Genomic DNA, 144179 nt, shown 5'->3' on the forward strand with positions numbered 1-144179 from the left:
CGCCAAGCCTGGCACACAAGGCCATTTTGCTTGGCATGCCATGGCCAGCCCCTGCTCTGGGTAGCTGCTGCCAGCAACGGAGCCTGGGCTGCTCCCAGCAGGGCTTGCAGTGTCCCAGCTGCCTGCTGGGAGCAGCCCGGGCTCCTGGCTGGCAGCAGCTCCCCAGAGCTGGGGCCAACTGCAGTCAAGAGGCTCCAAACAGCTGTGCCAGGCTCTGGCATCAGCTCTGCACCGGCGTGTGCAGGCGCACCTTGGAGCGGGAGGTGGGGGCAGGGCCCGAGGCAGTGCAGCCCCAGTCTCTCCCCAGCTCCAGGCACAGAGGTGATGAGCCCGGCACAGCTGTCTGGAGCCTCCCGGCTGCAGCCAGTCCCAGCTCTGGGGAGCTGCTGCCAGCCAGGTGCCCAGGCTACTCCCAGCAGGCACCTGGGATGCTGCAAGCCCTGCTGGGAGCAGCCTGAGCTCCAGCAGCTACCCAGAGTTGGGGTAGCTGCTGGCAGCCACAGAGCCTGGGCTGGGGGACAGGGGCTTTGGGTGGGGGCAAGGGGCAGCAGGGCTGGGGGGCAGAGGCAAGAGGCACAAGCAGGGCATCCTGCCATGTACCCCTTGCTCTCATTTTGTTTTTCTGCCATGCCGGCACTCTGGCACGTTCTGAGGTAGGCATTATGGTGTTTTTCAGCGCTCCAGTCAAAAAATGTTGCCTACCTCTGGTGTAAAGCATTCCTCCATGGCCGCCATCCAGCTGTTAGGCCCCAGCTCAAGTCTGGGTTCGTGCCCGGTATGCAAAGGCCAGTAAAGATACCAGGGGTGAAAGTATAAAAAAGATTTATTGCTAGCAATAAAAGGTGCAAGCGGAATAATTTCACTAAACAAGCACAGCAGATATGCAATACTGAGCCCCTTATATACAAGAGCTGAATCTTCATAAGCATCCTTGTTTGCTAATTGGTTATAAAGGAGTGACACAAGGAGTTCTTTACTGAGCATGTCTCTATACCTGTGTTTTAGCTATGTAGCTCATTAACATACATATATGTTTCATTAGCATATATCTTCCCCGCCTAGGGGTGTGATTTTTAGTATTTTAATGAGCTCTTTGTTCCAGTAACTCTGATTCTGTTTTTGTTTTCAAGCTTCCTCTATCTAAGACTGTCTGCTCCTTATCATTGCAGATGGGCATTCGTCATATAACATTCACTTTTGCTTAGGCTTTGCATAGTAGTTTCTAGGTCGAACCTTACATTTCCCTCTTCTGGAGCATTCATAATTATTATTAATTATGATTGCTCCATTCAATTTGACTTAACACAAATCTAGTATTCTCAGCTTTCTTTGTTTGCAAAATCATTTGATTTACCTTAGGCCTGAAGATAGATGCGATACAAACCGGTATACATTGGATACAGAAACAAACCATAATCCCTATTAAACAAAACAGAACGACCATACAAAATAACTGTTTCAACCATCCAAAATTGGGAAGCCAGGAAGTTAACCAGGAAAAGTCTAAGCCAGATGATTCTTTCAACGTCTGTGTCAATCGTTGTAAGGCACCAATTTTGTCTTCCATTAGCACAGAATTATCAGTGAGGTTGAAGAAGCATGTTCCTTTTAAGGTTTCACACCCCAGATTGTGTCACAACAAGAGATAATCAATAGCGGCTCTATTCTCTAAGACAGCGTCCCTTAGTTGTTTTTGTTCAGCATTCAAGGCTGAGAGCGCTCGAGATGTAGCATTTAGTCCTTTTGCTAAAACACAGGCCACTGCATTAAGATTTCTGCTATTACTTACAGCAAGACCCGGAACCCCCACCATAGATGCAGCTAATGCTATGTATTCTGCCTTAGATAATAGTCCAGGGGAATCATTCTCATCACAATCAGCAGTGAGAGTAGTGTATGCTCGTTTAAACCTCCCACCAAGAGGGGTTTGTTCAGTGTGCATTAGGTCAGACTTCCTTGGAAGAGCTGCAGTTACCCGGGCAATGGTGCATGGTCCCCCAGTAGCATTCGCTGGAAGGTATGAATATATCATTCTCCCGCAGGCCAGAAACCATCCTCGAGGAAGGATGGTATGTGTGTATACATAGGATATTTGACTGGTCTTATTACAGAAGATTTTTCTACCTTGGTTCAATTCAAAGCAATTATTGGCACAATTCACTATTAAGAAACATTCAGAAGCATTAGCTGTTGCCTGAACCCGTACAGAAAACATGTCTCTGCTTTTCTCTTTTACAATAGTCCCCCACTTATATATATCCTGATATGTATTTTCCTTCTCTACATCTTTCAGCATAGTATAATTCTGTAAAATTTTCAAAGGGGTAGGTACTGCAATTAAGCATGAGGTAAAAACCAGATGAGCATTGATCCCTCCTGCCAAGCAGAAGTCTGTTCTATTTAATATTTCCCGGGCCAGATAAATCCAGACATTTTCCTGAGGGTCAAATTCTTGTGGTAAAAGATTTTCCCCTCCTATAAGTAGGAGTGGACAGATCAGGGTGCCCCACACTAAAACCTTGAACAATTTCATAATAAGGCTTGTAAAACTTGATCAAAGATTGACATATTATTCAAAGTTCCTTTCTCTTGAATAGGAATTTTAAGTCCCTTATTGGCTCCACCTTCCACTGTTCTCTGCCTCCGGTCCCGGAGTTTGCAGGAGTTTCTTCTTGTTCTGGTTCAGCCACCGGCTTTAGGCAACTGGAATGTATCCAAGTCTTGATTTCTTCGAGCTTTGCTGCCGTCGGGGTTGTTAAAAGTACTCTATATGGGCCCTTCCATCTGGCTCGAAGTAGTTCCTCGTTCCAAACTTTCACAAGAGCGTAACTTCCAGGTAATAATCGATTTTCCGGGGCAGGAGACTGGTTCTGTCTGCAGCACATCCCGTACCTGCTGATGGATGGAAGACAAAACAGAAACCAAAGACCATACTTATTCTCTAATCATTCCCTCTCCTAAAACATGTAACTGTTGTTCAGTACCCATGGGCAGACTCAGAGGGTAAGGCTTACCATACATTATCTCAAAGGGGCTTAATCCCAATTTAGAATGTGGTGCGACCCTTACTCGCAACAGGGCCAAGGGTAGGGCCTCTGGCCATTTGAGTCGAGCTTCTTGGCAAATCTTTGCAAGGTGTCTTTTTAAGGTCTGATTCATACGTTCCACCTTTCCACTGGACTGGGGTCTCCAAGGGGTGTGTAAATGCCAGCTGATTCCCAGGAACTCAGAAACCTTCTGAGTAATTTGTGCAATGAGACGTGGGCCATTGTCTGACCCTATTCCTTTTGGAAGTCCGAAGCGAGGTATGATTTCTCGTAGGAGTGCCTTGACCACCTCTCGGGCTTGGGCAGTCCGACATGGGAAGCACTCAACCCAATTAGAGAAAGTGTCCACAAAGACAAGGAGATATCTCATCCCCTGTTGCCGGGGTAACTTAGTAAAATCCACCTGCCATTTTTCTCCTGGCCCATTGCCTATTCTCTGATGTCCTGAAGTTTCTTTTCTCCCTCCTTTTGGGTTATTTCTCTGGCAGACCTCACATGTCTCTGATACCTTCTTGGCAGCCTCTCTTAATCCCACTCCAGTTACATAGTGACTGATCCACCTTATCAGGGCCCTGGGTCCATAGTGGGTGCCATGATGAGCTCTCTTCACTACCATATGAACCCAGGCAGCTGGGATGATAATGCGGCCATCCTTTGCTACTAGCCACCCGTGCTCCCCCTTCTTTGCTTGAAACTCTCTTATCAATTGTTTGTCTCTTTCCCCGTACTGTGGTGTCACAGGCTGGTATAAGTCTGGGAGGAGAAGTAACAGATTACTTACTTCGGGCAGCAAGTCTGTCTGAGGTTTTTTAGCTGCTTTCTTTGCTGTAGCGTCAGCAAATCGATTACCTTTTGTGGAGGAATCATCATTTTTTTTTTGATGTGCTTTGCAATGCATTACCGCTACCTCTTTTGGTTCCCAGACTGCCTTGAGGAGGGCTTTTATCTGCTTGCTATGCTTAATGCCTGTTCCTTTTGAATCAAGTAGACCTCGCTCTCTCCATAGCGCTCCGTGAGCATGTAAAACAAGGAAAACATATTTAGAGTCAGTATAAATATTGACAGTTTTGTTGGCCTCCAATTGCAAAGCCCGAGTCATAGCAATGAGTTCAGCCTTTTGAGCTGAAACAGATGGGTTTAAAGGTCCTGCTTCTATCACATTCTGTGTAGTCACGATAGCGTATCCGGATTTTCGAATTCCATTCTCTATACTCGAGCTGCCATCAGTGTAGAACTCCAGGTCAGCTTTTTCAAGAGATCTGTCTCTCAAATTTTGGTCTTGAAGAATTAACAGTTTCCAATGTTTGCAAACAATCATGCACAAGATCTGGTGTGTCACCCATAGATGGCAACAGTGTTGCTGGATTTACATTGCGAGAAATGGCCAATTTTATTTCAGGCTTATCTAGGAGGATGGCCTGATATCGAGCCATTCGTCCCGGAGTTAACCAGTTCCCTCCTTTCTGTTCCAAGACTGTAAGTACTGCGTGAGGAACATATACAATCATTTCATGGCCTAGGGTTAATTTTTCAGCTTCTTGTATTAGCAGACAGGTAGCAGCAACAGCCTGGCGACAAGCAGGCCATCCACATGACACAACGTCTAATTTTTTTGAAAAATATGCCACTGGTCGTTGCCAGCTACCCAATTTCTGTGTTAAGACTCCCACGGCTACCCCACCTCAGTCATGCACAAAAAGGGAAAAAGGCTTACTCATGTCCGGTAGTCCTAAGGCGGGTGCTTCAATGAAAGCCTGCTTTAACTGGCAGAATGCTTGCTCACACTCTTCAGTCCATTCGAGTACCTTTTCATCTCCGTGTGTTGCCTCATATAGAGGTTTTGCAATAACCCCAAAATTTGGAATCCAAATCCTGCAAAAACCTACTGTACCTAAAAATCCTCGTAGTTGTTTCTTTGTTATTGGGGGTGCCAGCCAGCATATAGCTTCTTTTCTTTCAGGCAACAGGGCTCTCTGACCAGGCTGTAATTCAAATCCTAAGTATGTTACTTTCTGGGATATGGGCTGCATTTTATTTCTGGAAACCCAATATCCTTGTTGACCCAGAAAATTAAGGAGGCTTATTGTTCCTTCCAGGCAGCTTGCTTCAGTGGTGGCTGTTAAAAGCAGGTCATTCACATATTGCAAAAGAGCACAGGACAGTGGCAATTTTAGCCTGCGTAAATCCTTGCTTAATGCATTGCCGAATAGGGTTGGGCTGTTTTTAAATCCTTGGGGTAAAACAGTCCAGCACAACTGAGTCTTAATGCTAGTATCTGGGTCTTCCCATTCAAATGCAAATATTTCCTGAGATCCCCTCTCTACCGGTATACAGAAGAAAGCATCTTTTAAATCAATAACCGTAAACCAGTTATGATCTGTGTTCAAAGCAGATAGCAAGGTGTACGGATTAGGCACGGCCGGGTATATACTCACAACCACTTTATTCATTACTCTTAGGCTTCTTCACAGGCAAGATGGGTGTGTTAAAAGCTGATGTACATTCACGGAGAAGACCATACTCCAGGAACCGTTCAACTAACGGCTTCAGTCCTTTCCTGGCTTCCATCCGCATTGGATATTGTTTCACACATGGAGGCTGGGCCCCTGGCAAAAGTTGAATCTTCACAGGGTCAGCATTTTTAGCCTTCCCGAGTCGGTGACCTGCCCATACCCATGGAACAACAGCATCGAGCAGGGGTTGAGGAATATCCGGTGTACTCTCCTCTTGGAGAAGGCCGAGAAGGCAAGCCTGTAAATGCCACCCCTTTTCAGGAGGCACTGTTAAAAACATTTGCCCATCCTGGAACGACAACGTAGCTTGCAGTTTATAAAGGAGGTCTCTCCCTAAAAGGGGAACGGGGCAGTTTGGCATGTACAAGAATTGATGGGTAACTTCGGCCTGCCCAAGATTACAGGTCATTGGCTGTAAGAAGGGTCGTGTTACTGCCTTCCCTGTAACCCCTACCACCGGCACAGTCTTTTTACTTAAAGGTTTCAGTTTTTGAGTTAAGACAGAATGGGCAGCACCTGTATCGACGAGAAAATCTACCAATTCATCTCTGTCCCCTAGTTGCATTTTAACCAGAGGCTCGTCAAGGGACACTGGGATCTGGGTTATCTTTCCCTCCTGGGCCTCTGGTCCCCTTCAATCTGAATCCCTTCCAAAAGGGAACAATCCACTGCTCTCCTCTTTTTTCTTTTCACCTTCCCCAACTTTTCGATAAGGGCATTCCCGCTTCCAATGTCCTTTTTGTTTGCAAAAGGCACACTGATCTTTCTCTAATGGACCCCGTCTCTGTGGCTGTCTCCAGGATCCCTCATCTCTAGGTTTTCTCGTGATTGCAGCTGCCACTAGGGCTGCTTGCATTTTCATCTTTCTCTCCTCTTTCTTGTCCTGTTTCTTTTCCTGAACACTTTCTCAGTTAGTAAATACTTGGTAAGCAATGTCTACTAGTTGGGAAATAGGCATACCTGTTGCTCCGTCTGCCTTCTGCAATTTCTTTCTAATGTCTGGTGCACTCTGACCCATAAAGATCATATTTACCATGCAAGCGTTCGATGCATCCTCCGGATCCTCATGAGTGTATTGTCTGAAAGTATTATAAATTCTTTCCAAAAAAGCACTCGGGGTTTCATTAGTCTCCTGTCGAATCTCATACACCTTACTGAGATTTTGAGGTTTTTTCACAGCATCTCTCAATCCTCGGAGGATATATTCTCGATAGGCATGGATGGAGGTCATATCTTGTTCTGGTTTCCAATCTGGCTCCTGGATGGGGACATGATCATCTCTATTTCCTTGCAGGTTCCCTGCAGTAATTTCCTTTTCCACGTACTCACGAGCTTTGTTCACAACCATTCTCCTTTCCTCTGGTGTCAACAGGATATCTAAAAGAGACTGAACATCTGCCCAAGTTGGGTTATGGGTTTTGAAAATCGTTTTAAACTGGTTTTGTACCTTTTCAGGATTCTCTCTCAAGCTAGGGTTATTGTTCTTCCAATTATACAAATCTGAGGTATTGAAAGGAACGTGCACAAAGGTTCGACGGTAGGTTGGCTCACCGTCATCTTCGAGAGGCCCGGGTACCACTTGTTCTCTTAGGGGAAATACCCCATTTCCCTTCCCACGGCCAGGATCAGATTCCCTGTGATGTTTTCCCTTAACCCCGGAGTCTGCTTCTAACTGTACTCTCCACCTTCCTCCCGGGCTTATATCAGGAGAAGTCGGGGAGTCTGGAGTCCCATCTGGGTCGCCAAAAACTGTTAGGCCCCAGCTCAAGTCTGGGTTCGTGCCCGGTATGCAAAGGCCAATAAAGATACCAGGGGTGAAAGTATAAAAAAGATTTATTGCTAGCAATAAAAGGTGCAAGCGGAATAATTTCACTAAACAAGCACAGCAGCTATGCAATACTGAGCCCCTTATATACAAGAGTTGAATCTTCATAAGCATCCTTGTTTGCTAATTGGTTATAAAGGAGTGACGCAAGGAGTTCTTTACTGAGCATGTCTCTATACCTGTGTTTTAGCTATGTAGCTCATTAACATACATATATGTTTCATTAGCATATATCTTCCCCGCCTAGGGGTGTGATTTTTAGTATTTTAATGAGCTCTTTGTCCCAGTACTCTGATTCTGTTTTTGTTTTCAAGCTTCCTCTATCTAAGACTGTCTGTTCCTTATCATTGCAGATGGGCATTCGTCACATAACATTCACTTTTGCTTAGGCTTTGCATAGTAGTTTCTAGGTCGAACCTTACACAGCCACTGCCCCGCCCCCTGGGACTCTCAGGCATGTCGCCTAAGGGAGAAATCCATGGAACAGGGCTTTCCATGGTGGTGGGGGGGAGGGGGGAGCAGCGTGCCTTACCACCCCAACCCAGGATAGCACCAGTATCCCTGCAGGAAGCGGCACTGATGCCACTCAGAGGTGTCCTAGCTGGTGATGACTGAAAGCTTGACTGGACCTACACATGAAATTTAAATGACCAAATTAAAATAATGGTGCACCTTGCAGAAGAATGCAAGATCATGACTGGGACCATGCAAAATAGAGCAATCCCAACTGAGTTCATCTCCTGTGCTAGGTGTGAGGTTTTACAAATTTCTCCCTAGACCATTACTGGTGCAGACTATTAAAACAATTACCTAAAACTGTCCTGTAATCGATGCAGACTATTGTAAATTCTGCCCCTTTGTTAAAATAACTACCCAAAGACAGCATCCTGCAATTGATGCCCCAAAGTATTCTGTTCAGTCAATCAAGACGCATCCCATTAGATTGAAGTACAACCTCTGGAGTAATCAAAAGGTTGCAAAAACAAGTTTTACCCCTAAACACTCCAAAACAGGATCCTAGCAATTAACAATTGTAATGTGATGGTCCCTGCATACCTGCTTTGTTCGGACTTTAATCAAACTATCAAGAAGGAATGCTTTGAAGCTATACGGTTAAACTGTATAAAAATGAAACAGAGTTGCCAGCAAGGTATGCAACCTAGGAAGGACAGAGAAATCATTCTGCACCCAACCATACGCCTGCCAAGTGATGGATCCATGCTCAGTGAAAGCTGACAAGACTGAAAACAACTTCCTGCTTGCATCTGTGAGAAACACTCTTTCAGCTAATACATACCAGGACTCTTTGCCCACATTCAGTAAATGAGCTCTCTTTCTCCCATTTAATTGTAACAATGCTGACATGCTAAGGCCAGGGGATGCACCATATTTTGGGTCTGTGGGGTACCAGTAGCCCTGGGAGCCCCTCAAGCAGACTACTGACTGAGGTGTCCTGTAGAGAAGTGTGCGCCTAACCCTCACTGCCCAGGAATTCACTCTGAACCCAATGAACACATTATTCTTTATTATATACAACCAGTTTATATAAAAAATAAACAAACAAACAAGAAAACATTATAGCAATCATTAATAATAAAACTAACGATTTAGAAAAAAATTACAACTACAGCATTAAGTGGATAATTCCAGCACACTAAGTTAAACAACCTAAATAACTAAATTCACCTTGTTATCTTAGAGCGGGATCCACCACTTTTGCAGCGCTCTTTGTGCCCTGACTGTCTGTTCAGTTACAGTTGTAAAGCGCTTTCTGCATGCCTACCACCCAATAAGTGTAACTTCTGTACCTGGCCCAAGTGCTAAATCTGACTGTGCTCTCTTAGAGAGGTCCAGAAGAGCTTACCCACTACCCAACTGCCAAAAGGGAAATTTAACACTAACACTTGTGCCTCATGACTCTATATCCTGTTTCCTCTGTACCTGTTGGTCCTCAGAAACAATGAGTCAAATTCACCTGTGCTGTACTTCCATCTTTATTCAAGTTACATCACTTGCTTATAACTATTCCATGGATACCTGTACTTATCTGGCACCTGCAACACAGTGATACAATGGTGCAGAAAAAGCATTATGATCGGACTACTTGAATCAAGGTGGATGCATGGAAAGTATGTATGTGTCTGCACATGGGGTTACAATCCATGCTTAGCCCCAGTAGTATGGGAAACATTCCGCATGTATGACTGAGTAAATTCAACTTCAACTTCAACCCAGTGTTCATGGATGTACAGCAGTAATGAGGGGAGAACACAACCAGTGATTTTAGATGCTGTCATCCAAGAAAAAAAAAAAAAAGAGAGAGAGAAACCCTGGTATTTGCATTCCATATGGAAGATTAGGCAAGTCTGTATTTGCATTCAAAAAATAACAGAGGGGAGAGAAACCCTTCAAGGCCCAGCACAAGTCTGCCCCTGCCTACACCGCTACTCTCATTTCCTCCTACTCTTTTTCTCACTTGGTTCACTGTGCCAGTGCCTCAGGCACCACTGCTCCCTTTCTATTTCCCTCACTATATCAATGTCCATGCCATCCCGCAGACCCAAAACTCCTTCCAGCCCAAGGAAAGGCAACCACCCTCTTTTCATTATAATCCCTCCTTCGAACATACTGCCTCTCACCATGCCTGCCAGTGCAGTCAGATGTGCTGTTACACAGCCAATAAAAGAGTAATTACAATTCTTTGATGATCTTCCAAGGCAGTTTTTTGTCTGTGGTTTTTTCTCTCCATTTACAATGTAATCCTTATAGGGCATGGGTCATGTTTTTCCCTATGTATGATCAGCATTTAACATCAATCTTAACAGAAATACCCAGATTCTGGACTCAGGCCTGGTCCCATCGTTAAATCCCATCTCACCTATGTCACTCTTTCTATATTATCTACACCTACTATATACAAACACCAATTTCCACAGTCCCCTTCATTCCTAAAGTACGGGGACAACATGCCTAAAGACAATATGCTTTACGAGTTTGAAGAATGTACAGACAAGCTACATTTTCTGAGTGGGGGAAGTCATTTTTATCACCTGTGAAACCCAGTCACAGCAATACTGTTTAGGGCTCCATCGATTAAAATGTCTATATTATCACTGTTTGGCTGTACTTTCCAAGCAGCAGCCAAACAAAGTCTCAGAAGGGATTTAGCAGAACAGACTCACATCAGCATAGCAACACACAGGTATGTTCTACTGCCATCTAGCCACCTCCAAAGGAATTTACAACTAAGCCATTTACCTCTTATAGTGTGTGTTACTTTTCTCTTAAATTAAAAGCTCTTTTTATAACAAACCTTCAACATTTTATTTGAGTCAGAGTAATTCTCCCAAAGTCATGGAATACCAACAGAATAGCTTTGCTGCTGCTTCAAGGCTGTATCTGTGAATCCTCTGGGTTGGAGTTCTGGACAATGGACAAACAGAAAATAATTCTAAGGAGCACTCCCCTATCGAGCCTCATCATTTCCTTGTATCACTGTATCACTCCAAAAGGAGCAGCCGTAGAGCAAAGAACAGCAGCATGGAGTGCATGCAGAATTTTTCCTACATGCCTCTCTACAGCCATTTAGTAGATGGAAAACAAGACTTTTCAAACTGAAAAATCTCAGTTCATTTCCCACATAGATGGCCCAAATTCTATCTTCTTTTCTCCACTAACATCAGTGGCATTGCCTGAGTAAAAAAACAAAATTTGCACGTACATATGGTGTATAAATGCTCAAATTACACATAGGGTGCATCTACATGTTGCCGTACAGCAATGTTGCTACAGCACCAGGCTTTAGTACTTTCTTTTAGAAGCACTAAAGCATGTCACAGTAACCTGTCCTGTGCCATGCACATGGTGCACAGTTAAATTTTGCTGTTACATTTGCTGTTACAGCGCGGGGGAGCGCACTGCTACAGTGACGTAGCTGCTGATCACGTGTAGACCCATGTGATCACTATGGTGCCATAGTGCACGGTATAGTGACATAGCATGCTACGTCACCATAGGGCGACATGTAGACATGCCCATAAACTCAAAGTTGAAGGAAGTGAAAGATTCTTCAGGTTTTCCTTTAGCGTACAATATCATGTGCCATTTTCAATTAGTAAATAAACCTTCTCTTTGACAGTATATAACTTGGTAAATGTCAGATTTAATATTATATTAAACCTGTTCAATTCAGGGATTATTTGCAACTTTATTTATAAGGAAAATGGTCACTTTTCTTTTTTCCTTAAGACTAAATAGTTGTTTGCTTTTCAATGTATAAAACATTGTTGTTTCAAGATTATATGAATCCAGCCCTTTGCACAAAGCCTTCTGCCTTTTGTCATCCAGTTATTTTTGATCTTTTATAAGACAGGGGGTTGATTTTGAATCTTGCATTCACTGACTAACAGAATCTAATTAAACCTATTAAACTGACACAGTGTATTTTTCAATAGGATGAATTAACACTTCTGGGTATCTTTTCTTTCATTATGTTCTTCATTTTAAAAATTACTCTGTTAAATAAATGTATGTGTATTATGTCCATTATTCCCTATTACAAGATTCTGAAGCTAAATCAAGATGATTTGCACCATCTACTGGTGAAACAGCTTACTACAATGTTAAAGCAACATTCGATTTTGAATTAAATTAAATCTAGTTTTTATAGAACCAGAGTTTAATATATTTAGGGTCACTTAAAATTATTATTCACTGTACATGTGTTTAGTAGTCTATTGCAAGTAGTCCACTTAGTAACCCTGCCTGAGAAAAAAGAATGTTGACATTAAGATTAATATCAGCATACAGAACAAATTTACCCATTGGCAACTCCAGTGAAGTGGTCGATTTTAATATGATTCTATTATGGGTCTGTCTTGGATCAATTTGTTCAAATCATAGAGTCACAGGGTTGGAGGTTACCTCAAAGGTCATACAATCCAAGACCCTGCACAGATGCAGAATTTGCTGTTCCTAAACCAAAGCTCTCATTAAGAAAGAACTGAATCTTGCATATTGAATCACGTCTGAAGATTTTCCTTGCTCTATCTTCTGTTTATCAAGATGTATCAGAGTTCTTTGCTAGCTTCCTTTTCAAAAACTCCAAGTTGCAAATTTAAATATAAAATAGTAACTCTGGACCAAGTTCATTGTGAAAAAGTGAAATGATGCATCAGGAGAGGTATTTCTAGCGGAAATAGAGGAATACTGATATCATTGTGTGAGGCAAGTGATGAGACCTCATCTGGAACACAGGACAGAAGTCTGGTAACCCAAGTTCAAAAAAGCTGAAATTCCAACTAAAATAGGTCCAGAGAAGGGCCATGAGGATGGTCAGAGGATTGCAGAGCCTACCATCCGAGAGGAAGATAAAAGAGCCAGGCTAAAGCTGAGTGGAGGTAGTATGCTTAATGAAAATGCACCATGGGGATAAACACTAGTGAAGGAGAAAAGCTTATTATGCTAAAGGACACTGTTGGCATAAGAACAAACAGCGGTCCACTGACCATGAATTAATTTAAGATGGAAATTAGAAAATGTCTAACCTTCTGAAACAACTTTCCAATGAGAACAGTGTAGCAAACAAGCTTACCAGTTTTAAGATAGAGCTTGATAGGTGTATGAGAGTGATTAAATTACATGGTTACCTGAAGTAACAAGGAATCAGACCCAGGAAGTCTCTTCCAGTTCTACGTTCTATATTTCTCAAGCAGATGCACCTTCTTCGCTTCAGTGTAGTTGTGCCCATTTTTGAGAACAGGGAACTTAGCTGTTCCCTATAGATTCTGAATTAGGCAATAAGATTTTTGATTTCCCAACCCACTTGAAATATGCTGAGAAATTACAAATCTAACTAAAATCTACATTCAGCGTCTCTGAAAGTCAGGTTTCACATAGGTCAGATTGAACACCCAAAACCTAAGGTACTCAGAATTTTGAATCCCTTTTGAAAATTCATGTAGCTGTCATGTAAATAATGCTATCAATTTGTGCTGTTTAGAACATATGCCAGGGAATGGGCTCCCACATATCTTTCATTGTCATTTCATACTCTTCAGGTGTTGCTGCGACAATTTAAGTATAATAAAGTAGCAGTGTAGTGCTTAGGAAGTAATATGAAAGTAAGCCTGTGAGTCAGTGTATAAAAGGGCAAGGAAAACATGACATGAGCGTTACTCCCTAGGCACAGCGCTGGAATTTCTGTACCTCATGCTGCCTATGATTAAGCATGTTGCAAATGGTTTTTACAAGTATCCTCTGAGAACCATTTCAGTTTGTTTTCCTGAAATGGGAAAATGTCAGCGTTCCTGAATTCATTCATTCAGGTCTCTGAGTACATTTTAATTCTGACAATGTGAAAATACAAAGGAGACAGGACCTTACATGACTTCCAGTTACATTTAGCTGCTCTTTACCTTTTCAGATGCATTTGCTTTTTAGAAACATTTTGCCTGGTTGGACTCTATTCCACAGCCAGAATCTATTTAAAGAAGTATCAATCAACATTTCAAAAAACATCCATCTGTTGCGTCTAGCTGCATTTTCTGTAAGACGTGTGCTCATCTGAGAATTAGAGAGAGACTATACATACAAATTTGTTCAAGAGGAATCCTTCTTGTACTACTGTCCATTATGTGGGTGTGCATATGCATGACCAAATCCTCTCACTACTCAGATAGGTAGTCCCATTGAGATCAATGGGAAAAAAACCTGTGGGTGGAATATGGGCTATAATTTGTTCTTTTCCTCAAGGGTTACTTCCCTTCCCCCATTTTTGAGGCATATGCAGAACAGCACATAGAAGAACCATGTTAATGCCAGCTTGCTCATAGCCTTGGGACAAGTCTTGAAAAAAATTCAGATTTTTCTCTCCTTCTCTATACAATTTTTTTTTTTAACCTGGGCTGCGTGAATTGCAGAGAGCTACAAAATATCAACATTCTTTCCTGCTGCACTCCCATTTACAGCCGTACAGACTCAACAAATGTGGTGCCTTGGGGAAATATAGCAACAACCAGGTTGTAAGAGAAGTCCCAAATGGGTTTTCAAAAGGGTTCTGTTCTCTGCTCATTTTCCCTGCGTTAATGCAGGTGTACAATAGGCCATTACAATTTAGCTTTGGATTATATGCAGCATGTTCTGAAGGAGGCTCTAAACTTTTCACATTGGTGATAGAATATTCTTTTAAAAAATAGGGCAAACTTATATAAATAGTATTGTTTCTTTAGACACATCCCTAGAAAAGCATGTTTCACTATAGAAAAACATGTTTTATTGTTATCCATCTGGATTGCCTGTTAGGTTGGTTTTTTTAGAGTATGCTTTATCCTACTGCCCCTTTATTTCAAGGAACCACACATGTGTTCCTTACATTAATTAATGGTATAAAGGAAGGATTACAACAGTGGGGAACCTGAGGCCCATAGCTGGGTGATTTGCTCAAGGTTAAATATGCATGGAAGAGAAAATGTGTGCAGGGCTGAGACCAGAAAATCTGGGAAAAGAATCTAAAGGTGACCTTAACCCCGTTGACATTAATAGTTCTGTCATTAGATAACAGTTTCACCCCAAGATCCCTCCTAATCTTGTGCTACAGCCTTTAACACACCCTTCCCCCTTCCCACAGGCTGCATGCTACACGGACCACCCTCTGGGCAGTGGGTGCCCCCGTGCTGCACCATAAAAATGCTCCCTCCAATTCTGTGTAGTGGGTATCCTCTACAGCACCCTACCCACACCTAGGTCCCCTCACAACTCCAGCTGCAGGGTCCCTAAGCCCCACAGGTTATACTACCCTACCCCCAGGGACAGGGGCAGGCAGTTGGAGGGTTAAGGGGCAGGCTGCAGTAGCACCAGGGCAATGGGGGGAGTGATATCCAAAACAGGACCCCATGTCTGCAGGTTAACCCTTCAGAGGCTACATGCAATAGCTTAATAGTGTTACTTTAGCTCTTGCTTGATTTCTCTTCCATACCTTGATTTTTGCCTGTTTTGCAGGGTTTTCTCCATCTTTGATACCAAAACAATGTCGCAAATTAATTATGCCATTTGCAAAACTGGCTCTTACAAACTGAGGTGTGCATATCTGGACTTAACATCAGAATCACAAAATCATAGAAATTTAGGGTTGGAAGGGACCTCACTTGGAAGAACTGGATGCCTTTAAGTCGGCAGGCCCAGATGAGATCCATCCGAGGGTGCTGAAGGCACTGGCCGACATCATTGCAGAGCCACCGGCGGGAATATCTGAACGCTCGTGGCACATGGGCCAGGTCCCGGAGGACTGAAAAAGGGCCAATGTGGTCCCCATTTTCAAGAAGGGGAGGAAGGAGGACCCGGGCAACTATAGGCCAGTCAGTCTCACCTCCATCCTTGGCAAAGTCTTTGAAAAAATTATCAAGGCTCACATTTGCGAGAGCCCAGCAGGACAAATTATGCTGAGGGGAAACCAGCACGGGTTCGTGGCAGGCAGATCGTGCCTGACCAATCTAGTCTCTTTTTATGACCAGGTTACGAAACGCCTGGACGCAGGAGGAGGGGTGGATGTCATATACTTAGACTTCAGGAACACCTTCGATATGGTATCACACCCCATACTGGTGAACAAGTTAAGAGGCTGTGACTTGGATGACTACACAGTCCGGTGGGTGGCGAATTGGCTGGAGGGTCGCACCCAGAGAGTCGTGGTGGATGGGTCGGCTTCGACCTGGAAGGGTGTGGGCAGTGGGGTCCCGCAGGGCTCGGTCCTTGGACCGATACTCTTTAATGTCTTCATCAGCGACTTGGACGAGGGAGTGAAATGTACTCTGTCCAAGTTTGCAGATGACACAAAGCTATGGGGAGAAGTGGACACGCCGGAGGGCAGGGAACAGCTGCAAGCAGACCTGGACAGGTTGGACAAGTGGGCAGAAAACAACAGGATGCAGTTCAACAAGGAGAAATGCAAAGTGCTGCACCTAGGGAGGAAAAATGTCCAGCACACCTACAGCCTAGGGAATGACCTGCTGGGTGGCACGGAAGTGGAAAGGGATCTTGGAGTCCTAGTGGACTTCAAGATGAACATGAGTCGGCAGTGTGACGAAGCCATCAGAAAAGCCAATGGCACTTTATTGTGCATCAGCAGATGCATGACAAATAGGTCCAAGGAGGTGATACTTCCCCTCTATCGGGCACTGGTCAGACCGCAGTTGGAGTACTGCGTGCAATTCTGGGCACTGCAATTCAAGAGGGATGCAGATAACCTGGAGAGGGTCCAGAGAAGGGCCACTCGTATGATTAAGGGCCTGCAGACTAAGCCCTACGAGGAGAGACTAGAGAAACTGGACCTTTTCAGCCTCCGCAAGAAAAGGTTGAGAGGCGACCTTGTGGCTGCCTATAAGTTCATCATGGGGGCACAGAAGGGAATTGGTGAGGTTTTATTCACCAAGGCGCCCCCGGGGGTTACAAGAAATAATGGCCACAAGCTAGCAGAGAGCAGATTTAGATTGGACATTGGGAAGAACTTCTTCACAGTTAGAGTGGCCAAGGTCTGGAACAGGCTCCCAAGGGAGGTGGTGCTCTCCCCTACCCTGGAGGTCTTCAAGAGGAGGTTAGATAAGCATCTAGCTGGGGTCATCTAGACCCAGCACTCTTTCCTGCCTATGCAGGGGGTCGGACTCGATGATCTATTGAGGTCCCTTCTGACCCTAACATCTATGAATCTATGAGATCATCTAGTCCAACCCCCTGCTCAAAGCAAAACCATCCCCATCTAAATCATCCCAGTCAAAAACTTTGTCTATCCAGGTTTTGAAAACCTCCAAGGATGGAGCTTCCACCACCTCCCTAGGTAACCTGTTCCAGTGTTTTACTACCCTCCTAATGAGAAAATTCTTCCTAATATATAACCTAAACTTCCCTTGCTGCAACTTGAGACCATTGCTCCTTGTTCTGTCATCTATCACCACTGAGAACAGTTTAATTCCATTCTCTTTCGAACCCTGCTTCAGGTTGTTGAAGGATGCTATTAAGTCCCCTCTCAGTCTCCTCTTCTCTAAACTAAATAAGTCCAGTTCCCTCAGCCTGTCCTCATAAGTCATGAGCCTCAACCCCCTTACCATTTTTTTGCCCTCCGCTGGACTCTCTCCCATTTGTCCACACCCATTCTGTAGTGGGTGCCCAAAACCAAACACAGTACCCCAGATGTAGCCTCACCAGTGCTGAATAGAGGGGAATAATCACCTACTGACAACATACCTACCAATTCAGTCCAGTATGCCCTTAGTCTTCTTGGTGACAAGGGCACGCTGCTGGCTCATATTCAGCTTATTGTCCATTGTAACCGCCAGGTCCTTTTCTGCAGAGCTTCTGCCCAGCCAGTCAGCCCCCAGCAGGTACTGCTACATGGGATTGTTACATCCTAAGTGCAGGACTTTGCATTTGTCCTTGTTGAACCTCATAAGATTCCTTTTGTCCCAATCCTCCAATTTGTCTAGGTCTCTCTGAATCCTAGCTCTACCCTCCAACATATCTACTACTCCACCCAACTTGGTGTCATCTGCAAACTTGCTGAGGGTGCACTCTATGCCATCTTCCAGGTTGTTGACAAAGACATTGAACAAAACCAGCCCCAGGACTGACCCCTGGGGCACTCCACTTGATATCAGCTGCCAACCAAACATTGAGCCATTGATTACTACTCTCTAAGCCCGATGCTTCAGCCAGTTTTCTATCCACCTTACAGTCCATTCATTCAGCCCATACTTCCTCACCATGTCTGTGAGAACGTTGTGGCAGCCCATATCAAAAGCCTTGCTAAAATCAAGGTATACCGCATCCACCAGTCTCCTTGCATCCACAGAGCCAGTCATCTCATCATAGAAGGCAATCAGGTTGGTCAGGTATGACTTGCCCCAGGTGAGTCCATTGCTGACTGTTCCTAATCACCTTCTTCTCCTTCAAGTGCTTAGGAAATGGATTCCTCAAGGATCCACTCCATGATTTTTCCAGGGACTGAGGTGAAGCTGACTGGTCTGTAGTTCCCTAGATCCTCCTTCTTCCCTTTTTTAAATATGGGCATCAAAGATGATGGCTAATGGCTCTGCAATCATATCAGCCAACTCTCTCAGCACCCTTGAGTACGTCCCATCTGGCCCCATGGACTTGTACACATCCAGATTTTCTAAGTAATCCTTAACCTGTTCTTTCACAACTCTTGGCTGCTCACCTCCTCCACAATCTGTGCTGCCTGGTGCAGTAGTCTGGGAGCTGACCTTGCTTGTGAACACTGAGGCGAAGAAGGCATTGAACACTTCAGCCTTTTCTGCATCCTTTGTCAAAGTTGCCTCCTGCATTCAGTAAAGGACTTACATTTGCCCTGATCCTCCTCTTGCTACTGACATACTTGTAGAAACCCTTCTTTTACCTTTCACATCCCTTGCTAGCTGCAACTCCAATTACACTTTGGCCTTCCTGACTTCATCCCTGCATGCCCGAGCAATGCTCTTATCTTCCCTAGTTGTTTGTCCAATTTCCACTTCTTATAAGCTTTCTTTTTGTGATTCAGTTTACTAAAGAGTTCCCTACTAAGCCAATCTGGTCTTCTGCCATACCTGCTAGTCTTCCTGTGCATCAGGATGGTTTGTTCCTGCACTCTCAGTAAGGCTTCCTTAAAGTACAGCCAGCTCTCCTGGACTCCTCTCCCCCTCAGACTGGCTTCCCAGGGGATCCTGCCCATGAGTTCCCTAAGCAAATTGAAGTCTGCTTTTCTGAAGTCCAGGGTCCTTACTCTACCATCCTTCCTTTCCCAAGGATCCTGTACTCAATCAACTCGTGGTCACTGCTGCCCGAGTTGCCATCCAGTTATTACAGTCCCCACCAAAGTGAAATCACTAAAGGTACAGCTGTGGCCTCTCTATATTTTGAAAACAGTAATTTTGGCCTTAGTCTTGGTAATTACTAGTTCATACATATTAAAAACATTAGTTTTCACTCCCACACTGTTATCACAGTAACAGAAGCATGCTTACCTTTTTAATTTCCATAGAATTGCAAAAAACTGACCAAACTGTTGCCAAAAGTTTTTTCTCCTGTTGGTTGCCAGAGTAACCAAAGAAGCTGAAACTTATGGAGCATTTTCTGATGCCTCATTTCATATCATTTTATTTCTTGATTTCAATAATTTCTATAAATTTATTGACTTTGCTTTTTAGCTTGTATTTAGATTCTGTACACTTGTTTGTCTCAGTTAATCACTGCATCAATAGTAATATTCTAAGGATGCATCCACTCTTCAAGGTGCTGGGTCCTTTAAATCAGGGTTGAGTGCTCTTTGAGCAAGGAAACTTGAAGAGTCACTTTTGCATCTAGTGGATTTCTGCACTGTTTGTCTTTGGGTCACTTTAGTATATCTACATATCAACATTTTAAAGAAAAAACTATGTTGGTGCCTCCACACACAGCGTGCTTCTTCAATAATATTTGTACCAATGCATCCTGGAACTGAATCACCTACCACATGAAGACATTGTGGTTTTCTGTACTGTAGATGGGATCCGGGGCTTCTGCGTAGTTTCCCAAGGAAGACACTGCATTGTTAGCCAGATTTAGGAGGACAAGATTTGTCGACATCTGCTCACACTGGGGAGACACAACTATGGATAACACTGGGTCCACTAGACCTGAACTAAGCATCTTCTTCCAGGTTTTCCAATGAACTGATGCAGCAAGTATTTCAAAATGTTTTTGTGGACACAAGGCATCACACGGGCATTACAAACTCAGTGCATTCAAACCAATGAAAGGCCTGTTTCTTGGCAACATTTGTTCTCCTAACTTATTCTGGGCTTGGGAGTTCTGAAATCCCATAACCTTGGATTTTCTTATACCATGGTTTGAGCAGGCAAAAGCTCAGGTAGAATGTGGACCTTTGGTGTGGTTCTTCACCCATGGAGCCGCAGAATTTTACAGAACAAAAACGATACCTGAAACCCAGACTGATTCAGGTAATCCCACCAGCTTCAGTGAGACCACTGAAGGAAGTAAAACCTTTTTAGTTCAGGCTTGAAATAATCAAAAGTTCAGTAACTTAGTTTGGCAGACATTCCTCATTTCCAGCCAGACATGGGAACAGCAGCAATTAGGTGGGGGGGAAAGTGCTGAAAGATTCTTAATTACCGAGCAAAAGTTCTATTATGCAGGGACTGAAAATTTACATAATGTTCAGTCAGCTCCAAACTGTAAGACACTTGTACTGTAGATGACTGCTGAGCTGCAGCCACCTCACCCTGTAGCTACAATATCTGCATAATGTTTGCAGTCACCAATTCAAAACAGATAAGGGCACACAGTATTCCTGTCTAGACAGGCTGAAGTAAGAAAAATTCAGAATTATAGATACAACTGGCACCTTGACAACTAGGTTCCCTTCATATTATTTTACCATTTGAGAAATCTTAACATCTTACACTACCACTGTGCCCTAAGAGATGAAGCACAGAACTTCACAAAGAGAGCGCTCATTTAATTTTAAAGACAAGGTTTGAGTGTTGTCACATTTTAACAGAGAGCAGCAAAAAATGAGATTGGGAAGATGAAGGCTGATTTTTTTTTTATATGGCACCAATATTGCTTTATTTTGGAAGTCTCTGTTACAGAAGACTATTGATAAGAGGGAAACTCACATACTGGTAGATTTATAGATGCTAGGGTTGGAAGGGACCTCAACAGATCATTGAGTCTGACCCCATGCCTAGGCAGGAAAGAGCACTGGGGTCAGATGACCCCAGCCAGATGCCTATCCAGCCTTCTCTTAAAGCCTCCAAGGTAGGGGAGAGCACCGCCTCCCTTGGAAGCCCATTCCAAATTTTGGCCACCCTTACCATGAAGAAGTTTTTCCTGGTATCTAGCCTAAATCTGCTCTATGTCAGTTTGTGACCATTGTTTCTTGTTACCCCAAGAGGTGCCCTGGTGAACAGAGCATCTCCAATCCCTTGCTGCGCCCATCTAATGAATTTGTAGGTGGCCACAAGATCACCTCTCAGCCATCTCTTGTGGAGGCTGAAGAGGTCCAGGTCCCTCAGTTTCTCCTCATAGGGCTTGTCCTGTAAGCCCTTAACCGTATGAGTGGCCCTCCTCTGGACCCTCTCAAATCTATCAACATCCTTCTTGAAGTACAGCGCCCAAAACTGGATGCAGTACACCAACTGCGGTCTGACCAATACTGCACAGAGGGGAAGTATCACCTCTTGGATCTATTTGTCATGCATCTGCTGATGCATGATAAAGTGCAGTTAGCTTTGCTGATGATTTTGTCACAATGATGACCCAACATTCATCTTGGAGTCCACTCCGAGATCCCTTTCTGCTTCTGTGCTGCTGAGAGGGTCACTTCCCAGCCAGTAGGTATGCTGGATATTTTTGCACCCTAGGTGCAGCACTCTGCACTTGTCCTTGTTGTACTGCATCCTATCATGTACTGCCCACTTTTCTAACCTGTCCAGGTCTGCCTGCAATTGTTCCCTACCCTCCGGAGTGTGCACTTCACCCCACAATTTAGTATCATCTATAAGATGATATAATAAATCTACCATTGCCAAAACTTCTGAATCTCACAAGAAGGCAGAAATATCAGTGACCTCCAGATATTTTAATTATATTAACATGAAAATGTCACTGTTGGAATCTAAGTAGCAATGATGCCTGGACAACATTCAGCACTTTCACTCAAATCTTAGCAATGCATTCATTTCAGAAATCTAGCAGCCCCTGTATAAGTGTCAATTACTAGGGCTGTAAAAGTGCCAGTTACTTAGCTGGGCTGAGTTCTCATCCCCAGGGCTACCATTGGGCAGGGGAAAGGAAGTCAGCCCAGCTGGGCTGAGTTCCAAACCCCAGCACGACCATCAGGCTGAGTTCATTTCCCCAGCCCAATGGTTGTGCTGGGGTTGGGAATTCAGCCCAGCTGGGCTGAGCTGCCTGCCCCAGCCTGATCGTAGGGCTGGGGAGGGAAACTGAGCAATTCAGCTCAGTTCCCTTCTCCAGCGTGATGGTTGTGATGGGGTGGGGAACTGAGTCAGGGCTCGGTTCCCTTCTCCTGCACTGTGACCCGCTTCCCGCGTTCCAGCCATGGTAGGCAGGGAAAGCCAGGGCTGTGTTCCCTACCTGGCTGAGTCTGGAGACTCTGGCAGCACAGCCCTGGTTCTGTTTCATTTTGTTTCAAGGCTGTTTCAAAGCCCTTTGTTTCAAGCTCAAAATAAGTCAAAACAGTGTCAAAATGAAACAGCTGGTGAAATTTTGCACAGCCCTACTGGTTACTATTGCTATTATGCCCCATTTTTTTTCTTTATTACTTGGAGAATGAGTTCAGTACTTTGGATTACATTGCAAATGCCATACTTTTCCATGACTCATCCTTTTTGCTCTTTAGCTTATAGACAAGGAGGGAAGATGGTGGACAATCCTACCCACATTTTCTGCAAGGAACGTATGAACTCTGGAAGCACGCCAAAAAAGTATGGAATCACATTCTGCTTTCAATTCCACCTAGGCAGCTTCTCCAAAAAGATTGCATGAATACAATTTGGAAAACAATATGGTCCAATATATCTATCACCATAGTTATGGGGAATCCATGAAATGATTTAAAAGCCTTTTTAGGAGACTCTGTTTCCATGGAGAAATGATTTACCTTGTATTGAATGGTGGCAGCCAAGCAGTACAGAAAATGTTCATAAGATGTTTATAAAAGGAAGTCATAATGTAGACGTGCTGAGACAGAAGGCTCATCCAGAACAGTGTGTCCGATAAAGACGATGTAAAATCTGCTGCCCAGTGTCTCGTAACTGATTCTCAAAAGGACTGTGACAATGAACTGAAAGAATAGGTCCAATACTGTGTTTATTGTACAGTGTTTATTCTGGGAGTCAGGAGGTACAAATTTAATTCCTGGCTAATATAGACTTTTTACCTTGTAGGCATCTGAGCCTCACTACATGTGCTATAGGGATAGTATGTATTTTTTAATAAGAGGCAAGTTATACTGTGCAATTCTCCTGCATTTCTAAAGTACTTGGAGAGCTTTAGAGAGAATGTACTGCTTAAGCACAAATACAGGTACTGTCTGGAGACCTGAGCTGCCAACAGGAAATACACCTTTCCCTAGATTTCAGTGGCACATTCACTGTCACAAGTAAATGTATTTGAGCAGTAATGACTGGGTATATTCTGGGCATTACCTGTGCAGGACAGAAGCAAACAGACTGTCTCCAGGAGGAAGTACTAAAATGTAGTACAGGTTTCCCTTGCCAACCATGGTTTTGCCAACCACAGTTTTGAGTATCCATGCTTCAGAGAAGGGGGGGGTACAGTTGAAAAATACCCCCCACAGCCCTCCTGGCCCTCCTCATGCCTCTCACTCCCACCCCACAGCCCTCACAGTCTTGCTGGTGCCCCTCACCCCCAAGCCCCTGCTCCCCCAGCCCTGCTGGTTTTGCCAACCTCAGGAACTTTCAAGAACCTAGCCCCCGTGGTTGGCAAGGAACACCTGTGCTCATGCACCTTTAGAAGGCTACAGTGCCATGATGTTTGCACCTCTCATTGGAATGAGAGAGAGAAAAGCCTTGTTTCTCAGCCTCTCTGGTCACACTTCCTCTGAGGTGCTAACAACTATACCAGTAACCTCAGAAAACAGTCCAACTGCCACCTCTGTGTATTCAGTGGAAAGAAAAGGAACGTCCTGAAACTCTAAACCTATGCATAAAAGCAGCCAGAACGTAGCAACACTCCTAGCCATGCACAAGAGGAGCATGTACAAATTCATGTTGGTGAGCAAAGAAACTCTATTTGCTAGTTCACAAAGAAAAGATGATGTGCGAGTGAAAAATGTAGCGGTGAGGGCAAAGAATTCTGGCCTTGGAATTCTGGCCTGTGAAATTATTCTTTCAACTATAAATGGCTCTATATGCACTCACAGACATATGTGGGATTTGGAACCAAATGGATAAATATAGAACAAATGAACATTTGCAAAATCAAAAGGTAGGTCAAAATAAATTGTTTCCAGAGAAATATGCAGATCAGAAGCCCATCAGCAGCCTACCCACATAACAGATCCAGAGGCTACTTAGCAGTTGCCAACAAAATGGTTGAGAGAGCTCTGCCAAAGACAGCCACGTGCTGCTGTTGGAAAAAGTCTTGCACAACTAAACTTGACATTCACATCTCTGAAAGCCATGCAGTAATTGAGAGAACTGACTAAATTGTACCCACTAAATTGATTGCAACTATTGAGAATACACGTTAAATAGGAAAGTTAGAAATGCAAACCACCATCAGTCCAGCAGTTCATCTGTATTTGTATGTGGGCTGTGTAAGTATTGTCTGGGTAACACCCAGATAAATGAACTGAAAGATACACAATAAGCTTAACAAGTGAAGCAAACAGATTGGACAACATGATAGTGCCAAATTCCCACTCACCTCTTCTTCAGAAATACTGTATTTGTGTATATGCTAAGAACACAACAAATAATTAAATAGCAATCCCTCAGCTCTAGGATCAGTTCACTCTCTCTTACTGTGTTTAAAGTGGGCATTAGCAGATAAATGTTTGCAGAACAAGCTTTCCAATTAGCCACACTGTGTTTATCAGAATGCACTTTCACAGACACAGACTTACACAGATGCATGGGTACGTGGTAAACATCATCCAGAGACCCAGAAATCAACCCCAGTGCTTGGTTTGCCAGAATGTAGACATCAGCACAGATTTCAGCCAGGGGCAGTGTTTTATTATACACAAATGAATGCAGAGTTAATTTGAAGCAGTTATAAATTTGTTCCTTATTCACTGATGCATGTAAAAAAGCTCTTAAACTATTTAGTGTTATCTGTTTATACTGTTCATATTTTGAAATTCCAATGACATTTTTCATCAGAATTTAATATTTCAATATGAAAGTAAGAGGTTGGATTAAATTTGCCATATTTTTACCTCACATTTCTATATTGGCTTTCTGATAGGATCTAGAGTGAAAAACCTGGAAGTATACAGATTTACCTTGGAATTCTCCATTCCTCCCAAGATACAAATCACAAAGAAAGGAAGAAACAGAAAGGAGAATAATGAGGCACATTCATATAATAGGGAGCTTGGAAACATAGTTCTAATTCCTGGCTCTGATGCTGAATTCTCCAGGTCAGGATGCTGTATCAGCCTGTGTTTCAGTTTTCCCATCTAAACAACAAAGATGGTAAAACTTATCCCAGGGTGGGCAACATAGGGCCTGCAGACTGGATCTGGCCTGACAAGTGATTTTATTAAGCCCACAGTGAGTCATAGTTTCATAGATGTTAGGGTCGGAAGGGACCTATCAGATCATCGAGTCCAACCCCCTGCCCTGGGCAGGAATGAGTGCTGGGGTCATCCCGGCCAGGTGTCTATCCAATCTCATTTTAAAATAGCTCCAAGGAAGGGGACAGCACCACCTCCCTTGGACGTGTATTCCATATTTTGGAAACCCTCACTGTAAATAATTTTTTCCTGATGTCCAATCTGAATTTGCTCTGTTTCAGTTTGTGGCCATTATTTCTAGTTACCCTGATGGGTGCCCTGGTAAACATTGTATCCCCTATTTCTTGCTGGCTGCCCCCCCCCCCCCCCCCCCGGGGAGTTTGTAGGCAGCCACAAGATCACCTCTCAGCCTCCTCTTGTGGAGGCTGAAGAGGTTCAGGTCTCCCAATCCCAAAAACCCACATAGGGGTTTTTCTGTAGGCCTTTAACTAAATGAGTGGCCCTCCTTTGAACCCTCTCCTAGCCATCCACATCCCTCCTGAAGTCCCTCGGACCCACCCAGCCCAGCCATTGAGGGCAGCCTGGGCCGTGGCATGTACTGCTGGTCTATCACCTTTGGGTGCAGAGGTGCCACCTGGCGTGGAAAGCAGCCCACTCTATCCCTGCATGTGGCTCTTGGGCATGCCAGGAACTGAAGTCCACAGGGCCAGGTGGCACAGTGGTGGGGTGGGGGCTGCGTGGCTGTCAGACTCCACTTTCCAGCAGTCACCAAAGTGGTGGCTCCTTCAAGCTGCTGCTGCCACTGTCACCAGACCCAGTCCCACTACCCAGACACCCCAGTCTGTCTACCCTGCACCCACTGCTGGAGGTGCTGGACAGACGGGGTGAGTAGGTGGGGGGGGGTGAGGTCTCCATGGAGATTGGCCCAGGCCCCACACCCCCCCGGTACCAGACTGTGTAAACAGCTGTCATACAGGGCCATGGCTGGGCCAGCACCCCCCTTCCTAAACAGCTCACCCCCTCCCCCCAAAAGTGGCCCTCTGGCCGAAATCATTGCCCATGCCAATGTACCCAGATTACCACTTTAGTAGCTCCCTCAGTTTTGTTTCTTTGACCTTTGAAAAGACTGTCCTCAAAAATGATTATCTTGGTGCCATTCCTGCTGCTCTGACCACATTCTCTTACACAGCTGCAACCATTAGGTCACAGCACTCCTTCTAGTCCCAAAGAGTCAAGCTGAGAAATTCTAGATTCAATTTTGCATGAAACAGCAGCTGATGAGGAAGAGCGCAATATATTCTCTGTCAATAGAGTCTTAAAGAGAATTATGCTTAAATGCATTGCTTTGTGTGTCTAAAATCTGTGAGATAAGTGGATTAGATCATTTAAATATGAATGTAGGTCTTCTAGATAGCAAAAAAAACCAACCCAAAAAACAAAAAACAACAAACCAAAAGACAATTAAAAAAAACACAGAAAGGACCACCTATGATAGATTCACAATAGTTTTCCAAATGAACTTAATGGGAAAAATGTTTTGGCGATAACATTGTCACACATGCAAAGCAAATTGAAATATAATACGATATTCCATTTCTTATAGTCATCATGATCCTTTCCACAACCAAATACCAGTAATTCCTCTGCTTAGACAGAACAACTTCCACTATTACTTAGAGGAAACAATCATTTCAGATTCACATCTCAAAAACATCAATCTCAAAAGCTTTTCTACAAAACAAATTACTTATTCAAGACATTCAGTTAACAGTATCTATTTTTCTAGCAGAATGTTCCAGAAACAGCTTCCAGAACTCAGCTACCCTCTTCCTGTTGGAAAAACTTGAAGTTTTGTTTACCTTTTGGAAAGAAAGAGTTTCCAGAACCTACTAATCCATTGTGAAGCAATCTCAATAGGACTCAAAGCATTCATTACTAGCTCTTTGGATGTCAGTGATAAAGAATGCCAAGCCCTCACAAAGAAATTGCTAAAGAACAAATATTCTTTAAAAAAGGCCACAGGCAAACATTCCAGAAATTCCACAGACATTTATCCAAAGATATTATAACCTTCATTAGAGTATTTAAAAATTTCAGCTGCCTACCAGAAAGGAGCATATTGATTAAGAGCCAAGATCATTGTCCCCAGATCCATAGATGTTTAGATCAAGGTTTCTGATTTCATCTCAACTCCGTCAGTTATTTTAACTGATCATCCCATAATTAAATGAAAGCTGAATATCCAAAAGTTTAATGAAGTGCCTCTTAGTCTAAATAAGCCTTGTGATAAATTTACAGAATTGGTATGGAAACGTCACAGTAACATATGCTTTCCCTTCTTTCCAGCCCTCCTGATTCTATCCAAATAGATACAACTCAAACAGTCTCTGTTGTGATATTTGGCCACCGGCAACATTACATTTATCATGCAATTAATGTATTATCATGTGATAAATGGTAATATGCCGCATAGATTTCTAGAATCGGAAGGAACCTGGTAGCTCACCGGGTCCGCCCCCCTGCTCCAGGCAGGAAAGAGCGCTGGGGTTAGGTAACCCCAGCCAGATGCCTGTCTAATCTTCTCTTGAACACCAGCTTCCAAGAGAAGTGGTGCTGGCTCCTACCCTGGGGGTCTTTAAGAGGAGGCTAGAGGAACACCTTGCTGAGGTCGTTTGACCCCAGTACTCTTTCCTGCCATGGCAGGGGGTCGGACTTGATGATCTGCTGAGGTCCCTTCTGACCCTACAAACTATGAAACTATGAAATCTCCAGGGTAGGGGAAAGCACCACCTCCCTCAGAACATGTATGACATTTAAGATGTGTAATGCCAAACCAGTCAAAAAGATACTCTGTTAAACATGGAATATCTTTGTAGGTAATTTGTATCATGTTTAATTTTGAAAGTGTAGTATGTAAACATCCAGGGCATTTATATACGTGCTCCAGGAGTGGGGTGCAGGGGTGGGGGGCATTTTAATTAGAGTGGTTTCAAGAGCTGCTCTAATTAAAGCACCCAAAGCGTCGTGTGTATCAGCATCAAAAGGCCTTTGATCTAATATCTCATGATGTCCTAGATAGAAAAGTGGAGGATTGTGGGCTTAACTCTGAGACAGTCAGGTAGGTGAGAAACTGGCTGCAGAATGGGACCCAAAGAGTCGTAGTAAATGGATCTGTGTCATTCTGGTGAGAAGCAGGAAGCAGTGTCCCATAGGGGTCGGTGCTCGGTCCAGTACTATTCAACATCTTTATTAACAATTTGGAAGTTGGGGTGAAGAGCTCACTGACCAAGTTTGCAGACAACACTAAGTTCTGGGAAAGCATGGTCATGCTTGAAGATAGGCTACAATTACAGGCAAACCTAGAGCTAGTAAGTTGAGCGGATCGGAACCTGATGAAGTTCAATGTTGAGCAATGTAAAGTGCTCCACCTTGGGACCTGTAACCCCCAACACACCTACAGGCTTGGTGGCACCAAACTGACTAGCACCATGAATGAAAGGAACCTGAGGATAATAATAGACCACAGTATGAATATGAACAGGCAGTGTGATGTTGTAGCCAGTAGTGCAAATAATACCCTGGCGTGCATCGATCGATGCATCTCCAGCAAAGCCAAGGTGATTCTTCCACTCTATTCAGCACTGGTGAGACCGCAGCTGGAGTACTGCATCCAGTTCTGGGCTCCACACTTTAACAAGGATGTTGAGAGAGAGAGCTTGAGAGAGTCCAAAGAAGAGCCACCCGTATGATCAGAGTCTTAAAAGGCAAGCCATACGAGGAAAGGCTGAGGGATCTGGGACTCTTCAGCCAAAGGAAAAGAAGGCTGAGAGGGGGCCGGGTAGCAGCTTACCACCACAGTAGGGGAGTACATCAAGGGCTCGGTGAGCATCTGTTCACCAGGAAACCCAAGGGGAAAACTAGGAGTAATGGTCACAAACTCCTGGAAGATCAATTCAGGCTCAACATTAGGAAAAACTTCTTCACAGTCAGCATGTCCAGACGGTGGAATAAGCTCCCTCCAGAGATGGTGCAATCACCTACCCTGGAAATCTTCAAGAGGAGACTAGACAGTCATGATGCTGGGGTCACCTGATCCCCAGTTATCTTTCCTGCTCGATGCAGGGGCTGGACCTGATGATCTTTTGAAGTCCCTTCCGTCTTTGCAATCTATTAATCTATGAATCCACATGCTTCAAAATGGCAGCAGGGGTGCTTTATAGGGCTGTGCAAAGCTTCGGTCGCTGATTCAATTCAGTGGAGATTCAGTCCAATTTGGTGGCCGAATTTCCAAACCCAAATCAAAATAGGAGACCCTTTAATCTCTCTGAATCAAATCAGAACCCTCTGAATGGATTCACAGAGATTCAGCAATTTGGACATAGACACAGATTTAAATGTTTTTTCTACATACCTCAAGGAGCAGGCGGCTCATGAATGCTGCGATGCTAGGGCGCATGGAGTGTCCTACAGGAGCACAGGGAGGTCCCCCGCCCCAGCTCAGTGATTGGTGCCTCCTGGGCCTGAGGGGGCACCCAGGGTCCCCCTGCAGCCAATCACCAAGCTGGAGGGGCACTGGGGGGCCCCCCAGCACACTCCCCAGGAGACCTGGAAGTGGACCAGAAGTACTTCCGGTCCACTTATGGGTTTGTCGCTGAGCATGCAGCGGGCCCCTCCCCACAGTGCTCCTGTGGGACGCTCTATCTGCCCCAGCATCACGGCATTCACAAGCTGCCTGATACCTTGAGGTATGTAGAAAAAAACATTTAAAGCTGTGTCTATGTCTGAATCGCTGATTCTCCAAATCAGCATTGAATCTTTAGATTTGGATTTGGCCGAATTGAATCAGGGACATTGATCTGAATCAACTAATCAAATCACTGTCCCTGATTCAGGGCCCTTTCTGCACACCCCTAGTGCTTTATCTACAGCTTGAATGATAAAGTGCCCCCACTGCTATTTTCAACCACAGGGATGCTGATACATGAGATACTGGAGGCTGCTGGAGCATGTAGTCTGCTCTGATGCACTGTAATTGCAGTGCACCAGAGCAGCCTCACTGCTCCTGTATAGGCACCCTCAGGGGTGATGCATGCAGCCCAACTGCATGTACACCCTTTGAACATGCTGGTCTGCAGGGGGACCTATAATATTCAAAGGGCAGCAATACCATAGGACTTTACCAAGCCTTTTCAAAGTCTTTAAAAATGTCCCAACACACCTCAAGTCCAACACTGGAGAGAAGCTTCCCAGGTTTAGACTCGTAGCACCCTGGGTCTTTAATGAAGTGTGCATGCTAGCCAGCATGGGGGAACCAGTTCCCAGTGAATGGGGAACCCAGCATCAGGGACCATATCTCAGTGCCAGGCTCCCTGCACCAGCAGCCAAATAATTGGGGATGAGAGGAATGTTATGCCCAGTCCCAAAAATGACACATCTTGCCATGAATGTCTTGCATGGCAGGATGTACAATTTTGGGGATTGGGAATAACATTCCTCTGATCCCAATCATGCAACTATACCAACGTCTGCCAGAGGCCTTAATATAAAGAAGAAAAGTTGCATGATAATCAAGAAACAGCCTGGTTCAATTATTGTAACATTGTACAGACACAGCAGGTAAATGCTAGATCATAGAAGCATAGAAAGGGACGTCAGGAGCTCATCTAGTCCAAACACCTGCTCAAAGCAGGACCAGCCCCAACTAGATCATCCCAATCAAGTCTTTGACTACCCAGATCTTAAAATCCTCTAAGGATGTAACCTCTGGGGAGCCTGTTCAAGTGCTTTACTACCCTCCTAGTGAGAGAGGTTTTTTCCCCAATATCCAATCTAAATTTCCCTTGCTGCAATTTAAGACCATTGCTTCTTATTCTGTCTCCTGCCACCACTGAGAAATCCAGTCTAACTCCATCCTCTTTGGTACCACCCTTCAGGTAGTTGAAGGCTGCTATTAAATCCCTCCCCCCCCCCCCCCAGCCCCCAGCCAGTCTTCTCTTCTCCAGAGTAAAGAAGCCCAGTTCCCTCAGTCTCTCCTTAGAAGTCATGTGCCCCAGCCCTCTAATAATTTTCATTTTCCTCTTCTGGACTCTCTTCAATTTTTCTACATCCTTTCTGTAGTGAGGGGCCCAAAACTGGACACAGTACTCCAGCTGTGGCCTCACCAGCACAGAACAGAGGAGAATAATCACTTCCCTTGATCTACTGGCAACACTCCTACTAATACAGCCCAATATGCTGTAACCTCCTTCACAACAAGGGCACACTGTTGGCTCATATTCAGCATATAGTCCACTGTAACCCTGAGGTCCTTTTCTACAGAGATGCTGCTTAGCCTGTCAGTCCCCAGTCTGTACCAATGCATGGGATTGTTCTGTCCTTTGTGCAGGATTTTGCACTTCTCCTTATTGAGCTTCATGAGATTTCTTTTGGTTCAGTCCTCCAATTTGTTGAGGTCTCTCTGAATCCTAATCCTACCCTTCCTACTGCTCCACCCAACTTGATTCATTTGCAAACTTGCTGAGGGTACAGTGCATCCCATCCTCCAGGTTGTTGATACAAATATTAAATAAAACCTGACCCTGAGCCAACCCTGAAATGTTTCATAGTTGGTAGGGTCAGAAGGGACCTGAACAGATCATCAAGTCCGACCCCCTGCCATGGCAGGAAAGAGTACTGGGGTCAAACGACCCCAGCAAGGTGTTCGCCCAGCCTCCTTTTAAAGACCCCCAGGGTAGGAGCCAGCATCACTTCTTTTGGAAGTTGGTTCCAGATCCTAGCCACCAACAGTGAAGTAGCACCTCCTGATGTCTAGCCTGAATCTACCCTCTGCCAGCTTGTGATGGTTATTTCTAGTCACTCCTGGTAGCACTCGAGGGAACAGGGACTCCCCCAATGCCTGCTAGTCCCCCCTGACTACTTTGTAAATGGCCACCGGGTCACCCCTCAGCCTTCTCTTGTGGAGGCTGAACAGGTTCGTGTCCCTTAGCCTCTCCTCATAGGGCCTGTCCTGCTGCCCCTGATCATGCGAGTGGTCCTCCTCTGGACCCTCTCCATGTTGTCCACATCCCTCCTGAAGTGCAGCACCCAGAACTGGACACAGTACTCCAACTGCGGCCTGACCAGTGTCACATAGAGGGGAAGGATCACCTCCTTGGACCTGCATGAGATGCATCTGTGGATGCATGAAAAGGTACGGTTGGCCTTCCTGACCATGTCCCCACACTGTCGGCCCACGTCCATTTTGGCATCAATAATGACTCCAAGATCCTTTTCTGCCTCTGCACTGATAAGAAGGGAGTTCCCCAGCCTGTAGGTCTGCTGCTGGTTCCTCGTCCCCAGGTGCAGCACCTTGCATTTGTCAGTGTTGAAACCCATCCTGTTCTCATCCACCCACCCCTGTAACCTGCTTAGGTCTGATTGCAGCCTATTCCTCCCTTCAAGCCTGCCCACTTCCCCCCCACAATTTAGTGTTGTCTGCAAATTTGAACAGGGTGCTTTTCATCCTCTCGTCCAAGTCGCCGATGAAGATGTTGAACAGTGTGGGTCCGAGGACCAAGCCCTGAGGAACCCCACTGCCCACATCCCTCCAGGTCGAATAAGACCCGTCCACCACCACTCTCTGGGTGCGGCCCTCCAGCCAGTTAGTGACCCATTTGACAGCGTAGGTGTCAACGCCACAGTCCCCTAGTTTTTTAATGAGAATGGGGTGAGAGACAGTGTCGAAGGCCTTCCTAAAGTCCAGAAAGACTATGTCCATTGCTACCCCTACATCTAAGGATGTTGTGACCTGGTCATAGAAGGCCACCAGGTTGGTCTGAGAGGACCTGCCTCTAATGAACCCATGTTGGTTGCCCCTAAGCATAACCTCCCCTGCTGGCCCCTCGCGGACATGCACCAGGATAATTCTCTCCAAAAGCTTACCCAGGATCGAAGTAAGATTAACTGGCCTATAGTTTCCTGGGTCCTCCTTCCTCCCTTTTTTGAAAATGGGAACCACATTGGCCCTTTTCCAGTCCTCTGGCACCATGCCAGAGCACCACGAGTGAACTCTAAATATATGTTTCATGAATTCATGAATACATGTTTTGCTGCACTCCAACAGGGGGTTCAAACCCCACACAAGGGGTACAGCACCTTACGGGGTCCAAATGGCCCCCACAGGGGCTACCACCCCCCTTGCAAGGCCCATATGCCCCACCCCAGCCCCCCAATTGCTGCCCCACCTGGCCCCATCCCCCACCAGTTGCTGCAGCCCCCCCCAGTGGCTGCCCCACCCAGCTTCACCCCCCCAACTTGCAGCCCCAGGCACTATCATTTAAAGAGAAATAAAAAAAACAGAAAAAAAATGGAAAAGAAAAGCCTCTACTTGAAGGGGGGGGAGGGGCTCCAGGGCCTCCTGGCAGAACTCCCCCAGGCAGCACGGGACAGCAGAGGGGCAGGAGGGCTCAGGCTGGAGCTGCCAGCATGCCCAGCACTGTGCGGGTGGGGCCCCAGTCAGCCAGTTGGCAGCTGAACTGCTGGTAAGTGCCAGGGGGGGTTGTTCGTTTTTTGTTTTTTTTTAAGTATGGGGTAGGGGGGCAGGGATCGTGGGGGGGGGCTTCGGGGGATGGGGCTGGCTAGGGCAGGGGGAGGGGCTGGTCATGGCAGGGGTCCCCCCTATGGTCCCCTCCCCCCTCCTCCAGCCCTCCTCCCCGACCCCTTACTCATGGCACCAGACCCCTGGTGTGTGGCAGACCCTGGTGTGTGGCGGCCTGGCCCACCACATGTTTCAGCACCAGGGTGAGGGCCAACCATAGACACGCTCTGGCAGCCAGAGCATCTCCATGGAGGACCCAGCCTCTGGTTGCCTCAGTGCACACTCCCTGACCATGCCCTGCTCCGCTTTTTTAAACATCTATTTTTTTAGACCCCTGGATATCCAGGGGTCTAATTTTCTCCCTGCACTGCAAACTTGCAGCACGGAGAACATTTTTTTGTTCCTGCACATGCCTGTTGCCCCACGTCAAAGGGGTTTGAGGCAGGACAAGAGGCACATGTGTGCTCTTGTGGACGCGCCCCATGAGGGCATGCACTAGCATGGTACAGCAGGCATAATCATAGAACCAAAGAGAGGTAGGGCTGGATGTGGCCCATATGCATTTTGATCTAGGGTAGGTGTAGCCACTCAGAAGTTGGACAGCCCTCCTGTCATCTATAGTCAGGCCCTCAGATACCCCACATCTGCTCTAAGGAGAATATTCCTGACAATCCAACTCACCAACCTGAAAACTTCCTTTACCCAGGAAGAACACTCCAGCAGAGAAATAAATTATATCTCTAACTAAACCACCCATATATCCTACAGTAATCTTTACAATACAAAAAGAAACCCTCCTGGCTGTCACTTACCCTCCAACACTGGAACCTGTAGGAATGATCATCAACCAATTGTAGCCTCTACTCAAAGAGGATCTGACCTTGAGAGAAATATTCCCAAGCCCCCCACTCTTGGCATTCAAGCACTCTTTCGATCATCAGAAGCAAATTCCCCACTAATCAACAGACACCAAGTGGGTCACAACATTGCCTCAACAATTGGTGAAAAACCTATCAACACACCGGTACTACAAACACAATCAACACCTCCAACAACAAAACCATCAGAATCCACAGATCCTACACATGTCTACCCCAGCTATTGTACACTACATGATAAAACCATTGTCTGAGTGTCTTATTACCTTACAAATCTGTACCAATGTAGTTACCATGTGCAGTGTCACCTTGCAACTTTCATTTAACCTCCTTTACCCCAGGCTAACATAGGCTATATGACTAATTGCATGTTTTAGACTGTACCAACATAGATCAACTATATACCCATGTAGTGACCATACATGGAGTCCTACAGTCTCGCCCCAGAATGCTATACTTTATAGCATTCACTAATAAAGTTCTCTCTCTCATATGCCTTCATGGAAACTATGTGGGTGAAACAAGACAAAAAACACACTCAGGCAGGAATAAACATCAGAAAAAGATAAAGGCAGGAGACATACAATCACCAGCAGGAGACCAGTTTTCACATACTACTAAAATCCTTGTGATCAAGGAGGAAAATCTATGAAATACCATCAAAATATTGGCCTGGAAACAAAAATTCACAATCATTTTTGTGAATTAATTCAACCACACACTAAAAGCCATGGACTAAACCTAGACAATGACTTTATGACTCATACAATCTACCCATCTCTACTAACATCTCTGTGTTCCACAGATAATAATGACACTTTACCTTTTTGAATGGTCTAATTCATCTACATACTTAGATTATCCATTCAACTATATTTTCCTTGTTTTGAACTACTTTTGATTACCTCTCTTTGCTCTTCCTTCACAGCTATCCTTCATTCCTTAAGTGACTACAGGGAGTTAAACACAAACCACTAACATACGTAGTCATTATAACATCACAGCAAAGTAGGCATATAAATATTAATAACCCCATTATTAACTGCATTTAACAGAGGAGGAAGATGACAGAAAACTGAAGCTAGCTAGGCATTAAGCCATTTGGGTAGAGCAAGATCAAAACACTCTTGACTCCAAAAAACTTCACTTATTACTTTGAATCACTGTTTGTTCATAGTACTACAGAGTAAGCTCCAGATCTTGCAAATAGTGAGAAAGTATGCAAGACTAAAAGTTGTAAATAGTTTCCTTGTGGATCAAGCAACAAATTCTACCTAATAAAACGGCAAGGGGAAGAAATTTACATACTCAGTTGTGCTTCAAATTGAACAATACAATATAGAGCTTGGGCCAAAATTTTGCAAGTATCACATTACTGCCTCAGAGAAGGTGGAGTACATGTTCACCTGGGCAACAAACTTCAATAAATAAAAATGCAAGAGAAATGAGATTCGAGAAAATGATATGTTGAAATGATGCAAGAGAGTAGAATGAATAAGGTAAGGAAATATTTTAGGTGATCAAATGAATAGGATAATTTAAATGTTGAATGATAAAAGTTGTTGAATTTTTTAATTTGGGGAGGGAGGAATTAATCTAAAGAACCTGTATAAAAACAAAATTCAAGTAGGATTTTTTTTCACTCAACAAGTCTATTATGTAAATTACTAAAGCAGACCATATAACTATGAATTTGCCCAAGAGATATTAGTGTTAGAACAAGGGAAGATAGACTGATAAGAAAACAGAAGGATGGGTCCAAAAATCAATCAAAACCATACTAGCCCTGATCTTATTATATTTTATGCAAATAAATTTGCTGATATTCCAGTGGCATAAATAAAGCAAGTAGACGCCTTCAGCAAAATGTATGGGTGCTGTATTACAGTGTTTTTGGAACCAAGTCAAGGTACTTAAAACATGCCTGTTTTAAGCATAAATTATTTTATTGAAGCCAAAGAGACCATTCATGTACTTCAAATTAGACAACTCCCAAATTTATCCCATATCTCATTTCTTTACAAGATTTCGCACTATCTTTAATAGTGTATTAGTTGTGAAAGAAAAGCTAGAATTAATTTCTAGTGAAATTTTCATAACAAGAACCAAATTCCTTCAAGTGAGAAAAGTGCTTCTAGTCCAGTAGTACTCGACTTTCCAGCCCCTCAGTCCAGATGAGTGGAGTGGAGCCAGTCCGTGGGCCAGATCCTGTGGGTGTAGTTGATCCATGGGCCAGATCCAGCATGGGATTGGCACACAGAGACTGTCTGCAGGTCAGATCAAGCTTGAAGTCTGTGCATAGGGTCAGTCTGGAGTAAAATATGGTGCACCGGCATGACCCACCCCCCGTGCCAAATCTGGACACAGCATAACCCTGCACGTTGGCCCAGCTCCATGCACTAGATCCAGCCATAGAACAGCCCTGCAAGCCAGGGCAATCTGGAGCACAGGGCCACGTCATCCAGGCTGCAGGGCTCCCCACAGGTTGTATGATATAGCCCCAAGGGCCACAGACCAGAGGTTAAGCACCACTTTCCTAGACAGATGAAGTGACTATCTCAGAACAGCTAATTCCAAGAAGACTGGCTATTTTAAACTTTTAAGGTAACGGATGGGCTAATTTATGTGGTTGACAGTAGCTAAACCACTAAGTGATCACACTAAGATTCAATAAAATAAGGTTTGTCTAAAGGTCAGAGATAAAAGCTAAGAAAACAAAAGTCTTAGAAGTGGCTTGGCTACTACTTTAAAAAAAATAATAAAATCTTGAAAGGTATATAAACCATTGAACAAAAGGGGTACCAGGAAAGCAAGAACTATACAAAACATTAAATACAACAGATGTTGATCATTTCAAAACCTGCCCCAACACCCAATATATGACCTCGTTAGAAACAAAGAACTAATATAGCCTGCACCACTGAAACCTGGCTAGATGATACAGCACACTTCTGTACTAGTCAACTCATGCCCTCCTCCCCCTCTCCCTCTACAAGCACTTCACAAAGATCATTGACTCAAATAGGACAAGAAGGCATACACACTGTATTCATGTTGTCTGTAAACATTAAATCCAAAAGAGATGCCTCCAGGTAAGACAAATATGATTGAATTCACTTACCTGACAACTGAAATCAAAGCCAAAGCTAACATAAGTATGTTATGTTTGTTTATAGACCATAACAGAATAAAAGGATTCATAAAGAAGTTCAGTGATACCTCAGTGGTAGTAGTGATGAAATACTCCAGATTTGTCATCTTGGGTGGTTTTAACATGCATATCAGCAAGATCACAGCTACAAAAGTAGCAAAACTTGCTTGTCTCCCCTGGACTTTTACAGATCAGCTTCAGTCTGATCCATGCAGCTGACACCCAAACTGATCTTTGGCCTATAAATCAATATTAAAGAACCCAACTACTCGTGTTAGATCATTCTTTCTTTAATGTAGTGGTCAAAGATCAGAGAAATGGAAATGTCATCTGGAAGGGAACTAAAGAGATGCCCTAGTTCATCCCCCCATTCTGAGGAAAGATCAAGTATACCTGAAAATTTAGCTGCTTATTTCTTATCATTCCCTTGGGCTAGGGACAGACATTCAAAAAGCCTGAGCCTTAATTGAGTCAATCTTTGCAGGTTATTCTAACCTGGCTAGACTGAACCGGTTTGTACCCAGACAGAAATCCCCTCTGGACTGAATAAATGTATGCACATGCCTACAGTGGCTCAGGCTAGAAGCTGGAGGGGGAGGGGCACTAGAGCAGCCCTCCCTTCCCTTTCACAAGGTTGAGCTGAGTAAGGGGTATGGCCAGGCCCAGGCAGGACCTCTGATTAGGGAGGTCTGCCCGCACCATCCCAGGCTTTTCCCCACTGGCTGTCCAAGGGGTGGAAGTGTTGCCAGACCCCAGGCCCCTGCTAGTACTCTGAGGCAAAGGGGGGGGCGGGGTGCAGCACATGCTTCTGTTGATGATATGGAGCTTTTCAATCTCCCTTCCTGCTTCTTTATACTGCCTGCAGGAAACTGAAGAGCAAGCCAGCAGGGGGCTGATACCAGTGTTTATCACCTCATCAGCAAAACAATAGGCTCTCTCCATTAGTTCAAACTCTTAAACAGCTTATCAACTGACCTGTTGATTAGCTCAGAAAAGCCCTAAGCAATCACTGTTCTGTCTGCCTATCCCAGGGAAACTGGAGACACTCACACACAAAAACACTTCTCAGTATTAGCTAGCATATCACACGCCTAGGGTCTGTGGGGCTGGGGTTTGTGCTGTGGGAGATAAGAGGGAGGGATCAGGGTTGATCCCTGCTTGTCCAGCAAGCAGCAAAGAGGGAGTAGGGCAGGGGGAAGCCAGCAGACCCTTCTGTACCTGCAGTCTCTGCCAGAGCTCCAGGTAAGAAGCAGAGGGGAGGGGCCAGCCCTGCTGTGAATCAGAGAGCCCTGCCTAGCCCAGAGAGCATGTTGGGATGCTGGAGGACTCTGATTTAACTTAAACCATCAAGGGGTCCGGGACAGATATTGCATAAACCAGTGTGACCCAAATCAGTTAAGTCTGATACTACATTCAACCAGCTTTATCTCAAACTGGTTTCAGCCATTTTCAAACTGGTTTATATGCACTGAACGTCTGCTCTGTTACGGGTTTAAACCAGTTTCTGATCACTTAAACCAGTTTATGTGTAGTGTCTGTCCCTAGCCTTGGTGTTCATAGAAAACTATTTATCACTGTCCTCATAATAAATGTTAACAGATATGAAAACTGTTATTCTATCTTCTCTTCTTTGGACTAGACAAATCAAAGGTCTTTCAACTTTTCCTCACAGATTTTATTTTCTAGCCCTTTTACTATTTCTGTTCTCCTGTAAACTACTGATAATTTGTCTACATCTTTCTTAAAGTGTGGTGCCCAAAATGAACCAACATTCCAACTCCAGTCTCATTAATGCCAAATAGTGAGTAATAATTACTTTCCATGTCTAACTACGAAACATCTGTTAATGTATATTTTCCTTTTTTATAACAGGAATGACATTTTCCCTTCTATAAAAAAAAAAAGTATCAAATTCAAATGCAGTTCATATGCAGTTTGTGATTCACTATAATGTATGGATCTTTTCAGCAGTACTAATACTTAGCCAGTTTGAACGCCTAATGGGATGCACTCAATAACCATGTACAGACGAGCAGGGGCATGTGATTTGTGGTGCCACAAACCACACGCAGTGAATGTTAAAGCATGTCCCACACTGCAAATTTGCAGCGCTGGGTCAAAATTTCCTACCAGGAAATCCTGGCAGCACAAAAAGCACAGGGGAAAAAAAAGTAGCATGGTGCACATGACAGGAGTGTGCACCCAAAGACATGGAGGCTTAGTTCTCCAGGGAGATGCTGTGGCTGCTGCCCAGAGCATCTCCACTCCTTCTGTTGTGCCCCAGCTCCTACATCATGCAGGGAGTTGGAAGAAGCAGGGTATGGGCAGTTTGCCTGAAGTGGAACAATTTGTCCCTCCACAAAGTACACATACAAGCAGCCTTCCCCATACCACAGATCCAGAGAGCATGTGCCGTCCCCCCCGCCATGCCTACCCAGGGTGCACACAGCGGTGGGAGATGAGCCCCCCACCCCTCTGGATGAGCCGCAGCTCTACCCCATGCCCACCCCACCCCAGCTGGGCAGTGACTGTGCATAACTGAAACCATGCAAAAAATACCATGTACATCGAAGTCCGACTATACTGCACATTAGGGCAGCCTAATGTGCATTTATTTTGTGCCTGACATTGGAGGTACTAAATTTAATTTGTACTAGGAAAAGTGCATTAATGCATGTGTTGATGTGCCCTCAGAAGGGTATTACAAAGAGGATGGAGATGGGCTTTTGTATGTGGCTGTAGGAGACAGGACTAGGAGCAACAGCGTTAGGATGCAGCAAAGAAAATTTAGATTGGAGACTATGAGGGTGGTCAAGCACTGGAATCTCCATCACTGGAAGTTTTCAACAGCAGGTTGGAAAGCCACTTGGCTGAGGTGATTTAGTCAGGGATGATCCTTCCCTGAGCTAGAGGCTGAATTGGACCACTTCATTAGGTCCCTTCCAGCACTACTTCCCTATGATCCTAAAGTCAGTAAGCAGGAATTTCTGTTCTTTCTCCTACCACAATAATAGGGCAATATCAAAAGGTAGAAATTAAAAATGAAAAAAATATTTTTTCATACAATGTAATTATATAGTGAAGCTCATTGTCACAGGAAGTTATTGATCTTAAGTAGTAAGCAGAATTCACAAAAATAATTGGACATTTATATGAATTAAAAGATTATAAAGTTATAATTCATCCTGATAATGTGTAGTAGGGATTGTTAAATTTTATGCTTCAGGGCTTAAACCAATCTTTAATTATTATAAGTCTGGAGAAGGCACAGTGATGAGGGAAGTTTAAACCATACCTGCCTACATTGGGATTTCTACAACTTCCTCAGAAACATCTCCTGCCAACCATTGTCAGAGATCACACAGTAGACTACAGGGGCCTGATCCACTATAACAGTCCCCGTGTTCCCACATAGATCAAAGACTTAGCTTTCAGTTAAAAAAGGTGTTTGGCATAGAATTGCAGAAAGGAAATTTAATCTGTTAAGAAAAATAGTGGCTATTGGGCTTTCTTGTCTTTTGCTCAGCACCACTGTTTCAGGCACTGCTTTCTATGTCTACCTAGTCTGAGAAAAAGAAAATAAAGAAAGCTAAAGAGAGATTCTCACATGCCAATAGCTTTCTCCCATATATTTCCCTTAAACACTTCACCATTTTAAAGGCAGTTTTTCTGCTCCCTTAAAGTTCTAGCTCTTCAATAATCCAAATGTCATTTCTATTGTGGTAGTAGAGAAAGGTCGTGATCAGCAGCATACTGTATTGAGTAGATACTGTGTTAAGCAGTATACACGCAAAAAATGAAAAAATAGTCCCTGCCCCAAAGAAGCATTATCTTCTCAGTTTAGCTCTTGCTTAATTTTGAAGGTGATATCTGTGCATGAGAAGTTATTGGGGGGAAGGAAGTGAACTACCTATTAATAAAACTGAGTAGCTTAATAAAAACTCTAAAGTTTATTAAAACATAATTATAGTATTTATTTTAAAAGGGGCATGATATTCAATAGAGCACATATATTTTATATTTCATTCTCATCCATATGAACTTCATTTCTAAATTCACTTTCTAACTATTTTTGAATGAGAGAGAGCAGAGGTTAACTAGGAATGAAACAGGAAATGGAACAACAAATAAAAACCATGAAACAAAACCCTGTGTTTTCTGTAATTTGGCCACTAATGGCTTTATCCAGCAGGAGCATTACACATGGGGGAGGCTGTGTAAGGCAACAGATGGTTGCATAACCTACCCCTGTGCCCTACCAACCTACTCAGCAGAAAGCTGGCCTGGATCCAGGTCTAACTGGGGAATGCAAAAGGGGCGGTGATTCTAATCAAAACATCTCTTTCAAGCCCCCTGCACATTGCTAAGTCCTTCTCTCAGACGCAAAAATTTTCCTCAAACAGCTGCAGAAACATTTTTTTTTAATGTTTTGGAAATTAACCCAAAAGCTGGATTAGAAATGACATATCTGCTTAATCTTGAATCAGAAGGCTCAGGGCAAATTCCATTTAGATGTTTCTGGCTAGGACTTGTGCCCCCAAACACATGATTCTTATACATGGTCTCTTGGCTGCCTTTATACACAGTCATCTGTTAGGCAGAATCACCCATTCACAAATAGTTCCAGACTGTTTCATGATATCTTAGGTCCTAAACAAACACTGGTTTAAGCCGATCTGTCACCACTTGCGGAAGGATCTTCTTGACTGTAATGCCTACAACATTAATACCTCACATCTCTGTAAATTTGATCACACCTCCTGAAACTGTGTCCAAAAAGCAAATAATGAATTACAAGAAGACTGCTTTGTGAGCACTTGTGGCCATGACGCTAGGACTATAGTACAGTAGGTGCTCAGAAAGTCATGAAAACCATAAGGTGTCAAAATGTAGACAGTGTGACCATACAGGATGGAGGCACTATTAATACAGGCCTCCTGAATAAAATCAAACATGAAGGAATCAAGATTGCTGTATCCCAGATCTATATTTTCAAATCTCAGGAGGAATCTTTGTAAATAATAGTGCTGTCATTTCTCTGAAGGCCAGCTGGAAGATTTGATAGTGATGCTCAAAGATTTCTCAGAGTTAAATGCAAGTCCTTACATGAAATCTTTCCTGTCAGTGGTAAAAGAGGACAAATGTTTGACAAGAAGACACAAATGTGCATTTTTATGGGCTATTAGCTAGAAGATTTGAGTAATTTACCTTGGAAAGATCAGCCCTGTATAATTGTTGTGCCTCATCTCCAATGCACATCAGCATCCATATTGGGTGGACCCTAGTCTATTTCCACATAACATATGGAAGCTGTTTTATAGAAAGACTATACTTTTGGAGAATCATACCTAAAGGTGTTGGCCATTATCTAGAAAAGCACTTAAGCATGTGCTTAAAATGATCATCTCATCGCATTATCTGTCTCTTTGAAATCAATGAAACTACTCATACGCCTGAAGTTGGGCAGGTATTTAAGTGTTCTACTGGACTGAAGCCAAAGTGCTCAGTGTCTTTCAGGAGTACTGAACAAACCTTGGGGGAAGATTTCGGTCTTGGACAACAGGCTACCAGCATGTCTTGAGAACTTGAGCTATTTTACAGGACATTTGCCAATACAAAAATGAATAAATTGATGAGAAGTCAATACTGTCATATCTGATGTAAGAATCAAATACTCTGTCATGCCTGTGAAACTATACAGGCCTATAAAGTTCTGACTGCCAAAATTCTGAATTTTTGTTTAACAGGTCTCTACATTTTACTTGAACATACCAGTGGCATCGATTCCAGTTCATTAAAAAAGTTTGGTATTCTAATTGCATACATCAATCTGACATTATTTTTTATTGGAGTTTCCCTCATTTACAATATAGTCAGTCTTTTCATCTAAACATCTGAAAGAACAGTACATTTTTAGGTTTGTCATCTGATTTTTTATAAACTTCTCATTTGGCATTAAATGCGATGACCATGTTGATTAGAGCAACAATATGACATGGGGATGGAAATGCTGTCAACTCATTACCAAAATATATAAAGCCTCACTTTTAATTAGTCACTTAGTAACAGATTAGTTCTTATTGCCTGCCAACAGCATGACCTCTTTCTCTCTCAAGGTCAACATAAATCAAAAGAAATCAGATGAGCTTGAACTTGTCGTTTATTCACTTCTAACCCTTTCATAAGAAAATCTGTTTAACAAAAAAAGCAGGTCTCTGTTCAATAAAGAGACCATTATTAGGGCTAAAGAGCCAAATTTCCTGTTTTTTTTCCTGAATAGCCTCAAGTAATATTCCAGGAAAAAAGACCTTGATACTGTTTTCTTTGTGAAATAAAAAGAAAATCAGCATTAGAAACATGAGATTGCTTACAGGTTTCAAATACCAGTATGAATAAGGGTTTCCTGGTTCCATGCTTTAAGGATTAACAGTATTAAGTACTACAAAATGACATTTGTCATGTTTACTTTAGCTGTCTTGATCTGACAATATTCTGCAAAATTTATAAATACAGGTTGATTGCAGCTGCTTTCTGAGATTTTGGGTTAATAATCACAGGGAATGCACAGACTGTACCATTTTATTTCAAAAAAAGAAAACTTCATAAGACCAATAAAGTCATGTTCTTTTAAAGTTTTCCTGTTTCTATCAAATAAAACTCAGTAGTGTGGGGCTACTGCAATGATAATTGTCAATTTTTTGTTCTGTGAAACAAATGTTCCAACACCTAGGCACTCCTTTAGACAAAGAACTACATTTCTAGCCCTCCTGGGCATGAAAAAAGTGTTTTGATTAGTTAGCTAGCAGGGGTTTATTTGACAAAAATCAGTGTCTTTCTGCAAGTACTCAGCCAATTTCATATGAAAAGCACTTTCACAAATGTCTGACCTACACAGGATTTTATATCATTACTAGCGAATTGCCCATCAAGAATGAGGCGGGGAGGGGGCGGCCGGGGATGGAGCACCACCGCCCACCACCCCACACCACCACTGCCTCCCAGGAGCAGCGGGGTGAAGGAAAATTGCACATGGTGGCAGCTACCCCCACCAGCTACCTCACGCTGTCGCCACTCTGCATCCAGCCACATGCCACCCCTCCCCCCCCGCTCCACGTCTGGCCCCACAGCAACCTCCCCACTCCACATCTGACCATGCACTCCCCACCCCGCACGGCTCCATGTCCAGCTGTACACCCCACCCCACCCCCGCCCATGTCTGGCTCTGCACCATCCTCCCCACCCCGCCTCATGTCCACCTGGCCCACTTTGCCTGGCTCGCTCCACTGGAGCCCCACCCCATCTGTCATTCTCCGGGCATTTTTGATGCAGCACTGGTTGGAGCCATGCCCCGCTGGGAGCCATGGCCCCCAGGAGTGTTACAAACCACCAGACAGACACACAGACAGATGGACTAAGTCCTTTATATATAGATAGATTAAATAGCTTGGTTAAGGATGTAGTTGGGTTTTTTTTTTAACATAAATCATTATAGCAGCATAGCCCTCAGTATGGACACTTCTATATTGCTAAAAATGTAGAGCTTATTTCCAGTTCCACATGGAAAAAGACTATACCAATATAACCAGATTCATACCAATACATTTTATTCCTTGCACATGGAGAGAAAGAAGGACATGTGCCTAAATTAAGCACAATTTCATCCTTCATGCTGAGGTATGACTTTAGACTATAGGGCCAATGGACAAATTCTGCAAAGAAGCCTCAACAAAGTAAATGGAGTTCCACAAACATAATAGTAAGAGAGGTCTCTCTCTCTCTCATATATGGCCTTTTCTGTTCTGGATCTGAAAGTGCTTTACAATCATTAGCCTCATTTTATAGCTGGAAAAGCTGAAGCACGCAGAGGTGAAGAGGTCATCCCACAGGCCAGAGGCAGATCTAAAAGCAGAATCCAGGTCTCCCAAATCTCAAAACAGTACTCCATCCATTGAGCCATACTGGGAACAAAAGCTCTCCCCTATATAATGAAAACATTCTTTTCAGACACATAATAGTAATAATAAGATAGATGTAATGTTAAAGAAGAGGTAACAGTTATAAAATTCTATTAAAAAAAAAAAAAAGTATATGCAAAAAAACTTCAGGATACATACATTCCTATTTATCTTCCCTGATACACATCTAGTTACTTAGGTATTAAAGTTTTCCAAATGCAAGACATCTTCAGTTCTGGTATTCAAATGTCAGCTTATTAGTAGGGCACCCTGACTAATTCAGTCATCCATATATTTCTCGAGTATGATTTGTGGCTTAATTAAAGCAGGAAAATTATAATGACAAATATATAGACAAAGCTATATACATTATTCATATCGGCAATAAAAACATCATATGTATTGTCATGACTTATTGCAGCGCGATACATATGGGCTATTTGGCCAGATGATACACCAGATGTTTCCTTTCCTTTAGATTTGAAAAGTTCACATGAAGCAGAAGTCAAGGCCTGGGGCTAGAGGCAGGGTTTAACCATTTAAAGTTAAACCTGCAAATGATGGCATTTAAATAAGCTGTTAAAGTCATATAACTCATTTTCTGTTTGATTTTTTTTCCCTGCCCATCCTCTCAGATGAATGCCTCAGCTGATATGAAGCAGAGGAAAGGGGCTTGTCTATTGTGTTTCCCTGGGTGCATTTACACATGTGCTTTACTGCGGAGCTGACTAAATAGCTCTGCAGTAAAGCACCACTGTCTACGTGTGCACCCATATTAGGGCACAGTAAATTCATTAACTCCACTGTAGGACACTACTGTCTGGGACAAGTACTACAGTGGAGTAGTTATGTGTGCCGAAATGCACATATAGATGGTGACTGGGGCATGAGAGTGCTACAGTGCAGGGTCTGCCTGTTAACTAGTCCCACACTGTAGCACCTCATGCCCCAGCCAGCCCCTCCACAGCATGTTCAGCTGGGGTGGAGCAGCCCCAGACTGGCAGGTTGACTCTCCCCCCCACAATCCCCTGCCAGCTGTGGCTGCTTCACCCTGGCTCAACGTGCTGTGGTCCTGGGTGCACATGTAAATGCTGCATCCAGAAGCAATAAACTCCAGTATAAACTGTACCCGAGTTTATTGCTACATGCTAATCACATATGTAGACGCACCCACTGTCTTGTTCCCCCTACCACTCCCCTCCTCTGCTTTAAAGATGTTCTAATATATTTGTTAGGGCCTACCAGCATGAATTTATCTCTAGAGTAACTACTGAATAGATTTATAGCAAGGAACTGGAAAATAAGATTTAACATTTTTAATAATATCATAGTCACTTTTTTCTTTCAACACAAATTATTATAGCATGAACCTGTCCCACAATCATTCTATGCCTGTATCCCCGGCTGAAATGTCCAACTGAGTTTTCCATGTGGAAGGAATGCAGAGCTAAGTATAATGTATACCCAAGTACTTACACAGGTATGATAAATATATAAAGTAATAAGTAGAGAGCAAAGAAGTATGTAACCAATACCATAAGTAATGCACTTGGCTCAGCTTGTGTGTCATTACTGTACCTGAATGAGGCAAAAGCATGATTAAAGCATTAATTTGAAATATAATGCTTTCCCCTTCACCACCACCATGAGTAAGAAGGCTATAAAGTGGCCAGACAATTTGCTCCCCCTTAAGGGAAGGAAGCATATTGATGATCCATTCCTTACCCGTACAAAGCAGGTAGATGCCCACAGGAGCCAGCACTCTTGGTCCCAGTGAACTTTGAAAATGTAGCGATACTCAGTAGTATCTCCCAAAACTGCACCAATCCCATGGAGCACTGTGGGATTGTAAAACCTTGCAACATATGAGAAACCTGCCTTGGATTCTTGCAAAAGTGGCCGACCTCTCGGGAAGAAAGCAGGAGAAATCTTGCACGCTCCACAATTTACAGTTCTAAAGGGGACTGGGGGTGTAAATTGCAGCTGAACCCCTGGGTACTGTTAAATTTAAAGAGTCACTTCCATGGGGTTTGCCAGGTCCCATGTGCACCTACATGCAACATTTATAGGCATCCTAAAAGGTCTGCTTCAGGTCTTAAATCAAGGCATGGGAATAGATCTGGCTGATTTTTACTTTCTCTGAACCTATTCACCCATTCTTAACCCTACCAAATATTAATTCTTGGAAATAAAACAGAACAGATCATAATGGAAACTGTTTTAACACTGCACTCTGCTGTATGTTATAGGCTACATGCCACTGCTACTATTCCATTTTTATTACTGTGTATTGTTAACCTCGTAAAGCCATTTGAAATCTGGTTTGTACAAAGTTCCAATGCAAAAATAAAACTTTCAAGTTTGATCCTTTTGGGTGTCTAGATTTTTTCTTCATCCACTGAGAGGGTGAATTGAAGATGAATGAACTTGATGGCTTATGTAAAATAAAGTAGAGAGTTACTGGGCATGTCTACATGTTCATTAATGTACCTTTGCTACTATGCATTTGTTACCTCTAATATGAGGTACTAGATAAAGGTACAGTAGCCGCACTAATGCGCAGTAGCAAAGGTGAATGTTTTGCTGTGAAATGCATAGTAGACTAATTCTACTGCGCATTAACACAGTTTTTGCCATGATGCGGTAATGCTCAGTAGAACAGTCCACTGTGCATTAAGGCATCTTGTGTAGACACGCCCACTGATATGTAAGAATATTCTCCCTTGAAAAAAACAAGGGATGGGCACTGGGATGCAGAACTGCTGCAAGGTATTCATGTTGCCGCAGCCATAAAGGAGTAGAACGTGAGCTCCTCTCTGCATCAAGACTCTCTCTACTGGATGCTTCCCAGCCTAAAAAAAAAGATCTAGAGGTTGCAGAAGGCTCTTTGTCCCCTCTTTCCTCTGACCTGTTCATACTGAGCCAAGCCAATCCTAGACTTGTATAATAATGGTCAGGCAGATTTTTCTTTAACAACCTTCTCAAAGATGAAGATTTTTGATGCATAGAAAAGGCAAAGCTACTAACCAAATTATGAGGGCAGTTAAACTCGTATCAGACACACACTACAATATAAAACAATTTTTACACTGGCACATATGCAGACTGGGAATAAGACATGGATGCAGTGAGTATGTGCAAACTGAAGGATTCTGTAGCTGCTCACTGAGAAAAACAGCAAGAAACATTACTAAAACTAGGAACTCATTCATTAAAATGTGCACAACGTCCAAGTAAAAGAGCTCTCTGCATGGCTAAATGCTGAGCTGCAACAGAGCAGGGATACTAGAAAGAAATTCTCATGTACCAGAATGCATCATAGGGCTAAACAAACTGTTCTTACATTCAAAGACTGCCAAACAACAGAAAGAGAGATTATGGCAGTTGCATTTTGCCCATTCCAAACAGGGCATTAGCCTAAGAAAAAAGATTTAGAAGACTGGATCAGATTCTGGGTCCTTCTAACTTAATATCCTGTCTCCCATAACAATCACAACTAGACACTCAAAGAAAGATGCAAGAAACCCAGTAGTGAGAAGATACAAACTAACCTACTCTGGGGAAGGTTCTTCCTGTTTCCCATCTGTTAAGACACAAGTTGTCTTGTGCTTTGAAACATGGCTTGCAACTTTTCCAATTCATTTGATCCTATATAAAGTAACTGTGGCAACTGGGATTCAAGTACCACAAACATCCTCTGGCCCCACCTTCTGTTATATGATTTTCTTTCTTCCTCGCCCCTCCACCCATAATGTTCTACTGAAAAAAATTGATTATTTGTTTCCTTTGCCAATGTGCTTAGGTGGCAGTGAGGATAAATGAGTTTCTTACTGTACAGCAAAACGCATGCCCTCTTTGCTGCACTATGCCCCTGTGTAACCACATGAACCCAGTTTAAGGTTTCACACAATGAAGAACTTATAATAAAAGGACAGTGAGGGAAAGACTGAAAATAGATGTATGCACTACAGACAGTTTTGCAGAAAGATCCTTGATTTTATTAGGTTTGAACTGTGAATCACATTAAAAGACCTCTTCAAGAAGATATTCTAAAAGGAAAGGGAGGAATCAGAGCTGCATAAGTACCCTTACACACTAGGTGGCACCAAAGCAAATATTATTTTCTCACTGCACAAGTACAAGTGGTTAAAAACTGCATATAGATTTTTTTTTTTTTTAAGACAGACTAATATTCTTAAACAGCATTAGGATAGTTGGGACACAAACTGATGTAACAGTTGAAAGAACATAAAAAACATTAGTCAAACAGGTTTTCCACTACTCCGTACAATATTTCAATGTCCTATCACTCTATGATGCATCTACACTTTGTTCTAATAGAAAATACTGAAGTCCAGGGTTCTGAACCACACACATCTCTCTTTTCCATAAAGCATATACATTTTCCAGGCAGCTTGTTAGCTGATTTTAGCAACATGGATGTCTAGAGTTTATCAGTGAAAGGAAATTGTTCAATACACAGGATAACAACATTGGGTTTGGGAGGAAGCTAGTGAGTATTAACAAGCTTGGACCCAAAGAAAAAGGTTCCACAAATGCTGCCTTGCCTTAGACCACAAGAGCTAAGTACCGACGGTCAAAAAGCCTGAGGCTGAATCAATTCAATCTTCACAGGTTCATCTAAACTGCACAGATTGAACTGACAAGCAAATGAATAGACATTCACTTTTGATTCCAGAAATGTAGCCACATGCCTGCAGAGGCCCAGGCCAGAAGCCGGAGGGTGCTAGAGCGTATCTTCCTATTCGGCAGGAGCAGACAGCTCACACCAAGGCTAACCCACCCAGCCTGCAAAGAGGCAGTTGCAGGGGAGGTGAAAAGCATCCTAGGATGCTAGGAGGACTGTGAGTTGACTTGAATCTGGAAGGATACCATATCCATCCAAGTTTATCTTGGACCAGTTTTGGCCATTTTGAAAGCAGTTTGGCTAAGTACAGATAATCAAAAAGCCCAAGGCTGAATTGATTCAATCTTTGCAGGTTAATCTAAGCTGCATAGACTGAACCGACAAGCAAGTAAACAGAAATTCACCTTTGATTCTAGAAATGCAGCCATATGCCTGCAGTGGCCTAGGCCAGAAGCCAAGGAGTGCTAAAGCACACATCCCTGTTGGGCTGGAGCAGACAGCTTGGGTCAAGGCTAGTCTGCCCACCCTGTAAGTGGAGAAGGATTTGCAGGAGAGATGTAAAGGATGCTGGGGGACTGTGGGTTAACTTGAATCTGGAGGGGATCTGAGACAAAAGTTCAATAAACCAATTTAATCTAAATCAGTTAAGTCTGATACTACATCCATCCAGGTTTATCTTAAACAGCCATTTTGAAAGTGGTTTATGTGCACTGAACTTCTGTTGTGTTACAGATTTGAACCAGTTTCCAATCCCTTATACTGGTTTATGTATAGTTTGTGTCCCTAGCCAAGGAGCTGCTTTTTACTTTTTCTATGTTGCATTTCATGAATTTCAAGCCTTGCCATAATTGCGCTGTCTCTCCTCTTGATTATTCTGTCATGATTATTCTGTAACGCTGCTCAATGCACCCCAGAAAAAACACCTGTGTTTGGCAGGAACACTTGGGATGCATGTCCCTGTGGGCAAGTCATCAATTGCAGGTCTGCACCTTGAGCTGACTCTTAGGAGCATGGCCAAGAGAACAATCACAGTCTCAGGCCAGAAGGAAACTATGTAACATTTTTCAGCAAACTTCACATGCAGAGGCAGAAGGAATGGCAAGGTTCATCTTTCAGCAGCAGTAATGGGATTGCGTATGATCATACTCAGACACACCCAAAGAGTAGAAGAACAGTTTCATGAAAATCCATGGCAATTTTGCATAGTTTAAGATGTCTTGAGTTGAAAATAACAGCAGAGCCTTTTCGGTCTAAACACCCATATTTGCAATGTTCAGCCCATCCAGTCATCAACAGAAAAGCATTTTTGTTTGCTTTGCTCTGCTGCCATTTTACAACTTTTCAAATTTGGAGTCCAAATAGGAAGGAAAATTATTCCATAGCATTCCACATTGTTTGAAAGTGGAAGCATCCCAAGGAAATACAGTAAGATTCTTGGCTGAAATATTGAAGTATCAGATGTTAGACTGGTTCTTCGGTAGCATGCCTTTCTTTAATCACTGAAAATTGTGAAATGTGGGCTAGCTCCTCCCTTCAGGTTTCCTGCCATGCTAGTCACCATACCTAGTGGCAGTAGTAAAAACTGCTTTCATTTATGTATAAATACACATACATATACACACACATACACACCCTAACTTAAGGTACCTCCTCTTCCTTTCAAAAATTCCCATGTAGGGTATACAATGCAATAACAGTAATTTTATTTATTTGAGACAGGGTTTTTTTTGTGATATGTGCTTGTTGGACTAACTGTATAGCTGGGAAAGAAGTTTGACAAGATTTTAAGTATGCACTGCTCCTCCTTAGTAAGTCCAATAAAAAATACTAAAAAAAAAGCCCTGGCCTCTCATATTTCCTGAACCATCATGGCTACAACAACACTTCAACCCTACTGAATTAATTCCTGCTTCATGTCTGATAGCTGTGAATGAACTAGAGCACATATTTTAGAAAAATATCCAAACTGGATTTAAAAAGTAATAGGCCATTTACCACTACCCTTGTCAGATTGTGCCAATAATTAGTTACCCTCATATAGTTAAATATTTGCATCCCATTTTCACCCATTAGATTTTATTATACCCTGGTCTGGTAAATTGAATAGCCTTCCATTATATTTTTGTTCCATGGGTAGGTATGCTTGTAGACAGAGATCAAATCTAATATTACTGACTTACCTTTCTCTTTGATAAACTAAATAGAGCTCATTCTTTCACTTACAAAGCATACACTGGAGTCCTTTAATCACTCTTGTGGTTGTTTTCTGAACCTTCTACAACTTTTCAATAATTTCTTTAAATTGTGGACACAAACGAAGGACATAGTATTCCATAAGGGTTTGTGTTAGTGCCAGATGAAGAGGTAATACAATTTCTATATTTGTATTTGTTTTATTTCCTTGCTTATACAGCCAAGCTTCATACTAGTCTTTCTGGCCAGAGCATCTCACTGGCTACTCAGGTTCATCCTCCATACACTCCTCAGCTGACTATCCTCCATATCCCCCATATCTTTCCCAGGATACAGCCACTTTCATCTAAGTTAAGCATACATTCCTGGTCCCTAGATGTATGATCTTGTATACAATGAAACCTGTATCGCTTGCTTGCACTTAGCTTACCAAGCGATCCCAATCTGTGTCCTTTCCTTTACTACATCCGCAATCTTCATGTCATTTGCAAATGTTATACTTTATTTCATACTTATGTCCAGGTCATGAATTTACATGTTGAACAGTGTCTTTAATAAATTAATGCAGTACAGTTCCATGAAAGCCACCGTATGGTGTACAATTATGTTTAAGAAAGTTCAAGTGACCAACTCTAACCAGAGTTAATGCAAAGGCAAAATCAGCAGGCTTCATAATGCAGTATCCCTGCCCCATTTCTATCTTGGAAAAAGGAAGTGTAGGAAAATTGACTGATATTTTGAAAACGAGAACTCTAAGGCACACAACTATTGACAGAAACGTTTAGAAGACACTATCATAATTTGCCCCCCAAATGTGCACATACCAAGGAATCGTGGTGTCTTCTACAGAAAAGATATACCTCCCCTAAGGAGCGACAATAGCAATGCAATGAATCCTACTCAGAACCAAAGCAACAGAGGCATGTTCTCATCTGAAGATTTGAATCCAATGCCACACTGCCTGTAAGAGTCAAAAGAGTTTATATTAAAACTTTAAATGCAGACAACCTAATTCATCTCATGTGATTCCAAACATTCAGGTTCCTCCCAGTTTTGACCCAGTTGTATTTGGAGAACTAGCTTTTCAAGCTGTAAAATCCACTTTATAGTTAGGCCTTAAAACCTTGGCAGTGTCTTTGAATGACAAATGCAGGCCTCTTCTGCAATACATTTTAGTTCTGTGATCTTCATTTAAGTTAAAATTCATAGACTGTTAATTAGCATGTGAAACAGGAAGCTTCTAAATAGCTCACCAGGTATGTTTTTTGGCAGGCTGTACACCAACACTTGAAGTGTGGTTTAAAAAAAAAGGGCTTTTTACATCACTGAAACTTTAATAAATATTTATTTCTCTGGGGACCTCCTAAATTAATTAAACCTGTCTGTTCTTTTTTGAATATTTGAAACTTGCACATTAAATAGTAATGCTGAGATAGTATCTCTGAAAACTGCAGCATTAAAACAATGCAACAAATAGAGAGTGCATGCATTTTCTCTTTCTCTTTAACATTTTTGTGTGTCCATTTAAAAGCTTGGTTTCTGTTTAGTTAATCATTCCATCTCTTATAATAATTAGACGAAAGAGGAAATCACAATCTCAAATGTTGCTGTTTCTCTGGTTCTCCAGAGTTAAAAGGAGGAAGCAGGATTAGATGTTTTTTTCAAATGTTTTTTCCTTAGCTAATCATGCCAAGATCACATTTCTGTGCACATTAAACACTTAGATAGCTCCATCAAAACACTATGCAATTTGTTTAATATCAGGAAGCAATAGAGTTTACTGTACTTAAATAATGTGCAGGGAGCCTGAACTATTATTTTACCAATTCTATCGCTTTCCAAGATCCATTTAAACTATATCTAAACTAGAAAGCTGAACATGTGGACAGCCAGAAATACAGGCTGTCCATGGTTTACTAAGAGTTTTGTGTCAAATCCATGCTTGCACAGTCCTGCATTGTTGCAGATAGACTGAAATTACAAAAGTCAGTCTTTAACTAGCTTAAGGAAATTATGACAGAAGTCAAATTAGTATTCACCTTGTATGGAAGAACAAACTCCTTTGAAATTTTGGCTTGCACTTTTTCCTAGGTCTGGAGATGGCAGCTGGGTTGAATGCTCCCCTCTCACTTACCACTCAGCAAGTAAAGCAGTAGTCTAGAATTTGAGAAAAGTCATTGTAAGGATCCCGAGACAGCTGTAGTGAGGCAGTGGAAGATGTTACTGGAGTGCCAATGAAAATTACTGAAAGTAATAATTAACAGGTCTTCTTTTGCAGTGTTTGTGCACCTGTAACAGTTGGTGGTGCATTGGGTTCTATGGCTAGAAAGTTGTGCTTGAGCCTGGCCAAATGGATGAACTCACATTTTCTTCAGGATCATGGGCAGCCTGGACTCTAAAGTTTGCAATCTATCTATGTTACTACTTTAATTCAGTTTTATGTTATGGCCAAAATCTTCTGTAAATGTAAACTTCCAGCCATCAAAACCTCTGTCTTTCTAAGCTTTCAGCCTCATAACTTACGTGCATGTCTCAGTTTATCCAAGCTAGAAGTACATCTGTTCAAAATTTGGCACATGAAATATTACAAAGTATGCACTGAAGAAATATCCCAATTGAGTTATCAGCTTTGGCATAAAAAGGGATTACATTGGAACTTTTAACTTCACCTTTCTGATCTGTCTGGCAGATCTCTCTAGTGCTAGTCTGTTCTTCTTACATGAAGGACATTCCCATAATGCCAGTGGAGTTGCCATGCACATAAGGACAGCAGAAACAGCATCAAGAGCAATGATAGAGTTGGCAAAGAGAAAGAAAGTGGGGTAGTTCATCTGAGATTCACCCTGAAGATAGAAAAGACTAATTTAGCATAAATTTCAAAGTGGGAAAGGACAGTAAATTCCCACTTCTGCTATATGACTTCATATTTATTATCATATTTGTAATACAGACACATCAGGTATTATAGCCTCATTTTGCTAGGCAAAAGGTGTACACACCTGTAATAAAAATATGGTCCTACCCCAAGGAAGCTACCTGGTTATATGACAAGGACATAAGATGGATACAACCAAGACAGGGAACACAAAGGAAGAGTGAGATAATTCTGGTTTATTAACTTCTTCCTAATTCTCCTTCTCCTTTCATAATACACTTTGCCCTTATATAGCACTTTTCATCCAAAGACCTCAAGTATTAATTAATCAAGCCCCACAATATATCTCTGAATTTACTTACTTCATTTTACAGGTAAGGGAACTGAGCCATGGAGGCATTAAGTGACTTGTTGAGGGTACAAAGGCAAAGCAGAAAATATGACTGGCAGCCCCATGCTCTAGTATTTGGTCAGCACATCTACACGTGCTATTTATGTGCATAGGCTTAACAGTAAGACAGCCTTGGGATGGTGTCTACACATGCAGCCTCTTGGGAGCAGATTTCCTCCTTATGGGAGTAGGCCCCAGCAGCAACAACTCACACCATGGGCTTCTGTTTGCTGCTGTGCTTCACAGCTGCAGTGACCACAGCCTGATTCAAGTCAGCCTCAACCCTGTCTGTTCCTCTGTGCCATGCAACTGTGTGGCCAAGCTCACGGCCCCAACTGTGGCCCACTGCCCTTGGGCTGTCATCTACCAGCCTCTGGGCCACCACCCAGACCTTGGCAGGGATGCTGATGACATCCACATGATACTTCTATGAATGCTGTCCATGAACTCCATGAGGTGTCATTGGGGCTCCAGCCACACTGCTTCTGGGTCTGCCCTGCTAGCCAGGACTGGTGGCTCCACATCTCCCAGCGTTCTTGGGACAATGAGCAGTGGGTAGACTCTTTCCAGGAGCTTCTTGACCAGCTGTGGCTAGAGCAACAACTCACCACCATGTGGTCGCCCCTCCCCATGGAGACCTGGGTGGCCATCACCCTCCTCAACTTTGCCACATCTGCCAACCTGCACTACATCAGCCACCACTTCGGGGTGGACAAGGTGACCACGAGGAAGGCCATCCTGGAAATCTGTGGCACCCTTCAGGATGTGCTGGATTTGAAATTCCAGGGTTTGAATTACACTCTGACTCTTGCTGGGGGTCTGCAGCTCTGACAGCTGGAAGGAGCCGCCACTGCTGCCTGAGCTACTTAGAAAGGGGTGGGGTGGGCTGGGCTGGGAGCTCTCATCAATTATAGTGGGGCTTATTGGGGGCTCTCATCTCTTATGGGGGAGCTCAGCCCTTCTCCCCCCCCATTTTGAACCTTGGCTCTGCTACACTGTACTCCGAGTCAATGACCTCCTGGAGATGGTGGCAGATTCTGAGACCTGGGGTTTCTACAGTGCATCGAGGCCCTGAAAGACACACATCTCCATCACCTGCCCACCCTGGGGGGGACCACCCATACTGCAGCCCATGGTGCTTCCACCTGGTTGTCCTTCAAGCTGTGGTGGTCCACCAGGGCGCATTCCCCCCAGACCTGCTTCCTGTCTGGGGCTTACTGAATGGGTGTGGCAGGAAGTTTTGGCAGCCTGAGTCTGTCCCTTCAGGCCAGGGAAAGGTGCAGCTGCTATCAGTGCCCCAGGGTGCAGAGGCACCCAACTGCCGAGGCATTGGCCCCCTTCAGGGAGGAGCTGGAGCTGGTCGCAGCTGGTTCCATCCCCAGCCTGTCCTCCCCACTGGGGCTGTGCACCCAGACTTGGTGGGGCAGTCATTGACCCAGACTCCTGGAGCTGCTGGAGGAAGCTGTGGGGGGGAGCATGCTGGGACCTGGACCTGGTGCCCCAAGGGGCCCTTTCCCACAGACTGGTCATTGCTGCTGGGCCCTGGGAGAGCCTCTGCCAGACTGCCCGTGCTGGAGTACAGTGCATCTAGGGTCCCAGGGAGCCAGGATGCATATAAAGAGCACGGTCCTGCAGGCAGCCCTGGACTGGCTGTTATGGTCAATAACACAGACCCACTGCACCAGCAAGACCCTGACCTTTATGCAGCACTGCCAAGCAGACCTCTGGTGCCTTTGATCCTGCACGCAGCCCACCAGGGATTCATATATGTGGGCATTGGAGCATCAGCCCCAGGCAAATTGGCTCTGCACCTCAGTGTGGCACCCCCAGACACCGTCTGTGGAGTCGGTGAGGATGCCATCATAGGTCCTGTAACAGATCTCAGGGGCTCTGACAGAGACTCCAGGTGCTGCTGGACCTTGGCATGTGCCCGTAGCACAGAGGCACAGTGCATGGAAGGCAGCCACGTGGTGGGCTTGGCCTGCGGTCCACCACTAGGTTTCATGAGCCTGCTGCGGCCTCCATGGGGTCACTGCTGCAAGACACAATGCCCAGTGGCAAGCAATTGCTGGCACAGCCCCTGGGGTCATACAGTTTTAGTTTTGGGGTTTAAAGCCCAGGCTGGGATAGGCAAAGAGCTATCCCAGCCATGGGACTGGAGCAACTCCCAGCCCCTGGCTCTGGGCCAAGCAGGTGGCTGGCCCCCTGGTGGTGTGGCTGACACTACCTACTGCACAGTTAGTTTACCATCTGCATTTATAGGTAGTAAACTAACCACACAGTAGACTAATGTACTGGACAGTTACCACCTACACGTGTGGCCAGTGATGCTTTACTGAGCAGTAAATTAGTCTACTGCAGAGTAAAACATCTTGTACAGACATGCCCATTATCAAGTGTTCATATCCCTTTCTAATCCTATAAAGAACATGCTTGGCAACTTTATGCAATTACTACAGCTTTAAATAAGTATCAGATGTTCTATGTAACTGAGTATTTTTAAATGCAGTGTTTAACACTTACTGCTTATTATCATTTCATAATACCTTTAATTGCAGGAAAGTATAAACTTTATTATATTAACAGAAAGGTTATAACCTATAACATAAATGTCATATATAAACCTATGTGGACATACTAATAATATTTTGATGTGACAATTACAGATTTTAGGGTCTGGTAAAAAGAGCCAATTTTAAGAAAAATGTTTACATTTTGAATGTAAACATTTTGGTGGATTAGGCTGGGCTAATTCATATTTAGCATATATGTTTCTGCAACATGCATTTTTTAAGCTATGCCTTCTTACCATGAAAAAAGCAAAATTCATATTGAATATTTTTAACATGAGTTTCTTGAAGTTTTCAAAGATTTTTATTTAATGCCCAAACAATGGATTCTGAGCCTAAAGCTTATTTACTCCATTACATAATCTATACAGTGTGATCTTCAGTTCACTGAAAATGGTCTCTTGACCTTGCTTTAGTAAGAAGATTTGATTTCTAACTTGTCTGCATTCCTTACTAAAAAAGCCTCTAGTTATTGATTTAGAAAAGCAGGACATTTTGGGAATACACTAAACTACTCGATAGTTAGTAATTTGAACTCTTGGCCTATAACAGTGTTTGAAGGCCAATACTGGTACTGTAGAAATTAATAGTGGCTTCAGCCTTTTAAGAATCCTAACATTTTCTATTGGTGCTGCACTTTCAGTACTACAAATGTTCCTCCATTTACTGTTTTTCTTTATTGCTGGATTAGTTTTCACATGTGAAATGGTGAAAGCACAACTCTCAAAACAGAACTTTTCTGTACTTCAAGGAAATGGGTTAGGATTCAAACCCCTAATTTCAAGCTACCTGACAGTTTTAGTTTTGGGGCAGATCCCAGAACAGAAAGGGTATAATTCCTTATTCCATTTTTTTTTTTTAAGAGTCCAAAAATTTTCTATGCATAGCTGACCTGATAAGAAATCATCATTCACAATCTTAGCCTGCAAGATTTTGGTATCTGCAAATGTAACTGATCTTCTAGCTACAAGCAGAAAAATAAATTGCACTCTGAAAAAGAGATTGAATAATTTAATCCCCCAGAAGAGTCAGCCACAATATCGGGATGTTTCTTCTAAAATGTTTGTTATGCCTTTGCTGAACAACTTTGCTATTAGAACTGCAATCTTGCAGAGTTAACATTTTCATGTGACAAATGGTCCAGTTCCCAGCCCTCAAAGATCTTTGACTTTGTATTCAAGATTACACCACTATCTTAGTTTATACATATTTTAGACCATCTTTGTGGCCTTGTGTAGCAACATTATTCTTAGTATTAAATCTTAATTTCTAAAGCCCATTCAGGGGCAAGGAGTGAATGCTGCAGCAAGTTCCAGGCTTGCAGAATAGTAAAACTCATAGGTTTCTACAACAAAGGTCAGTTCCAGAGGTATACAGCATCTATCGGCCAGTGAAGTGAAGAAGTAAAATCTATCTCTATTTCCAGTGCAGGGAACAGAGTAGGATCCATGTAATAGCGGTGAAGCCCAGTGCAGTCTCTGCTAGCAGACATAACTAGACAAAGCGTGCCCTCTCAAGCCCAGTTTACCTAGCTTTATATCTGGCATTGACCCTGCCCACAAAAATGTTTGGTTCACCTAGCACCCCAACAAGAGCCACTTGTAGAACCAACCTCAGCCCAAATTTGATACATATTAAAGTCAATGAGTGGCACAGGCTGAAAAGTCAAGAGAGCATTCAACCCATACATGTTATTGGAAACTAATAGTATCTTCACCATAAATGACAAGAGCATCATCCTGCAAATCTTTACTGATGATGTGAGCAATCCTTAGTCTCATGAAAAAGTTCCCATTTAAATCAATAGGAGCTGCAGTGCTCATCACCTTTGAAAATTAAATCACTTATTGAAATGCCCAAATTTACCAATGTTTGCCTAAATGATGTGCCTACAGACCACATGGCAATTCAGGACCAGACTGGGCATGTTTTTGCATAGAAAATTCAGGCTCATTAAAGCACTCCTGGGCACACATCTAAATACGAGCCTGTTGGGAGCAAATTTGCTCCCAATGGGAAGAGTTCAGTCCAGGGTTGCTCCAGCCAGGGGGGAGCTCTTGGCTCCCTCAGGTACCAGCTCTGGGCTAGCAGGGAGTATGAGGGCCAGGCCTAATCTCCATGGGGCAGAAGGAACAGTCCTGGCTCTGGCACCAGTTGCCTCCCAGGCACATGGAGATCAGGACCAGTCCCAATTTCCACGCAGCTGGGAGGCAGCTGCCCCCAGAGTTGGGAAAGCTCCCCCGACCCTGCGGAGACTGGAATGGGTCCTGATCTCCATGTGGCTGGGAAGCACTGCCCTGCAGCTGGAACGGCCCTCCCCACCCCACAATGATAGGGACTGGTCCCAATCTCCATGTAGCTGGGAGACAGCTGCCCCCAGAGCCAGGGCAGATGCCTCTGCCCCACAGAGCTCTGCACAGCTTGGAGCTGCTCTGGGGAGTGGGCAGGCATCTGTCCCCAGCTCCCTGCCAGCCCTGGGGAACTTGGGGCTAAGCTGTGGCCCCCTGCTGCATGAACGAACCGGGAGCAATTTTCACAGTGTCTACATGTGCACTTCAGTACATGAGTTTAATGTGCCATTTTCTAGTACCGGGAGGTATCTGGATTAGACTAATCTACTGTACATTAGACTAATCTACTGTGAAGTAATTATGATGCATGTGTAGATGCTGATGCTTTACTACATAGTAGATTAGTCTAGTGCACAGTAAGGCATTTCATGTAGATGCACCTATTGAGATCTAAACTTAAGGCTCCTCTTCCTTTCCTCTATACAAACGTCATGTCTTCTAGGACAGGGGTTCTCAAACTGTTTCTTCCTGAGCCCCCCTCTCCCCAACATACCATAAGAACTCCATGGCCCACCTGTGCCAAACAGGACCGGCCTGGCTCCCCAGCCCCACCTGCGCAGCCCAGGTACAGCTGGCAGGGCTTGGCGGTGGGGAGCCCCAGAGCCCCACTCACCTGAGCAGCAGCAGCACTGAGCCTTGCCCACCCACCTGCAGCTCTGCCTGCAAGATGGAAACTGTGGGGCTGGGCTGGGTGCATCCACCCCTTCTTTGGGACTCACCTCAGCCCAAGGGTGGCTCCTCCCCATGCTAGGTGGACTCCTGCTCACCTGCACAGCCACATGCAGGTGAGCATGTGAAACCTGCTTATTGCTCTCCAGGGGGCCACAACCCTCTGTTAAGAACCCATGTTCTACAAGATACCTACCCCCAGCACTTTCCGTATTGTCACGATCTCTCAGTCAGCACAGTTGCTAGATAGAAAACAAAGTGCACAGCAATATTTGGCAGTGCTTCAGAACAATACAAGCGGGACTTCTACGTATTTTTGTATTACATTATTATTTTAACAAACAATTTTGCAACAAGAATCTATCAGACCTTTCACTGTATAAGATCCTATTCTGAGCTTTAACAGAATAGCTACCTGACTTGATTTAAATACAAGTAATATTCTTTTGAGTAGTCTAAACTCTTATTTACTGGGCCATGTGGAACCCCAATTCATTTGCTTAAATGCATCTCCATGTGGTAAAAGTATTTAAGCATGTGTTTAAGTCCAAAGTCCCATGCCCAGTTGCTTTTTCTGAAAAGAGGGGTCCTTTTCTGAATTGATACTGTAGCTCATTGTAGAAGTATGTGACAGTTTTACTAAAATAAATAGTGCGCTGTTGCAGCAGATGCTTCCAGCAGTTACATGAAGTAACTACCCTTTACCAGACTAGTTTCAGCTCTGTGGTAACTCCCTCTAGTTTCAGCTGTGATATGATCTTCATAGTAAATGAAGGATCATGTGGGTTTTCCATGTCATCTCTAAGCAGTCTTGATTGCAAGATTTCAAATTGGAAAAACCATCTACATTTTTGAGCTCCCAAACTTTTGTAGATTTCCACAATTCTGGGAACCAGTACAATTTTATAGAGCTGCACTAGTCACTGTTAATTTAAAATGAACATAAAAACATTCTTTACAGCTATATTACTTTTTTCAGAACAAAAGTTGCATCATTTTTAACTGAAGTTCATATGGTTCCAGGTTGCAGAATGGGAACTTGGAAGCCAATTTTTTAAGTTACAATAAAAATTTCTGCATTAGCAGCATAGTTTCTGGTCATCAAAGTTCTAATTTCCATTGGTTTCTTGGTTTTCAGCTCTATAAATCCTAAATGTGCCTTTCATTTAATTTTTCCACACTTTGAGTACATCTGTTCAACATTTGCCTCATGAAATATTAGGAAATATGCTCTGAAGAAATATTCACTTTACTTGTCAACCTACAAAAAAAGGCAACAGATCTGTGCTAAAGTTTGCTTTCTTTTTTATTCCACTTAACCAGATAACTCCCATGCTTACTAATACTACATCCATAATTTTTCTATGGTGTTATATGAGGATAGCTCTATTCTCAAAATAGATATTAAAAGCTAAATGAAAATGTTATATATGTATATCATAGGTACTTTCCTATCTTTCCACAGTTTATGCTTTCTAGCACCATAGATGGAAATCTGAAATGTTATGTTTCTAATCTCTCTTTCAAGCACTCCAGGTATCTGATTATCATTTAATTTGTGGTGCTATGGCTAGATTAATCTAATTTAATAATGTGATACCTCATCCTTTTTGAGACATAGTTTAGAAGACATGAAGTCCATTCTGGGCATCTGAAGTCCCAGTAAGGGGATGAAGAAATTCCCCCCAACACCTCCCAAGGAAAATGAAATGTATGTATGAATCCTACCTTCTAAAAAGTTGCAGAAAAAATAAGGAACAAGATTAAACTATCATAAGCAGACTTAGATTGTGTGAAAAGAAAGTACTTAGCAGACCAGAGGTCTCTATTGATGGTAGGAGATACCTTTTCTCTAGGAAAAATAGTAATGCACAGATGTGGTGGTAAGTATATTACATGCACCATACTATTATTACTCCAGATCCCCAGAGCTGCTGCTCCAGTTTATATCAATGAAGCCACATCAATTCTTCTGCAATATATGGAGGAGAAATAAGGGCCAGGTTGCCCATCACTTTTTCTTGATGGTCAAGAAAGGATCATCATGGATTATGCTCCCATGGTATTATTTTTCTAACTGGGATTCTTTCCTATAGAAAATCCGGTCCAGGCACTGCTGCCAAGTTCCATGGACAGATTCAGTAAAGCTGCTTCTGCAATGTTATGTCAGAGTAACAAAGACCAAAATCTACTCAGCAACTATATTTGAAATGGCCTAAGGTGTTAAATCACAAGTCACATCACAAAACAACAACTAGAATGATTAACTGAGGCTGCCTGTGACAAGAAAGAAGAGATTTTCTCTACTAGTAGTTATAAATGTTCTCCTGATACACCTGTCATTTCTTCAACCAGCCTATTTATATAGCCATCACTACTAGGAAGATTCTGTCCTTTATTAATCCTTCTTTATTTAAAATGATAGGGTCTTTTCTACTAATTAAAATTATTTACTGGGCTCTAAAGGCACAAAGAGCACCTTATAATGCAAAGTTGTATTTCCACCCAGTAGATAGCTGAGCAGAACTAATCACATGGAGAGTTTAGTCAACTTCTTCTCCCTTGAGCTGGGGCCTGTTCTCTACCAAGCCTGATAGACCATATGGAGCAGCAGTCTGCTTTAGCAGAGCTGGATCAGAAGGCTGACTGCTGCTTCTTACCCAACCAAAGCTGATGTCACTGTTTCCCATCCCCAATACCACATCTCTCACAGCAATGTTGGCCTCCTGCCCAAGTGCTGCAGATTGCCACCAAATTGCCACAGACACCTGGGATTCATAGGCTGTATCTTCCCACTTGGTGAGCTAGATCCAGCCTACAGGCTACAGGTTTCTTACCCTTGGACTATATGGAGCTTTGAAAAATACTGGCTGCATCTACACAAGACACTGACTGTGCAGTAGCTCATTACTACTACACAATAGCATCATGTGGCATGAAGCGTGATGTGACACTACTGCACAGTAGAAATGAGCTACTGCACAGTTGGCATCACCAAAAAGCCATCTGGGGATGCTACTGCACAGTAACGTGGGTTACTACACTGTCATTTAGTACTTGTGTATGCAAGTATTAAGTGACTGCTCAGTAACAACTGCTCAGTCAGTATCTTGTGTAGGCATGGTCACTGGGAAGAAAAACTGGAACTCAGTGCACCCCCTGGTACGCTCAACAAGGAAGTGAGGCTTAATTGCCAAGGAAGAGGCTTGAAAGGACTTCCTGACTAGAATCAATGTCTCCTGGCTGAGTTTCAGCAATTTCTTTCTCACAGTATGACAGGCATGTGTGAAACAGAAAATTGGATAAGGAAGACGGTGGAGGGCTCCCCCAACAATCTTAACAGGGGTGCTTCACATTCTCTATACAAACAACTACAATCTGAAGCAACCTCACCTGGTACTTTGCAGAACTGGCATGGGGGATCATCCACTCACAAATGAGTGACTTCTGGTGTTATGATGGTCCTGAAAACAAAGGCTCTTTCCCTATCTGCCCCCTTTCTGATTCCCCTGCTGTATCTCCTGCAGCCTGCATGGATCCCAGAGACTGAAAAGTAAGGAACTGAAGATCAAGACTCCCATAAGTCCTACCCCACCCCCAAGAACTCCACAACTTCCTGTTGTGGAGGACACAGAATTGTTCCCCTTAGGCCCCTTGCACAGCAAAAGTTCCTGAAGAGTCTTGCTGTGGAAAGGCACATACAAGTGAAGGTGATTATTGCTGATGGGCAGTATGGGAATACAACAGGGCTGTCTAATTGTGGTCAGAGGCTGCACAGTCCACATCAGCGGGGTCCACACTAGTGCAAGCCATGGGCCCCATGGATTGCACCCCTTTGCTACACCATGCACACAAGCAGCCCCCAGACGCATACACACTGCTGCAGCCATGCACTTGGCCCCGACCACAGCTCCTTTGCTGCACCACACCACAAGCTTCCCTGATGTTGTGGGCTGCATCACCCTGCCCCTTGAGACAGGAACCAAAAATTGAAGGAGGGAGGCAGGACCCAGAGACCCCAGCTGCAGCATCAGCCAGAGTGATGTGAGATGGGCGGCCAGGCCTATCACAATCCCTCACAGGCCATATGTGGCCCATGGACTGCCAGTTGGACAACCCTGGAGATCCTGTCCTCTTTGCACTCATGTTCTTTTCTCAGTAAATCACTTTTCAAAATTCACTGAGGAAATAGTAAACATCTAAGCTCTATTCACAAAGGGATTCTTAGTTTTTGGGTGGCCTGAGATAGTTGATCTTATAGTTATACCATCCCTTCAGAAAGAAGATAATCCAGAAGCCAAATGTTGTACTCCTTACTTTCTCAGGCTTAATACTTATATTAAATATGATCAGACTACAAAGTTCCACCACACAGATTTTACGCAATGCTCTGGATATACCATTTACTGGTGCTGCCACTTTTTATAGAAAAGTGTGGATTTTACAAAAAAAAGGTCTGATTTGTTGGGTGAGCACTTAAGGAAACCCCATTCAATTTTTAACAGTTGCATATGTACTTTTTCTTTTTTTAAAAAAAAAAATTATATTTCCTTTCAATTCTGTCATTTTTAACATTATATAAAATAGTTCATCTTTTCTTGCCTCCATGTTAAGCCATGGTAATTGATATATTTTTCTTTGTTTTGATGTGTGCATGTTATTGCTCATACTGGTTATAGTGCATGCTTAAAGCCTGTTATTTAAAACTGTCTGCTCCTAACATGTATCAAAAGTAGAAAGCACTAAATTGAATTTGAATAATTCCTACATAGGGATTACAGAGAGTTCCACTGGATTGTGAGTGCTGGTCCAAAAGGCAAATTCTGGGCATCAAGATTTATTTTCTTCATTGGATTTGGCTACACTGTGCATTCAACAGACTGATAATTTTCCCTGATCTGCCTTTCCAATTTTTTGGCTTCTCATGGTCTCTTGTTAAAAGTACTCTGACTAGTCCTTTTATTGACTTATAAAAACCAGGATTGTTTTTGGACAGAACTGGTAAAAAGTACTGGAAAGTTGGTAATCTGAACTCCCCAAGTGAAATATAGTCTGCAGACAGATATTGCTGCTGTGGGAGACAATAAAAGTGTTTCAAATATGAAGTTATTTCCATTTTTCATATTTTGCCATAGGCTGCAGCGCGCTTGCAGCATGATATGTTGTATTATTGAATTTGGCCTTTGACACAATGATGAAGAAACCTCCAAAAACTTTGGAGTGTCCATTTTGGAAGAGCTTCACAACAGTGTAGAGTTGTATTTGAATATTTTGAGCTGCTGCCCTATTTATACCTCTGAGCAATAATGTTCCTGAGCCAGACCTTTCAACCTGTTCATGCACACAATGCTTTGTGAGCACAATGAAGCCCCAAAGAAGAGATTTTCCCCTGTTTTCCCTAGCACTCCCTGCACTCTTCTATTTGTCAAACTCAGAGCTTATCACATTCTTCACTGGCGTCATTTCTTCCTAACAAGAGTTTCATCATAAAGGCTAGGTACAGACATTCAAAAAGCCCAAGGCAGCAGCAATCTAAATTTCGCACTTTAAGCACCACAGGTTAGTTCGGGAGAGAACAGAACACCCCTTTGCCCTTCAATGATAGAGGGGCATGCAGGCTGCCTGCACCAACAGAGACCATTAGTTTCAGGGTGCTCTCACACGCCTCCCAATGTGCCCCGCCGGCTCCACCGGCTGACAGAGACTCCCAAATGCAGCCAAAAAGGCAGGCACCCTTAACTGGCCACTGAAAGCTAGGGAGCAATCCTACCCTCCTCCCTCCAAGCTTCTCTGTCAGCCACAAGTGTCACAGAGAAGTAAGGCTGAAATGGACCTCCAGAGCTCATTGAGTCCAACCCCCTGCCTAAGGCAGATTCAGCCCTATGGTTTCATCCTGTACAAATCCAGACTCTAAATTCTACACAAGACTGTCCCTAGTCCTGGCTCAAACCCCTGGGGCTCCCAAAGGGAAAGCATTTGGGAGTAGGCTAGCCAAGCAAGCAGCAGAAAGGATGTTTTGCATGTTCTGACTCTGGGGAAGGGGAAGGAGGAGAAGGAGAAAGAGAAGGGGAAGGGGCTTCCTGTGTGTGGGGCTTGGGTCGGGAGGAACTGCTCCATGAAGCAGATTCAATGCGCTGGTAACCTTGTTTCTTATCTGCAGCTTCACAGCTGAAGGCAGCAGTGAACAGAGGCCACCGGGCAATTGAGAGCATCTCTGCCTCACCCAGGTTGTACTGTCCAGGAGCTGTCAATACTTTCAAGCTCTTGGGAAGCACTGGGGGGGCAGCTCCACAGACAGAAGCTAAGTGAGTGGGGGAAGAAGTGGGCAGCTGGAAGACCAGGGGAGAGTTTGTGGGACAAGCAAGGGATCTGGGATGGGATGGAGACACCCAGGACTGGGATCTAGTATGCTGAATGCTGGTGTGGGAAGGCTGGGCACAGGCAGCTCCTGGGAGCTGCAATGGAGCTGAGATTGACCCTTGCCAGCCAGGGAGTGGGGAATGCTGGCCAGTGCCACCCCAAGAAGTGCCAGTGGCACTTTCAGTTTTGCTGCTGGCACTTCAGGGGGCAGCAACTGGCCGCTGGGGGATCCCCCCCCCAGTCAGCAATTGGCTGCTGGTGCCACCCCAGAGTCAGGAGGCACCAGTCACCCATGGCCGGGGCCACCTGGTCTGCCTGTATCTGCAATGAATAGGGGGCCAGAAGGGGAGGGGTGTAGGGAAGGATCACTCAGGGCCAGACTGGACACAGACACAGGCACACCCCAGAGCCCTGCACCCTGCCAAGCGCCAACAGCAACAACAGCACAGGGAAGTGACAGTTGCAGTTCCACTTCCTGCCCCTCCGTACTGTGGTCCTTCCTGGCCCCAAGCACACAGGGCACACAGCTTGCAGCTGCTTCTCACTCTGCCTACTCTACCCTGCCCTGCTGCCAGGCATCCGCTATTGGATGGAGCTCCAAGGGACCTGATCCTTCCTTCTGTAAAGTGCCCCTCCTCCTCTCCCTCCACCCCAGCTTAGGGGTATTGTATAAAGATAGAAAAATACAGAGCCACAGGTGCTTCCTCCCTTTCCCGCCTGCAGCCAACAACTTGGAGCAGCCGAGTTCCAGTGCACCCCCATGCACAGGGAAAAAGCAGGGAGGGGCCACCAGGGTGCCTGACATAGGCAATGCTAAGGGGGGGCACAGAGGGGCACATGCCCCACCTGAGATTGGCCTCTGCCAAAGCCGCCGCTGGCTTCTGTGGGCAGTCGGAGTGTGTGTGTATTTCCCCCCCCCAGCTGTCAACATCGCCAGCAACTGCTGGCAGTCCCCGCTCGCCACTTGCCACCCCCTCTTCACCGCAGACACTGCAGTGGCCGCCTGCAGGTTGTCCCCACTCATCCCACCCTCACCGCCAACATCAATGTGGCTGCCTGCAGGCAGTCCCTGCTCACTGCCACCATGCCCTACCACCAAGAGTTACACATTATTCGTGGTGCCTGGGATGTTGGGGGACTGTGACCTAACTTGAGTAGGGAGGGGATCTGATACAGAATTTTGATAGGCTGGTCTAACTCAAACCAATTACGTCTGATACTACATCCATCCAGGTCTATCTTAGACTGGGCTCCACCATTTTTAAACCAGTCTGTGTGTGATGAACCTCTGTTCTGTTACAGGTTTAGACTGGTTTCTGATCACTTATACCAGTTTATGTCTGCATCTAGCCTAAGTGTCTTTATGTTTTAACAGATCCCGCACTGTCCGAAGTGTCACTTTAGAGAAAGAGATGTGAAAGCTGTTGCAAAAGTTGTTAGGGTATACCTCAAGATACAGAGATGCCTACTTCTCAATACCTGCTGAACATGACATGGGGAAACACTGATATACTTATGAAGAAAGGAGCCTGATTAGCAGGTGCATTACGGTCAAGGAACAATGTAGGCCTGGTCAGTTCTAGTACTACTTTGGCAAGGCCTCTATAAGATATGATGCCGTAAGCATCTCCTATTTAGCCTACAATTAAGGTTGTCCCTGCCCATGAGTTCCTCCCTTTAATAGGCAGGCTGCAGTTAATCTTTGTTTCCCAATGATGGCATCTACAGGAACTGGAAGGGCATCTAGGTGGGTGGTCCATTTCATTTCTTATTCAAACTTATAGAAAAGTACAGATTCAGTTTAGATATGCTGGAGAGCTAACAACTGTACTGCTTCACTGCAAGTGTAAACATTTTAATGTTCAAAAGTTTGCCTCACAAAATGTAATGCTGGCCTAGTTTTTCAACTTTTCATGTTGTTTTAATTGATCATTTTTGTCATTTTAACCTCTGATACCAAAGATTTTTGAATTACAAATTATATGAAACCCACAAAAACTTAATGACATTAGATTTAACTTGCTTTTTTCCCCTCTGCAAAGCTAAACATAGTACACATTCTTTTAAAAAAAATTTATTGCACATTTTATGCTCTGTGAAACGCTGAAGGTACATGGTTTCTACCAAATACACGTGACTCTGAGGAATAAAAACTGCAGTTAGGCTTGTAAAAAGCATATTATTTTTAAAGCTCTAACCCAATGTACCGGAAAAGTTTTGTATGTCTTTACTTCTTTTATAAAATAATATTAAGTAAAGCCTCAACTCTTTATAGCAGTGTATCATCTGTTTCAAATTGGAAGGAAATCAACTCTCTAATATGGTAAAATAGCATAAGTTAATTTTCTAATTGAACTCTCTGGTCTTGGACTGCACTCAATAAATCCGACAATCTGAGACCCAGGCAAACACTGGAATTTTGGAGAGCAGGTTAAATGTTAGTAATTATATATATAGCTGACTATTTCCAACAGTAGAGAGGAAGAGCAGTCGCCTGTGTACTCAATATTCTGTGCAAAAAACACATTAATGCCACATTAATGTTGGGAATACACAACAGCCAGGAAATTCTGAGCTCTGGTTCTCATAGCAACTGCTGCTCAGCAGCATCCTCAATATAGTATTAAAAACCAACTAGGAAACTCACCATCAGTTCATGCACGAGACATGACTTTTCAGACATCTGAAGCATTATGATGGGTTGAACACAATGGAATTCAAGGGCTTGTGAACTAGTAGGAAGCTGAACTACAATTTTGAATAGGAAAAGATAGTTCACAATGCTCGTTTAAATTATTGAGCTATATTCTAGCTATCCAAGACTCATTTTCCTTTGCAGTGGGGCTATTTTGCTCTCCTGCCTCCCCTGTACCTTTAACCACTTTAATGTTAAAAATTACTAGATATCTATTTGTATTACTACAGCACCCACAGTGCACAAGGTGCTATGAAGGCTGGCCAATATCATGGGAGATCACGGGACTGGCCAACATTTTCATGGATAGATCATGGCAGGGCCCTCCCAAGCCTCTCCAATTGGCCAACGGGTCATGTTGCCCTGCTCCTCACCACCAATTGGTGGAGAGGGGTGGGGCCACATGACAGGCAGCCCTCTCAGCCAATCAACAGCGAGGGGCAGGGGTGGCAGCCATATTAGGCTCCCCTTCATGCTGGCAACCCCTTTCCCCCCTAGTGGGTTGCTTGACCAGGAAACCAGCATTTTATTTTCAGTAAGTAGTTTTCCCCCCACAGATTTCACAGACATTGCCCAGTTTTGTGGGCAACGTCAGATTTCTCAATTTCCGTGTAATCCACAATTTTGGCAGGTCCTGATTTATAAGGACTGATTGTTTAAAGACCTGATTTTTAGAGAAACGGAACACGCACCTTCCATCTGGAGACAAGGAGAGCTGACGACACCTAATATAGCTGAAAATTAGGACTAGGAAGTCCAAGAGGCATGGAGAAAACAAAGAACATCCAATGATCATCTTAGGATCATTTCTCTCGGTATCTGTTACTTCACTTAGTGCCCACAAAGATAATACAGTTCTAAGCTGCATTACCTTTCTAAAGCTCTCCTCTCCACAGAAGCTCTCTTAGATCAGGTAGTGGAAGTACCATGGTATTTTTACTATCATCCAGCTTGGCAGTATGAAAACAGGCTAGCCTAGCTAAAGGGAAACCATCTTGAATTGGATTCTCAGAAAGGAAGAGAAGGGGCATTTATTACTTAGATTATCTGAAAGGCAGCTGAAAAAGTAAAAGGAAATTTCTTTTCCCTCTAGCCACGGTCTAACTCTAGCAGACAGTGGCCAACTACACTGTTACTTTCTCCAGTTCCCCACAGGAAGGCTCTCATTATTATTATATATTTTGGCTTGCACTGGGCTCACTCCAACCCAAATTTAGAAGGGAAAAATGGTTTCCCCGCGATCAGTGTTCTATGGTTATGTCACGGCTGTAGCCTATTCTCAGCTCCAATTCCAGCATCAATCTACCAAATCAAAACTTTGCTGATGGGTTTGCAATAAAATTCAACTGTGAGGAGAATGGCTTTATTCAGATGCCATCATCAGGACTTGTGCACAGAGTAAAGTAGTCTTCCCACAGACATTAGAAAGCCCCTTTCACACACAATTAAAAAGGTTTACTGCTATAACCTATAAGCAGTTTCAGTCTTTCAGTCTCTTGGTATCTTCAAAAATGGAAGCAAAATAATTTATTCACACAAGCAAATCTTCCACTGTCAATTAAAATGTTCTCTTGATAAGTCTTCTCTTCATATTAGGTCTTCTAAAGCCATTTTTATCTTATTTCTTGAAAATAAACTTGAACCCCAGCTGGCACCTTTCTTAAAATAAACCATTATTTTATCTACTCAGCATCTGAAAAGGTCCTTTAAAATATTTTTTTCTTATGCCTTTTTTCCCCCAACCTCATTTAATGCAGAAAAAAGCAAAGTTTCTGTAATATAACTTGCTCCCAGGGAGAAAGCCTGTGGTCGCAATGGTCCAGACTGAGGCTTGGAATGCAAGGAACAGAAAAAGTCCAACTTAGCTTATATTTTTTCAGTTCAGGAAATAAGGTTTATGGGAGAAAGCTGCCATCCCCAGCTGTAATTTCTGTGGGCACACACTGACCTGAACTACATACCTTGTAATTAACCCTTTCAGAGAACTGTGGGTTTAAATAAGCAGGGCTATTCAGAAATTCATTTACCATGGCAGAGCTCATTAGGTCCTCCTTTCCATTTCCATTATAGTCTCCAGGACTTCATGGACATGAAAGCCAAAGTCTGCTCTTAAACATAAGTATGTGTATAACAGTGGCAAAATGCATTCAAGCAAGTCAGGCTCATAGCTTAATGGTTCAAAAGGGAATTAAACCAGTTCTTAGGAAAGGTTTATAAGTGTGCATTGAATCTGGTGCATTTGATAAGGGTGCCACCTCTGAATTAGAACTTCCTAAACCTCTAAATCAGGGGTAGGCAAAATGTGGCCCGCCAGGCCATCCTATCCGGCCCACAGGGTCCCTAAAAAATTTAGAAAATTAATATTTATCTGCCCCTGGTTGCTTGTCATGCGGCCCTCAATGGCTTGCCAAAACTCAGTAGGCGGCCCTCCACACAAAATAATTGCCTGCCCCTGCTCTAAATGCTGAAGACCACAATGGGGAAGGGAAAGAGGGAGGGAAAGGGGTGCAAGATTCTGGACATGCCCTGTTCACCCTTTCCCTCAGTTCAGCACTGGTAAGGCATCACCTGGAGTACTGGGTCCAGTTTTGGACCCCACACTTTGAGAAAGATGTGGACAGATTGGAGAGCATCCAGCAGAGAGCAACAAAAATTATTAGAGGCCTGGGGAGCATGACTTATGAAGAATGGCTGAAAGAACTAGGGTTATTTAGTCTGGAGAAGAGGAGACGCCTGAATAGGGATTTGATAACAGTTTTCAAATACCTGATTGCAAACTGGATGAAGTTGAGTTTTTCTCTGTTGCCTCTCGTAAGTGTAAGAGAAAAGAAGGGGGAAATGGTTTCCCTGAGATCAGTGTTCTATGCTTACATCATGGCTGATGCATATTCTTAGTTCCAATTCCAGCATCCATCTACAAAATCAAAACTACTACTTGCTACTATGACATTGTTACTTTTAACAACTATTTTATATAACTAGGCTTGTCAGGATTTGGTTTTTATCAGTAAACATCAATTTCACCTGTCATTCACAGGCTGACAGAAAAATATTTCTGTCGGTAATCACTGAAATGTATAGAAAGGGGTTGTAAAAAGGCTGGGACAGAGGTAAGGAAACCTGGAGTAGGGGGCACCGCTTACAGACAGACAGACGCACTCACAGACACGTGATGGCCACTGCAGGCAGGGTGGGGAGAGACCTGGCTGCGCTGCCCACACACTGCTTTTCTAGCTGCAGTTCAGGCAGCCGATGCAGGAGCTGGGGGCCTTGCTGGGAGGGCTGCACTGGGACGAGGGGTTGGTGGGGCAAGACTTTTGGCAGCTGGAAGGTGCTGCCTGCCACTCACTCTGCTCAGGTCCCAGCTGGAGATCAGGTACCAAACTACTGGCAAGCCAGGCCCAGCCCCTACATAACTGGGACTTGCTGGGAGTTTGGCCCTTGCCCCAGTCACATAGGAACCGGGCCAGGATCACTGGGAGTTTGGGCTGGACAGGAGCTCTGGGAATAGAGGGAGAGGCAGCAGATGCCCAGCTCAGGGCAGGAAGCTGTTCCCCACAGCCTCTTGGGGACAACCCAGCCCCTTGACAACCATGGCCTCCCACCCCTCTGGGCAGCATCTGGGCCCTGGGGGCACCCCCACATGCCCTGCCCCAATCACCAGGGATCCTGGGTTTCCCAGTTTAAAAATCACAAATCCTCTGATTAAAAACCCCAAAGTATATATTTTTCCACAATTAAAATGAAATACCACTAATAAATTATATATATATATATATATATATATATATATATATATATATATAGAGGTATCAGTTGAACACAATGTTTTATTGATATAGTTACCATTTTAAAGCAATTTGGAAGTGTACCAGTGCCTAAACCCTATAATAAAATAAATTCTAAATACCTATAAATTTTGGTGTTTGATTCTAAGTTTTTTAATCATGAAAAAAATTAGAGCTCTCCCTAACAGCTGTGGTTGTCCCCCACACCCCACCACCCCATTCCCTGCATTGTTTTGTGGTGCTGAGCAGCCCTGATATGCTGTTGCTCTGCCCATGCCATTGCCCTTCACACCCCACCCACAGCGCCCTGGCCCTGCCAGTGCCCCTCACTTCCCACCCATAGCCCCCTGCCCCCCACCCCCCCGGCCTGCCAGAAGGGGCTCCCAGCTGCCAGGGCTACAGGGCGAGGGACCCAGGTCCACAGCCCTCTGCCCCCCACAGTAGTGCCCAAGCTCCAGCTGCCGCCCATGGAAGACAACAGCTGCTGTAGCAGAGCAGAGGGCGGAGCCCAACTCTCCCTACCCCATGGGTGGCACAGCTGGAGCAGAGCCCATGGAGCGGGGTGGATACAGGCTGGTGGCTGTAGGCCTGGGCTCTCCACCCTGCTGCCCTCCCCCAGGGCCACCACAGCCCAGTGGATGGGTCCCAGCACAACAGGGCAAAGAGGGGCTGGGTGGGGAAGCTCCTTGCCACTACTGGGAGGTCCACGCCACCATAGCAAGGTGCCCTCTGCCTGCCCAGCAACAGCAAGGAGTACAGGGGCGGTTGTGCGGAGTTGCTTTTGCCAGGCATGCAGGGGACACCTCACCATGGTGACCCAGGGCCCACAGCGGCAGTATTGAGCTTCCCCACCCCACTCTGCCCTGCCATGCTAGGTCCCACCTGCAAGGCCATGGAGGCCCTGGGGGGAGGGCAGCAGAGCAGGGAGCCCGAGCCCACAGCAGGCAGCCCTCCCCAGTCCGGCGCACAAATCTGGGGGGCATGTGCCCCCCATGCCCCCCCAGGAGTGCATGCAGTGGCAGGGAGCTAGCTCCCCACAGACTGCTGGACAAGCCATCCTGCTCCCTGCCTGGGCCCTCTGGCTGCATATTCCAGCACCAGGCCCCAAGCCCAACATACTGCTTGGGCTGGGTAGCAGCCCAGCCTCAGCCCCAGCTCTTCCTAACTCCATCCCTCACTATGGGGGCCTCAAACCCTCCCCTCCCACCACCATCACCGCCAGACATACCTGCAGGGAGCTGCTCTCCAGGCTGCCTTGTGGCCATGTAAATGTGTACATTTGCATGCACGTGGTGTCCCCTGCCTGACCACCCTCCTCCCACTCCCCCCAGCCCCTTGAAGGCTTGCAGAGTTCCAGCCTGCAAGGGGAAATGCATTATTTCTGTTAGAGTAACAGTATTTGGATCTTGGGGAGCACTGTATTTGCAGCTGAATAAAGGCTTTACTCTGTGGCCAGCAAAGATGCTGACCACAAGGCAAAATGATATATTCAAAGTAACATTGCAAACACCTAGGCAACCATTTTTCTAACAACGTCATGGTGTTGTAAGGATGTATATATAATTCACTGTGTAAGGAGAACAAGATGCAGCCCACCAGCTATCATCAGGAGATAAAGCAGAAGCAAGACCTTGGAGATGGTGCTAAAAATCAGCAAGAAACCACAAATGACTGGGAGAAGCCAGGTTCACAGTCTTGAGCACCCGCTCATAGCAAAAAGGCATATAAATGAATGAAATACATAGGCAATTCCATGCTAATGAAGTAAATAGTAAACAGAAACGGCATTTGAGATAGGAGGGAATAGAGGTGGAACAAAGGAGGGGCAAAGGTGAAGTAAATGTTAATGAATATAAACCAAAGTGCATAAATATAGAAAAAACTAATGTTCAGTGCAGCTCCCCAGTTTGTTGGTTTCTTTCGGAGATAGTCCGAAGCTGTCTCCTTTCTGAATAAAGCTGTTGCAAGCAATGTGTGCTGGTGTTTGCTCCCCATTTGCTTCCTGAGCAACTGGATCCTGAGCAATTGGATTGTCATCTTCCTAGTCGTTAGGCGCTGCATGGAGTTGGGGTCAACAGTTTCCTGCATTTTTTCTCTTTAAAAAGGAGAAATCCTGGATTTTCTCATTTGAAAGGAGAAAAATCTGGTTTTGCCATGTTTTTCCATGGCAGATGGAATACAACGTGATCAGCAGGGATCTGAGTCTCTCTCTGGGTTCCCAGAGCCCCTACCTAACCCAACCCCTGCATGCTCAGGGCAAGGTGTATGGGGGTGCCCCTGGGGCCCAGCCACTGCCGCCACGCTGCTCAGAGGGGTGGGAGACTGTGGATGTCAAGGGGCCAGGCCGCCCCTCTGCTGGTGCCCACCAGGCAGAGCTCACCCCGTAAGGGCCGAAGGGAGTGGGGGGCTGCTTCCTACCCTGGGCTGGGCAGCCTCTGCCTCTCCCCGTGTTCACAGAGCTCCCGAGTGCTGCTGCACTGCTCTTCTGGTTCCTGCCTGCTCAGATGTTTCCTGATGAATGAACAGAATGATTTAAAGCAGGTATGCTTTATTGATTTATAGATATTTACGTTTATATATTTAAGCATGTGATTTTATAAAGCTTTTAACAGTATACTGTTATTACTAAATGGTCTGCTCCCTGCATCCCTAGTTCTGTGCAATCCTGAACATTTTAAATCTACAAAAATTGAAAAAATGCTTAAAAATAAACATTGATTTTAGCCATGGAAATTATGAAAAAAATAACATTTAATTTTTCCAAGACTATATGTAACACACAAACAGATGACACTGAAGGACCAACAACATTACTACTGCTACCAAAACACCATTCTAGAAATTTACAACCAAGCCTATACCAGATGCACTGAAGAATTCAAAACCTATGCTATATTATAACATTGTCCTTTTATTATTCCTTATTATACCCAAGAGAAAAGCAGGTTTTCTAAGGGCACTTCTATGCTATCCAAGAACCAAATCAGAGAACAACACAGTAAAGAATAGCATGCCTGCTCCATGTGTGCTACACCTCAAAACAGATAGCTGGTTTCGAGCAGTACCAGATGGACACCAGTAAGCTTGGAGGTTTATTGGTATGTTGCCAGTGCAGCACTAAGGTAGATGCATTAAGTCTGCTTCAAGGCACAATGTGTGTGGCACAGCATCCAATGAACTTCATCTCAAAGTGCTGAAGCAATTGGCAGAAGGGTTCTTGGAGCCCTCAGCAACAATATTTACTACATTGTGGAAGACAAGGAAGGCTCCTTTGGATGGAAAAAAGGCCAACATTGTGCCCTTCTTTAAAAAAGGTAAAAAGGAGGACCGAGGGAATTACTAATCCAGGTCAGCCCAGCTTCAATATTCTCAAAGTTATTGGAGCAAATTATAAAAAGAAGTAAATGTATGAACCTTTGGAGGAGAAATGGCTGAACACTCACAGCTGGTATGGATTTTAAAACAATTAATGTCAAAGCAACTCCTCCTTTGATAGAGAAAAATATTTGGGTGGATGAGGGAAATACAATGGACAGAGCATACTTGGACTTTAGAATGACCTTTTATTAAGTCACACATAAGCTTTCCCATAAGTAAACTGGAGAAATGTAGTCTAGATAAAATTACTACATGGTGGATGGATACTTGGCTAAATAACCTCAAGCAAAGAGTAATTATTAATCAAGATGGTGGGACATTTCAAGTGGGGTTCCACAGATGTCTAGCCTGGGTCCAGTGCTATTTAATAATGATTTGAATGCCACAATAGACAGCTCCCTGATCAAGTCTGTAGATGACACAAAACTAGGAAGGACTGCAAACACTTTGAAAAATAGGGGTGGAATGCAATAGCAACTTAATAAACTGGAAAGCTGCGCTAGATACAACTAAAAGGAATTCAGCACAGACAAAAGTAAGGCACTATGGAAAAATAATCAAAAGCACAAATATAATTGGCTTGGTGGTAGCATTGCTGAGAAGGACCTGGGAGTTTTGGTAAATTACAAATTGAGTCAGCAATGTGATGCAGTTAGTTGTAAAAAAGCAAATGCAGATCTGGGCTGCAGCAACAGGAGAGTATTAAGTGTGAGACACACAAGGTGATGTTGCCACCCTGCTTGATAGTGATTGGACCTCATCTAGAGTACTGCAGGTAGTTCTGGGCCTCACATTTTAAGGATGTAGAAAAGTTAGGGACCAGAAGAAAGCAATGAAAATGATACAGGGTTGAAAGGCAAGCTGCATGCAGTAAGGTTGAGAGAATTAGACATGTTTCTCTTGGAGAAAAGGAGGGACATGATACACCACTCACAACCTCAGTGGAGAAATATTGCAGGTTAATAGATAGAGTTTAAAAGTTCATTGCCTTGCCTGACCTCATTTTTGTTTGTTTTTTTCCAGTGACAAGCTTAATACAATTTCTAAATACACTGTACCTGTAATCACAAACAGAAAAAGTTAATTTTAATGTGCTCTCAGTAGAAGACAATTTGCATCAGTGAGGGAAATCTTCAGCAAATCATACCACATTGTGCTAAAAACCTTCCTGAATGTTTTGCAGTGATTCAATATGAATATATTTTCAGGGGAAAAACTCCAATATTGTTGTTACAGGAAACATGAAGTGTGTTGTATCTAGAGGTGATACGAACAGAGTTACTCTGCATCTGTCATATCAGATGAGTTTTGGCTCTGTAGGTGTGTATAGGTTCATGTGTGATCGTGGCACAGGCCCAAATATCTGTCAGCATTAACTGCTACTGATTGCATGCTCTGTGTAAACAGTGGTGTAAATAGCTAGGGCACAAGAGTAGAACTCAACCAAGGTTAAAAGTACCCTTAATTGTTAGAGCTGGCATTTTGCAGTGATACCTTAAGTATAAATATATTGTAGGGGATCATGACTGCCCTTTCTGTACACCAACACCAGATTCAACTGCAATTCTTCAGCTCTGGAATACTCTGTATTGCACTTTGTCACTAAATTTTTAGCAATCTATCTTCCTTTTTTAATAAATGAAACTAAAAAGGACAGAAAATATGCTTTTTGAGGTGACATTTTTCATTCTTTTATACTTTCATGAGTAAGAAGTAGATGTTTAACAATATCCTAGTAGCATGAATCACTACATTTGTATATTTTACAACACAGTATATTAAATGTCTATATTTATAGGAAATGGGAAGATACATATACACAATTACTGATTTAGGTATCACCAATATCCTATGGATTTGATATTCCCCAGACAGGCAAGCAAGATCAAATGGAAAGGCCTGGAGGTCAACTAAGCTAGCATCCATTCCCAAGACTCCTACTGCCCCATTATTCTTACCTCTCTGTGTCGTGTCTCAGTTTCCCGAAGTCTAATATGTATATTTTAACATGCCTAAAGCAAGACCAGGTACTTACAGTGTGCATATGCAGACTTATAAATCAAATATAAAAAGAAAAGAAATGTCATCCACTGCATATGTGTATAGATATCCAAAGAGCTTAAATGATTCTTACTGAATTTGTGCAATTTATGTTGGATTTTCAGATTAAATCAATTTGCTGGATAACTATCATCTAGGGATTCACTCTGCATAATCTGGCTTTGGAAAAACTAAAGACGGAGTTCCTATCTTCCTGCTCCAAATGCTCAGCCTTTCCCACTCGATCTGACATTCTTCATTAGCAGTAAGGCATAAAGTAGGGCTGTGCAAAATTTCACCCAGTGTTTTGTTTCGAAGCTGTTTTGGTGCGTTTCAAGCTTGAAACAGTGAAATCGAAACAAAACAAAATCCTTCGAAACAGCTTTGAAATGAAACAAGGGCACTCGAAACATTTCGAGTTTCAAAGCCAGGCTTACTGGCTTCAGCGCCAGTCCCAGAAGGGCCCACACTCCCAGAAGGAGTCCAGCACAGCCCCCACAGCTCTCCCAGGGATGCAGGCAAGCCCCCAATCTGCCTGCCAGATGACAGGAGGCTGCTGCTGCCGCCGGCTGGGGCCAGCAGCAGTACCAATCTTTCAGGCACTGGGTGGGCAAAATGTTGAAACAGCATCTAAACAACAAAACAGTTTCAACAAAATGAAATGGAACAGTGCTTTCCAAATAAAACAAAACTTGAAACGAAACACTGTTCCGTCGAAACAAAAGACGAAGCAGAACGATGCCATTTTGCACAGCCCTACCATACAGTACACAGATGAGTGGTTCTAGTTCTGTCCAGTAGAGGGCACATACATAGTATCCAGTTTGTTATATCATGCCTGTTTGCCACGAAAATAAGTACTTTCAGTGGAAATATGGATTAAAGAGTCACACTTTGACACAGAAGTGCTGCTATCAAAATGTGTGTACATTGCAATGATCCACTAAGGAGAACAAGATACTAATTTGTGGCCAGGCAGAATGTGCCAATAAACTCAAGCCACTAATTAATTAAGGGATGCGGTTGGGGGAAGTGACACCATTGTGGTTTTGATTTCTGGTCTCATACCAGAGAACTCAGACCTGGGCAGCTCCCTGGACAAGCCACTAGCTGCAATAAAGCTGTTTTCCATTCTATATATGCAAGACAAGGATCCTTAAAGAAAGTGAGGCAAAATTTAAGTTGAATAAAAGGAGTCTGAATACAAAGAGTTGCAGCCCTGAGCTCCCCGAGACATAGGTTGGGAATTTGAACCGTCCAGGGATTCACTTCCCACAACTAATCCCTTTAATTCCTTAGTAACATGAGACATTTCACCTGGCCACAAATTAGCATCTACCTCCCCCTAGTGGGCAATGCAATGCACACACATTTTGCCACCACTACTTCCATGTCAAACCATGAAACATAGCCCATATTTCCCAGAAAGTGATCCTTTTCACACCTGGTACAGAGTAGTAGTCATCCAGCCTTTTGAGTGTTCTGAAGCAGACAACACTTTGCTGATTTCTTAGAACTGGAGACTGATGTTACTATCCAAAGAAGAATTTTGTAGCACCCGACTACAGTACTGAACAGCATTCATGTGGCAGAAATAAATGGATGACAATGCAGCCTGATCTTCTTCTGTCCTTGATCCTATTAATGCTGGGATTCTTCAGCTCACAATGAAGCCAGTAGGATATGAACGCCCTCTATGGCATCTAGAATCAAGCTTTTTGTCTACCTGATTCCAATTAAGCTCAATGGCTACATCTACGTGAGTAGCCAGAGACTACTGCCCGATTGCCTCACATGGCAGAACCCATGACACAATGCTACTGCGCTGCACAGTGGTGTCACAAAAAAATCCATTTGTCAGTGCTGCTGTGCAGTAATTCTGCACAGTCAGTGTCTTGTGTGGGCGTGGCCACTGAGAAGTTAACTGGAACAAACCATTCTCTTCAGCCCATATTAAGTAAAACAGAAGCAATGGCCTGGACCCCTACTACTGTATATCCATGCCAGCATCATTAATTATAGGCCATCTAAACAATCACACCACAAGGGCAAAATTCTGCTCACAAGGATCTGTTTAGGATTTAACTTTTACTTTATCCTTGGATTTAACTTTTACTGCAATGTTTAAGAGGTGCTCATTTTTTCAGGGGTCTATGGATTTGGGTCTTATGATAGGAATTCTATTAAAGTAAATGCAAGCCAGTGAAATAGGCATAATCCTTTTGGGGTAAAATTTATACATGGATCTCTGGCTATGTGCATCACTGACAAAGTTAGGCAGCAGGAAAAAAACCACTTGAACAGCACTGTGATGGGCAACATATAAGAACAGAGACAGTCTGGGATATATCAGGGAAAAGAAAAGATCTGCCATATGGATCTGGTGTCCCTAAAGCTCCTCACAAGCTGGAAAATAGCTTTGGAAGAGTTGCAGTACAATCCCATTGTTTGTCTATAGGTTGGTTGCTGTAGAGAATTTTGTCATAAGTTTGGTGGAGAGAGAATGCTACTCTCCCACCATCACTTGGCTATCTGCACTCAGTAAAAATAATTCTTCAAGTTTTGTAATAAATATTATAGTTTAGTACAGGGAAAAAGTCGGATAGAGCATTAGCAGATCCAGTCCAATGTATCTCTCTTTACTTTAAAGAAAGGAAAAGAAGTAAATGTCTATCTGGCTAGGAGAATCCATTGGCACAGGGGACAAGTACCTTTTGTACCCAAACACCAGCCCTTCTAAGAGCTGAAAGTTAAAGGTTAGGATTGGTGTGGTTAGGGGAGAAACATTACACATAAACTGGTTTAAGTGATCAGAAACTGGCTTAAACCAGTAACAGAACAGATGTTCAGCTCACATAAACCCTGTTTAAAAATGGCTGAAACTGGTTTGAGAAAAACCTGTAGTCTTAACCAATTTGGCTCAAACTGGTTTATGCAATGTTTGTCCCAGACCCATTGCTGGTTTAAGATCAACCAGCTGGTTTAAGATCCCAGCATGCTGTCTGGGCTGGGTGGGGCTCTCTGCTCCCTCACCAGAGCTCCGGCAAAGACTTCAGGCATCTTCCTGGCTTCTCCCTGCTAAGCAGAAGTTATTCCTGCTGCCCCTCTACTTTACACAGATACCTCTCAGCATTAGCTAGCAGACCACATGTTGGCTTCAGTCCATACTGTGGGATATGACAAAAGCAGACAGGCTTTTTGGAGCTAATCAACAGGTGTCCTTCCTTGGAAAAGCTGTTTAAGAAGAGCTTGAACTAATAGAAAGAGGCTTTGTTTTCTTAATGGGTTGATAAATACTGAATTGGGGGTAATAAACATTCCCTGCTGGGCTGCTGGGGGTGGGGGAACCCCTCTCCAATCTTAGTGTCCTGCTGGGCCTGGCCATTCCCCCATCAGCTCAGTACTGTGGAAGGGAAGGGAGGGCTGCTCTAGCACACCCCGCCCCCCACCAGCTTCTAGCCTGAGCCACTGCAGGCATGTGCCTGCATTTTTTCAGTCCAGAGCGGATGTCTGTTCAGTTACAAACCAGTTTAGCCTATCCAGGTTAGACTAACCTGTAAAGATTGAATCAATTCAGGCTTTTTGAATGTCTGTCCATAGTCCATGCATTTCGTTAAAATAAACTCAATCTACCAAGTGCTGTAATTGGTAACACAGCAACTGGTGCTGCCCTCAGCATCACACGGCTGCCCAGGGTATGGAGCTGCCCAAATATGCCTCTATGCACGCTGTATGCAGAAGAGCATGGAGAATAATTACTGCCAGAATGTATAGGCAGCTTGCACACTTAAAGTGTTGTACAACCCAGGTAATATAGATCCAAGTAATGGGCCCTGGACTGGGACTCAGTTGGTCTGATCTCAACCACAGGCTTCCAGTATTATCTCATGCAAGCCGTTTACTCTTATCTAACATTTCAGTTCTGCATCTTTAAATGGCAATTATAGCTTTTGTCTGCGTAGACTGTCAGCTTCCCCAGGCAGTACTGTCTTATTATACATTTGTCCTATGCCAGGCAAAATGAGTCCCAGTTGTAGTTGGAATCTCTCAGTACTGCTTTATTCAGAAATAATGTACAATGGAAGAGTTCCTGTAACATTGCTGAATAGAAGAGTTAATGCAAGCTGTCCTTTTTTTCACACAGCATTTAAATTGCATTTGGCAGCTGCTCCTCGAGGGATATTTGTTCTTTTTTGGTTTGCTAGCAGTTGAGGCAACCTATGGCAAGGTATAATTTGAGAGTTCTTGCTTGACAATCTAGGCTCAAATAAATAACGTTGACAAGTTCAAATTAAAACCCCCAGTATGCTTGCATGAGGATGAGTTATAGAGACTAGACCCCTGATTTTTTTTGATTTTTTTTTAAACAAGTGTACATTAGAGCTCTGGCTGCTAACTTCGGTTTTAAATTCAGTAACCCTGTTTGACACCACCTTTTGCAACCTCATCAAATAAGCCATTTTAGTTCATCTTGATGTACCTCTCTTTTGCTTCTACTTAGCACTGCAGAGGACCTCCACTGTTACAGCATTCAGCTTTTCACACAGCCCTCTCTGCCTGAAAGTGCAGTCAGTGGGAGCAACTACACAAGATGCTTAACTTCACATTAGCTTAATTTACTGCAAAGTAAGCATGTGAGTCTACACGTGTGCATGCTTACTTCACAGTAAACCTCCCTAATCCCAAGTAAATTTGCTACCTGCAAATGCAAGTCGGAAATTTACTTGAGATTAGTAATGGCACTGTAGCACTTGTGTAGACACCTGACTGGGAGCAAAATCTGTTCCTGGTCAGCCGTCCGTCAGGGGCAAGAGATAGCTTCCTGTCCCCAGGAGCTGCCTGCTGCTGGGGTGAGCTCTGCCACAGGAGTTTGAACGGGAACTATGTCCCCCTGCCTCAGCAGCAGGAAGCTCCAAGCCCCCTGCTCCCAGATAACAATCAGATAAGAATCTTCCAGCCTGAGCTCCACGGTCTCTGGGTTTGAGCTGGGAGTCCCTTATCTCCACGATTATGGAGCAGGGGCTGGGACCCTGTATAGACTCAGCCTGGAGCTGCCTGGGACCTTCCCCTAACTGGGACAGTTCCCAGCCCGTGCAAGAAAACACATGCAGCCTGAAGGTGGCTGGGGACTGTCCTGTTTTGGGCAGTCTGCAGCCAGCTCTGGGCTGTATATGCAGACTTCCCTGTGCAGCCCAGGGCTAGCCAGAAACTGTCCCAGTCAGGGACAGGTATGAATCCTGTGCCCCGATCAAGTGATTGAGGCATGGGGCTTGGAAAGAGCTGCAGAGGTGGGACAGGTCCCAGCCCCCTGCCCTGATCTACCAGCAGATCAGAGCAAGGAGCTGGGACATGCCCCCCACCCCTGCAGCTCTTTCCGAGGCCCATGCACCTGATCAGGGAGCCAGGCATAAGCAGATTAATGCATGGGCTGGAGGGGCCTCTGCCAATCAGAGGGTCCCAGTGCAAGGGTTCCCACTTGGGGCTACAGAGAACTAGATGCAGGGGACACCATGCTCTGCCCAGGCAGCTGCTGATGCTACTGGAAACCCAGTGCAGGGAGCAGGCCAGACCACCGTGGGTCTCTAATGGGCTCCCGCCAGCAGTAGCAGCAAAACCCCCACCCCTGCAGGTGCAAGAGTGAGGAGAAAGTGGCACTGTTCACTGCCCTTCCCCAGCCCACAGCCCCAAGCACACAGGGAGTCGTGGCCCCAACATGGGGTGTGGTGCCAGGCAGGGGGCAGCAGTGGCTGCACAGAGCTGCCCACCCTGCAGCACCTGCACTTCTGCTCCAGGCTCTGCAGCACCACATTAGGCCTCTGGGTGTGGAGCAGGGCACAACCAGGGCGTTGTTGTGGGCACATAGACATGGTGCTGCTGCTAGATCATGGCGGACACAGGCAGAAGGCAGGAACTGGTGCAGAGCAGCTGCATGGTGAAGAGAGACAAGAGCAGCTCTGGGCTGTCCCATGTGCCTCCTTTGGGTCCAAGTGACATGAGGGGCCACTATGAGGGCTTGGGACTTGCACAGAGGTGGGGCCAAGTGTGTGGCCATTCTCAGCTCATGCCAGCACCCAAGACAGGCACAATCATGAGAGTGTTGATCCCAGAGTGGGCAAAGTACTACATCAGGGTCACACAGGGGCCATGAGCCCAGTGCCAGAGGGGTGCAGCCACACAGGGGCCAGGGGGCTGGCAGATAGGGGCCAGGGCCCAATTGACCAAAGGGCCAAACAAGAGCTAGAGTCTCAGAGTCAGGTCTGTTGCAGTAGGCATAGGCTAAAAAGCCTAGCAAGATAAAAGGAGCAAAGGCTGAGGAGGCTGAGGCCCCAACAGAGGGAGCACCATTATTTCAACACCAACGAGGCATTGGGTGTGGTGTAAGGAAGGATTGGAAACCATGCAATCAGCCCATAAGGCTTGAGGTACCTCATGCAGTACAGTTATGGAGCGAGGACCAGCGAGTGGCCTGAGGACCAGTGAGGACTAGTGTGGGCTCAGCAGAACCAGGGCCACAAAAAGGCCCATGGGCAGCCTCCCTAATTATTATTTTACCATCAAGGCATGGCAAGTGAGACAGGAATGTGCCCCAGGGGTGGAACAAGCACAATGCAGAGCCACCAGGGAGCATCATGGACACCCCTGGAGGTGAGGGGTTTTTTTGAGACTCAAGACCAGATTCTGCCCTCAGTTCCACCAGTGCAAGTACAAATTAACTCCCTCTTGTGGCCGAGCTAAAATGTGGTAATCTCCTATGGAAAAGGAGAATGCTAACAAATACCTACTAATCAGGCCACACATTTCAGAATGGTATTATAAAAGACTAATAGCACTGCTTTGACATCCAAGAGCCTTTTGGATACTATTCATATTTAAAGCACTTCGTAAATCATTTTTATAGAAAAAAAAAACATACAATGACTGCTATTTATTCAAGTAAATTGCAAAGGAATCTTGACAGTATTCAAGTGTAATTAGATGGGTTTAGAATAACTATTCCTATCCCTCTGATATTCAATTATGTATACTTTTTTTTACACCATTTTGTATTGCTGAGAGTCTAGACAAAGAACTGGCTTTAGTAATTAGTCCTTCATCTTATTTTTCTTCGCTTTGGACCCAGTGCTGGTTCCAGTGAATTCAGTGCAAAATTCCCAAAGAATTTGAAAATAAATGTTTAGGCACTGAAGGACTGATTCAGACACTGCTGAAATATATGTAAAAACTCTCATCGATTTCAATGGGGTTTGGATCAGACGCATGCATTTACATAACATACATGGGTCAAAGCCTGTACTGCTTTATGGTGTACAAAAGGTCTGTAAATGGGTTTCTCCCTTGCTTCCTCAAGAATGTATACATACATGCTACTGACAGATGGAGAATTCTGCCTATGTGCCGATTCAGGTCCAGTGTCACCCACTACAAATTCCAGACATGTCCAAAGATAGAAGATGGCTGGAAAAGAGGGTGGATGTGTTTGAAGGAGGCCAAGCAAATATTTTTGCATCTGAAACCAAATATTAAAAAGCAACTGAAAAGCAGTAGTGGAAAATATTTCTGAGTGATATTCTGTGCTAAGCCTAAGAGGTACGTCACAGATCCCACAGACCAGTTGGCTTTAAGTCACCATCATAAGTCCTTCCAATTCTGGACTACTCTGAAGGTCTTTCCTGTTCCCAGAGCAACACAGAGGGACCCATCTAAGATGTAACTACCTTTTTCAGCTGCTCTATAGATTGTATCACTGCCCAGAGGCTGTGTGCTTCAGTCCTGCATCTGGCAAGCCCTCCCAGATCTATCTAGCATTACCCCATGCCAGAATTTATAAAAGGATTCTCAGAAGGCAGCCTTACAGCTGTCTCCCACGGTACTCAGGCCAGGAGAATCATCCAACAGTAAATCATTCACTTCTGTCTGTACTCTGTGTTGCCAGGAAGCAAAGGGCACCATTTTCCCTTATGCAGGTGAGTGCCCTCCCATGATAGTTCTCTCTCCATATTTATTTTAGAAATGATAAGGTCTCACATCCATGAGTAATTAGTTTAAATTCACCCCAAACATGTATTTCAGAATAATTAACATAGATTAAACTGAATATTTTCAAAATACAGGCCTAGATCCTTAACACCCAAGAGTCTTAAAAGAGCTGACAAAAATCATAGCATGCCCTATGGCCAAAATATTTGAAAGCTCATGGTGCTTGTGTAATGTACTGGAAGACTGGAAAAGAGCCAATGTGGTCCCAATCTTCAACACAGAATTCAAGTTCTGGGTTGCTGGTATATATGAGGTTGTGTGGAAAGCACAAGGAGGATCCCCAGAAAAAGGGAAAGGTGACAGTGATATTTTACCCTGTTTCTCATTTCTACAACTGACATTAAAATATGCAGTGATATATTCTTTACCATTATACACACGATCATTTTGGTGTTTGATGTTTCTCCCACTGAAATGCAAGAGAAAAATTATGCATCATATATAGTGAGGACTTTGACATTTGATTCCTCCCACATATTTCAATGGGAGGAAGGAATTAAATGCGAAAACCCAAAATGAGCATCAGGACGTCTCTCTCAAAACTGTAACTCATTCTAAGACATGGTATTCACTTTACACTCACACTGACCTCCATCCCACACAACATGAACCCAGTGTTTGCCCTCCAATTAGCAAAATATATATGGAAATAATTTATTTAAATAATTTAAGTCTGTGGGCCCAGACAGATGGCATCCAAGAGTCTTAAAAGAGCTGGAAGACATCAAAGCATGCCTTACGGCCAAGATATTTGAAAGCTCATGGTGCTTGGATAATGTACCGGAAGACTGGAAAAGAGCCAGCATGGTTCCAATCTTTAAGAAATGGAGGAATGAAGATCCAGGGAATTACAGACCTATCAGTCTGATGTCCATCCCTGGAAAGATCTTGGAGAAAATATATATATGGAAATAATTTATCTTGTTAATTGGAGGGCAACCATGGGGTTCTTGTTGTGTGGGATAGAGGTCAGTGTGATTATATATAAAGTCTGCCATTATTTCAGGATTCCTCCCACCCTATTTTTGCATTTGTTTACCTACAGAGTCCTCCTTTTCAGGTTTTTGTCACAGATAAGCTGCAGTAACATATTGGACACTGATAAATTGCGAATTCACGATATTAGATAAGTAGTCATGTGGGCCTTTACCTGACCTTTTTGTGTATGCACAAGTAAAGTTGTGCAGGTCCATACACTAGTGTCTACCCTTTGCAAATGCATGTTTGTTTGCATACTCCATAATATTTCTATCACAAACACTTTAAATTGAGCACTCCTCAGTGCTAATACTCGTCTTCACAACATTTGCTAGGACCAACGCACATGTAAATTTTAACATACATATACTGACTTCGAAAAATATTACCACTTACCAAGGGAGGCTGAGCTTTGTAAGTTCAGAGCCATGTAACTTTGATGAGAAGTTACATCAGTTTTAATAGAAGCATTTTATGTTAAATAGAACAAGAGACATGAAACTGTATGTACAGCTATGCTGTATGTCCATCTTGACCCCCTCTCCCCAGGCTCCATGCACACACATTTAATTTGCCCTTGATTTGCTCCATTGTACTTTGTGGTTGCAGAAGTCTGAGAATAATTTTTGTTTCTACAGCTGTAGCAGCTCAGTATCTAGGGTGTAGGCTGAGGTGCATTCTATCTGGCTATCATCTTTCAACCAAACCAGGTTAGTGATTACTTTTTCAAAGACATGTTTTCAAGATTTCCTTAATATTTAATATAAGAATAAAAGTCTGAGAAAATGCATCAATATACCTTCCTAATGTATGTACATATATGTGCTGGGAGGTTGACAAAATACTTTACTTTGAAAATAAAGCTCTGTAAAGTACAACAAAATAAGATTTTCTTCACTTTAAATTGTAGTATTATATTTAATGCCTCAGAGCCCCACTGCCTTTTGTGGCCCTCTACAAATGTCATAAACACTATGCTAGACACTCTACATCAGGTCAGGGGTGGGCAAAATACATCCCAGAGGCCAAATCTGGCCCACCAACTGATTAGATCCCTCCTACATCCCCGGTCAGCTCCTGGGATCTGGTGTGCAGGCAGCTCCCCCAACCATGCTCACACTCACACCCAATATACAACAGTAAAACTCTATTTTGAGCTATTATGCAATCACCTCTATGTACCCTACTCAAAAAACATAAATCAGGACAAAAATATGTTTTGAAATAAAATTAAAATAGGTTATAGTAGATGTTTGATTTTAGTATATGATCTGGGGGCTTTTTTTTTTTTTTTTTAATGAATAATTTGCTAAAATGATATCTTCTGAAAGATTTTCTGTGAGAGTTCCTTGATGGCTCACCAAAACTCGTTAAGTTTTGCTGGGCCTCCAGCTAAAATAAGTGTCCACCCCTGCTCTACATCATAACATTCTTAGACTTGTGGCCTCAGATTTCACATGCTAAGAAAACCCAGGGTAGGACACGACTTAAATGAGAAACCCCCAAGTGCAGCAGAAAGCAAAGATGATAGTTTAGTAGAAGATGATACTCTTCAATCTGCATTGTTCTAATGTACCAAGTTGGCATGGGGCAGCTACAATATTCTTGCAAGTGGTATTTTTCAGATGAGATTTCAAATTCTTTCTTCCTCCATAATATATCTCAAACACCACCTACACAAGAATGTGTTCATCCCATCAGCCACCCCAATATGGTAACTTATTATTCCAGGAATCCTCATACAAGTAAACCTACTGACTTCACTGATATTATAAATGTTGCCATCAACTTCACTGAGAGTAGAATCTGACCTAAAGAGCTATTTGTAAAAAGACACATAGTACAACTCTAATTTAAGGTAACACAGAAAGATCCTGAGGATCTGACATGCCCACTGACATAAATGGCAATCAAAGAAGCTCAGCACATATGAAAAGAAGGTTATTCTTATTTAAATGCCTAACATTGAGCACTGAGGTTTAATGTTTTGGGCAGAAGTCCCAACAGATGATCCATAAATAAAAAAGTCTAGATCAAATAAAAATGTATGTTGCTATGTTATTTAACTCTGTTAAATAAATATTTATTATTGGGACTACATATCATTGAACTGCCTGTGTCTCTCATTTCACAGAGTCAGTTTGAGGCAGATGGTATAATTTTCTTTTAAACGGCATGAAACATCTGCAAGCTGGGCTGTCTGTGTCACAAGCTTGTATTTTCTTATTTCTATGGAACCCGACTCCTCCAAGGAGCACCCAAAATCCACATGAGGTTCTTGGGTACAGATGTTTACAAAGGGATCACTACCCTAGCAAATATATTTATGCAAACACATGTTGGCAGTTGGCTTCCTATCAGCTCCACATCAGAGGAGGGTGAATTTCTCCACCACAGGGATAGAATAACGTGCATGGGTAAAATGAACCTCATTGAAGTGGTTTGGGACAGAAAAAATTAAATGAGCTAGGCACTGCACCAAACATATTCTTTTTGGCCAAATAAAACCCCTTCCTAGAGTTCTATTATCTGAGATGAGAAAGATGTGGATTTGGGCTTAAGCATGTTTTGGAATTTGGAAAAATCCCTAAGACCATCAGTTAAATGCTTCAGTCAACAACCAGCATACTTTTAGTTTCTTTTCAAAGATGGAATCTGGAGACGTTACTTGGATTTCCCATCAGAACAAAACTACATATAGCTCCATCTAGAGTAATCTTTAGATTACTAGATTTAAAGCATATATATGCAGTAATTATAACTAGAACAAAAATAAAAAGTACATATAAATATATTTATAAGTGATCTTTCTGTATTTATACCAAATTGACCTGATACAAGATGTTAACAGACCTTATTAATGTCACATCTGGATATTCTGTGTGTTAGGATGTAGGAAAAATTGAAGTGGTAGCTCATCTAATCTTAAATATGCATATTATATATTACTGTATCATTAATTACTTCTTTATCTAAAGTTATCTCCATATGGATGCACATATGTACACACAAATGCACATGCACACAACCTCTAAATATAAGTTTATAACATTTTTAGAATAATTGAGTTCCACCACAAAATAAACAGAAAACAACTCTCCAGGCAGAAATGATCAGGGTCACTCCAGCATATTTTCAATGTCACTGAAAAAATACCAAGATAAAACAAATGTAAACCAGAAATTAAGTGAAATGTGAAATAGTAAAAGGATCAGTGTTCGTATATAGTAGCAAACACAAGACAGTAAAGTAGTTAGAGATCTTTCTAATGATCTTATCTTACCTCTTTCTATTCAAGGTGTCATTCTTTTATTATGAGCTTCCACGTGTCCTGTGATCAGCATAATTTTCCTGAATTCTATTCAGCTAAGACCCAGTTCCCAGGAGTTTTTTTTATGTATCTGAGGATGACAAAAGAAAATAATAAATAGCCACAAATAGAAACGTACACTAAATTCTGCTATCTTCTCCCCACCCCACTAACACATGCAAACAAATGGACGTGCTGCCTAAGTGGTCATCAGCAGGCACAACCCATGCTGGAACAGATTGTTTCTTCTACTAGTAGTAACGTAGAGAAGGACATGAGAAACTACAGATCAGGAGGTACCCTTGCAATGGTTCTGACCCATCAAGCCCAGCAGTAAGACTGATTACCAGGGATCCTGGTTTTCTCCGATTTAAAAACAAATCCCAATTTTCAGTTTTAAAAAAAGTGTGTATATATAGGAGCTATAAAAAGGTGGATTTTGGGTTACTTATTTTTAATTGAAAATTGGGGTTTTTTTAAAAAATCAAAGAAAACCAGGATCCCTGTTGATTACAATGCATTAAGTGTAGGCATGAGTCTTTGTAGAATCAGAAATCTAGACTGTATGCTCTTCAGGGCAGGGATTGTGTCACTGAATGTCCATGTGCCTAGTGCATGTTCAGGCACTTTATAAATTTAAATAAGAGAGCTTAAATAATTCTATATATGTTAAAATAAAATAATTTAAATAATTCTTGGGGACTGAGCTAGATTACTTTGAGGTCTCCTCACAAACATTAACATGGTTCAAGATCCAACACTAGTAATATATATAATAATACTTAATATTTCTATAGCTCTTCTCATTTTGAAAGAAAAAATAACCAGCAATCCTCATGGTATCCTAATGGAATAGATAGATATTATCTTACTTATTTTTCAGTCCTGGTCTGCATTAAAGGTTCTGGATACAGCAAGGGCTGCTCTGTGATTCCTGGGAATTTCTCATCTGTGGAGAAATCCTCAAGTGAAATAAAGCAGCTTTCACCCCTCTCTTCCTGCTTCCGCAGAGGATATGATGGGAGCAAAGGGTGGTGCTGAACTCTGGCTAATCTCCAGATACTCTGTCTTGCACCTGAGATCAAGAGCACAGCAGTCCCAGGACAGAGTCAACAGAAAAGTACCTTTTGAATCTCTCACCTTCCATTCCCAAAGTGCAGAATAGCCAGTATACACTACTTTTAAGTCTCTTTTGTTATTACCAATTATTTTGCTAAACATAACAGCATTATAGCTAATAACCATCATTTTTATATAAATAAAGTACCTTATTGATTTGGGGGCAAAGCACATACACTATTTTCTGTACTAAGAGATTAAAAATCAATGTTGTAAATGGTTGCTCTGAGGTCAAAATAAGTTTCATTTCAGCTCAACACTTGCCATAGAGTGGTTATCCACCCTACCACAGTGTAGCATTATGGTCTTGTAATTTATTTTGATAAGGAGCAAGTGACAAGCCAGCAGAGATTCCATCCCATTAATGAAATTACAACAGTGTAATGATTGTATTTAACTTGACATTGGTGATTACAGAAGGGTATGATAACTATTTGCTGTAAAAGCTGTCAATGGATTTTGACAACATGGAAGGAAATGCAGTGTTCTGGTTGCAAATATGAATATAGATGTGTTATGTAAGAATTAGAAAAATTCATTTTGAAGTAGGGAATACAAGCCAGGAGGTTACAAAACTCATTAATCAGGTCTTGCACTTCCACACTGGTGCAGGTCAACCCAATTAGTGCTCTTATCATTGCCCAACCTTCACTCCAAATAATTAACCCTTTTCATGCAAATTCATCACTTTGATAAAACATTGCATAAGGTTTAGAGATCAAAGAGTTTCAGGCTCTCATTGCTGATGTAGATTTGATTCACAGGTGTCACTTTAGCATCACTTGGCCCTACAACTCCTTCCACACCCAAGACTCACCTTTCTTCATTCCTTCCCTTTCTTCCCACCTGCACTCTGTTCTTCTGTGCATGGCTACTGCATCTGCTCAATGTATGCCAGACTCCCACCCATCCCCACACTCCTCATCCACATACATAAATGCTCCACCCCAGGTCCAGGAAGAAACAAAAAGCCCTTTTAACTAGGATTAAAAATCCAGAGGACAAAACTAGTTTGAGGTTTCCAAGTTTTCAGCCTGCACTGAGTGCCCCACAAGAGTGAGTCGATGTGTGGAATACAGTTCTTCAATTCACTGGTCTCTCTCCTACAATTCCTTTCAAGTATTTTTCAAGCTAAAGGATGGCCTTTACTAAGTATTCCAGATAGAGGAAACCACCCATCTGGAAGCTACATTGGCAGTAATGGAAGTAATTACCAATTGGCATCTGGAAGTAATTGTCTTTAACACTTAATGTCTGTAGATCTCAAAGCAAAAGTAAACAAGAAGAATGATTCCCATTTTACAGATGGAAAAATCTGTGGCACAGTTGAGAGCTGAAGTTACTTCCATGGGGTCACACTGAGAGCAACTGGTAGAGCCAGAAATAGAATTAACATTTACTTTATTCTCAGGCTAGTGCCTGTGATGCACTTGACCCCAATACTTCCCCTAGTCCCCACCTGCATAAGGTATCTACTGTTCACTGTTTCACTAAAAAGCCTTCATCTATATAGATGTCAGCTATATTTGCAAGCCCTGGATATATTACAATTTAGTATAAACTAAACTGGAACACTGCACTTCAATTCATCATAAATGTTTCAATCAACTGTTTTTTTAATTATTTGGTCCAAATATATATTTCTATCTTTTTGAAACATGTAAAGGATCATATTGGTAGAGAGTAAAGGACTTCAAAGGAGCTCTCTTCTCTACTAGCAGTGAATCCAAAAAATCCAAAGAAGTGAAATTACACTGATTCTCTTACCCAACAAACTCTTTAATGCTAATTTCAACATTCTGAATCTTTCAGCTGAGAAATGAGCATCCTCCCATATCCTGTGGCTATTCTATGCATCCTGATATGTGCCTGTTCCACATAGACCTTGGCATTTAGATGGCAGTCATGCATATCTATGATCTGGCAAAACAACCAGGAATTTCCAGTATGGTTGCAGGGATTTAGCTATTTATGAGTGTAAATTCCTACCTGCAGAACTTAAGTTACAGCTTTCTTAGAAAAAGCATGGGGGTTTCCAGAGCAATAAAATTAAAATTAAAATTAAAATACATTACAAGACACTAACAAAGCTGTATTTGCATTCTTACCACAGCTTTTACTTTTGGAAGGAAAAGTGTAATATTTCTAAAGCCCCTTAAATATGCACCAGAACTGTAAGTTTAATGTACACTTTGAGTCAGACCCTGAATGCCTTTCTCACTCCAAACTGCTATTAACTTTATTGCCTAGTTCAGTGGGCCAGTACTGAGGATCCATCTTGGGGCCAGATTCTCAGCTGCATTGATTTTACATCTGGTGCTGATGTGGAGAGTGGGCTGGCAAGAAGAAGGAAATCTGGCTCTAAGCCACTCTTCTGCTGTCTGATTATGCACCAGCTGGGGGACTGTTTTAAAGTATGTGAGATGTGGCAGTCTATTGATATTAGAAGGAGTACAGTGTACTCTGTCCCGTTCATTTCTCACAAACCACAACTCTTCCCTAGACTTTCTGTACAGTTGGCAGAGAGATTCCCTTCATCTCAAGGTATTCTCAGCAGCCCATCCATGGCAGATATGTTCCTGCTTTACTCTACTCATCTATTCTAACAACAGTGCAAAGGGTGCTGATTTGGGACAAAGAAACTGACCTTGAGCTTTTACTCAGCTGTATTCTAGTGGATATCAGTGGAAGTTTGACCTGAGTAGGAACTAAGGAAAAAAGGTGATAAAAGCTATCAGAGTGTGTTTTTGTGTAAGTTAGCAATCTTAGACCTTTTCTACGTGTCTCCCTGGTGAGTCTGGAACCACTGCCAAGAAATAAGCTCTGCCCACTCTCTCCCACTCCATGTTGCTCCCACATCTGGCAATTAGGCTGCATAGTGGCATAGAGTGGTACTCTCAGGGTCTCCTGAGATATGCTTCTGACAAAACCCTGGATGTTGGGATGCTCCCAGAGATACACCCTAGGTTTGTATAAACTTGTTGGTCCCCCCACTCCATTGACTGGGTATGCCCAGGTTATTCATTTGCCCAGAAATCATGAATTACCTCTGGCACTTCAGTCAACTAGCAGAAAAAACCAGGAGGCTAAATTATTACAAGGAAAGAAAATCTGATCAAATGCTTTGACAACAGAATATGGTCAAACAGAATTGACAAAAACTGCCAAAATCTTTATTCTATATTCAGACTACCACCTGGCCCTCAAAATTTCTATGAAAACCCCACAGGGTCAGTCTCCCCCCAGTCACAGCCAGCTCCCTTTACCTGGGACCTCCAGTCCCCCTCCTCACAGGAAGCCCTCTCCTAGCTGTCCCTCCTTCCAGACCTCCCCCCGCCACCGACCTTCAGCGGAGCCCAAGAATCCTTTTGAGTCTGCCTGCGGCTCCATGACAATACTCTCATAACCAGTCCCTTTTTTCCAATGTTTTTACTTAATATTTTGACATTATTATGATTTTTACTGAATAAGTTAGATGCCCACACACCTGAAGAAGCAGTTGCGCTAACAGATACGTAAGCAGAGAAGAACACAGTTGTTTTCTAATGTGTGAAGATCAAGACAGATGTTCCTAAACATCTGATTCACTGTAATCTATCTAAGTACAACCATGGTACATAGAAAATTTTGCCTTTATCTCCCTTCCTACAGGTAACGTCTATGGAGATTGGCTTCACTCTTCACATAAGACTTCAGGGCATAATATTGACTCTAGTCAGCCCCCAACCTCCTTCACAGTAAATTCCTCCTTCATATCAAAGATCTCATTTGCAAACAATATAGCTTCCAAAAATCACGTATTTCAGTTATTTCAGTTAGAATCCGTTAATTTGTGATAGTTAATAAAACTACTCAGCTTGATTTTTTTAAAACTTTTGGCATGTATGCAGTTATACCAGTGTTCTGCTTTTCATACAGGAATAAGCTATACCATTATTAGACCACTCGGTATCCATACCAGGTGGGCTGTACCGGTATGCTTAACTGTGCCAGAGTAGTTACACAGTGTTACACCTTGTGTCTACAGAGAAGGCCTCAGTATCCACAGTTATTTGCCCCATATTTGTTGCCCCTTCTTACCAGAGACAGGCTGGGGAGCAGAGTAATTAAGGCATTTTTTTAAGGATCCAAAGACTTGCTCCAGGCTGACATGATCCTGTCCTTAATCAAGGCAGCCATAAATAAAATAGATACTCAAACATCTGGGCTAGTGCACCCTAGCTATGCTAGCCTGATGGACCATATCGGCTTGGGCAAACCTTTGACCTGTCAGGGATATTGCTCTGTTTTCCAAAAGTTTACTTCAAGACAACCCTTCCTTCCGGTACATGCAGGATGTTGTCCCCTCGGTGAGAAAGGCTCACTGACTTGAAAGGGTTTTGGATCACATCTAAGTCCTGTTCCTTCAGGCTGGCTAAAGAAGGCAACAGTGAATGATCTGCACTGTGAAGGGCTGTCTTAACGGCAGTAAGGCCAACCAGAATTAAAAGGCAATATGTTTTAAAAATGCATACCATAAACACAATACAAAAACCCTAAGAAAAAGCAATAATAAACAAATAAGACCTAACAAATGTAAACTTAGCCTAGGGCTTTCTATATAATAGCAGGAGACTCTAAATAAACCGTACAGCATATATACCCTTCTAAATCATAAGTTTCCACAGAAAATATCAGTCATCTTAAAGCTCTTAGGTTAGGGAGATTTATAGTGATAACAATAGCAGTAGTTTATTTGAGACAGTTTATCAAAATTCTAGCACTTATAAGTCCTCTGTGGAAACTGCAAATTTAAGAAGTCAAGGGCTAAATATTCAAGAGTATGCTCGCAATGTATATATGTACAGTAAATTTCAGCTATGTGTTTCATTATAGTGGTGCCTCATAGCTTTTAAGGGGTTTACAACTTAGCCATAATTATTCACTATGGGGTAAAATTTGGCATAAGAAGTATGCTTTTCCATTCCCCATTCTTCTTAACAGAAAGTTACTTGCTTGGGGCTCAATCCTGCATTCCGTGCACATTCAACACTCTTACTTCATTTTCAGATGTACAAGCCACACGGGTTTGGTTTTTTTCATTTCATAATTTTAGTAATGCATTTCTTAAATATTAATGCAATCCTGCCTGTGTAAAATTGCTGATCTTTCATTAATCTGGTCTTCATGGTGCATTCAGTTTCAGATGGCAAAAATGTATGCAGCATTAAGACAGCTAACGTTTCCACTGCAGTCAATGCAAATCATGATCTTGGGGCTAAAATTCATCACTCATAATCAGGTATTTGAGGTTCTGCTCTAAGCTCCTCCAGAAATTTCCTTTGTGTTATCTTGAAGGCTTATATAACTCAGTTTCCCTATCTATACAACAGTTCCTTACTTACAAGTGTTGTAAAGCTTAATTCATTGCAGCTTTGCCATAAGCCCTGAAGAAGCATAACTAATAGGTTATGCCCAGAAGTAAACAGAAATTCAAATTGTGTCTCAGTCACAATTTGGCTCCTAATTCCTGACCTGCTCTGGGACAGGACTAATCTGTGCCAGTGCTATACTTGCCCTGGCATACCAGCTCAGCTGTAAGGGTGCACATTCATGAGGTAGGGTCAAGGGTCCACCTACACAGCACAGCAAGGAAAGTAGTAATTGTATTCAAAATTGCTTTTACCAATCAATATTGGATCCATGAAAATGAACCTACCCATAGATATTCCAGCAGCAGGGGGCTTTTTCTGTGCAGGTGCCAGGTGACAAGGAGCTGCACCAGAACTGAGCAGCAAGGAGCTGTGCCTGCACAAGAGCTGGGAGAAGCAGCAGAGGCTGGGTCAGAACACTGGCCTGTCCCAGACCTGAGTCAGGTTGTTCCAGCCCATGGCTCCAAAATGTTGCGAGCCACAGGCCTAACCTACTCAAAGGAGTGAAGAGGCTTGTTATGCCCTCTTGTTCCCCTTTGCAAGAGTGTAGTTGTTGAGGTCACAACCTGGCATCTAATATCTGCAATGCACTTTGAGACAATTTTGAGAGAAATCCATGGGGACCATGTAAACCAGGGGTGTCAAACATAAGGCCCATGGGCCAGATCCAGTCCATGAAGCCATATGATGACAAGCCACATGCAGCAGGGAGAGCCACTCTGGAACAGTCTGGACCTGGCACAGTACCCCACTAGACCAGCCATGCATGCTGGCTCCAGAGCCAGTCTGGATTGGCCCCAGGCAATCTGTGCATGCCAGAGCCCCATGCCAGCCCCCTGTGCTGCATGCAATGCCCAATCCAGCTCATGTGCCAGCCCCATTCTGGGGCTTGTGCTGCCTGAAGTGCGCAGGCTTAACACAGCACCACAGGAACTGCATGCAGTCCCCACTGGACTGGCCCTGCATGCTGGCTCTGGCATGGTCCAATCCAGCTGCAAGATCCTTTTGAGGGTTCCATGTAATATGGCTATGGTCAGGTATGCAAATAGCTACACATTATTTACAAGATAAACCCATAGATTTCAAGTGAAATTCCATACATCCTAACCTATTTTGGCTTTCTGAGTTGTTTGCAACAAAAGAATTGCTCTATTATTTTTCCATACTCAAAAAACAAGTGACAGCTAAGAGATGTCATTTTCTGAAAGGTGGTTTGAGTCTAATAAGGGGTACCATGAGACTAAAAAGTTGAGAATCACTGTTGTGGACAAACATAAATGTAAAGAATTATTATAAGCATTATAAGCATTACAATCTAATATACAACACTTTGTGGGGATTCAAGATCTACATCTTGTAGTTTGTAAGCTACACCCACCTCTAGCGAATACTATATATACAAAATAAAGTGGCCATTATCTATAACATTATCACTTGCATATTATCAATACTATCCACAATATCACTAAAAAAGCGAATAAAAAGTCTGGCTCTCAGTAAAAAGTTTGCAGATAGTAAAAAAAATTGCCTTGGGTTGGTAACTCTGTTAGACATGATTATTGGTGCACAATCAGTGATGCCCTAAGACAACTACATTATTTCATTTCCAAGATTTGGCCCATGCATCATGGAAGTGAGTAGGCAAGCTATGCTTCATGGTGGTGCTCTGAGTGTCGTGTGGAGGTAATGCAGGCAGTAATGACTAATCTGTTCATGGAAGGAACAGATTTTGGCAGTACACTCAATATCTAATAAGCTAAATCTCACAATTAAGCACATACATACAGATGCACAATACAGAAGAAAAAACTGCACACACAAGTCAGTGGGCCTTTTTATAAACTGAGTTAAAGTTACTTTAAAACTGATATACTAACGTTACTTTTAAACTAACAAATGCTAGGGAAGTTAGTTAAGCCTGAGACCTTGTCATTCTTCCATCCATTTGTGCTCTACAATTTTGCAGCATACATATATATGTCATGAATTATATGCTCACTCATGCTGTAGACATTCATTCAATACCTAGGAACAAAAAGCTGGAGTTTGAATGGACTTTCAGCCTTACATCTGAATTTCCCATCTTTAAATAGTTTCAGCACAGGCCAGAATGCTGTTATAACATTTGTTTCTATATTTAAAGAAGCCATATATTTTGCCACTGAAAAGTCACTAAAACTATATTAATTGCTTACAATCTAACATATTGCAGCTACAACTGTTACCTTTGCATAACAGACTCTGTATATCAAATCAGGATAAGTGGTAACCCTAGAGAACCATAGTAATTTAACTAAACTTCTCTGTCTAAATTCAGTCAAGACTCACTGGGTCTCCGAAGTAGAAAAACATAAAGTATAAATGGAATGTAACCCTGTGGGGTTAGAATGTGAAACAAAAACTTATTGGGTTTCTAGTCATTTATGCTCCATAGTATGTAACCCTGGAGAACCAATAAATGCAGGTGGGGCACAAAAGTTATGGATTCACCTTAAAATGGTGCACTTTTTCTATAATTTCTACTAATCCCAATATTGTTTTCTTCACAAATAATTTGTTAAACAAAGTTTTCATGGTTTATACTCCCAAGATCTGATTAAGATGAAGCTTACAAGTTAATTCAAGAGCTAGTAAAAATAAAAAATAGGGTCAAGATTCTTAGCCAGTAAAAATCAGTCAACACCTGCAATGATTACAAAACATTCTCATTGCTTAAAATTGATGGGATGAATCTGGTATTATGAATATGGATTTTGTAGATGGAAATACATGTCACAAGTATTAGAACGGAAATGATGTATTAAATCACTTAGTTTATCCCTGCACAGCAGACTACTTCCATATTGTAACTTTAGATTCTAGTGTGCTCTGCTCTAGTTTTAAAAGTCTTTGACCCAGCAAGAATATTCCACTTCCTAACACATCTCACTGTTACCTTAAACTTTCCTTTTGTTACTGTTATCCAATTACTTCTAGCTTTGCCTTGTACTATCTGAAGTAATTCTTCATCCTCCTCAGTGTTGCTGCTCTCCAAAACCTTTTTATTACATTTGATTAAGTTTGAAAGGAAGAGAAAACAGGAACTGATCACTTATCCCTTTATACTCCACCTGCCATTAATTTTAAATGAGACACCAGTTATTCATTTCCCATTAATGTATTGTGACAAAGAAGGCATGTAAGGCAAGGGGTCCAACTGTAATCAAACTTACACTGAAATAAATCATAAGTGACGCCATTAAATGAATATAGGCTTCCCCATCCCCCAACCCTGGTCTACAACATAGCTTTAAAAACATTAGCCATTTATCCATTTTCTTCATTACACAAATGGGGAATGAATGCACAAGGTAGTAAGTCATTTATCCCAGGTCACACAGAAAGTCTGTGGCAGAGCAAAGAATTGCACCCATAGGTGGTATCCCCATGAGCAGGGGTGTGTGGTTGCCATGGGGAAAAAAGTAGTGGCACAAATTTGTGCCACTGCTTTTTGCTCCAGTGCATGCCCCTGCACACAGGGTTAGCACAGGGAAAAATGCTTCAGGTGGGGGTAGGGGAGGCTGGGGCTAGAACCTGGACTGGCCCCAACAGCCTTACCTGGAGTCCTGGGGGCCTCCTGGGGCTCCAGTGGTGGTGACCTGGGTGCAGGGAGCCTGGCTGGCACCTGGAGCTTGTCTCTGGCTAGCTGGGCTCTGGTTTCAGACAGCAGACACTGCTGCCATGTGTGCCACCCCACTTTTTTTCCACATGCTTGTTTGATACTGGGATTTCCTGGTATCTAAATTTGGCAAAGAACCAAATCATGTGTGTGGGGTGCATTATGTGGTGCCTCAAAAGCCTTTGAGGCACCACAAAATGCATATGCATGCTTGTGTGGATGCAGCAATATTGCCTAAATCCTGAGCTAACAGCCTAAACAGTGAATTATGTTTTCTCTCAACTTAATGAGCGTTAAAAGGCTTGTTAATCATATTAAACTAACTTGATTGAGATAACTGGATTGAAACATACACCTTTTTCATCCATCAAGTCAGGGCTTAAGTGATATCAGGTAATATTCTAGCTCTGCCACAAACTTCCTAAAATATCTTGGGCAAGTCATGTAACTGTTTTTGTACCTCCTTTTCCTACATCCTGTCTTTACAACAGTATTCCAAGACCTTCTTACTTTTTGACTGTAAAAAAGATCCTTGGGTTCAGTCCTCCTTTGTGAGGTGTGAGCCTAACTCAATGGCCTTTCATCTTCCATTCCCCAAAATACTAAGGAACTAGTAATCTATCTCCCCAGTGTGCTATCCTACTATTTGTTATTGGCTCTGGACAGCTAAGGGATACTTGTAGGTATGTTATTATGAATACAGCATAACACCACTGTCGTTAATGTAATTAAAAGTCTGTTCATGTTCACATACCCAGAAATTCAGTAGGAACTACTGTTACCTGCAACAAGAGATTCAGGTCCCTCGCTGTACAAATAAATACTGAAAGTTCTTTAACTTGACAAGGAAAAAAAACTGCCTATGGATTTTGCATTTCAATGTATAGGAATTCCCTAAAAGGGTGAGAAACAATCAGGAACAAGTCAGGATGCCCCTACATAGGAGAACTGAAAGGGGACCAAAATATTATTTTTTTAAATGTTCTGTTTTTAAACTCTTTTCTGATGCATACGGATGGCCAAAATAGTGTTTTAGTTCTCAAGATTTTTCCCCCACTTCTTTTTTTTTCTTAGAAATATCAGGAATGTCAACTCCGATCTTCTCTGTTTCTTCTGCAGGACTTGATGGATGTGAGGATAAATATTTCAGAACTAAGTGAAGCAAGTAAACAAATGCAAAAAAATATACAAAAAGGCCAGAGTCTGCCACTGCTACTCACATTTGACTCCTAGATTTGTTCCATCATAATCAATGCAATTGGCTGGTGAATAAGGTACAGTTTAGCATGAACATGAATTTGGCCCATTTAGTACCTGTGATTTTTCTCCCTTTCAAGTGTTTAATTTGTTGCTCTCAATTCTTATGATGTCATCTTTTTAACTCATTATGCAGAAGTAACTGAACCTGATTTTTCTGCTGTAGAAACAGGGTGAAAAAGAGAGAGAATTAAAAGTATAACTTGCAGGCTGTCTTTCTGCATCATAAAGAAGCAAATAAAGTACACGACCTTTTCTTTTTTCCCTTTCCTTTTACAGGTCACATTCAGGAATTTAAGTAAGTTTTGTTCAGGGTTATTAATTTTCAATGAGATTTTAAATAAAATATTGATGCTATTAGCTCTGATGGAACTACTTACATCCACAGAAGAATTAAATATGTTAGTCTTTGCAGGATCAAGCCTTAACTAAGACTTGTCTAAATTTAAAAGTTAATTTGGATTATGGTATGAATTTAAAGTGTTAGAGCTACTCCTGAATAGCAACATGTGTGGACACACTTTTAGTATTCCATTGTTTTATTTATTAAAAAAGAGAGAGTGCTTTATTCCTCTTTAACTTAATCCATTTCCAGTGAATAAGAATTCCTGAATAACTCATTTATGAGCAGTCTTTTAAGTTCAGATCCTCAAAGGCATCTTGGTATTCTCAGTGGAGGAACCTAAATACCTTTGAGAATCTGGACCCCTGTCTTTTATTAGCCTCCCCTGTAAAGATTTAGCAGCCATTTTATTGGAAAATTAAAACCCACATTACCCATTCAAAGTCAATTTTACTTCCAAACTACATTATACAAACTAAAACCCTATATAGTGATTTCCAAAAACAAAAACACTTTCACACACAAAAACATTTTGTCTTTGGGGCTATGTATAATGTTAAGAAAGTATATAGCCATTTTAAGATTGAGACTGATGCTGTTCCTATCCATGATTTTTTACATACATAAGCATAAGCATGAAGCATAAAATGGTGACTAAATATATTGGGGAAAAATATCACCCAATCAGACAAAATATCCACCCAGGATTCATTTTTTTAAAGCTTCCTATATTTCAGTGCTGTGTGGTTGTAATTCAATACAATTTACTAAAAGTAGGTATGTTTGCAATGTTATTATCATGTTTTCAGAAGCATAGAAGCAGGAAAAAAATGAGTATCTACACTGATGGAAAAGCATCAGTTGAGAAGTGATAGGAAGCACTGTCAAGTAAAGGGGTTTCTGCCCTCTCCCCTCCCCACCACACACTTCTTCTCTTGGGAGCTCAGGTTCTTCCTCCTTATCTTCAGTCGTGGTCATAGGGAATGGGCAGTTTCTAAAGGACTGGGTCATGTGGAGTCATTCCCATCACTTCAACTGGGGCTAAGCCTGTGACTTGCCACAGGGCAGAGAGTTGTCTTTGAGTGATAACATCCAAAGAGAAATGCAAGAGTACCTGGTTCTTTTACTTCACTGACAATTTTTTAAAACCTTTCTGTCACAGGAATGATATGACAACATACTACAGCACTCATGGGAGCTTTTAATGACCTCCTCTCTTTATAGGAAATCAGAGAGAAGTGGGAAGTTAGGATGCATGGGGGGCGGGGAACGCAGGATGGTATCATGGACAGGTGACACAGCATCTACTTAAGTCTTTTGTCTCTAAATTTACCCATTGTTTCTATTATCTATCTGGCTTCAATTGTGGGAGCAATAGTGAGAGAACTAGTATCCGTGATACAGGGGTATAGGTTGTAGCTGTGTTGGTCTATTTTAGTTGGTCTAATAAAAGATATCAGATTTCCCCAAAGAACCTTGTCTGCCTAGTATCCATGAGACATACAAAAAACTAGAACTCTTCATTCCAAAATGATACCTTTTATTAGACCAGCTGGGAAATGGCAAGAAAATTGTACTTTTCTGTAAGCTTTTGGGATCAAAGTCCCTTTGTCAGGTTCTGGGAAAAGTATAGATGGTACAAGATGGTAAAAAGTCCCCATAGGTAGGAAATAAATTTCATTTTTGCAGAGAGGGAACTGAGGATGGAAGGCTGTTGCTCTGGGTCCATGAGAGTGTCTTTGTGAGCTAGTATCCGTGAGGGCACTTGTCTACGCTAATGACTGTCACTGCTACCACCAACAGAGCTGAACTGAGGCCCCAGTGTTTGGAAATGTTAGGGTTGTTTACACAGGGGCACACAGGAAAATTGAGGCAGCTAAAGAGGAATATTAAACTACAGTGATGGCAAAGCAGTTTATTCCTAAATGAAAGAAGCCACATGGGGTTCAATGCACTTAAGTTATGAGCATGCTCTGACTTCACACCTTCCCTGGATTCCCCTTAGCTTGCCTGAGTGTCTTCAGAATGAGAGTAGGGGGAACAGATCTCCTGTAAAGAAACCTAAGGGGGGCATGTCACGGGGAGGAGTTCCCTGGCTTGCTAGAAATGGGCACAAGGACTTTGGATGTCTTAGGAAGCAGGCCTGAGAGAAATCAACACAAATGAAGGAAGTCTTATGGGGAAAATGGGTGTCTTTATTTGGCCTGCACAGAAGGAACAGTGTAGAGACTGGCCTCCTCAATTGCTTCCAAAACATGATCTTGTCCTCTTAGTGGGAGAAAACCATCCATCAGCAGCTTCCTACAAACCACCCCGAGAGCAGTGCAGGGTTGTACTTCCTCTTGCATACAACTTAATCTGATAATGATGGAGTTTTACTAATCGCGGTTTGAATACACTGAGGGCACACGACAGCTCCCCTCCACGGGCATGAGACAGGGCTCTTCGGGCACTCCGCAGGGCGGACCTCCAGAAAGCCAGAGCAGGAGAACGAGGAAAGGAACTGAAGCCACAGCAAGAAGCGGGAGGCGAGGTTTGCTTTGCCCGCACATACTTCCTCGCTTCCAGCTTGCCTCGGGTCTGCGAGAAGCCAATCGAGAAGAGCTGAGCGAGTAATAACGGAGCGGGGAGGATGAAGCACGAGGATTTTATTATAAGCGCGCCGTGGCGCGGGGCCCCGCGAAGGAGGCGATCCCCGCCGCTCGCCCACGCCGCTCTAGCGAAGGGGCCTGAAAGAAACGAGCTCCAACTTTCTCCCTCGGCCCTCACGGCTCAGCCCGGGCCCCGAGCCGCGGCCCTCCTGCACCAGCCCCCCGCCGGCGCCGGGGGGAGCGCGGGCCCGGCTGCCTCGGCCACACCTGGCGGGAGAGGAAGGACTCGGGCCCGCGCCTGCCGCCGCCCCCTGCTCGGCGCGCTGGGCTGGGGCAGCAGCCGGGCCTGGAGCCGCCCTCCCGGGCCCCAGCTCGGCCCAGCGCCCTCGGCCCGGCTCCGCAGCGCAGCGCATAGCCCGTCTGCACGGCCCAGGCTGCCCCGCTCCTGGCGCTGCCGCGTGGCCAAGCCGGCGCCGTCCGGGGACGCCCGGCCCTCGAGACAGCGGCTGCACACAGCCGTCCCCCCGCGCCTGCTCCCGCCGGGCCGGGCCGGGCCGGGCCGGGCCGGCCTGGTGCTTTGTTGCGCTCTCAATACAAGTTGGCCTTTCTGTTGCCCCTGCGCCATGAGCCGAGCTCGCCGCGGCCCGAGCAGCAGTGACCGGCGCCCCGCTCCCCGCGCCCTGCCCCTGCCCCAGCCCCAGCCCCTGCCCCGGACCGGGGGTTGCGGGGGAGGGGGGGCTAAAAACCAAGCTAGCCCGGCTCAGCTCGGCCCGGCCCGGCTCGCCTCCCGCGCAGCACAGAGAGGCGCAGCGGACCCCGCGGCACGTTTTATTTACAAGGAAGCAGCCCGGGGCCGGGTACACTATGTACAGACATCTGTCCCCCTCCGACAAGGCAGAGCTTGTGCAAGTGAGCAGCATCCTCGGGCGCCAGCCCGACAGTCCGCGCAGAGGCAGGTATCAGCTGTCAGAGTCCAAATCGCTTCTCGCTTCCTCCGGCCGCTTCTCCGGGGAAGTTTTGCTCGCTTTACTCCACTTCTGGGCGTTCTCCGACTCCTCCGAAGAGGATCGCTTTTGCCGCCTCCATTTCGCCCGGCGGTTTTTGAACCAAACCTGCCCCGCAAGAGAGCAAATCATGAGCAGTCCCGCACCAAACACCCCCCGCAAAGCACCCCGCGCCATGGCCGGTCTCCAGGGAACCCCCCGCCAGACCGGGCGCTCGCTCCGGGCCAGTCCGTCCCGCACCGAGCGGTCGCCTGCACAAAGGCACCTTTTTAAGGCTTGACCCCCCCCCCCCCCGAGTTGCGTTGCTCGCCCCGGCCCCGCGGTGTCCGCAGCTGAGCGGCTCTCAAACACGCGGGGTGTGTGGGTGTGCGTGCGGGGGGGAGAAATACCTCCACTTTCTCCTCTCTTAAATGCACCCGCCTGGCCAGCTGCTCCCTGGTGCCCACGTCCGGGTATTTCGTTTCCTGGAAGAGGTTTTCCAAGGCTTCCAGCTGCTCGTCCGTAAAGATGGTCCGGTGCCTCCTTTTCCTCCGGCAATGCAGCTGGTTGAGCAGCTGCAGCTCGGTCCGGGACAAGGTGCCCACGTTCATGTAGGGCAGCATCTGGTGGGGCACAGGGGACATCAGGACCGAGCCGGTGCCCTCGTAGCCTAGAGGGAGAGAAGACACCAGCCCCGTTTGCAGCGGCCCGCGGGGGAGCAGCGCCTCGCCCGCCCTTCCCCGCGCACCCTCCCCGGAGTGGCCCGGCGCAAGGAGAAGCGGGCGGGGGTGGGGGCACGGGCCCTAGCTGGAAGGGAGGCGGTGTCACCAGGGCAGGAAGCCGCCGGGCTTCGGCCACTCGGGAGCCCCGATCGCCGCGCTGCCCGACGAGGGAGCCGGGCCGGGCCGGGCCGGGCCGGGCCGGGGAGCCGCTTACCTGCTCCGGGGACGCAGGAGCACTGCTGCGCGCCCAGGGGCTGCATGGCGCCGCAGCAGGAGGGACCCACGGGGGCCGCCTGCACATGCAGCTGCCCGTAGTAGTAGTTGTTGTAGCCCATCCTAGATCCACCGACCGCCGGCAGGTTGGAGGCGGGGGCCACCGCCCGCGAGTAAAATCCGCTGTAGTCGGTGCCGGCGCCGTAGAGGGAGTCGCCGGGCAGGCTGGGGAACACGACGGGCGCCGCGCTCTGCTGCAGCAGCACGGCCTCCTTGCAGCGGGGTCTGGCCGCCAGGATGTTGTCGATGCTGAACATGCCAGCGGGCATTGCCCACGCCCGGGCGCGGCGAGGGGCCGGGGCGAAACTTCCCGCGCGTTTCCAGGCGCGAGCGCGAGCGGGAGCGGGCGGGCGATCGGGCGCCGGCAGCGAGCGAGCGAGCGTGCGCCACCGGCCCTCCCTCCTCCTCCCTCCCGGTCCCCCCTGCTCAGCCCAGACGGCTGCTCGGAGTAGGAGCCATCTGAACCTCTTCCCTGTTTTATACCCAGGCGACGTCATCCTGGCCTGAGTTCCCGGGAACATGCAGACGACAAACACAACCGGAGTTGAGTTTTCCTGCGGGGGAGGGGGGAGGAAGGGTCACAGTGGGGGCCGCACAAAGGAGCGAAAAGAGCCCGGGCTGTGGATTGAGAATTAATGAAATTAACTTAATCCTCGCCATTACTGGCTTTTTTTTTTCAGAGGCCCCAGATTGAGGCTTGATCTCCAGCAGCGGCTAATTGCCCGGGTTAATCTGATTAATGCCACTGCGGGGCCGCGTTTAGCAGCTCCTCGCCTGTCCGCCCCGCACCTCCTCTCCCGCGCGGCGCGATCCTCTGCCTCCAGCCGAGCCGCAGGATTTCGGTCGGGAAAAGGGCCCGGCCCCGCGCAGACGGCGCTTCCTGCGGGGCAGGTTCTGGTTTTCAAGAACTCCCCAGTATTTCCCAGCCGCGTCTCAGAGGCCTGGAAGAGCAGCAATTTCAGCACCTGGGGGCGGGGGGGTCCCCCCTAACATTTCAATTCAGGGCAGATGTCAGGGTTTTACCAGGCTGGCTCTGAGCTCGGCAACAGCCTCTGCTCTAGAAGCCAGGCTCCAGGGCGGAGGCTCATAATTGCTTTATCACGATTATATTACAATTTATTATTATTATTATTATTATATTTACTGCTGTCATTATTGTTGTTATTATTATTGCTTTTTCTTCCCCAGGAACGACTCCTTTCCTTCCCAGCCTGATGCGCGGCAGGGAGACGTGTGTCCGCGGCGGTGATTCGCGGGCCGCGCGCTCGGTCACGGCCGCCGCGGGGAATCCACAGGAGGCGAGTGAGCGCGATCAGCCCGTCTGCCCCGGGGAAGCCTCCCGCACGGCATGCAAACAAGCCATTAGGAGCTGGAGACGAGGGACAAATGATTTTTTTGCTCAACAAAGGCTGCGCTCGTTAAGGCTAACGAGAGGCTTCCTCGCCTGCCTGCCCCCTCCCCCAGTGCCCCGAGGAGCCGCCAAGTGCCTGCGCCAGGGACCGGGCCCCCGCGAGCATCCCCCCGCGCAGGTGCCGGAGCGGCTCGAGCACACGCCGGAGAGCGGCTCCTTCCCTCTGCTGCAGCGCAGCCGCTTGCACTTCGTTTCCTGGCGTTGAGCCCCGGGGTCCTGCAGCCCTCGCGGCACACGGGGAGGTGAAGCCATGATGTGACAGGGGCCAAACAAGCTAGTCCCGTGTCCCCGCGTCCCCCCCGGGCGCAGATCCGCTGCCGCATTGCGCGATCCGGAGGCTGACTCCTGCCTGTCCTCGGGGCCAGGCCGAGGCACCGCTGCATGCCGCCGCGGCGGGCGATCGGCGGGGACGCAGCGAGACGAACCACCCGGTGCGGGACAGGTCTCACGGATGCGGGACGCCTTCAACTAACTCTTGGGTGGCGTCCGCGCAGCGAAGCGGGTCCCCCCTGGGTCCCAGCGAGCACGCGAGAGTGGGGGTGGGCGACACTGCTGAAATGCTGCGCTACGGAGCGGCCTGGGGTAACGTGCCCGGCGAGCTCCGCGAGAGCTTTGCGAGCCCTTCTACCTCGGCACTGACCAGCCCTGCTGGGGACCCTCCCTAGCTCCAGCTGCAGGCAGGCAGTCTAATTAGTATAATTAATGATCCCCCTTCCCAATCCTCCCCCCCAGCATAAAACAATTAATTCCCACAAAGTTACACTAGTGCCTGAAAGGGATCCTTCCTTTTAAGGTCAGCATTACGGTGATTTTGTATGCACTTTAACTACTCGAATAATGATGTCAGTGTCTCTTCTGCCCGATCCCTCTAGGATAGATACAGAGGCAGAAAATTAATGAATTCCGGGAAATCACACAGGAGCCGCAACACCACAGTAAAGAAATATATATTTTTCTCTTTAATGATAGCCAGGCTTTTAAATCCTGTTAAGCTTTACAATCCTGTACTCATTAGGGCGGTATTATCAGATTTTTCTTCGCGAGATGACATAATTACACGATAATAATAATAATAATAATAATAATATAATGCATATTGTTTATTATTATTATTATTTTACAAGTCAGTCTTAGGGTTCCCAGAATGATTTAATGCCAAGAGCCTGATTCCCGACTCCCTTCTCAGCTCGCCTGCGACCCCTCTCTAGGAAGTTGCTTAGTTGGACGCGGTTGTGCGGGGCTGTCGCGGACCGGCCGCACTTCGGTGAACTCCCCGCAGCACCTGGCCCCTCGCTGGACGGCGGCGGAGGGAGGAGAGCAGAGCAGAGCCGCGCTCCCCGTCCCCTCCGCGCTAAGTTACAAATGTAATCACGCGTTAAACAAACAATCAGTTGTCAGACGTAGTCAGAATGAAATTGGAATAACAAATGAAACTCAAGCAAATTGTGCTGCATCGTGTTGCTAAGCGATTGTTTGTTACTACAGCGTAGTCACAGCATGGGCTGAAACATACATTTAAAGAGGAGTACAGTAACGGGCAGACCAAGCTGTTAGATCTGAAATAAAGTAAACACTGCATTGATTTTCAATATTATTACCCAAACACGATTTCCTACAAAGCAATCACCATGCAGAAGTCTGAGGGAAAGTGCTTGTTGAGAAGGCAGTCATTTTTTATAATATTCCTCATTTTAACATATTAAAGAAGAGATCAGCGGATTTAAAATGCATCGAATTTCCTGCGTCGAGTTGATCAAGGCGCTTTTGGGGTTACAGGAACAGCAGCGCGGGCGCACCGGAGCAAGCGGCTGCTAAATCGCCTTTGCCATTTACGCACAAATAACCCAAGTCCCCCTCCCCCCCACCCTTTTACCCTCCCTCCCGGGTCGCGGTTGCTCCCAGAACTAAAAGGAAAGGGTTCTCCTTTCCTTCCTCCCTGACTTTTCAATGACGCCTCCCAAATTCGCCAGTGCATTTTATAATTATCCCAATAATCAGGTAATTTCTCCATGCCCGTGCCCGAGTCCCTCTGGAGCGCGTAGCAATTTAAAATGCATTTGCTGTGTTCTGTGTTTAGGGACTTGATCGTCTTTATTTTCGAGTGCCATAGAGAGGTCACTTGGCATTTAATTTTAAAAAAGATGAGCCACGTCCTCTCCAAAGCCCTGTGCCTATTAGGAGTCCGGCGCTGGACTGTGCAAACACAGTCGTTCCTTTAAAGCAACGATCCATGTGCTTTCCGTGAGAACAGCACCCAACAGGTATTTTATTCGTGAACACATCCCCACTTGCAACCCCCGGGGAAAGTGTTCTGAAGTGCAGTCTATCGCTCTTACTTTTGGAGGGCAGGAGAACCAATATGTTGGGCTTTAAGAAGAGACATGACTCAAAGAAATTCATGGGACAAGTCTGTTCGCAGTCATACCAGTTTATATCTGGAGAAACGTCATTATTTTCAGTAGAATCACTCCAGATTTACACTGGTGTAGCTGAGCAGGTGTAAAACAGAGAGATTAGAGATAAGGGGAGTGTAAATTGATGCTAGCTTAATTAGGAAGAAAAACCGGCTTCGGAGCTGATTTTATTTATGAAGGCTGTTTTTAATGCTTAACACAGTACAAGGAGTACACCAGAAGTCAAGTTTGGATTAAATGTGAAACTTGGTTCAAATCAGTTTAGTGATCTTACACGCACACGATACAGATATGTGTCCACTCACCAACGCGAACTAAGTATCACGTTCAAAACACACACACACACACACACACACACACACACACTGTAGCTAGAATGTGATACTTCATTCACAGATCGGTGCAATAATTCACACACATATACAACCTCTCTGTATGCTGCTACAATGTGATACTTAGTTCAGATCGGTGCAATGAGACGGAGAGAGAAATGCACACAAAGGTATTCCCTGCAGAATGCCGAGGTAAAGAAGTTGAGAGAAAGCAAAACAGGAGATTTAACTTTAACACTTTAAAATAAAGCTCTTTGCACATCTTCAAAAATAATTGCTTGCAAATCTTGCTATCACCCTTATTCAGACATCAGATTTCCCAAAGTTTGTTTCAAAATGATTACATCATTACTTGAAAAAAAATCATATAATGCAAAATTATGGTAATTTGTTTCCAGAATAAACTTATCTTGAACTGATTAGCAAAGTCAGTCATTTGAAAATGAGGCAAAAATTCTAAGGCTGTTCCTAAAGCTTCCCTCTAACAATATCAGCTTCTAAAGTTTTCATTCATATAAACCTTATTAATGAAGATCTTTTATTTAAATGTCAAGGGGATTTGAAATATAGAGTAAATTATGAAGCTTGCATGTCTTGCCAAGTCATGGGTCAAATGCATTTGTGAAAAACTGCTAAAAGAGCATATGGTTTTGAATTTTTCTACAATGACTAGTGTTTAAATAAATTGCTTGTACTGCTTAACTTCATGTATAATTTTGACAGAAATTGGCCTATAGCCTTTTGATATGTAAACATTTCAGGCTTTTATGCGGTATAAAAAGACACTTGCTTTTTGGGATCAGCTAAAGCAGTCACCCTGTAATTCAGAAAACTGGCACCTAACATTACATTCTTGCTACATTTCAACTTTCAAGTGGCAGCATAAAGAAAGAGACGGAGGACATTTCAAAAGCAATGTCCATTTGGAATTAAAAACTACAAATGAGGTGAGAATGTGCCACTTACTACCTGATTGAAATGGCTAAAACATAGCATTAAGTGAATTCTCCTTTTCTAAAAACAACAACAACAGACAAATCAGTGAAGATGCACTTAAGCACAGCACATAACTAGCTGTCTTGCATGTCAAATGTGTCTTACAACAAAATCAGTCAGGAGAAAGCACAAATTATTGTTCCAAAAAAATCTACATCTCATTTCAAAAATTATTTCCTTTTATTGTTCCTCTGATTCAGGAACAATGATTTTTTGCGGGTGATATCTTTTACTGGACTAACTGCATGGCTTGAAATGCAAGGCTTGATGCAAATGTGACCTGGGTTGTATGGCTGGAATGTAGTGTTAAACTCTGTCATTTACATACTGCAATGACCTTCTAATGATTTTAATTCCACAAACAAATTCTTTTAAACTGTGCTTAGCTGCTTAGTCACTTGCATGAAGCCAAATCCCTAAACTGCTCTTGCAGCTTTTATTCAGGCAGAACTTCCATTGACTTCTATACAAATTTGCCTTGAGAATTAACTGGATAATAATATCCAAGTAAGAGCTTCAGATTCTGGAATATAGAAAATAGTGGGTGACTCAGTTTTAAGTCTCCTTAACCTAAAATTATTTTGCATGTGTATAAATCCACCAAGCTACTGAATAAATCTATTTATTACTAATATATCTGTCTCACATAAATAAACCTCTTAATGTTGATTGGATGGATAAGTCTAACCCAGTGCTAGACAGAACAGGACCTGGATAGTTGCCTGGTGCCAGACAGCTCAATATGTTTATTTCCTGTGTGCTTTAGCTGAGGCTAAGCTGAAGTTGGAAAAGGGTTTAAATGAACTATATAATTTCAATCTGTTACTGTAGTAAAATTCATATTTATTGTATATGTCAGGTTGTCATATACAGACTTCTCAAGATACACTGCCCCTTTTGTTAGCTTGCAGAGGTAGTTTTTTTCAGAATTATAACAAGTCAACATAGACACATTTCCTTGTACACAATTCAGATGCTATAGCAATTTAAAAGCCCTTAATACGGATACAGTCTTATGTGAGGAAACAGAATCCCTCAAAGGTGTCCATAAATGTGAACAGAGGCAAAAGGTGTGGTTTTTTTAGCAAGTTTCATACAAACTCCAACACCATGCATTGTAGTTAACAAATAGAAAAGAGTATGTTTTGTGATATGTCAAAAAACCATTTTTTTCCCTTCCTCGTTTCATGTTTCACAGAAGTCCCACACATCTCTTCAAATGGGAATCTTTTCTTTTCTAATTACATATCTGGTTCAGGTAGACTGATGGGAAAACAATTAGGTCCAATACCACACCCACCGAGGTAAACAGGAGCAGGCCTTCATTTTGTAGTTCATTTTGTTTCACCAAATATTAGCCCTGTAGTCTGACCAAGATATCGTTTGAGAAAGATTGTGGCCAAATGTTTTAAAACTAGTCTCTAAAGTAAAGTGAGACAATCCAAACTCTATTCTTTCTTCTACCACTAAATGTGTGTGATCTGATCTTGAACGCATCACTCTGTGTTATGAAAAGCTACTATGCTAAAGGACCTAATTGTACTGGTCCATACAATTGAACCTTACCTTTTACATGAAACTGACCCATGCTTTGAAAGTGCTCCCAGACTGTACTACAACCCAAATTCAAAAACTCCCTACCAAGCTGAACAGCTTTGTTACCAGATCCTGCAGTGTGGTAGCTTCTCATAGGGTGGGTAAAGGTTTATTTAACCTTTGTGTAAGTCAGTTATATATACTCTGGGAAAGGCTAATGCTAATTTCTTGTGGCACATATAGATTGAGTGCCAAACTGTACCAGTAATAGGCGCCTTGATCTTACTGAACAGTTTCCACAGCATCTTTTATGCCACTAAATAAGTAATTCTACTTCTGACTGCAATAGATTAGCCCTTAGTTCAATAATATTGGAAACATGGTTTGGGATCCTCAGATAATAAGCATTTTAAATGAGTTACTTTAGAGGTGCTGAACATCTTTACTTCCCAGGACCAGTTTCGAGATTGTGAGCAGTCAGCATTTATCAAGACTGTCCTGTACTTATTACACATGTCATTACCACATTTACTGCTTCATGGGATGAATTTGGAACACTTAATTTCCCTCTGAGGACAGCCACAGTAATCTACTCCATGATGCCCATTTACTTGTACTTAAAGGTAGCTGTAAGAACAAAAATATTGGAAACAAAGAAGCATAACAGAAGACACACTATATAGCTATTGCTTTGACATCCACATTTTAAATATTATTGAAACTTATGTACATCAAGTTTATTTTTTTCATCATCTTTGGGTTAAGATTTAGAAGTCTTTACTCAAGCCATGCTCCCATTCAAATCCATCAGGGCCAAAAGTCATGGAATATTTTGATTGCCATTAATTTGAATCAAAGCTCAGATTGTATTTACTATTTTAATATAACATGATACTGAAGAATAATATTCCTAGAGAGACTAAGTATGCTCCATTCATACTATAAAAAAGTGTTTCATATAGGAAACTGTTGCACTAAGATAAAACATAGATCATTGCAAAAGGTGAAAAGTAAAAACTGGATGAATATAATTATAGTAGAAAAGCATGTAATAAGGAGCAGTGGATTTAATTAAGGAAAAAAGGAATTTAACATTGACTGTTTTGCTTAGATGACATTTTGTGCTAATAAAGTGAATAACGTCACCATAATCAATTTCAGTGACTGATGATGACTGGGTTGGATGTATAAAACAGAAACATCTAGTGAAATAACTGAGGTAGTGAAGTTGTTTCACTTAGCCAGTAACACTTTTGTCCTTAATCCAGGTCTCTTGTTTAAATCACACTACAGTGTCTGTCACCTTGATCGCTGTTTTAGTTCTAATTTATGTATTTAGGGAAAAATAGTCTGTTCATAGTAATGGTAGTTTAGGGAATTGAATGCAAGTTCCAAACATTGGATAGCTGACGTAAAAAGCTAGGTCTACATGATATTATATTTTTTACATTATTCCCTAAGGCTTTTTTTTCCACTTGTAATGTTAGTAGGCTTAAGAGTTTTGATAACTCTCCTGAAAGTTAGCACAAAATTTGTAAGTTGCAATCATCTTAAATCTTTAAACTAACATAATTAAAGTCCATTTCCCCCCTACAATGCCAGGATTCTGGAATTACTTGAATCCAACCATATATTTCAAATATATTTGTGGTTTTGCACTTCATAGATTTTTAAAGGCGATGTTAAAAAGGGGCTACTCATAGTTTGGATCAATCTTAGTGAAAAAAAAACTTGTGGACACCTCTCACTTCAGCCTTTTGATAGTTATTTGTGATCATGCAATATTCCAGTGGCAACTAAAGAAACAACTCAAGTGGAACAATATTATTAGGAAAATATTCAAATACCTGTAGCCATCTACAGTGGTTTGTCCTTTTGACCCTCATTTCATCTTTCTTTCCCATCTGTTCCTCTCTTTTCTATAGTTTTCTTGCAGTCTTGTCCTCCCACCAATACTCTGCTAAGAAAATACCTTTTGAAATACCAGGGGCCTCAGTTTCAGGGTGGCAACACACTAGGATCAAATTGTATTTCATTATGTTGGCCTAAACTCTCAGGACCTTTATGGACACTTACAGCATATTTACAGCAAGAACGGAGTTCGGTCTGATGCCTGTGACACATGCTGGCATGAGGTTTTTATGTGATCCTAGACCAGGACACAACATTGAGAACATGATCTCTCAGACCTAGTCATGGCTGGTTTTGCTTTCAGAAGGTTTACTAAATTGTCTTTTGTTTATACATTGACTTGGCATAATGCATGCTTTTCCCAAGAGGGACGGTTTACTGCAGTTCTTCTTCAATGGGGTTTCAAGAGTGATCCACCACTAAAACATTACTGGGGGAAGACACAGAGGAATGTATTTTCCTGCAGATTTGTTTTCCACAATAGTTGTCTATAACTATACAGAATTAGTTTGAGAATTTAAGATTTAAAGGTCAGGGTTAACAGAGTAGGTTTAAAGTTTCTTAGGTTTTGCCTTCCATGCCCCAAGAAAGGAATTTATTTATCTCTTTGCAGATGGGGCTTCCATACTGTTAAAAGCACAGTAGAGAGAAGGCATACTGGGGCTTACCTATATACCAGATACATCTACACAATACGCTAGAAACACAGTAGATTAATTTTACTGCGCATTAGCATGTCACAGTGAAAGCCATGCTAGTGAGCTAATGTGCACTAGAATTAGTCTACTGCACATTACTGCCATTTAAAAAATGTGAGCCAGCACTGCTGTGCAGTGGCACCACTTACAGCACATTTAGTACCTGTAACAGGTAATAACTTAATGTGCTGTAAAATTACAATGGATTACTGCACATGTAGATGTGCCTAGTGACATTCACGGGCCACAAGGTAGGGAAGTGAGTTCACTGCAACCTACCCCTGCCATGTGTTGATAGCATCTAATAAAGTAGGTCGTTGCCCTCGAAAACTCGTGAATCAGTTAATCTCAAAGATGCCACTCTGCTCTACCTTCTGCCTGACTTCAGACTAACATGGCTTACCACCTCTCCACAAAGCTATCTCACACTTCAATGCATCCTGTGGGTGCCCACAGGAGTTAGTGCCCAGCAGTTCACATGTTCACTCACACAGCAGACAAGTGCTTAGTTTTATAGAGAGTTATATAGCTAAGGTCTGCACTATATCCCATGTTTCACTTGCCAAGTTTACTCTGAGGTCAAGTAAAAGGCTTGTTTCCCCGTGTTTTCATTTTGGAATAATTCATGTGTGTTAGTTACCCTCAAAGTGTTAAAGTGTGCCCCTTTTCTTAGCAGTGAAGTCAAGGCTTTTCTTAACTTTCAGCAAGTACCTTACAGAGCATCTTTCCTCTTTAGAATTAAACATCTTAGTAGATTGTAATGGGCATAGTAATTTCCATCTCTATTTTTCTTCCCTTGTCCCAGACCTTTGAATTTTAAATTTGTTAGAGAGCTAGGGCATTAATCCTCTGATTTTGAAAGAGACTTTGGTAGAATTATTTGTCTACATGGTTTTATTTATATGCAATTTCATATATATGGCACCTTTCAACAGTAATTGGAATGTTACTTGCATTGCTTTATTGTAAGTTAACAAGGATACTACAAGAATTTCAAAATAAAAAGCATTTATTATTATCTTCTTGTGATATTTATTAAGTTTGACATGACTGTGTATCATTTGGGGAAGTTTTCACAATGCTCATAATCTGGAGAGTGTTTCATTGTATGAATGCATAGTATGTCCTGGACAGGAATAGTGTCCTAGTTTAATTTCCTTCGACTGTGAAAAATTTTCCTCTCTCTCAAAAGTATTATAGAACACCACCCAGCAGAGAATGCTGATTAATGCTTCAATCTAAAATAGGGGTGGGCAAAATACAGCCCGCAAGTCAGATCTGGCCCACCTGGCCATTTTATCTGGTCTGCAGGGACTCCAAAAAAATTTAGAAAATTAATATTTATCTGTCCCTGGTTCCTGTCAAATATGACAGGAACCAGGGGCAGTAGGACCCAGGGGAAACCCTGGCAGGCTCCTGCAACAGCAGGTCCTGCCTTGCTCCACCCCCTCCCAGTGGAAGCCCCTGCCTAGCAGGGTGCAGGATCTGGGTGGTGGGCCACAACCAACACTGCCCGCAGCAGTGAGCAGGGAGGCTGCTTTCCTCCGCGCCCAGCAGCAGAGCTGGTGCAGGGCCCAGCCTAGCAGTGGCGGTGGGGAACGAGCTGGTGCTCAGCATGGGGGACAGGTGGCCGCTCCCCTTCCACGTGGCCGGCGCCCCGTGCTACAGCCAGTCGGAGCCCATGTATGCCACCACTGCCCCATGGGACAGCAGTGTTGCAACAGAGAGTCAGGACAGCCCCGCATGGGCTGCGAGCAGCTGCAGCACAGGGGGCTGGCCATGGGGGGGGGGGGGCACTTTTCCCCCACGCTGAGCATCAACTTGTTCCCCACAGGTGAGTGTGCAGTCAGGGCTGTGCACTGCTCCCCACCTGTACTGCGGGGCTGGGGTAGGGGCACTGGGATTGAATGGGTACATGGGAGCCAGCAGCACCTGGGCAGGAGCACAGGGCCCACACCAGTGTCCTGGGGCCAGTGCCAGCGGGGCCCAGAGCAGGGTGGCAGGAGTGTAGGGTCCTGGCCAGCGGGGGCTCTATGGAGCTGAGCCAACTCCCCACTCTCCCTGCTGGTACAGCCCAGCCTGGCTCCACAGACCCCTGCCAGCCCATGCCCCGCACTCCTACTGCGCCGCTCTGATCCCCACTGGTGCTGGCCCTGAGACATTGGTTCAGGCCCCATGCTCCTACTCACTTCCACTCCCCCACTCTGCTTTCCCCACTTTTCTGCCTGCCCACTGGCCACTCCGCACTACATTGCTCCCATACCCACATCCATACCCACACACACACATCCACACATCCCCACAAGCCCCCATATGCAATCACTTCTGCATATACACCACAAATACCCACAAATCAGGACAATTTTTTTTAAATTAAATTAAAATATCTTATTATGTGGGTTTGATTTTTAGTATATACTTTGTTTTTTCCCCCCCTAAGATGGCAAACCCTATTCCCCAAAGGAATATTTCCAGGGGTAAGGGGAGGGACTTCCAGTGGCAAAGGTCATAGGTTAGGGATGGGACTTCTAGTCCCAGGATGGTGGCCAGGGGTCAGGGTACCTGTCAAGGGGCAGGGCTATCCATGTGACCCTTAACAGCTAGCCAAAACTCAGTAAGCAGCCCTCCACCCAAATTAATTGCCTGCCCCTGGTCTAAAAGATCTGAATGCAAAGCAAACCCTATTAATTTTAGGCTTTCCTAACCTCCTGCTAGTGTAATTCAGCAAAGGAAAACTGCCCTAAACTGAAATGGAACCAGGAATAAGGGAGAGCAAAGGAGAATTTTAAACCATCTTGGACACATGTATACAGCACCCTACACTCTGGCCTCAGCAACTGAATCTCTTAGTTGAAACAAATTCCAACATCTGAAAAAGAAATAAAAATAGAAAAAGTCTGAAATGTTTGCACCTATTATAGGCTGTCTTGAAAGTCTGGCACTATTACTGACAATGACTTTTAATACAGAAACTGTAAGTATGCTATTTGCCTCCATGACTGCCCTACTCCCCTAGGGAGGTTGTAGGTTCTACTTTGTGGTCCACATCAGCATGAACCACAGGCGCGTGGGCACCCCCCCCACTGCCCTCCCCACTGCACTGCACATGCATGCACCCTGGACCCCATCTGCTCCTCATCAGTGGGCTTCTCTTCTGTACCCTGCCGTTACAACACCCCGTCGCTACATTCTGCACTGTGCTACACCACACCACCACTTGGGACAGGGGCAGGGACAGGACATGGAGTCTGGAAGAAGGAGGGGCAAGCCCAGAGACCCCTGCGCTACTGCAGCTGGAGCGATAGAAGGAATAGCAGCCAGGTGGGAACCTCAGGGCCACAAATTAACCCCTCACTGACTTCACGCAGCACACGGGCCACCAGTTTAACCATCCCAAACTAGGGGTTAATGTACATTCATCAGTTGTGCCAGTTCAAATAGATTGATTTAGGATTCAATTTAGTTAAATTGGTGTCATCTCTCGGTAGACCAGGACTGGAAGCTGTAACCATTAAAGATTTAATACCATTACTTTTGAAGATGCAGTTGGCTTCTCTACTAATTTACCGAAGTCTGAAGCATTTTTAAGCATTATGGTCTGTAAAATGCTGAATATAACATGCCACTTCTCGAATGGCCAGAGTAGCAGCAAAGTAAATAATCCAACAGCAGTATGAAAAGCACTATTCATAAAGACGGGTATCCAGGACATAAAATATAAGAGTTACCCAGTTTGTGCATTTCCTTATACAGTAGAACCCAGATTCTTTTCAGCATTAGATTCCTAAACCCCAGCAAAAGATGGAGATTTGCAAACTAATTGGAGCTGTAGGTAACCACAGCAAACAGCTGTGCAGAACCACTGAGGTGCTCCAGCTGAGAAGAGAAGGAAGACCCTTTAAAGTAAAAGCTGCAGCAAACACGTGCATGGCTCATTCTTCATTCAGCAACCTGCTGAAAGTTAAGGTGGTCCAAAACCATCCAGATGCAAAAAACCGGATTCTACTGCTTTACGGATTTGCTCTAACTGCACTAATGCTTGTTGTTATAACACCTATTCCTCTCTGTTTCAAACTCCACTATAGAGTTTACACCTCTTTCTTTAATCAAGAACTAATTTCAAAGGCTTGTGAACATGACCACGCAGACTCAGGATTTTCTCTAGCTTAATATTTACAATCATTTCTATAGCATGAAGGAAAATAAAGTAGCAGGCAGATTCATTTGTTTTGTCACTTAACTAATGCATAACTCAAAAAGAAAAGTTTATGTACTGCAGCAACCAACTGTGGTACTTTCTATTCAAAAACACTGGAGGAGGGGGGTGGCATTAAAACTTTGATAAAATACGATAGGGGGCAGTGAAAGGTTGTTCAGAAAAAAAAGATAAAGGTAATAAACACATCTCATACAACACTGGATTATAACATATACAAATCACACATATAAATATACAACCAGAAAAGTTGAAGGAAGTCAGGGCATGAAGCAAGAAAAGTGCTACAATGTTCATATATTCAGCAATAATAACTGTCTCCAAAGATGACCTTCACAAACCTACATATGCTTACTCACTAGGCTGTTTACTTTGACTGCGTAATGCTACACTTCCAGCCTAGGAGTTAAATGACATAGGTGACTACTGTTTTTCACCATGGCCATGCCATGTCAAACAGCATGTGGCACCCCCCTGATCATGGCACCCCGGACTGTCACCCACATTGCTTACCCCTAAGGCCAACTTTGGGTGGCTGTAAGGTAGTCACATTACCTCATTTCTGGGAGTTGGCATGTGCAAAGTGGGAATCAGTGGGCAGGGTATGCTTCAAGGCTGAACAGACATGTCCTTAGAGAGGTCTTCAAAATATACTGTCTACTCCTCAGGAACAGAAGCTACAGCTCTGACATTACTGTACTTCATCCAGGATCACTATCACCTCTCACCTGTATACTGATGTTGTTTGCAATACAAGGCTGCAATCCAGCACCCACATAGCTCAATGGAAAGACTTCCACTACTGGGCTAACAGTGGCAGGAAACCTAGAGTGGGAAGGAATTTTAACCACTTTGTATAGACCTGCTCTGGGCTGTATTAGACAACACAAGGGCATAACAAGTAGGCTCCACCAGCCCTAAACCAGTATTGGGAGAATTTCAACAAATCCTTAGTTACAGGGAACCTCATTGACTTCAGCGGGAGCTGGATTGGATTTTAATTCAGATTATGTTGCAAATGCCTCCATAAAAATCCTTTTGGGTTAAGTGGTTAATTGCAAGGTAGATGGAAACCACATAATCTCTTGGAGAATTGGCATGCTCAATGAAACCTTATTTACTGTAGGAAAATTACCCTGATGTTGACACTGGGTGCAGACCACATATCCTCCTATTCCTCCTTAAATGGAATGGGAAATAGCCTGGCAACTGTAGAAAGAGCTAAATACTTTAATACCATTACAGAATATCTGCTAGACATCACACTGGCTGTTGTTGCTGACAGTTTGTTCTTTATCACCCTATTTACACTACAATAAATCCAGCATTAGTAGAACCCATTTCAAATAATTGGTTTTACTTAAGACGCATTTGAGGGTTTATCAATACACAAAGTTGCACTGATTTAAATGAATGCATAAAGAAGTAGTGCAAAAGGCTGTGTGAATATTTGCTGATGTTGGGTTGAAACTAGATTGAAATACTAGTCTTACATCAAAATAAGAGAATCCACATATGGATTTTTAGCAGTTTAGAAAAGCCAGTACAAGTCTCTGTATGCAGCTCAGGCACAAAATATTTCACCTGGTCACTGAGTATCAAGAAAAAAAGTTTGTTAACTTTACTTAGAAAATATTTTCTGATTATTATCAGCAGATGTTTCTAATTGTCAGTGACTGATTGGGAGGAGATATTGGAAGTTGAATTCTGAAGTCATGGGATCAGGAATGGCCAGATGCACAGCTGTCCTATGGTCACTCTCATAGTTGGTGTTACTGTACCTTGTTGTTAAGTAAAAAGGGTTGCTTCCAATAAATGGTACCAAAACCCCATCTGCTTCCAGGAAATGACTGCTCCAGGATAGACAAAAAGATAAAACCTAATGTCACTTCCAGCAGTAGAGTTTTGCTCCTGATTCCTTCAGGAGTAATTCCTAATCAGAGGGCGCATCTACATGTGCCTACAAATGCACCGTTGCTACTGTGCAGTCATTTAGTACAGTCCCAGGAGCACACAGGTCATTTCCGACCCTACTTCACAGTGGCAACTATGATGCTGATGCTAGTGCACAGTAGCGTTGGCATCAAAGTTTGTGCCCGCCGATGCTACATCACCATAGCAATGAGCTACGTCGCCATAGCTTGTCGCTACGGCAATGCAGCATCTCTTGTAGACGTGCCCGGAATGTATGAAGTTATTCTGGTTTAGGGGGTTGTATCACCTGTCTGCTAATGTTAGATACATTTTTGTTTATCCAGGAATTATGTGAAGGGGGAGGATTTTAGGGTGATAAATGTATTGGACCAACTGCATAGCTGGGATAGAGTTAGACAAGCTTTCAAATGCAAGACCTGAAAAGAATGGATTGCAATTAAAACCTTGTCTAACTGTATCTCACCTATGCAGTTGGTCTAATAAAAGATATCATCCTGAGAAATCCTTGCCTCTGTGAATTTTTTAGAAGCATTAATGTTACAGAATCTAACTTGCAAGAGAGTTAGGACTGAAATTTCCTTATTTGTAAGTCAGAGGAAAGCAAAAAAAACCCCATTTACAATGGATAAGGGCATTTGTGAACCACTATAAACTTCTAATATGTATCTCTTCTCAGTAACACTGGTGTGTTAATAGTGCTTAATAGGATATATAGCTCTGCTTTGGCAACAAAAGCTGTTGCAATAAAATCAACTGTCTACAACAATACCATTCCACTATATGCTTAATACCAATAATGTACTCAAACTGATGTTTAGCAGAGTTAACTGATTTGCTGGAGTGTTAACAGCCACAGACTTTAACTAATAAACAGATCATTAACTGCAAGTAATAAACAACTTGCCAGGCATCATTTGTTATTTAAGAACATACTCTGTCTTTAAAATGATAGCTCCATTTTAAGACTGTACATTGCACCTTTCCTGTTGTCATTCAAAGTGCAAGGCACAGCAAAATCAAGCAGAAAGCATTCTACAAGCTAAATCAGACTCTGCTAGGTTTTTTTCCAATAGAAAATAATCATGAGTAAAATATTATTTATTAACTATTGCCAGGGTTTAGTCATACGGTACATTTTTACAAACCTCCCATTTTTAATACAGCCTTAAATTCAACCTATGGAATCTAAATCCCAACTCTCATTAAACAGTATAGCTTCCTCATCCTTCTTGGAGCAAATCACATATGTATGTCTGAGACATATATATTTCCTACTGAAAGCAGCCCTGAATGGTATATACCATTTACAGGAAAAGGATGACATAATAGAAAAGAAAGGAAGACTGAGAAGAAAGAAAAAAACACAGCTATCCAGGAAGAAGAAGGAAAGCTATTTCAAAGGGGACACTTCAACCTAAGGGGAGCATTGGGATGATTTTTGCTCTCAGAAATGTTGATACGGCTTCTGTGCCAATAGATTCTTAAAGCAGTTGGCAGAGAATTATTGCAGTTGAGGAACAAAGACTTTTAGAAGGATGAAGTTTTCTTCTATATAGGAGTTTAAACCAATTAATCTGCAATAAAATTAAGCTGAATTCAAGTGTTTCATGTAATGAGAGAGATGGTAGCATACTGTGCTATTTTGAGGTTGTCAGTTTTGTACAGTTGTATCAGACAATGCTGTATTAATTTCCTTTTCACACGCTTCAGACAGGAGGAGAAGGAAGAAAATGGAGTAACACAAACAGAGAGAGGTAAAAAGGTAACCAATACTAATCACTGGGTGCATTTACATGTTCACTTTAATGCATAGTAGCCTATTTTGCTGAGCATTAAAGCATCACATAAAAAGTGCTATTATGCTAATATGCAGTAAAATAGACTCTTGTGCATTAAGCTTCACCTAAAAACCATGCACACTCAGTACTGCACATTAAGGCAGCCTAATGTACATTTGTTTAGTACCTCACATTGGAGGTACTAAATTTAATGTGCGTTAGGAAAAGCACCTTAATGCACGTGTGGACACACCCATTTACACTAAACTTAAGCTACCAAAGTTGAGAGACAGACAAGAGACTAACTCAGGTGTCCAGATCCTTCCTCTGCCTTACTCTGATAAGCTTGTTACATGAAGTAACAAGACAACATAAAACATGATTCCACATAAGAATAACAAATAAATACAACTCAAGGGCCTGATCTTGCAGGTTTTTGACAACCACACTCTCAACTGAAAACAACTGTATCATTAATTTGTATTCTAGTCTCTTTCTAGAGGAACCAACCAAGTTACATACTGTACAAATGAAGTAAAAAAGTTTCTGCCCTCAAAAGTTGACAAATGCAATGCAAAAAAGACCTCATTACTTTTGCAAATATACTTCAAGAATTTAAGAACTGATGGACTTAAAATCTGAATCAAATAGCAGCAGTCAAATTCAGTGTGATGTTTGGGTATGGTAAAGCAAGCCTTTTTAAGCTGTCCCCTCTCAACAAGTTTCTATCCCATTTAAACAAGAAATTATCATATTTTAGAAATATCCAGATGAGCAGAAAACAGGGCAATTCTTATATTATCATTAAAAATAATTCTGACCTCAAACCACACAGTTGTACTATTACTTGCAATGAGAAACAAAAATTATATTAGTATTATGGTTGGGAAAATGCTGGCATTTGATTGCTTGTGGAAGAACCACTTTATTTATAGACATATTGTGCAGAAGGAAATTTGGCTCTCCTAGTATATAATAAGATGCATGGATCTCTGCCAGGAAGCTGGCTATCCCAGGACACTTGGTGTTCTATATACCAAGAATGTGGACCAGCTCTGCATGTAAACATAGAAGGCTTATGTCTTCCAAGGGTGTTTTAAGGCACGTGTTTTCTTGGATATAAGTATTTAAAACTACTAAGTATTAAACAGTTATGTTATGTAATTGTTAAGCAAGGAACTTGCTTTGGTATATTTAATGCCAGTTTTTTTAATGAGCTATGAAACAGATAAGAGTGATGACTTGCCCCTCCTACTTTTGCCATTTACTGGAGACTCTAAAATAAAAAAAAGAAAGAAAAATTAGGTGAGAATAAATTAACAATTGTGGATTGTAGAGGGTCCAGCAATGCTACCCTTACATGAGACATTCCATTAACTGACCTAATCACATAAGTAAGGGCTGCAGAAGAGAGAGGTTTTAATACAGAAGAGAGAGTAGACCTGATTTATCTGGCTGTTTAGAAGCTCTTTTTTCCTATTATGTGTAGTCTATTTGTCTGTGGGAGGGCAGGGGGAATTTGACAAGGGACAGACAGATTTTTGAAGAGGAGCCATAATTAGCTCAATTCTTGGATTTAAATCAGGAATTTTGTTACTGCTAAATATCTCCTTAAATGAGACCTTTATAAACTAGAGGGAAAGCTATAATACAAACAAACAAAGTAGACCTAAATGTAAAAAAACACTAGGTTAATTCTGTGGTATGACGACATAATTCAACCCAAATGGCAGGGAATGCAGAAATGAGCCAGCATTAGTAACACCCACATGGTGCACACTGAGCCAAATCCTTTGTCTGACACCCAGTCTGAATAGCTAGCTAGTCCCAAGGTAGATCTGTGAGAACAAATTCTTTCCCCAAGCCTGAAAATCTTCCACAGTCCCCTGAACTGGGAAGGACTGGCAGATCCATCTAGCTAGAGGTACCCTTGTATCTTCCACCCCCCACCCCCACCAACTTCCACCTGCCCTGCACCAGCCATTTCCCTTTCATCCAGCACAACAGAATCAAATTGGTTCCTACTGCCAAAAAGCTCATTCTAACCAAAGGAAATGGGATGAATTTGCCCTATACTGGGCCTGATCATGCCCTTCGTATGCACTTAAGACTCTAGCTGCAGTCAGCTGCAGAGCTGGACAAATACTATATATTTAATCACATGCAGGCTGCACTACATTATTTAAGTGGTTCTGAATCCAGCCTGATTTGTTCATAGTAGGTTTTATTTCTTATCAGACAAGCTCCAGGACCCAATCCCACTGCACTGCAGTCACTGGGTGTTCTTCCCTCAGCTTCAGTGAAGACACGCTCAGGATGCCAATTGCTTTTCACTCAGAACAAATCATCTGAGGGGGAGAGTGGCTCTGTGCACCAGAGTGAAGTTAATAGGCACAGGTTAGAGTATTTGGGGACAAGATCCATTTCGGAGCATTCTACAAATTCAAATAAGTGAATCACTGCTTATTTTCCACATTGAAAAACTTGTCACAAATAGACTTTGCTTGTGCTATAATATCTCAGGAAGCTTGTTAAACAGCCTTTCCTCAGCTATATGATCTTTTATTTTAAAAAATTACAGCACTGTCTTCTGGACACAAGGAGGAAAAAAATAATCTATTTTTCAGATCAAGCTCTTAAAGACTTGCAGTAGTGGAAAATAAATCTTCAAATTCTCTCTCAATTTCCATTTAACATTTCCTGTTCCAAATGCAGAGACAGTTGTCTCCTAAAGTGGCTAGAGTGCATTCATAAATTGCAACAATACTGTTTCCTTGACAAATCCATTTCAAATCCAATAAAAAACATAATGGAATTAACTGCTTGGAAATTTTGTTGAATAGTTTAGATCTTAATAGACCAAAACCCAGTATATTAATATATTAAGAAGGTAGACAAAGTTATAACATGGGAAATGGAAAGCAGAGAAACAGAGGAGCAATAGGATTTTCTTGCACCTGGATATTTAAATTGCTATGTAAGGATGTGATTCTGTAACTTGAAACATGAGCAAGGCTTACTCCCAAGAGCAGTAATTCAGAACCATACTCTGTATCCTGGCTGTAACAAAGACCCAGATATTCATCAGGACCTGACAACAGTAGAAGTAGTCTTGTAAAGGGAGAAGTTCTCCCTGAATACGATGTGGTTTCCATTAATTACTAGAATATATTGCTAAAAGTTAAATGTTAGCGGGAAAAAAAATCAGTGACGAAGAACGTGAGTTCTCTCTGCAGTCATTGGCAGACAAGGTTCTTTGGGGAAATGTGATATCTTTATTAGACTAACTAAATAGTTGGAAAAATTATTCTTTGCAAGCTTTTGGGAACAAACACCCTTCTTCAGGCATAGGGAGAGTGCAGTCATTCACACTTGGCTTCTGTAAAGCATGCCCTCAATATGTATAACATTCCCAGCACTGGATAGCAGAGCCATCCAATGTGCAGCTGAAGACACTACAGGCGCTTGGGCTTCCATTTAAATCTTTTTGCCTACAGTGGAATCTGTTCCTCTGCTGTACCACAAGAAGAGCTCAATACCATATTCTCTTGCACACCACAGAACCCCAAATAACACAGGCATCCTGTAGAAAGAAAAGTTTTCTCCAGTCATGGCCAACCATAACATAGAGCAAGTCTCCCTGGAAACACTGAGGCCACGTCCAAACGAGCGTTTGGTTCCCTGGGGACAAGCAGCAGCACAGACCTTGTGCCACAGCTACTTGTAACAAGGGAATGCCCGTGCCACATGCATTTTGGCATGCGGCAAGTTACACCAGGGACAGTAGGGGAGTCTGGGGTCCTGAAGGCCTCCTGGGGTGCAGCTGTGGCAATCCTGCTGGGTAGAGCCTGTCTGGCAGCCACAGAGCAGCTCCAAGTGGCCCAGCTCCGCTTTTTAGCAGTGCATGTGTTTGCAGCGCCACATACCGCATGGCTGGTCTCATCTGGATTCACTGTGTGTGTCTAGGAAGTGTTGCATCCCAGGAGACAGTCTGAGTGTGGCAGCAGGAACTTCCTCGTGTGGCAGGACAGCAACAAGACTTGACTTCAGATCCTTGCAAAGGTAGGACCAAAACTGTTGCTTCTTTCTTATGGATGTGTCTATACATGCATTTGATCCAAGATCAGATTACTAGCAAGTAAACTATTCATGAGTAAAAGCTCCTGGGCAGGAGTTTATACAAGCAGACACTAGGGAGAAAATTTGCTGCTCTTAGCTCAAAACTTCCTGCAGCGCTGCAATAGGCCACCACTGGGGCTCCAGCTGCAGCCGCAAGCAGCCAGTAGCCCTCTTGAAAAGCCAGCCCTGCTCTCTGCTCCCTAGCCAGCCACTTCCCTGGCCAGAAGCAGCATGCACAACACAGGGGCAGCATATGGAAGCTCTCTCCTCACCAACTCTGCCTCCCTGCATTATGGCTGCTCCAGCCCCTGCCCCTGGCAGTGATGACCAGTGCCCCAGGGTCCTGCTGGCAATCGCCCTGGCCCTGCTGGTCCACTGCACCATCCACTGGCTGGCCCATGGCCAGCTGGCCCTTCCTGGATCCCCCACACAGAACAACTGCATGTCCAGCTATGGCGCACTGTCCCAGAGCTGCCACCACTATGCAGCTGCCGCCTGGATCCCATCCAGCTGGCCAGACCCCAGCAGGAACACCACCGTCAGGACTACCCTTGTCCTCCTGGGTCTCCAGCCCCACCACCTCTGGGCCTGCTGGGCCAGCCAGGACTGGTGACTGCACATCGTCAGCCCTGCCCCCAGTGTGGGTCTTACCACATGGCTGGGGTTGGTGTGACTGGTGGCTCCACTCAGTCCTGGCTGGTAGTAATGGCATGCAGCTCTGGGCAGTGTCTTCAGACAGCAGGCTATGGCCTATAGGCACCCTCCTGGGGAAGAGCTGGTACTGCTGGCAGCTGGCGGTGTCATGGCCAGTCATGCCTCATGGCATGGCCAGGGGCTACAGAGCTGTCAAGGCAGGCACTGGCTCCCTGAGCTGCTGGTGGAGACTGCAGCTGAGAAGCTCTGCGAGATGGCCTGCTGGATACCTGAGGGGCCCTCCCCTGGTGGTGTGTCACTGGGGGTGCCAGGCCAGGTCAGAGGCTCAGGCAGGCTGCCTGAACTGCTGTAGATAGCATGGCGGTGGGTCCTGGGGCTCCAGTATCTCTGTCAGTTGATGCATAAGGGGATTGGACTTGTGGGCCTTCCCAAACCAACAATCGTGGTCAGTCACAGTGACCCACTGTGCCCACAAGGCCTTGACTTTTACCTGGCATTGCTGTGCTGACTGGTCATGCCCACACCCCTGCATCCAGCCTGACAGCCCCTCATACATGGGTGCATTGGAGCACCCATCCCACATAAACTGGCACTGCACCTCTGCCTCACCCCACAGCGCCATGAAGATGCCAGTAGGGCTGTGAGAAGCTTTGGGTGCTGACTCAATTCAGAGGCGATTCGGTCCAATCCAGTGGCTGAATCTCCAAATCTGAATCAAATCAGGGGAACCATTAAAAGGTCCAAATTGATTTAAAGCTCTCCAAATCAATTCGGAAAAGATTCAGAGAACTTTGGTGATTTGGGCAGTTCCTGCCCACTGCAGCAGGGAGTTGGACCCAGACTCTGAGCTGGTAAGTAGGGCCGGGGAAGGGGGACTGGAGGAAGGGACCATGGGGGGAACCCAGCCAGGCCCCACCCCCTGCCTGCTCCCCCAGCCCCTCACATGGCTGCCCCACCCACCCCAGCTCCCAGCCCTTTAAAAAAAAGCCCCTACTCACCATCTGTTGCCCAGCAGAGGGGTGATCCCTGCTGCACCCCAGTGCATGGGGGGACTCTGCCACAAGCCCCAGACCTCCCCCCCGACTCTCCCAGCCTGCCCATGACTGTGCCACCCACCCCAGCTCCCAGCCCTTTAAGAAAAAAAACAAACCCCCCCACCGGACTCAACAGCTCCTGCAGCAGCCTTGGGGCTTCTGGGGCCTCGTGCAGAGCCCCGCATGTGGCGTGGAGCAGTGGGGGAGCAGTGGAGGGGGGACCAGAGCTGGGGTGGGCAGGACAGCCATGGGGGGACTGGGAGAGCGGGGGCAGTCAGGGGGCTCATGGCAGAGCCCCCCCATGCAGTGGGGGGCAGTGGGGATTACTCCCCCCACCTGGCAGCAGCTGGTGAATGGGGGGCTTTTTTTTTTTTTTTTTTTTTAAAGACCTGGGAGCTGGGGCAGGTGGGGCAGCCATTGAGAGCAGGCAGAGGATGGGACCTGTGTGATCTGGAGATTTGTCTGATTCAGCAGCCGCCGAATCTCTGAATCAGATTTGGCTGAATCGATTCGGGACACTGATTTGAATCACCAAACCGAATCACCATTCCCAGAATCAGCTGAATCCAAAGTGAATACTAGCCGCTTCGCATAGGCCTAGTCACCAGTCTCCTCCTGTGACTGGTTGGGGCCCTCGTAGCAGGCATGGGCACGGGCCCGGGCATGGGTGAGGAAGATGCCATCAGGGACCTTGCGTTGGCTCTTGGGGCCTCCGTGCAGCTGTCCCTGTGCTGCCAGGCCTGGGCAGCTGCCTGTAGCACCCAGCACAGGGGCACGGCATGGGACTGGCAGCCATGTTGCAGAGGCAATGCTCCTCAGCATGTGCAGGCTCTGGGCAGACTGCTGGGGGTGGGATGTGGCAGTGGCAAGGCATAGGGGGTGCACAGCGGTGCATGTGTACCCCCTGAGAGCGCTGGTGCACCCCCTGTCAGCCAGCATTCCTGGGTGGGGTGAGCAGGGGAGAGCACTGGTGCCCCCCACTGAGAGTGCTGGCACGCCTCAGGGCTCAAACCGCCTGTAGGCTTTTAAGCTCCTGAGGCAGGGGCTGCTCTAGAGGCAGCCCAGCCTTGAAGCAGGAGAAGCTCCCAACCTGGAGCCCTGGAGCTAGCCTCAGGCCAGCTCCCTAGGGACAGGCCTGGCCTGGGAACAAATTTGCTCCCAGGCATAGGCAACTGGTAGGGGATGCACGGGGGTACAGGTGCCCGCCCCCCCTTGTTGAGGGTTAATTATCAATTTAGTCTTTAATTATCTGAGCCTGCCCAAACAGTGTCTCTCTCTGTCAATTAACCCCCTGAGAGGTGGGGTGGTTCTTTGCCCACAGCGTATCTAATCACCGCTTTTATTAAATAAATAACTAAGAGAATTGATAACAGTACACAAACAAGATAGTTTATTATAACACTGACAAGAACAGGTAAGTATACAACTACACAAGAACACAGTCTAATTATCTATCAAATCCTAAGTACAACAACTAAAATATGAGGACTGAACTTTATTATAAAGGACAGGGGAACTTTATTCAGTTCAGCTCCAGTCGCTGGAATGGAGATGACTGCACCTCAGACAGTGGCTTCTAATCTTCTGCGGACAGTCGCCGAGAAGAACCTTAATACCCAGATGAGAATGGGGTAATGCTTACCAAACAGAACAGAGGGCCTCTACTTTCCGTGAAAGACACACCTGGAGGGGAAAGCCAAGGGAGCCAACCCTTCCTGCTCCGGCAGCAGACAGATCTCTCACAGCGACTGGGCCCAGTACCGGGAACCTCCATGGTCCACACAGTTAACCAGCCACCAGTCTCTCCATCTCTCTCTCCTTTCTGTCCACAAGCACCCTGACTTCTTTCCCTCTTGCAGTCCCACCTCAGTTCAGCCATACATGTGCACCCTACACATCAAGCTCAGATGGTCCCAGTCCCATACACACCCAGGCACACAATTTCTGTCCATCAAGAGCCCTTTATAGGGATAGTGCACCCGGCACTCCAGGGGTCTGCACATGGCACGCGGGTGTGTGCACAGCACTCAATTCCAGGGTCTCTTGAGGGTGGGTCAGATAAAAGTTATCTGTTGACCTACTTAATATAAACTAAATGAGCCAAGCCCCGACTTCCACCATTACACCCTGACAGGGACAGTGCCCCCCCTTATGGCCGATACTGATACTGTTGGTAGGGTAGGTGCCCCCCTGACAGGGCCACCACTGGTGGCAGCTTCTACAGGTGCCCCCTCCCTAGTTTCAGGAGGCACCAGTCACTCATACTCCCCTGTCATATGTACATGTGTATAACTGTGCAGTAACTAATCATAAGTAAGTTTGCTACCTGCATTTTCAGGTAGAAAATTTACTCATGATTAGCCATTTTTTACTGCACAAGAAGTGTGTACACATGTAGACGCACGAGCTTCCTGCACAGTAAACTAGGCTACTGCACTGTTAAGCATCTCATGTAGACACGCCTGTAAGTAGTTCTTTATATAAGTTCCTGTAAATAATAGCATTGTTTCCATGCCACAAGTCTCATCAAGATACTACAAGATTGCATGCAGCAGCTCGCTCACCCTCAGCCAGCTTAGTGGTTCTTCAACCAAATCATACTGCCTCACCAGTGGCCATGAACGAGTTAGCACTGGATTCTGCCCCAGCTCCTTTCTGCCTCAGGGAAAAAAGTGACAGCCATTTTAGCAGTGTCTTCTACAGTACTTCTATTCCAACAAATTAAAAATCATATTCTCCACTTAAGACAGGTATCCCAAATTTGGAGGGCTGATTTGTTTTTTCTGTTTTTGGGGGGGGCGGAGGGGGGGGGGGAATGTCCAGGTAGTATGCAAGTAAATATGGTCTCACAAACAGTGTTGCTTACTGGTCTGGGCTCCTAAACTCTAACTGTATGAAATTATCTGTCACAGGGGCAGGCAATTATTTCACTTGGAGGGCTGTTTAACATATTTTGGTGAGCTGTTGAGGGCTGCAAGGATAGCCCTGTCCTTTGACAGATTTCCCGCCCCTCTGTTTGCTGTCTTGGGACCAGAAGTCCTGCCCCCTAACCCCTGACATTTGCCACCAGAAGTCCCTCCCCTCAGCCTGGAAGTACTCCTTTTGGGAAGGGTTTTCCCATCTAGGAATTGAAAAAACAACAAATTATATACTAAAAACCAAACATCCATAATAACATATTTTAGCGTTAATTTTATTTTAAATAAAATATTTTTGTCCTGATTTATGTGTGTTTGCATCCTATATAGAGAGATGATTGCATAATAGCTCAAAATGAAGTCTTACTCTTATATATTGTGGGGGGTGTGGGTAGGTGTGGGGGGGTATGGGATTTGTGAGGGGCTGTATGTGTGTGTCTGTGTGTGTGTGCATATATATGTATGTGGGGTGTGAAGGTATGTGTGGATGTGGGTTGGTGGGTATGGGTGTGTTTATGGGGATGTGTGGGTGGGTATGAAGTTAGTGGGGTGTGTGGAGGGGAAGGGTGTCTTGGGGTGTGTGGGGATGCTGGGAGTGTGTGCATTGAGGTGGCTAGGAATGTGTGCGGGGGTGCATGTGTGTGGTGGGAAGTGAGCAGAGCTTCCCTCAGAAGTGTGCAGGTGTGTGTGGAGGGTGCATGTGGGGAGGGGTGTGGGGAGGGTGTGGGTGGGTGCGGTGTGTGATTGTGTGTGCGGGAGGGTGTGGTTATGGTGGGGTGTGCATGGGAGCCCCCTCACATGCCCCCCTGGGCCAGCCAGCACCCACCTCTGCCCAGCAACAGCCTGGAGCCCGCACATCCTGCAGTGCCTCCCTGCCACCACCAACAGCATGCAGCCCCAGTGTGCCCTGCACCCACTCTGGACTCACCCCAGTGGGAGTGGATCAGCAGGAATCCACACTACATCCCTGACCCAGTCCACCCCGCACTTGCTCCAGACTCGCCTGCTCATGCTAATAGGTGGCAGACCAGGCGGCAGCAGCTTCTTCTGTCTGCCACCACCACTGGCTCCAATCCTGTGGTAGCAGTGGGGCCTGTGCCACAGACCCAATCTGGCCCACCCTGCACCTGCTCCATACTCACCTGCTCACACTGAAGGGTGGCAGCAGCAGTGCCAGTGGGGCAAAAACTGTTGCTCAGCATCAGGGAAAAGCAGCTCCTCCCCCTTGCCGCTGCCCAGTGCTCCCTGTTACAGCCACCTGGAGCCTGTGTTGGGCTGCCCTGTGGCTCCGCTGCTGCCACCGCCACTTTCTGGCTGCCCTTCGGAGCAGCAGTGGCAGTACAGAGGACTTGTTGTGGGTTGGACAAATTCCCTCTGAGAGCCAGATCCAGCCCACAGGCTGTATTTTGCCTACCCCTGGTCTGACATCTCACTTCCTGGACAGAACCAATGTCACCTACACTCAGTGCATCTTCCATCTGTGTGAACCAATAAATTCCGGGATTCCTGAAGGATGTATTCCATCATGTCTCCTCCTATGCCTGGATGCAATATCTTTTTGTATAGTGGGGTCACAGATTTTTCCCTGAGGAAGATTCACCATTTTTTTTTTTTTTAATTGTAACCTCCTTGGGGATCACTCACTCTTATTTTGTGTTAGTATAATCCCATGTACACTGGGGATCCCAACTCATGGCAGACCTGGGAAATAACTGTAATGATCATAGTAAGTAGGGCCAGGGGCATAATTGGCCAGTATGGCACCCTGGGCAATACCAAGCTCCCCACAGTCTGCACCTTCCCTGCAGCAGCACTGGCTCCGGCAGCAGGGCAGAGAAAGAAGCAACAGTGGCACAGGAGAAGCAGCAGGAGGTTTGCTGCTGTTCAGGAAGATGTCTCTGCTTTTTTCTATCACTGATATGCATATTGAGTGGCCAAAAAATTGGTTTTCCGTGACAAAAAGGAAGTGAAATCCTCCTCCCCATACAGCTGCAAAACGCAGCTGCTGCTTCTCCAGCATGGTGAGGGACTTTTCTGCCCTCCTCACTGCCAGAGCTGAAGCCAATGCATGGAAGGTGCAGGGTGGGGAAGGAGGGAGGAAGGAGATGGGGAAGAGAGGGTGGGTGGGTGAGGTGCCCTCCCTACATCCATTCTGGTGCCTCCCCTGCCCTTATGCTAGGCCTGGAACTCATGCCCCACTCACCCAACAGTTGTTACACTATTAATTAGGGCTTTGTATAGGACCAGAGAAATGTATCAGTAAAATTCTAGCCCCATCCATTAGAATGTTACTGGTAGACAAAGCCTTATAGAAAAAAAAAAGGAAATGCATCCAGTTTGTAGACAATTCCCTTTAATTATTTTACATAGGTTTTCCTCAGTTTCTAGTAAGGATAGTTGTTTTAAAACAATTCTTTTCCCCTTAATTCATCTGCTTCTGTTGCTTATTTCTCTAAGTGAATTATAAAAATAATCAGAACTGTATGACTGGAATATACAACATATTTGTAACATCTTTATTTGATTCAGATACTGAACTTTAAGTAGATCCTGGACAAGAATATGGCTTGAGTTAATATTTAACTCATAAAATACAAACACATATGTATGAATAAACATTGCACTGACAACAAAACCATTTCAACTCACAAATTATTGGAAAACTGATTTTCATTAATTTGTTTATAAGTGGATTTTTTTTTTCCAAGACTGAATGGATTCTTTTTTTTTCCCCCAACATTTCAGTCTATGGATCATTTGCAAGCCAGTCACTCCTCTGCATCTTTGACTGTTTGCTATTCCATGTTATGTGATTAGTCACCTTGCCCACATGGAACTGTTTTTGCTCCCTTACTGGTGAACTAAATTTTTTATGAATAAGATGATAACAGTTTCACAAAAGATTAAGAGATACTTTCTGCAGGAATAGATTCACTAACATATTGAAGACTTCAATTTTTTGTGATATTAAACAAATCATTATTACAAATGTTCATGACAAACAAGCAATAAATTAAACAATACTCAAATTATTCTCAAATCTTTTAGGCTCTTTCTCCCAATAATATTTGTGGATACTTAACTGAAGTTTTCATCTAGCTCTATATCAGAGGCATAATAGGGCAGCTTCAATGGCATAGCCAGCCATCAGCTTCAGTGACAACTTTTCTTGACATCACACCCCGTAAAGGCTGTGAAGTCAGAGCTGCTGCCCTCATTGTTCCCCTCACTCAGTTACGCTACTTCTCCATGCAGGGCCATAAGTAGCACCCTCCCTCAAATCATAAAACACCAGCAAATTAAATTACAATTTAGTCCTAAACTCTCAGATCTCATGCAAACTGATGCACTTGCTAATCTGTACTTAAGCACAAAAATATCCTAGCTAGTAAGGCTGAATTGTGCATACATACCCCACATTGCCGTGTTTTCTGTTTTTGTACAAGCTCCCATCCTGTGCGTGTGTGTTAGGCAAAAGCACTTGAACTGAACACTGGAAGGCAAGCTAACAAACCTGGGAATGCCTAGTGACAATATTAGTAACCCTGAATCTTTCCAATATTGAGTCAAACCCAAAACCCATGAAAAATACTTAAAAATTATTGGTAAAAATCTCATGATTTCCCATCCTTCCTCTTTGCTGCCTAGTTTTGTGGCATCCAAGATTCATATTTTCAAATTTTAATCTGCAACCAAGAGAGATGATAACTTTTTTCAGTGAATAAAAATTAAAATGAAGGGAAGTAGGCAAACCAAGCAGGCATGCAGAATTCATTAAAAACACCATTTTTTCGTTAATATTTGGGTAATAATGTTTCCCCAGGAGCTTGGTTTTGAAGGAAAACATCAACTATGAGGTATATAATAAAATCACATGAATTGGTAATACTGTTGTAGTCTTAGTCTACAAGAATGCAATGATTCTTGTAAAACAATGGATTCTGCACAGTAACCCAGTTTTGTCTGTTAGTACCTGTTGTTTTTGTACTTGCCCTGGTAGGCAGTGAGTAACATGACTGGCTTTCCCATGCCTTTATACAATTTATAACACTATAACTAACTACAATTGCTAAAATAACCAAATATAAATCTGGAAGGAATATAAATCAGGAACCAAATATAAATTGAGGAAGGAAAACACACTATTTCTCTCAAATATGACTCTTGTTCCTACTGACTATGGACATGATCTAACTTTTCATCCTGAAGTTCTACCTTACATGACCCCTCTCCTGGGACATACCATAGAGCCTCCTCTAAATGGGGCAGTAGAATTTGTGGGTGTCAATTCTCCCCAAAAGGAAAAAAGCTACAAGACCAAGTCAGGAAAATGAAGGAAAAGACACCACATTTTTGGAGCTCCATCAGCAACACATTTATTGTGAATAGGTTAAAATAGTATCATGCAGAGAAAAATTCCCTACAGATCTACAGTTTGGAGAGAAGAAGTTGATCGCCTCATATTCTGACACTTTTAATAATTTCATTTAAGGTGTCAAGAAGGGATGATAAAACTGGATGTATCCCTCACAGAGTGGGGAAGAGGCAGAGGGAACAAATAACCTAAAAGAAAATGAAACACTTTCTTTTTCCAAAATGGAAACATTTCATAGCTGTTGATGTATTTTTAGGCTACAAGATAAAGGTACTTGTTGTGACATTTCAGTAGTGGGACAGTGAGGAAAAAAAAGTCTCTTTCAATCTAACCACTGTCACAGAAATGTTTCAGGGATTCCTGTTTGAACTCATTTTCTTTAATAACATATCTTGGCAGTTTAAACATAGAATAGTATTAAGTGATCTGGATAGTGGGTGTTGTTGGATTTGCTGTGCAACTTTGGGCAAGTCATTTCCTTTCTGTCAGTCTCCATGTCCAGGTCTGTATCTCTATCCCTGTTAATGGAAGGTATAGCCATTCCAGGATTTTGTGCAACTTAACTCATTTGCATTTGTAAAACACTAAGATCCTCAAATGGAAGGCAGCATAAAAGTGCAGTCTTGTTTCATGTCTTTTCCAATCTCTAATAGGCATCTTTAGATAATAATAATAATATAAAAACCCTTTGAAATATCAAGGCTGACAAGGTTCTTTGGGTAAATCTGATATCTTTTATTAGACCAACTCAAATAGTTGGAAAAATTCTTCTTAGCAAGCTTTCGGGTATAAATACCCTTTGTCAGGCAGGTGTGTTTGCAGATGCTTCCTCAACTTGGCAAAGGGTATTTATACCTGAAAGCTTGCTAAGATATCAGATTTACCCAAAGAGCCTTGTCTGCCTATGTCCTAGACCAACACTGCTATAACCTATACCTTTGAAATAGCAAAGTCTTTTTCCCATGTAAAATGAACAGGTGTTTTTTTAATTTCTTTTCTGTGAGTCCAGTTCAACTTTCGGGTTTCTCAATTGGAAGCATTACAACATTGCTTGTTGTGAGTATTACTACTGAATTTGGTGTGCACTGAGAATCTGTCTAGGTTGTAGTCAAATGTGTAACCTAGCTACCTTGTATATAGCTGGCAGTATACTATGGGCTAGCTGCCCAAGTATTTTATCCAGGGTCTGGAATATGGTTTCAGTTATGTTATGCTCCATGCTACCACAGCTACACCATGCAATACTTGAGTAAGCTACTTAAAAGAGCTGGTGTGGATGTGTAACCGGCAGCTACACTGGACATTTGATTTCAGTGTAAACATATCCATATTCCAGCTGCTATCAACCTTGTTAGACTCAAGACACCCTTCAGAAAATGCCAGCTCTTAGCTTTTGCTGGATTTTTAAACTATGGAGAAATATTAGAGCAATTCTTCTGTTGCAAAGAGCTCAAAGAGACCACAATATGTGAGAATGGTTTTGATACTATGGATTCCTATTTGAAATCTCTAGAGTTATCTTGTGAATCATATGTAGGTGTTTGCTAATATTGCCTGGCACTCCATGGCACCCTTAAAAGCAGGGCTGCTCAAACCCCAGCCCAACAGCCATATTTGGCCCACAGAGCCCTATGATCTGGCCCATGGGGGTTTCCAAGGGTCCAGAAATTTGGCAGGGGGTTGGGAGAGAGTAGTCGCAATTAACCCTGCCACTGCTCCTCCAATGCCAAACTTTGAAGCCCCACAAGTCAGATGATATGGCCTTAAATGGGTAACCCACCAATACAGGGCTGGGGCTGCAGGACCTGTACAGTACACATGGAGGGTAACCCACCAGTACAGGGCTTGGAGCAGCGGGGCCTGATCTGGCACACCCAGGGCCCAGGCTTGGGGTGGCAGGGTCTATTTCAGTGTTTAGATGGCTTGGGATGCAGGGCCCAACCAATACACACAGGGCTAGGGCCAAGGCCACAATATGGCTTGCAGGACCAGGTCTCTGGGATCAGGCCCATGGACTGGATCAGGCCTATGGACTCACCCTGCACCACTCATTCAGTCTATAAGGCCAAAAGGTTGGGCACCACTGTTTTAAAAGGATCTCAGGGCACCCCAGAGTACTATGGTGTCCTAGTTAAGAATGCTTGCACTAGTTGCACAACAAAGAATGTTCTTACAAGGTCAGATACTTAGCAGGTGTCAAGCAGCATTGAGTTCAAGTTAGTTCAATAAATCCAGGGACATAAATATTTGTAAGAAAAAATTAATAAGATGGAAAATAGGAAAACATAATACACATGCAGAATTTATTATAAACACAATGTCTAATATTCAACCAACTCTATACTTATGGCCTAATAATTTAAACATTTAGCTTTCAGTTGAAAATAAAATCAACATAATTCAGGACAGCAAAGCATCATCAAACATGAAAACATTTTAGGGATTCCTGAATTTTTCTTTATTTACAGTGGAAAAAACTCTCTAAAAATTCAAATGTTATGTTACTGTGAACATGGTAACAATTTCTAAATTGCAACAGTGGTATTGTTACTATAGTACTGAAACAAGAATTCCTTAATTAAAAGTGCTGATTTTCTAAGGCTGCATGTACATTAGGTAGTTGGACTGGTGGTAACTCGGCTCAGTAGGATACCATCCAAGTAGATGAAGTTCTGTGTTTGTACAGTGCCTAGCACAAGGGATCTTTGTCAAAAATAAAAGTACCAAGTGTACAGCATATCACTGTTTGCACTACACTATACCATTATAGTTGTGCTGTCTTGAGTACTCAGTAGTACAGGTCTTCTGCATGTTGCACTAATGTGCTGATTAATCTAAGATTTCAAAAGAACTTCTTTGAATTCCTGGGCTCCCAGGACAGTTAAGGCAGGCCTGAAAAGCTGATAGGAAGTGGCCACGATCTCCCAAGTACCAGTGTTATTTCTCAATCTTTTTCTCAAAATCAGGACCAAGAAAAATGTTCAAATCTCAGGGCCTTGCTTGGCAGTAGCATAAGAAAGGGGGAAGGTACCAACTTTGAAAGAAGTGCAAAAATAGCAGCAGCTGTACTATTGGCCTGCACATCACCACTCCACAGGCAGAGCAGGCACTGATGCTGCTTTGTGCGCTGCTGATGTCCAGGCTTCTCAAGCATTCAATTATGCCTCTACTGCTTCTCACCCGTAGATCGGCTGAAATTGGAGACCAACCTCACTTGCTAATAAAATTATTGCTGCACACACACTCCAGCTCCCACTACTATTTGAGATTTTCACTGAGTGGAGTACTGAGTTTGCATCTAAATTATAAATACAGCATGAGAGGAGACTTGTTTCAAGAAACAGAATAAGCAGCCATAGACATAGACCTTCTGAATGAGATCTGAAATATACTTCTCTCCATTTTTGTGGTGAGCTTCTCCTGATATTGTAGCTAAAGGCACAAAGATGTCAGCATTCTTCTCAGTGAAAAGGAGTAATGATTACCATGTATTGTCTAGCTATACCCATATTTACCAGTAAGTTGAGTATAGACAGTGGCTTTGTCACAGAGCTGTGCTTAGCCAAGCAGTATGGCTAGGGACAGAAATTACACATAAACTGCTATAAGTGACTGAAAAACAGTTCAAATCAATAACACAACAGAAGTTCAGTGCACATAACCTGGGTTCAACATTGTCAAAACTGGTTTAAGATATAGTATCAAACTTAACTGATTTAGGTTAAATCAGTTTATTGAACTTCTGTCCCAGATTCCCTCCAGATTCAACTTAACGCACAGTCCCCAGCATCCCAGGATGCTTTGCACCTCCCCTGCAAACCCTTCCTTGCAAGGTGGGCAGACTAGCTGTGGCCCAAGCTGCCTGCTCCAGCTGAGCAGGGAGGTATGCTCTAGCACCCCCATCTTCTGGCCTGAGCCACTGTAGGAAAGTGGCTGCATTTCTGGAATCAAAAGTGAATGTCTGTTTGCTTGCTTATTGGTTTAATCTATGCAGCTCAGACTAAACTGAGAAGATTGATTCAATTCAGCCTTAGGTATTTTAACTGCCTGTACTTAGCCAACATGGTTAGGACTTGTTAAGGTGGCTAAAGTATCAAGATACAACTAAGTGGCTTTCAATATTCTTAAGTCCAAGAACAGCAGGCAAACCACTTAAACAGTGAGTAGTGTTTTGGGGGACTCAGCAAGATTTCTGTTATGTCTAGTATTATATGTGCAATCTCCATCTGTATTGGAGTTGGACTGAAGAAGATTGGCTTAGTCAAGGACTATACAATGTAGTACAAAATAAAGTCAAAATAAGTTTGGGATTATTTGGGGCACAGATGTGTTTTACAGGCACAGGAAGTGGACCAAACAGTGGCTAATGCCCCAAGTTTTTCGAAGTTGCAGACAAAACCCAAGTAACTCTTGATCAGACTAGATTTTGTCTGTTTTTTTTGACTAGCTGTCTAGTCTTTCCCAAGTAAATGAATAGCTGACCATTTTCTCAAGTGAATAAGTCACAGCAAATTCTAAGACGCTCCACTTTAGAAATTACTATGATCACTGGATATAAAAAATGCTTTCCTTGGTAAATAGTAGCTTTTCTTAAAGGCATAATTCTGAGTATCATTTCATTCTTGGGGATGATTAAATTTTCAGATTTCGACACCTTAACAATTGACCTTGATCAAGGTTTTGAATTGCCCGTCATGTAAAAAAGAGCTTTAGACACCAAGCAATTATTTAGTGATGGCCATCAGGATAAATATTCACCAAAAAGAAAAATAGAATGAGTGCACATCTCAAATAGCAAGCGCAACAAAATATAATCAAAGTCAAAATTTAATTTGCATGTGTCCATAACTGCACTATAACTTTTCCCTCCTCAATTTTCATCTATTGGAATGTACCAAAGGTAAAATTTAAGACTTCAAACTAAAATTACATCTTTGCAATAGCTATCATGCAAAGATGAGGGGCTGGAATGTAATGTCAAATCAAATTAAAGCGTA

At 43.7% G+C, this 144179-nt stretch overlaps 1 protein-coding gene and 2 long non-coding RNA genes across 4 annotated transcripts; 1 reads left to right on the forward strand and 2 right to left on the reverse strand.

Annotated features, from left to right (window-relative positions):
• Positions 1 to 45703: 45703 nt before the first annotated feature.
• Positions 45704 to 93559, reverse strand: LOC132248434 (uncharacterized). 2 transcript variants are annotated; one of them, XR_009459629.1, is made up of 5 exons: positions 93371 to 93559; positions 92472 to 92589; positions 55096 to 55213; positions 53881 to 54017; positions 45704 to 46238 (listed from the first exon to the last, which is right to left on the reverse strand). It is a non-coding gene; the product is annotated as an uncharacterized LOC132248434 (long non-coding RNA). The 2 variants fall into 2 exon arrangements; XR_009459628.1 differs by lacking the exon at positions 45704 to 46238 and having other exon boundaries at positions 53340 to 54017.
• A 12901-nt stretch (positions 93560 to 106460) lies between these two features.
• GSC (goosecoid homeobox) lies at positions 106461 to 109529 on the reverse strand. The gene is made up of 3 exons (XM_006268546.4): positions 108797 to 109529; positions 108271 to 108530; positions 106461 to 107989 (listed from the first exon to the last, which is right to left on the reverse strand). Exons 1-3 carry the CDS (start codon positions 109374 to 109376, stop codon positions 107837 to 107839), a joined length of 993 nt encoding a protein of 330 aa, XP_006268608.2. The 5' UTR covers positions 109377 to 109529; the 3' UTR covers positions 106461 to 107836.
• LOC132248824 (uncharacterized) lies at positions 109493 to 111229 on the forward strand. Its single transcript, XR_009460259.1, has 2 exons — positions 109493 to 109746; positions 110044 to 111229. It is a non-coding gene; the product is annotated as an uncharacterized LOC132248824 (long non-coding RNA).
• The last annotated feature ends 32950 nt before the right edge of the window (positions 111230 to 144179 follow it).

The sequence above is a fragment of the Alligator mississippiensis genome, chromosome 2 (genome assembly GCF_030867095.1).
Source record: "Alligator mississippiensis isolate rAllMis1 chromosome 2, rAllMis1, whole genome shotgun sequence".
NCBI lineage: Eukaryota > Metazoa > Chordata > Crocodylia > Alligatoridae > Alligator > Alligator mississippiensis.

Excerpts from the sequence above, each read along its gene's own strand:
- GSC (XM_006268546.4), bottom strand. The coding sequence starts at position 109,376 with ATGTTCCCGGGAACTCAGGCCAGGATGACGTCGCCTGGGTATAAAACA. Across the intron at positions 108,531-108,796 it reads CTCCTGCGTCCCCGGAGCAG|GCTACGAGGGCACCGGCTCG; the intron begins GTAAGCGGCTCC and ends CTCTCCCTCTAG. Across the intron at positions 107,990-108,270 it reads TAAGAGAGGAGAAAGTGGAG|GTTTGGTTCAAAAACCGCCG; the intron begins GTATTTCTCCCC and ends CTTGCGGGGCAG.